The sequence below is a fragment of the Chanos chanos genome, chromosome 8 (assembly GCF_902362185.1).
Source record: "Chanos chanos chromosome 8, fChaCha1.1, whole genome shotgun sequence".
Lineage (NCBI taxonomy): Eukaryota > Metazoa > Chordata > Actinopteri > Gonorynchiformes > Chanidae > Chanos > Chanos chanos.
The window spans coordinates 43,238,755-43,371,254 of NC_044502.1; the positions used below are offsets into that span (position 1 = coordinate 43,238,755).

General features: G+C 41.1%; 3 protein-coding genes across 3 annotated transcripts; all 3 read right to left on the reverse strand.

Annotated features, from left to right (window-relative positions):
• Positions 1 to 20,534: 20,534 nt before the first annotated feature.
• On the reverse strand, positions 20,535 to 30,524 carry LOC115819729 (terminal nucleotidyltransferase 4A-like). Its single transcript, XM_030783231.1, has 14 exons — positions 30,391 to 30,524; positions 29,770 to 30,318; positions 28,479 to 28,602; positions 27,755 to 27,801; positions 27,525 to 27,645; positions 27,034 to 27,141; positions 26,206 to 26,334; positions 25,500 to 25,713; positions 25,048 to 25,174; positions 23,694 to 23,809; positions 23,287 to 23,453; positions 23,014 to 23,157; positions 22,513 to 22,686; positions 20,535 to 20,696 (listed from the first exon to the last, which is right to left on the reverse strand). Exons 1-14 carry the CDS (start codon positions 30,522 to 30,524, stop codon positions 20,535 to 20,537), a joined length of 2,316 nt encoding a protein of 771 aa, XP_030639091.1.
• Positions 30,525 to 31,656: 1,132 nt separating this feature from the next.
• Positions 31,657 to 42,291, reverse strand: ice1 (KIAA0947-like (H. sapiens)). The gene is made up of 22 exons (XM_030783232.1): positions 42,202 to 42,291; positions 41,623 to 41,681; positions 41,387 to 41,421; positions 41,025 to 41,043; positions 40,695 to 40,806; positions 40,446 to 40,522; positions 40,319 to 40,356; positions 40,119 to 40,201; positions 39,586 to 39,662; positions 39,330 to 39,367; positions 39,080 to 39,162; positions 38,653 to 38,689; positions 38,484 to 38,534; positions 38,231 to 38,314; positions 37,937 to 38,112; positions 34,234 to 37,020; positions 33,919 to 34,087; positions 33,369 to 33,529; positions 32,849 to 33,039; positions 32,636 to 32,736; positions 32,383 to 32,481; positions 31,657 to 31,838 (listed from the first exon to the last, which is right to left on the reverse strand). Exons 1-22 carry the CDS (start codon positions 42,289 to 42,291, stop codon positions 31,657 to 31,659), a joined length of 4,749 nt encoding a protein of 1,582 aa, XP_030639092.1.
• A 4,805-nt stretch (positions 42,292 to 47,096) lies between these two features.
• Positions 47,097 to 102,749, reverse strand: adamts16 (ADAM metallopeptidase with thrombospondin type 1 motif, 16). The gene is made up of 23 exons (XM_030783233.1): positions 102,690 to 102,749; positions 91,967 to 92,066; positions 89,991 to 90,328; positions 80,383 to 80,737; positions 78,080 to 78,282; positions 76,422 to 76,505; positions 75,446 to 75,605; positions 73,159 to 73,264; positions 72,783 to 72,920; positions 70,262 to 70,415; positions 67,910 to 68,005; positions 65,972 to 66,120; positions 65,038 to 65,210; positions 64,502 to 64,632; positions 63,157 to 63,280; positions 62,599 to 62,843; positions 61,191 to 61,329; positions 59,495 to 59,621; positions 50,105 to 50,309; positions 48,837 to 49,031; positions 48,281 to 48,487; positions 47,711 to 47,858; positions 47,097 to 47,212 (listed from the first exon to the last, which is right to left on the reverse strand). Exons 1-23 carry the CDS (start codon positions 102,747 to 102,749, stop codon positions 47,097 to 47,099), a joined length of 3,753 nt encoding a protein of 1,250 aa, XP_030639093.1.
• Between the last annotated feature and the right edge of the window lie 29,751 nt (positions 102,750 to 132,500).

The window sequence follows — 132,500 nt, forward strand, 5'->3', positions numbered from 1 at the left end:
AAAGAAAAATGTGGCATGAATTAAGTTTAATGTCGGGAATGCTATGCATGATATTACCATTGCTTACAAATGATTAAACATAAACAGTAACCCACTCAAATGTCAGTCCTGTTGTTAAGTATGTAGATAATGGTCCTCTGCAACTTCTATAAATTTTCAGATGACTTCTTTTATTTATCAACTGGATGTGAAAACTATATCCATTAAAAAACCCCAGATAAGTTTGTGCTAAAATACGACTTTTGGATAACAATATTATTATTGTTGCACGGCATTGATTTACTTTATGATGCATTTAGTGTTGTATTACATCTAAGCCAATACAATCAGAAAACATTAAAGTCATCTTAGTAATGTAGCTTGAATATTTTCATACTATATTTTTCTTTTCATGTCAATTATTTATATCTACATTCTTAGTATAACTCATTTATAAAACAGTGGGAAAGATCGTTTAGATAGCATAATGCTGAGCTGGCTCATTCGTAAATTGCTTTCATAACGGTAACTGTTTAATCTCTTTTGAAGATACCATCGAACTCTGACAAGCTGAAGGAAAGCTGTTAAACAGTATAGCTGTCCCAACCAATCAGCCGCATCTGTCTTTTCCCCAGCACGGACAGCAAATGTACATCCACAAATGAAATACAGTAATCAACCTGTTCCTAGCTGGTGATGAGATGGAGCATATCTTCATTTATATTTCATTTGCCACGCCAAATTTCTGCATCTGGCTCATTTTACACTGTAAAAAGGAGAGGATTCAGAGCAGAGACACACCGCACCATTCAGGATGAGTTTGAATTCCAATTACCCACTCGGAAATGCTTTCATCGCTTTCAAAGAGACACTTTTCACACTTTTTTTCTTGGGGGTGGGCGGTTGGGGGGTTGGGGGGGGGGGGGGGGGGGTGGGGGGTATTGACGACGACTCTGATTCTGGTTTGCTGCCGTGTAATTGGCTGGTGCGAATGTGTGAATATGATATACTTCTTATTGGCTATATAATTGGATGTCTTGACTATAGCCTTTTGTCCTCCAGACTACAATGCTCCAATCAATTAACTAAAGTGGATCAATCACCTGCTGATATATTTATTTTTATTGTTTATTATTTTTAATTAAATTCATTAAAAAAAAATAGAAATAATAATTTAATTAATTCTTGTTATTTGGCATAACATAAACTAGTCAATGTCAACACATTTGAGTAAAGGTTATAGTTTCTTTTGTATGTGTTAGTTGAAATCAAGAGATATCCCTTTTTTCCCCAAAATTTCAGGTACATTGTGTTATTTTCAGGTGCTAGCTGGATAGCTTTAAATTCTTGGCTTGAGACAGTCTAAGGTTGATGAGCCATGATAGGTAAGCCTCACTGTATAAGACATGTTATTAAAGTCATGCTAAATTAGATTGCGTTGCCATGCAAACAGTGAAAGTATTGTTTCTGTTAAGATGATTCAGTGTTTGCTATCATCTGACTGCAGTTCTTCACTATCTACCACAGATTCATACTGTTAAAAAATTCAACTGTTCTGTTATCATTATATCACCCCCACCAAAGCCACAAAGTGATTCCACATGTGTGAGATTATTTGATTTAATCATTTTTAGCTGCTATTTCTTGACAACATGAGGAAAAGACCATAATTAAAACCTGGATGGATTATTTCATACATTTTTGATGTGCAATTTTTTTAAATAGAATGTGAATAATGTTTGTAATTTCTTAGAATAAGCATTAAAAGAATTTAGAGAAAAAATCATTTTGTCGAAATTGCTCCTATATACGTACGATTAGACATCAGGGAATTTTTAAACTGAACTTTTATATATTTCTATACCAGCCATGCTTAGGTCTGTCAAAGAGCTCGCTTTTCTGATTCTCTAGAGTGTTGCATAAACATCTTTTAAAATCCTGGGTTAGCCCAGTCACCCACCACTTTTGCGACAGTGTCTTTTGATCTCTTTTGACTATTGAAAAGGTGATTGTTGGGAAACCTTTCTTTCTTTCTTTCTTTCTTTCTTTCTTTCTTTCTTTCTTTCTTTCTTTCTTTCACGTATTCTGGTCTTAATTCTTATGTATCCAGGCCAGCGCTGACCCTTACGTCAGAGAAGTTTAATCATAATGCATTTGGGGAGAAAAAAAGTCAATTTGCTCTCATATCCCCAGGACTCTGAGGAAGGTCTGATCAGACTCCCAGCCAACCCTGACAGCTCTGGTCGTTTCTGTCTAATGATTCTGGAGCTAAGCTCAAAAGCCCTAATGGAGAGCCTACAAAAGAGCCACCCATCAAGAGAGAAACCTGCCCAGAATCTGACAATCAAGACTCCTCTAAAGAGACCCTTAAAATAAATGAGGAGAAGGATATGCAGTATGGAGGCTGATGACAAGCAGACAGGTGAAGGGTCCAGGGGGAAGAATTACAGAATCAAAAATGCCAAAATAAAAGAAACACTTCAGTGGATGAAGGATATGAAAAATATTGAAAGCGGACGCTTGTGCACAGGTGTGGACGTGGGCTTAATTAAGCAGTTAACATGCTTAGCGGGTGCCCAGATGCCTCTTTTGTTTGAATGGCTAGAGGAAGAGATCTCAGGGACTTTGCTTTTGGGAAAGCTTTGGCAGGAGTTTCAGTGACAAAGACTGTCCAATTGCCAATGGACCACGAGAAACAGAGGCTAAGACACGGAAGTCTCAGTTTTGGTAAAGAGCTCATCAACCATGAAGTCTGGCCTAAGATACAAATCAATTAAATGCAACTCTGAATTAGGTGAGGGTGGCATGGTGGTGCAATGGGTAGCTCTGTCTCCTCACAGCAAGAAGGTCTTGGGTTTGATTCCCAGCCGGGGGGCCAGGGTCCTTTCTGTGTGGACTTTGCATGTTCTCCCCGTGTCTGCGTGGGTCTCTGCTGGGAGTTCTGGTTTCCTCCCACAGTCCGAAGTCATGTAATGGGAGGCAAATGGGTGTGAATGTGTGCATGAATGAGTTTGTCCCTGTGATGGACTGGTGACCCGTGAAAGTGTTTCCCTGCCTTTCGTCCAATGAGCGTTGGGTTAGGCTCCAGCACCCTGCGACCCTAGGTAGGATAAGCAGCTTGGAAGATGAGTGAGTGAATTAAGTGACTCCAAATACTGGTACGACGCGAAATCAGGCAGTTTTATCAAGGACCGCAAAGGGAGGCATACTGTGGTCTGGTTGCAATGTATAAACACCTTAGAACACAGGAAGTGGTCTGCTGTGCAGTGGAGCATTGGTTAGTCATACTAAACCCTAGCAGAAAAGCCAGCATAACCCATGTGTGCTGCATACCAACAGACCCAAAGGCCTGGGCGACTGGTCTCGCATGGTGGAGGGTTTCTACCGTGGATACTTTGGTCACTTTAAAGATGACAGCATGTATAGTACCAGCAGTCAATGGATGTTTTAATGAGCGTAAAATTCAATCAAAAACGCACATCCAGTCAGATTCCATCACCAAAGCTCAACCAAGATGCACATTTTGGAATGCCACCTCAAGCAGCATTTTCCAGCATCCCAACAAACCCCTAAACTGGTTTCATGACCTTCTAGTAGAGTTCCAGGGACTTTTAGAATCTACACCAAATTCCATTAAACCTGTCCTGACCACTTAAGGTGACCCAGCGAGAGAGGTGAGTCTTTGTGTAACTGTTTCCTTTATTTTAGGAGTTGCTTGCATTGTTCACCTCCCAGTGGGTGAGGACAGGTGACAAGCTCTTCTTCTCATCAAGAGACATGACAGAATGAGTTCATTCTGTTAAAAAAGACTGTCCTGTCAGGTGAAAGGAAGAGCACGAGACCAAGAGAGAGAGAGAGAGAGAGAGAGAGAGAGAGAGAAGAAGAAGAAGAAGAAGAAGAAGAAGAAGAAGAAGAAGAAGAAGAAGAAGAAGCAATCAGTGAGTACACTGGAGGCAACTACTTTATGTTCTGATTTGTAATGTTGGAAGGTGGGGGGGGGGGGGGGGGGGGGGCACTTATGTAACAGGAGGAGAATCACATAGTTTAATAGGCTCTTTATGCAGCAAACCACTGCTTCAGTGGAGCTGAGTGGAGCCAGTGGAACGTTACATAATGATGAAACCTAATATTTCTATGTATAGTCCAAAGTCAAGAGAGTGGGAAGAGTCCACGAAAGCTGATGCTGATAATATGCATGGATATTTTAGTTCTGGTTAATTCAGTAATACTCTAGATACAGTACTTTAAAAATAACTTTCTATTGAGGAACCAGGGAAGAAAGAAAGGCATACAGTATTGTGTTGATTGTAGGTGAGATTCACTAGAGGGAATGGGGGTTGGTGCTTGCATAAATTTCCCTACAGCTATCTCTCTAATGTTTAGAAAAGCTTCGAGAACCTAACGCTGGGAAATTACTGAGAGGCTGACTAAGTTACACGTGAGATGAAATGAGATGTTTACATACGGTGAATGAAAATGCAGCCAAGCGAATGTGAATGGTGTTTTCCTTTCTGTGTTAATGATAAGTTTAACATCACTCTGTCACCTTGGTTAGCAATCTACTGAGTACAGTTGAAAGTTGAAATGATGAGTTTGGCTGCAACAGTGCACATTTTAGCACACTATCACCAAAGATAATTGTTTGTGTCTTTTTTTATTTCAGGTCCTCATAGGTTGCTTATAGCATTTGGCAGATATATTGAATAAATGAGTTCTTGGACAATGACAGACATAGTAAAGTATTGTTTTTTCATTGTGTGCCATTACTGTTTAATCACTGTTCTGCGCAATGATTTCCTGGATAAAATATTTAAAAAACAACCGAGTAAAGGCAAAAAGTTTACATGAAAGTAACATTTTAATAAATGTTGCCATCCAAACTAAAACTAATAATTTTGCTATAAATACAACAGTCTGTGCTTGTGATACTGTGAACAGTTTCCAAACTGCATGAAATTACATATTTAATAAATAAAGTAACAAACGGGTTCATAAGTTGAAGTAAGATTAATAAAAAAGCAGGTGGAACCAAAAGTGATGGATCAAATATAACCTAATAAGACAACAGTATATCTCCCGCTTCAGTGATTAAAGTTCACATCACAGTCACAAAGACTGATGAAAATCTAAATAAGAAATCCTGAACTGAAACAAAGGCATGCTTAGTTCTTACGAATGGCATCTCGTCAGTAAACAGATAAGATGTTAGAGATCTTAATTGCTTGGCAGAGGAGCAGAACTCTTGATTGCAAAGCATGTTTTCAGCATCCAAACATGATTTCTTGCTCTTCTTAGTCATTTTTTTTCTGTCTCAATCATTAGATCTCTCTCTCTCTCTCTTTCTCTCTCTCCCTATCTCTCTCTCTCTCTCACTCTTTCTCTCTCTCTCTCCCCCGTCTGTTCTGTATGTGTGTATGTGTGTGTGTGTGTGTGCGTGTGTGTGTGTGTGTGTGTGTGTGTGTGTGTGCACGCGCGTGTGTGTGTGTGTGTCTGTGTGTGTGTGTGTGTGTGTGTGTGCATGTGTGTGTGCGCGCGTGTGTGTGTAACTGACTCTCCTTCACTAGGGATTATATGACCTTTGCAGAACAGGGGCCAGTTTTTGAGGCTAAAGGAGATTACTTCATTTAAACGTCAGACAAGCAGAAAACGTACCTGACCTCTTAATGCACACAGCCCAAACCTGCAGGTCTGCTATTTCGGATGCAAAACAGATAAAAGGATTAAATTGCCAGTTTAAAATGCTTGTAGCGCACACACACCCACGCACACACACACGTCAGAGGTAACACTAAGCAGTGTTTAGCTCTCAATACATCCAACTCCCTACTTTCCCCACTGAAAAAAAAAAGAAAAAAAAAGAAAAGAAAAGAAACGGAAGTTAATCAGTAAGTTGAGGGTCGGGGTAAAGGGGAGCAGCAGACGCACAGGGAGTTTGGCTTCTCAACCAGTTCTGTTCTCACCTCATTAGGTTAATTCAGGCTAGGATTCTATTAACTTTCCTTTAATTAACCTTCCACAAAAGAGTGACCTTCCAGCTTCAGTTTGGATTAATTAAGATTCTAGATGTCTTCTATTGTGTGCAAAGATCAAAAGACATAAACCAATTATAAAAGTTTTGTATTGCTATCTGTCCAGTGGTACCATCTGAATGGACAATGAAAAAAAAAAAAAAGAAAAAAAAGATGCAGACCGAACTCAAGGCGTAATTAAGGACATTTTCCAAACATGCTAATGGATTTTCACACTGTGACGAGATTAATGTTTTACACATTGATAAATATACTGTAGTTGTGTCAGAGCAGAGAGACCGACTGATGGTGTTTTTCCCACTGTGCTGGTTTTCAGAGAGAGAGAGAGAGAGAGACAGAGAGAGAGAGAGAGAGAGAGAGAGACAGAGAGAGAGAGAGAGAGAGGGAGAGAGAGAGAGAGAGAGAGGCAAATTCGAGAGAAAACCAAGAATAGTTGCAACAGTTGCAAGTATAGTCTAAAGGAGTTCCAGTGCTTCTAACACAACAAAACAAAGCTTTATTTTTCACAGGCCCTGCTGTAGCACAGTGGTCCTTCATTATTGGTCACATTACTTTCAATAATATTGATTAGAAGTTTTGCATGAGCTTTAGACTACTCATTTACCTAAGAGATGAAGGTAACCAATGAGAATGTTCTTAACCCTTCAGATACGGTTACATTTAACGGCGTATCTGGGTGATCTAAGTATTTTGCAGTATTTGACTGATTTGGCTCTGTACCAGTACTCTTCAGTGCTTTCTGTCCCTCTGACCATTCTTAATGAACAGGATAAATGGACATTTTTCACATAGACTCTGTATTGCTTATGAGATGCTTGTGTGGATTCTGCTTCAACACATTAAGTCCCGTTAGAATTTCATGTAGCTTTATGAATGGAAGAGGATACAAGGTACAAGAACCATGTAAGAGTACTGGGACCATTTCACCTTTTTTTCATACTCAGTCAACCCTTCCTGTCTAAGACCTTGTCTGCCTATGGCCCATGTATTAACACTGTGTGGAAAACCATAACTTTTGTAAAACACTTTATCAGTGCATGCCTATTTATTGTAGAACAGTTAATTTCTCATTAAGCAAAGAAATTGTTTAGAAAGTAATTTAGAAAATTAATGTTTCTTCTTCTCAAATAAACAGCTTGTTCTGATTGCATTTAGTGATCCAAACTAATGTTGTTTATTTTGTTTTTTTTTCCATCTTTTTATTATACTCAGATGAGAAATACTCATGGTAATATTAATTCCGTCTCTGAAATGCATACGGGCACAAAAGGGTTTGAAAACCAAAGAGGAATTTCCCTCTCTGCTGGTGACATACATCTGACTGTTTCTCTACGGAGCAGCTCCACCCCCATTCCTAATTAACTGTCACACTTAACTGTTCAAACAGAGATTCTCTTACACGTGGTTTCTCTAGACTCCTCCGAACAACCAGAACAATTTACACAGTCAGTACCACTTTAATTGGAGTTATTTGTGAGATGTCTGTTGCTGGCTGAGTTGTTTTTGAGTGAGTTTTATTGGCTGTATTGTGTGTGTGTGTGTGTGTGTGTGTGTGTTTCCTGAGCACAGAGAGACTTGCCTGCCTTCCTGCAGTCCTAGCTGCTGATCCAAAGCTTCCCCCGCTGCCTGCTTCGGCTCTCTCCTCTGCTGGAGTCTTCACTCTCTACATGGTAGTTCCTGGATCCATGGAGACAAAGAGGAGTCTCTTTGCAATAAACAGCCTATCTAGAAGCTCTGTCTACCTGTAATGGATGTCCCTTGTCAAGGAAACGAGAGAGACATTGTGAAAGAAGAGAAATACTACTCTGGGTTAATGTCACTGGCCAGAAATTCTATTCACTTTGATTTCCAGCTTGTTTTATTCATTGAGTTGCTGAGTTTGCGGTCTGTTTATTTCTATTGTCAGTTACAGTAAAGGGGATTTTAAAAAGGAATTCAGAATATTACGGTTAAATGGCTCAAATTGTTTGAAAAAAAAAAAAAAGAAAATACGTAATAAAAAAAAACATGTTTGACTCTTTTCGTCTTTTGTGTCTCAGCAGACTCGTAATGTGGACCGATGAGGAAGTTGCTAACTCGTTATCTGTGTGGTGTAGTGGCAAAGAGCAAAAAGAATTGTAGAGAATGCTTCACACTGGAGCTTTAGAACAGATGGGGTCACGCAACTTCAAAGCCAAAACCCAAAGAGAAAAAAACAAATAAACAAACAACAACAACAACAACAACAACAACAACAAAAAAAACAGCGGTGTGTGTCTGTATGGTGATGGAAGGTAGATTTGCAAATGAACCACCTCAGGGGTCTATCTCGCACAAAGTACCGCACCACGGATAACGTTAATCAGGGAGTTTGTTAACATGGCTGCAGATGTTTCAATATTCTGTTCTCCCTGAAAATTGACTGAGACAAGAAGCCAGAGAGCTTAAACCCTGCTCTCCTTCACCTTCAGTGCTGGTCTACAAGAGGGAAAACACGGGATGTTTTTCTACAAGAAAAGTGAATCCAGATAATCCTGGGTACATTTCCACTACCGTAAGAATGGGGAGTCTGAATTCTGAATGATAGGCATTGCCGTAGGCTACAACACAGACCGGTAAAGCACAGTAAATAAAGACACTGCCCAGTCATTTAGTATATTTAATCGGCAGTAATTTGTAAGAGAGGGTTGAAAAATGTTACACTTGGATCCTGGCGTCAGGTTTCATGTAATATATTCCTATAACCTTCCCCACATCCCACACCTTCACTGCCATGGTAACCAGGTAACACTGTTTTTAAGCACCATGGACAGCTCCATTTGAAGTCTCCTGAGAGTTTTAAACCTCCGCCTTCTGGGGGGTGTTCCAGAAAGCGGGTTTAGTGAAAACTCAGAGTTAGCTAATTCACAGCAAGTAGTAAAGGTCCTAATAGAGGAGCCTTGTGGCTTTGATTTGCTAGGAGAATGAAGCCATAGGGCTCTTCTGTTAGGAGGTTTACTGCTTACCCTGAGTTAACTAACTCTGAGTTTTCACTAAACCCGCTTTCTGGAAACCCTGAGACGCCCTGAGAGACTATTATGGACAATGCTACAAGTACTGTTGTAATCAAATGGTGCTGCTGCAGTGAACAATAGTGAACATAACAGGAAGAGAGCAGAAGTCAGCCGTGTGAACCAGTGGGACACAGTCCAGTTACAAAATCCAGACAAGTTCTCAAACTGCGTCATCAAACAGTACTTGAAGTTCAGAATGACTTCTAGAATGTCTTGACTCCAGAGAGGGCATTACAGATTCACTTTGACTGCAGTACTGAAGGAGTGCTGATATCTCAGGGTAATTTCACAACAACTGTAAAAGTACTTTGCAACAATTCCCCAGTGTCTCAAAAGACTTGTACAACTAAAATCGACATGGATTGAAATTAACTGAACTGAATGATGTTTTCTCTTTCTCTCTCTCTCTCTCTCTGTGTGTGTGTGTGTGTATGTGTTATTCTCTGCAGTAATCATTTCACAGTATTTTAATTCATTTAACAGCCTTTTATGTGAATTTATGCAAGGTTTAATAACTAAGAAAAGCCATCACTGAATTCCTTTGGCACCGGTTTCATTGACATTGTGGGTAATGAGAGCAGTAAAAGGAAATACAGATTTTAGAGGAATATACACTGAAACACTCTTGAAAGTAATCGAATTATTTAACACCTGTTTGACATTTTTTTTTTAATTCAGCTTGGAGCTAAATCCTGGTTTTCAGTAAAATTGTGTCTTAATAGTGTTTATGTTCTAACAGCGTCACATCTCTCTGCCTCAAAAAGCAAATGAAACAATTTACAGCCTCTTTTCAACGCCACGACAGCCACTCTGATTTGACAAGATAGAAATCTCAAGAAGAAAATTAATCTTCCGCCATTTGATTTACCTGTCACTCCCATCTGCCTCAGGGATGGGGCCAGTAGTCAACAGATTATTATATTTTCATAGTCTTCTCTATCCCAACTGTCATTCATATCTTTCTCTTTCACACACACACACGCGCGCGCGCGCACACACACACACACCAGGGCCAGCGTGGGTGGGGGTGGGTGGGCAAAAACTGTTACCTAATCATAATGTACATGTCTGTCCCCTTACAAAACTCAAATGCCCCCTCAGTCATTACACCCTGCAGCCAGCCCTGACACACACACACACCCCATATCAAATTGTCAACAACATGTACTGAGGGTGATAGCAAGGAATAAACAGGTTTTTTTCTTTTTAATAGCTGATATTTTGTGATTAGGGGTAAGTCATGTAAACATCCCCAATGGGCTCAAGGTGAGGACATTCTTACAGAGTGGCAGGCTGCCTACAGCTCCTTGAAAACATCTAGATTAGGAACGTAAGCCGGGGTTGTGTGTGGAACAGATGTTGAGGCTGATACATTGTGACCTTCAGAGACGGAGCTGGCTTAGCTGTTCCCTCAGCTGCTGTCTCATTCACAAGCTGTGTGTCTCCAGCACAGATAAGGATCCAGGGAAGAGCATCCCAGCGGTGGTCCATCTCTGTTACCGGTGTCACAGGATGGAGGAAAGAACCGTTTCCATTGGAGACCTGATTCCTGCCTGCTTCTGAGCAGAAACACGCACACACACACACACACACAATAATGTCTCTCTCTCTCTCTCTCTCTCTCTCTGTTGTTTTTTGTTAACCCGCCCACTCACACTGCCTTGAATAGTTTTTGTTTGTTTGTTTGTTTGTTTGTTTGTTTGTTTGTTTGTTTTATACATACATCAGTTGGTTCTTACACATGGTCTTATCTTCTGTAAAATGAACTTATGTATTTTGAAAGTCTTACGGTCAGGAGTGATGCACAGCAGACTGTTGTCTCTGCTGTTTGAATAATCTTTCGACAATATTTAGAGTGCATTTACACTGTGATTCACTGCAGAGCAACTGAGAGAGAGGGAGAGAGAGAGAGGAAGAGAGAGAGAGAGAGAGAGAGACAGAATGATGACTATATGCAAGAGAAAAGAGTTAAATGACTGCTGTTAAATGGAGTTTTTTCCACATAAACCAGGACTAAGCTTCCAGGGATGTTTAAGGTTATTTTTTCTCATAACGAAGTTGCTGAAGTTGCTGAATCTGTTAGGCATGAGTTTATTAGTCTTAATAAGATGAATCTGAAACATGAAAGGCAATAATTTCCTGTTGATGAGCAAAAGTAATTACCTTTTTGAATTACTGTTCTCATGCTGATATCTGTGTGTGTGTATGTGTGTGTGTGTGTGTGTGTCTGTGTGCGCGCACTCGTGTGTGTGTGTGTGTGTGCATGTGTGTGACTGTTTCCATGTTCTGCTTCCATGTTCACTATGTACAGACTGTTCATGAGAAGTATAGATCAGGTTAAAACTGAGACCATTTTACTATCACCAAACACAAATATACTACAGAGCTATAAAAATACTCCCAGAAAACTTTTGTGTGTTACACACAGTTATAGAGAATGTCAGATCAACAGATTCCTTGACTGCTAAAAATGCTGAAGGCCAGTAACAAAGTACAAAAAACACTTGCCAGTCAGACTGCATAGAGCAGTTCTTGTCACCGAGAACTTTCAATCATGAATAGTGCACCTCTCTTTTGTGCTGATGACCTTTCACCTCTCATACTTTAATTTTACATGAAAGAGGAGAGTCAGGTTCACCTTCAGCCAGAGAACAGCCAAAGAGAGGGTGGGAAAGAGTCAATTCAGCTTCTAGAACAGTGCTATTTGTGTAGGCAAAGGAAATAGAGTTTGCGTAATCTTATGAAAGAGGAATATTACATAAGATATGCATATTGCTCGCAGTGCAAGTCCATACATCTTTTGCTTGTAGAAATAATGCACAGGAGGTCCCAAGAATGCATACTGAACTAACTCCACAATGAAAAATACAAATAATCCTCTCCTTTATGTGCTCCATCTTTCCATTTGCTTCAGTTTCTCTCTCTCTCTCTCTCTCTCTCTCTCTCTCTCTCTCTCTCTCCGGCAGGTTTGTCAGGAGAAAAAGCTTTTCAACTTCCATGTCATTTATCTTTTCTCTTTCTCTCTCTCTCTACCTCTCTCTCTCTCTCTCTCTCCTCTGTCTTTTTTTACAGTAGCTTGATGCAGAGATCAGGCACCATCAGCTCACTTCTTTTCACACTGACAATGAACGCACTCGGTGGGCCATTACCTTGTATTGAATAACTATTGATTTTTATTTTTCTTTCTCTCCTCTGAATAAACAGCATACGTTTATCCAGCCTCTAGTTGTTTATCAGCTCTGAAAGACTGGACAGGGACTGGCAGTATAATTGTCTACTCTGTTGTAAAGTCGAATGGGAGGGAAGGGAGTAGCTTTGATCGTTTTGTGCTTAAGCTGAATGAAACAATGCACTGAACAGACTGATGCGTCAGCATAACAAAAGTTTCAAAGTTTCAATTTAAAACAATGTCACCTTCATTTCTGCATTTGAATTTGATGGTTGTGTGAACGTACGCACATGCTGAGCAGGGCAAAATTTGCTTGTGTGAAATTAACTGTTTATTGTGCGTGTTTTGTATTGCACATATTAATCATTTATGCTCGCATAAAATGTGTATATTGCTCCACGTGAAAATACATAAATGCTCCCAGAGTTCATTTAACGCCGATGAATAAAATGTGTAATGTGTAGAAGACATTAAATGTGGAACATTAAGTAAGTGTGTGTGTGTGTGTGTGTGTGTGTGTGTGTTTGGAATGAGTGGGGAAGAGACACACAGCTAAACTTAAACCATTAGAATCGACTTTCTCTGTACTGACCCATTCCACAACAGTGTCTGCAGCCTTCGTGAAGCAGGAAGCTATTAAAACTGTTCCTCAGAAAAAGACGGTCATGTTTCTGGTAACAGCCACAAAACGTCTTGCCAGGGATTAAAAAAAAAAAAAAAAAAGAGCGAAAAAATCAGAGAGGAATGAAAATATAAACAGTATGAGTATTTTACATAACACATCAGGTTAAAAAAAAAAAACGTCACAGATGAAGCTGTCAGAGGGTTACTGTTACCCTGCCGTGAACCGCTGACACCGCTACATTCTAGAGCTTCATTCAAATGCGTACCTACCGCACGCTAACACCTTGGGGAGCAGACTGTCTGTTCGCTGGTATTGTGCATAGCCCCAGATTCGACACTTTTGGTGCCCCCCCCCCCCCCCCCCCCCCTCCTCTATCTCTGTCTCTCCCTCCCTCCCCTTCTCCAGCTTTATTTAGTTGCAGTTCAGATGGCATGTCTCACAGGGTTGTGCAAGCTACTCTGATTACCATTTCTTCTTTCCACATTGTGCGAATATGACATATCCATATTCATGAGAGTGCACTTGGAGGCAAAAAAAAAAAACAAAACAAAAAAACCCTCTTTGTAAGTTTGGTCTTCATTTATTTTCTATTTTCTGTCTCTGCTCTGGTCATAGTAGTAGCAGTTGCTGTAATTATTTAGAGGCCTTGTGGATCATTTTAACTCAGTCTTTGTCCAGGACAAATGAATATAACCTACATAGGGGTTTAAGAGAGAGTTACAGTATGGTAGAATGTGAAATCATGCCCATTTATTTTTTGAAGGGCTGGCTTGATCTGATTGAACCGCCTCAACAGAATATGATTGGTTTTCTCATGTTTGAGTCTCTGTCACATTTTAAGTGTTCTGAGTATCAGAAGCAATTGATCATGTTGAGAGACTTTCCTAACTGAAGCCAAATGGAAAAGCCAAATGGGGAGAGGGAATCTTGACACCACACCCGTCCTGGGAGAAGACGGCCAGTTGCGTTCCCCGAAGTCCCCGGTCATCCTCAGTAATTGCTGCTCAAGCGGGAATTGAACCCCCTAAAGCACGCATCTCTGAATTGTGAACGTGATACTACTACTGTACATCTGTGATGAAATTAGTCAAATACTGTACAAAATTCCAGTCACTTTTTTTTTTTTATTTATGGTGTGCAAATCCGTAAATCTCTGGAATCAATGCATTGTTGTTTATATTGTACCTATGATTGGGGTTGTTTATTGTACTGATGAAACCTATTTAACAACCCGAATTACTCTCAATCATCAATCACCAGACACGTAATGTATACAGTTAATTAAGAGGGGAATTTTGGTATAACCATAAATCACAAAGAACTGGATTTCAGTCACTGGTTAAATTGGATTATTGTGGTGTATAGAGTGAGATCGTATGGAATGACTGATCAAATCAACACAGAATCTCAGCGCAAACTGATTGCATGTTAGAAAGGTCACCCATCCAAGAGAATAAATGTCTAATTAGTCATAGCATCAAGAATACCAAACGCGGACTTCATGTATGTACATAACCTTTGGAATGAGTGAGGAAGAGACACACAGCTAAATGTAAACCATTAGAATCGACTTTCTCTGTACTGACCCGTTCCACAACAGTGTCTGTGGCTTTCGAGAAGCAGGAAGCTATTAAAACTGTTCCTCAGAAAAAGATGGTCATGTTTCTGGTAAAAGCCACAAAACGTCTTGCCAGGGATTAAAAAAAAAGAGTGAAAAAAATCAGAGAGGAATGAAAATATAATTAAGAGGGGAATTTTGGTATAACCATAAATCACAAAGAACTAGATGTCCATAGTTATGTAGATGTACACAGGTCAGTTACTGGTTAAACTGGATTACTGTGTGGTATAGAGGGAGATCGTATGGAATGACTGATCGAATCAACACAGAATCTCAGTGCAAACTGATTACATGTTAGAAAGGTCACCCATCCAAGAGAATAATTGTCTAATTAGTCATAGCATCAAGAATACCAAATGTGGACTTCATGTATATACATAACCTCAGATGTGTGACTGAGGAGTCTCAGCTTGCTAATTAGCACACATAATCTCCTTACTCATTTTGCTGTTAGCTCCCTTAGTTCATCTGCTTGGAAGGGCTCTAAGGGTCTCGAGTCTCTTTCCCTCAGTGGTAGGGTTTTGTTTTTACTTTTAAAACTAAACAGAAGCCAGAATAACTCAAGATTCTAACAAGATTTAAGCGGAATTCATGAGGAATTTGTGAAAGCGCGCGTGCTAACGGGGTAACGGTAATATGGTGTGCTAATGATGTACTGTTCTGCGTTATTACTGTTGTAGAGTAGGCCTACTGTGTTTCATGAGGCGACACTGACATTTGAAAAACGAGAACCGTCCACAGGCTAACGCAGAGGGAATGGTAAACCATACGAGACGTAGGCTAATACTCCCCCAATCAGTCACCAGTGGTGGAATAGCCAAGCTTTCAGAACCAAGCGGAACAGGATTTTTCCCGCAGGTAAAAAGTTGTTACTCATCGACAGAATAAGACGTATGAACCTTGCTGCAAGCACCTGGTAGCTTCTGCGGCTCATTGCTTTTAGTACACAATGTATGAAAGTAAATAAAGATGTTTTACACCTGACACAGGCTATGAGGACTATATTCGGATTTTATCACTAAAAACCCTTTTCCAAATACCAAAGGGTGATTGTTTGCACCTCTCCTTGGGATTCACATGCTCTGGAGAATGTGGAGTTATTTCATTTGAACTCAGTTTACCTACAATGTTGGGAGCCTGTGTCGTGTACTGTATCACAGTCCCACGTGAGCAGTGTTTCCAAATGGTTTGCCCATTTTGGTAAATCGTTTCTTTAACGTGTTTGGACCAAATGTTCCAGACATACAGTGAGTGTGCTGCTATGTGTGTAGCTTTAATCAAAGTTTTGGCTGTGAATGCAAAGGAAAAGAACTTCAAAGAAGACAATGCAAATCCAGTTTCTCTTTGTTCTTTCATCCCTCAGGTGCTAAGCCAGCATATGCGCCTCCTCTAAATTTCTTCAAAACGCCACTAAAAGACAGTAAACTAGGATTTAATTTGTGCATAAAAATGTGCAATCAGTGTTTGCAAGCAACACTCCAATTCCCTCCTTTCACACCCTGCTTCGTTTCAAAAACTAATAAAACAAAATCTATTCATCAATGCTAATGAGGCAGAACACAGGTAGAATTGCTAACGCTTCCCATAAATGTCCTTCGTAATGGAATACGGAAGCAAACAGAATGCTCTACACATATTCATACTGCATAATAAGGCCAGACGGGCAGTAATATTGACTCGTGAACTTATGTTAGTATTCACCAGTTATCGAGGACTGTTCCACGCAGAAGTGGCTGGAAATATCACATCAAAAATTAGGCAACACTTTCTATGAAGGTCAAAGACCATGATGATGTAGGCTATTACAGATCAATTCATGAGACATTGTTAAGCTCAGTGCCTAACTGTGATTTCATAATGCATAATAACATTTGATCTGATTTGATCTGATCATTTTGCTTTGTAACTACATACATTGCATATTATTACCGGAACCTGTATGATTTATCACAAACTCAGTTTACACTGCTTTGTAACAGCCATGAAAAAGATATCACTGACAATTAGTTTTAAGACTTTTGCTATAATGTCTCAAGAACGGTACTCCCATGAAGTGAACGTGGGTATATCTGTTAAAAGCCTGCTGGATATTGCTGAGGCTAACAAGTGATGCTTGATTCATCCGTGAAGACAGCTGGCTGCACGGTGACCCCAGAGAAGCTGTCACTTGGTTAAGGTGACGGTGTCAAAGAAGAGAAGCGCCCCCTACAAACCCCCAACGCTCCCAACTGACAGCTCCTCCAACGGCTTGGATAGATTCTCACTGTGGCCACCATCTGACGTCAAAGAAGATTAAAAGGATGGTAAAGCCATTAAAGTAGAACAGTACGCGCCAAGTTTTTTTTTCCTCCCTTTTTTTTTTTTCTAGAACGATCAATGGCGCTCGCGCTGATTAATGTAGCCTTTTTGAAAGATAAAGTGCTGCTTTTAGCAATATTACAACCGGCAGCCATTGCCAGTTCCGGTCTCAAAATTAGACCGCGGGGTACAGAGTGGGAGATTGGGGGCGTGGTGTTTAAAGAAAGCGGTGCGTAATGCAACTCGTGCTTAGTCAGCTCGTTTTACAGCAATTTGGTGAATTCAGAGCATATCTTGCTTGGAGAAACTAACTCATAATTGAAGCAAGGCAGACAGTGTCTTTTTGGCTGTGAGGGACAGTGGAGAATGGAACAGATTATTAACAGAAGGACAGGAAAAAAAAAAAGAAAAAAAAAAATCAACCCACATGAAGAACCCCCTCTGAGTTGGCACGACGATGGACTCAGAGTGCCTCCGTGTGAGGAAAAGTGGATACGCAGCTTAATGTCTAATTCAGACCAAAGGTTGTTAAAGCATTCAGAATCAACGCCAATAAGAAATACATAAATAAATAGAATAAAATTGATGTCTGGTTACTGGAGGAGCTAAATACCCATGAACTGCCTATACACTAATAATCTGAAAGCTCTTTGTTCTTATGCTACCAGTATTAACTTTTCACAGCTAATGTTCTAAGAGACTGGATTTTTAAAGCCGTATATGCCCTCCTCTTATAGTAAGATTTCAATATCTTTACTCGGCCAAGGGCATGCATTTGTTAATCTCCTTATTCATAAGGATTCAGAGATCAAATAGCCGGTACAGCAGTAACCTGATTTGACAGTCAACGTTTAGTATTTTTTATTTAGCCTCCAGATTCACCAAGACTGGGTGAAGAACAGGCATTATCCACAGCAAGGTCATAGCATCCATCTTCACCATACATTTATTTAATACGTGGTGCAAATACCAGCAATGCAGTTTGCTTGATCGCGCTGAGTTCCTCGGCACTGGAACGTTCACATTCTTTCAATGAGTATTTGTCTGAAAAAGGACAATTTTCTAGACATAGACTGGGCTTAGTCCAAGACTAAAAAGATTTTAGTGGGATATGAATTAAGAGTGAAATTTAGTTACTAATTCGGTGTGTTGTATGTGTCCTAACAATGCTCAGTAGTGTTATTTGAATCTGCTAGACCTTTGGAAAGGGTCTCACTGGCTCTTAGAGAAAATGTGATTTTCAGAAAAAACAAACAAAAAAACATCCACACTAAAATCAAAGCATACACAAACACACACACACTTAGAGATATATCCATTTAAGATATTTATTAAAAAATAATCAGAGTACAAAATTTTACATAAAAAAATACTTAAGAAAAAAAGCAAAGAAACAAACCAAAAAAAAAAAGAAAAAGAGAAACATCTACAACTTCAGTGATCACAGGTGACAGATCCGACCTTGGCTGAAGCTAGGTGACCTCTCAGACTGGCTCAAGGTGAGCGGTGTGTGACGCTTCTGTCGCCCTCATTGCAGGAACACTCAAAATGACACGGTTCCTCCCATCGTTTTGCCTTGTTTGGCCAATGGGACATGGCTATGCAGTCATCTCCATCTCCATCGGTAACCGCCAACAACTCGGCTGACACACGCACGCACTCACACACAATGAAGAGGGGGAATGAAGAGGAACGCGGGAAGAAATGTGGTTCTACATCCAGAGTTCTTTTCCAGTCGGGGGAGAGGGGGAAAACTAAGAGCAATGCTGAGAGAAATTACTTTAAACAAAAGCTCTAGTGAGCGGTGATTATGCACAGCCTTGGTTCTATGGTAATGACATATGCTCCAAAAAGGTGCTTGCCAGGATGCAATCATTAGGCAGTTCCTTCATTTAAAATTAAAAAAAAAAAAAAAATTAATAAATAAACAAACAAACACATTAAAATATGGAGAGATCATGACACCGGCTAGCTTTAGATCTCTGTACCATTTAGATCTCTGCATGAGTGGGCTGCTATACTGTTACTGATAAGATAACACTGTTTGGGAGGTGCAGTGTATAACACACTTGCATAGACCATCACCAAATGTACTGTTTGGAATCAGAAATCATGTGTCACATGGAAATCCATACATATACACCTGGCCAGATTCCAGACAAAACCAAACCAGACGAAACAAGAAAAGACAAACAACTGAAACAGAGAAACAAAAAGGCAAAACATATTTGGCCAATTACAGATATAAATGGATTGCTCTTAACAGAACAAATGTCTACAGTCAAAGATCCCTGAACAGAATCAAAAATCAAGTCTCATATTATGCCTTCCTATCATACTATTGCACTCCATACATCCGGCACACACATACGCACAACACTGTCCTGTTCTTCTTCACAGAAATACAGGCCACACACACAAACACATACCACTGTCCTGTTCCTCCTCTAAGAAATACAGGCCACACACACACAAACACACACACACACCCCCGCTGTCCTGTTCTTCCTTAATGAAACACAGGTTACACACACACACACACACACACACTCTTGGCCTGTTCTTCCTTAAAGAAACACAGGTTACAGAAGCACTGATTATGACATCAGCTCCCATTATCAGAGTGATCCTAGCCTGACTCCATTTTAAACATCATTCACCTGTGAAAGGGAGGCAAAAACAAGACCACTGACCCCAAGTGACAGACATTTAAATTAAAACAAATAAAAATGAAAAAAAAAAAAACAAAAAAAAAAAAACACACACAACATGGTTCCAGAATGTTCTCAAACTGATTAAAAGGAGTTGTAACAGCTTCAGAGGCAGAAAAGAACACAGCAGGTGGAACGGCAAAGTCAACTTAAAAAAAAAAAGAATAAAAAAAAGTGTCACTGTCCAATCAAATTTAAAAAAAAAAAAAGAAAAGACAGACAGGGAGAGGGATTCAGTAGGAATAAGAAGTGTGACATAACATAAGGAACACTTGGTCCGTCACAGCCTCCATATGACAAACGGAGGGTTTTTGGCACACAGCGACCAACTGTTCATTTGCAAAATGGCTCCATCTGCTGGTAGAAAAGCAGAAGTCCCTGTCTAATTAAACTCATCAGCCACCTCTACTGATTCTCAAAGAGCCATTCTTTGGACAAGATTCACTTAAGAGTTAAGCACATGCAAAAGGTTTTAGCATGCACAAAACACACTACAACATTTTGAACATGATAAAATCTCTTGTACATGATGAAGCAATAAGTAAATCCAGCCTGGAGTCTTATGTAATACACCCACAAACACTCATAAGTCAAAAACTCAATTTGTTTACTTCAGAAAAAAAAAAAGCAACTTAAAAAACTTAAATAAAATAGTAATATTGCACAGGAATGGTAAAAGAAAACAACAACACCACAAACAAAAACACAGTACAAAAATGTAGTGCTTGAGACAAAAAGGAAATCTTTGCCCTATCAAAACCGTTTTGAGAAACAAACGTAAGGTACTCAGCCATACACTGGGCCAAAAAAAACCCTGTGTGAAACAAAGAGAGACAACAAAACAGCCCAACATTAATATGTAAAAATGAAAGACACCTAAACAATTCCTTTACTGATAGAACATTAAACAAGATAGTGAGGCACCGTGTTTCCGCTACACAGAAACTGACATGCAGAGGGTCGGCTTGGGGACCGCCCATAGAGGCGGTGCTCAAAGCCAGGGGTCGCGGCCTGTCACATTCGATTGGTTGGACCCCTGAAAAAAAAAAAAGGGGGGGGTGGGGGTGGTCCTATCTGCTGAGGCTCATGGGTCCCCCGTCGCGTTTCCTGCGACGGGGGGTGTTTCGGTTGTGTTGGGGATGGTGGGCTCTTGGTCCCAGCATTGGGCTGTGGTCGAATTCTCCCGCCACATTAAAAGGCCCCTTCACGCCAAACCTCTGCCCGTTAGAAAACTGAAAGAGAAAAGACAAATGCTTAGTTGCAGTCATGCTTCTGAAACAGAGAACACTTCAGAGGTCAAAACAGAGCAGAGGAAACGTCTAAGGATGATACTCCAACACTTGTTGATAGTTCAGTCTTTACCTTTATATGCCAGGACCCATAATGTACCCACAGTCCTAGATTTCTGATCTAGGATCAGCTGTCTTAAGCCCACATAACTGTATCCTATTTAATTGGACTATTAAAAGCAAAAACTGATCCCACATCAGCACTCTTATGCTGAGAAATGACATTCTTCATCAGATGAACCCCATAACCCTGTCAATCTGTCTTAAAGCCATGAGTGCAATGATAAAAGTAATCAAATAACAGTATCCCAGACACAAAAGCTATTGTAACATAATTGTCTGGAACAAGACCTAGTCATTTTTCTGGAAAAGTTCTGGATAGACTCAAGTGTGAACAGAGCCATAATACTGCTAATTAAGATAATGAAATTTTTGATCATGTATTTGCCCAATGACTTCTCACAGTAACTACAGCTGAGAGATTTAAATCGGTTAAACAAAAGTTAACCAACCAGTGAATCCAATATCATAACATCAGTTGTTCACAAAACGTCGTAAATTAATAGCAATGCCAGCAAATTAAAAGTTCAAAGTAGTGTCTTTTGCCACCCACATCTTCACATCCTGCCTTGCTGGGATTTCCATGTAAATGCGTGAATATGGTTGTCACAGCAATTTTCCAGGAATGGGATGCAAGTCAACCAGCACTGTTACATGTGAAGGGGGCTCAGTTTCTTATGTTGTGTTCGGGTTCATTTACCCCCCCCCCCCCCCAATACCTCCCTAGAGAGGACCACCTTAGTCGAAGTAGAAACTTGGACTGTTTCTCATGCAGCAAGACATTTGTGCGACACACGTGAGGGTGGGTGCAGGGGTTGATTTCGGATTTGCTTTGGCAGCATCCAGCTCCCTACCTTCATATGGTGATGAGGACTTGGCAAAGGGCTGGGGTAGGCAGGGGGGGCAGTAGGGGGGGCAGCAGAGGGGTGCAGGCGGTACACAGCGTTCATGGGAAACTTCCCGTCTATACAAACCTGTCTCCCAGGCATAGCGTTAGCGGCCAGGTTACCTTCATCAGATGAACCCCATAACCCTGTCAATCTGTCTTAAAGCCATGAGTGCAATGATAAAAGTAATCAAATAACAGTATCCCAGACACAAAAGCTATTGTAACATAATTGTCTGGAACAAGACCTAGTCATTTTTCTGGAAAAGTTCTGGATAGACTCAAGTGTGAACAGAGCCATAATACTGCTAATTAAGATAATGAAATTTTTGATCATGTATTTGCCCAATGACTTCTCACAGTAACTACAGCTGAGAGATTTAAATCGGTTAAACAAAAGTTAACCAACCAGTGAATCCAATATCATAACATCAGTTGTTCACAAAACGTCGTAAATTAATAGCAATGCCAGCAAATTAAAAGTTCAAAGTAGTGTCTTTTGCCACCCACATCTTCACATCCTGCCTTGCTGGGATTTCCATGTAAATGCGTGAATATGGTTGTCACAGCAATTTTCCAGGAATGGGATGCAAGTCAACCAGCACTGTTACATGTGAAGGGGGCTCAGTTTCTTATGTTGTGTTCGGGTTCATTTACCCCCCCCCCCCCCCCCAATACCTCCCTAGAGAGGACCACCTTAGTCGAAGTAGAAACTTGGACTGTTTCTCATGCAGCAAGACATTTGTGCGACACACGTGAGGGTGGGTGCAGGGGTTGATTTCGGATTTGCTTTGGCAGCATCCAGCTCCCTACCTTCATATGGTGATGAGGACTTGGCAAAGGGCTGGGGTAGGCAGGGGGGGCAGTAGGGGGGGCAGCAGAGGGGTGCAGGCGGTACACAGCGTTCATGGGAAACTTCCCGTCTATACAAACCTGTCTCCCAGGCATAGCGTTAGCGGCCAGGTTACCGGGGAGAGACATTCGAGTCTGAGTGAGTGAGAAGAGAGAAAAAAAATCAGGGAGGGTGAGGTTAAAAAAAAAATGATTTAGAAGGAAACATATTGATCTATTCCCCAATACTCCTTCCATGACTCCTTAACTTAATGTCATTTTCTGAGTGTGTCAAACACTACCACACATCAAAATAACGCCTCAGAGAGTCCCTCGTCAAAACTGACAGTTATCTTGTTCATTGGAGAAGGGACTGCTGAAGAAACCTTGGACGGCTCTCAGTCAACATTCGGAATTTTAATTTGATACGGAATATGAAATGCTCCCATGAGATTTATCCGGCGTTCCCTCCAGCATGCTCACCTGGATTCTGGACGACCCCACATGGACCGGGCCTCCAGAGGGCCTTCCATTTCCATTGGGCAGGTGAAGGCCAACGGGCAGCGTTGACAGTGGGATCACGGGGATGGAAAATGCAGGTCCACAACTTGGAGTCGAATCAGAGTCCTTGTTAAAAAAACAACAACAATCGATTACTCCATTCTATATGACACTCTTAGCACAAATATAACACGCTTTTCCGTATTGTGTGCAAGAAACGAATCTGTATGCAAAAATAACGAATGAGAACCTCACATTGTCGCTACCGGAGAGCGAGGATACGGATGAGGTAGAGGAGGTAGATGAAGAGTGCTGCTGAGGGCTGGACAGGGACATGGGAGAGTCAGCACTGTGGGGGGACACACAGTCCCTCTGCCCCTCGTCACACACCGCCCGCACCTCAGAGTCTCCGTTCAGTATCGCTACAGTCAGCAAAGCAAAGCACGTTACAAAAAAAAACCCCAGTTCACTCTGCATCACTCAAACACAGGCTATAAAGCCACCGTTTCACCGCCTACAGCTTGTCACGTAAACACAGTTAGCTCCATTGCACACAGGCGCGAGGCCCGCAAACTCGTTGTTTCAACAGAAAATTTTCTGTTTCCATTACACGCCGACATATATCCACTTAGACACACAAACACACACACACACACACACACACACACACTCACCAGGGTTGTCCATATTCATATTGTGTCTGTTCGCCCATTTCTGAATGATCCATTCCCTGTAGTCAATCACTTCCTGAGTCACTCTGAGGACGCGACCCAAAGTGCTAAAGGATTAAAACAGGTAAAAGAAACGAAGCTTTAGGAAGTGCCTTTAACGCTCTAATACAGGATACTCTGTACCTGAGCAGAGCTTTGCTCTGGTGCGCAAGAGCACCCTCTTGTGTCAACAGAGATTACTGCAGACTGGCAAAACAGCCGTGCAACAATGAGGCTGTGTTTTAAGGTCTCACATTTTCACATTGGGGCAGGTTTGAAAGCATGAAAAAAAACAAAAAAAACCCCCAACAAATTCTAATGTCTGAAACTCACCAGTTCTACCAATCTAAGCTTTGATTACTTCCATTTTAGGGACTGAATTAATGACATTGCTAAGAATTGTTTTCGCACCAACAGTGATGTACTAGGACAGTCCTAGACCCTTCACTGACGGATAATGAACAGACAGAGTCAAGCACTGAACCTTTAGAAGTTCAGCGAGTTGCTCTTTCCATATAAAAAAAAAAAAAGAAGATATAGTGGGGCTGCCACTAACGACTATTTTTTTATCGATTAATCTATCGACTATTTTACCGATTAGCCGATTAACCTATGAACAATTCATTTTCCTCCAAAAATTAAATTGACCATTTAACTTAATTTTTGACAACAACAAACTGTATGTCATTGTGGTGGTTTTGCCTTTTCTGGCGGTCCATTATCCAGAATAGCGGCTGTTGTTCATCTCTTCACGAGTTTGTGCATAGCAATAGTGCTGCTGCGGTACGTCATCGAAACTTTGCACAGTGTACAAATCACCTTTCTGTTTTGTGATCATTTAAAAAGTACTCCCCATACTTTCCGAGCCGTGGGTCTTTGGAAACTTTTACAATGAACCTCTTTAACGAAACCAAGTCGAACTCGGCTGCAGCCGCCATGATTTTTCAAAACTGTAGCGCTGACAGGAGCCGACCAATGACTGGAGCCAAAAAAACGACTGACGTCATGCACGCAGCAATTACGTAGTGACATTGCACAAAAACATCTGTTATAATGAAAGGAACGAATTTTAGAAATCAAAATGGTAATTTCATAAAAAAAAAAAAAAACATCAACAAACAAACAAACAAACAAAAAAACGATGTGGCGGTTTAAAATATTGACGTCGATGCTTTTTCAGCGCTGACGTCATCGATGACGTCGACTAATTGCTGCAGCTCTATGGTACAGTTTTTTGTCTAGGTGATGAAGAGAGAATATGGGCACAGCAGTGCTCTTCTTGTGGGTTGATGGCTCAAACGCTCACCTGTCAGAGTCTTTGTTGGGATAGGAGCGCGCTAGTGGAGACACGGCGTGACTAAGGATGATGTAAGCATAGTCAAAGACTGCCTTCACCTGCATAACGCCGTATGAACCCCTTCCCACATCGTTCCCTGCCACACACACACACACACACACACACACACACACACACACGGGGGAAAAAAAAACAAACAAACATCAACTAGACGCTCAGGGCACAGATAACTCCTGCAACAGAACTTAGCACAAATATTCAACCCCTACCGCCTTTCCTTTGAATCTGAGAAATACAAATCACCGACAATACCTTTACTAGTCAGCTGAACTGATCCAAATGAGTTGAATACGTTTACTAGTCAGCTGAACTGATCCAAATGAGTTGAATACGTTTACTAGTCAGCTGAACTGATCCAAATGAGTTGAATCGTTTAATCGTCGTATCTACGTCCTCCTCACCTGGTAAGAGTGGATCTTCAATGCAGAGCATGGACGGTCTGCAGCCGTTGGGGAAGTTTTTCATCATCTCCTCTTTCGCGATGTGGGCCCCTCCGTTTTTCACTCGAATGGCCGTCTTCATGTAGTTAAAATGCCTCCCGTAGAGCTCAAAGAACTCAATGAGTAGAATGCCCAGATTGATATTGGAGCCCCTGCAATCAATTCTCGGGTGGAGCTGAAACACACACACACCGCGAAAAGACAAGGGATTTATTTTCTGGACGTCGGATTGAAATGACTAATGTTATCGTAAAAAGACAGAGGGAGCCACCAGCTGGTACGTTCAACCAGGCAATAAGATTTTGAAAACTGACTCGCAAGTCTAATAAAACCTATAAGTGTGGGCTCTGTGCAGTTGTGAAGCCCTGTCTGGATATTACTCATTTTCCAAGTCTTCTAGGCTGCGACGTGAAATAAGATGAATCAGTCTGATGGACAATCTGAAATCAGCGAGTGAAGAATTTTCCGACAGTATTGGGTCATACTTCTTCATAAAATGCCTACCTGCTCCAGAAAACTTCCTCCATCCTGGATATAAAACTCATAAATACCCCCCCCCCCCCCCCCCCCCCCCCCCCCCCCCCCTCCGCAACCCTCCCAAACCCCACCTTTCCTGAAAGGGAACCGCTTACATAATGCAAAGGAAGTCTTTCACCTGAAACCTCACCTGTAGGAAGCTGATGGCCATTAATATGAGGCTGTAGGAGCTGATGCCTCCTGTGAAAACTTCATTCAAGTCTCTCTGCAGCAGAAACTGCTTCAGCACAAAGATAAGGTACGGAAGCACTGAGTACCTCTAAAACAGAGGGGGGGGGGGGGGGGGGGAGGTGTCACGGACAGGTTTTAGAGCACATTAAAAGATCGTGCAAATGGCACGCATGACTCAGGACTTTACATAAGCGGAAGAGTGTTCACGTAAGATTACAGGAGATAAGCATGGTGTCTACATATGCACTGTTCAAATACAAACAGGACTTTATAATTTCATTTTTTGCGTTTTAATCTGCATGCACTTTAAGGGCACATTTCTCTCCGTCATCACATCTTTAAAACATTAATGTGTTCAATCTAAAACAGTGAGGAATCTGGTTCTCAGTATTTCAGTCAAACATCTCATGTTACGAGCAGAGACACAGCAGAGAGCAGTGGCTGACTGCCTCCAAATATCTTATGATACATTTTGGAAAATAATCTCTCTTCTAAATGTGCAACGATTCTTGATTTCGACAACACTTGAAGAGCAGCAGTAAAACTTTTGGACAAACACAGAGTCAGCAGTTTAGGAACTTGTATCCTAAAAGGCAGTAAAGCCAAACAAGACCGGATCAATGTACAGAGATTAAACACCATATTTGGTTTTGTAACAGCTAATTAGCTAATTGCAGAGTTAGCGGGTTAGCTTATTCTCAGGAGATAAACCAGTTTGTCCTCAGTCCCCCTCCATGTCATGTTAAACTAATGTACAGGTCCTTGTTCATTGTAGCCTAAAAATTACCTTCAGATGGTCCTTAATGAACCGTGCGGCTTTCACCCCGGTTTCCACATTGAAACTGATGTCTACTTTCATTTCGGTTTCTCTGTCCGTCAGCTTAATTATGGGAACCTACGACAAGTTGTTCAGTTCAAATAAAAAAATAAAAAATAAAAATAAAAAAAGATATTGTTGTTTTGCATTCAATTTTATTGTTGTCAAATTACCAGCACATTTTTACTTTTTTATTTTATCCAAATCTCTATTTTGAGTCTCTCAGTTTAGAGATATTAGAAATTAGAGAATTCTCCATGACCAATCAGTCATAAATATATATATATATATATATATATATATATATATATTTTTTTTTTTTTTTTTTTCTTATCTACAGATCATGTCATCCCTGACAAACAAGTACATAATTCATGAAATGCATCGTGCTAACACTACTGCCTAACAGTGTGAGGTATTTCAGTGCTTATGTATACAGTGCAGGCAGAGTAATCACTAACCGTTGCTTTGTCAAGTACTTTAATGGAATAGGGTTCAGCCACGTTCTGTTCCCTCAAAGCCTGGTCCAGCTGCTGCAGCGGTGGTCGTTCCCATTTCCCAAAGACCACCAGGTCAATGTCGCTGTCATAAACAAGTACATGATAAATCTCATGATTTAATTCATCTTAAAACTCACTGAAACTCACACTTCAACGTGAATGAAAGGGAGAGGGATTTCCAACTACAGTACCTTGTTGGAAGATAAAGTCCAGTGCTAAAGCTGCCAAAAATCTGGACCTGTAAAAAGAAAACAAAAAACAAACCAAAAGAAATGTAGGAGCCAAGTTGTAAAAGTGTAGAACTGAAAGGGCTCAGTAGGTCAATGATGGCCCAGTGATGGCCACATCTTTAAGTAGGCCTAACTTCAATCCACTCAAAGAAGGGAACAATATTTCTGTTTCCTCTTTTTAACAGACTTTTAACAGACTGGCCCCTTGGCTTTGATACAAAGTTCCGGCAAATGGGAGAACTTCAATGTCATTACTTGTGCTGCATTTTTAAATGACTCATAAGTGGTTTTAGCCAAGTCCTTAAGTATTAAAGACAAAATTTGGGAAATGTCTTATGTAACGGTATGGGAAATTTTCACTATGAAATTCTGACTCTAAGTCTACCACAGACATAGAAAGACATCGGAACGACATGAATCTAGCTGGGTTAGCGGTAAACTACTCATTATGAATGTCCTAACAGAGAAAAAAAAGAAACATTGGAAAGTGCCACCATTTGGACAACGAAGCAATACATGAGGCCTAAATGAAATTTTAAGGATTAAAACATTACCACACTCCTCCAGTCACAGAGGGCATCAAATATACTCCATCATTAGTCTCTCTAAGGAAATGTCCAGGTGAAATCCAATAATTATCCAAAAAAAAAAAAATCTTACTGTAACATGGTTGGAAAGTACTTACGTTTGCTGTGGGCCAGAGATCTTTGATCACTGCTTGTATTCGGCTCACAACATCCCTCCTCATGGCCTCCTCCTCGGGTCGAGGACACATGAAAGCATAAAAGTCTACAATCTCTTCGTGGAGGCTGGAGAAGACAAACACAAGAGTTTCTGATATGGATGTACTGCAGAAGGCTTAATTCTCTCTCCCAAGAATCCTATTTTACTTGGAGCGATGCAAAATATCCAAAAAAACCTACACATCTGCTTTGATTTTATCATCCGATTTCTTGTGAAAAGGTCAAGTGGGCCTGAACTTGGAAACAATGACATAACTGCGCAGCTAAGAATAACTCACAGACCAGAGCAGTACCATCAACACCTATTTAATGAACTGAAAAAGCAAGGTGGTTGGGAAAAGGCCGCTAGCAAAAAAATGTCATGTCACTGATTTCTCTTGGTGATAAGAAAGCGTTCCCCATTAATAATGCAGGAAGTAAGTGCGGTTTTTAATCATAACATTTTCCCCCCGTTATAACCGTGGGAATCTCTGCATTCATCAGCCACTCTGCAAAAATGGTCTAAAACAGCCCTGAATGAGACCAGCTGAAAAAAGTAGGTTAGGAGCTCAGATATTCAAGAGCTGTTCAAGGTGGTCCAGACGGTTACAGAGGATTTTAGACTGGTCCCACTCCTTCAAACTAGTGTGTATCGGTGCACTACGTTCTGTTCATTGTCTAACACACCTAAATTACTTGATCAGTACTAGTGCTTAGAGTTTACCGCCCAAGATGTGCATAAACCCTTTAAAAGTACTGGTGACAGAATACATGTCGTCGATAGAAAACTTCACAAGTGGATCAACAGGGACAATGAACTGTCAGCTGTAGGCTACATTAATACACACACACACACACACACACACACACATAAATGCTCTGCAGTATTCAAACAGAGTTTAGTGGGGATTTAAATAGATAAAGATCTGAATAAGTTACTCAATCTAACTGATATTTACCACAGTTTTAACTTAAATATGCTGTAGTCTATATGTCAGAAATATGTAAACGGTCTGAGTCACGGTACACTCACAACTGTAGTAATACAGCTTTGTGTTACATGTGCGGGGAAAAAAAAACAACAAAAAAACCCCCACACACACACACAAGCCATTTTACCGATGTAACCCAGTCTAGAGGGATAGAAAATTCTAGAAACAGCAACACGGCAAAACACAATCGGGTAAAACAAAAACTACATATAACGACATTCGGCTAAACTACGGACCAAACCAACAGAACAATTAATCTCACCCATTAACACCTGAGCTGTACTTTCGCGTCCTCCACGGGGTCCCAGAGCGTAAGTAATTCCCATTTGTATTGGGCAGCAAATAGTTACTCCCGAAAGTGCTGGCCTTACTGACACTTTTTTTTCGTCCCGGGTGATGATTCTGTTGGTTATTAATTGGTAAAGAGCCATGGATTAATTGGTGCCGAGGAGATTTATGTTGGAAACTACGAAAAAGATGCTCCTGCTGATGTGCGCAGTTGTCGACATTGTGCAAGTGCTCTATGAAGTTAAAATGAAGGTTTGTACAATCGATAGGCAATGGGGTTGTACTGTCACAAGTTGTAGTAGACGACTCCGATTTTGGACTATCTGTTTCGGAGTCCACCGAGGAAGACGATGGAGATGACGACCTGTTTTTCTGCCCTCTACCCCATTCACCCATCCCACATAAATTTAGTCCACTATTAATATTACCAAACGGAGGTGAAAGCGACGCTCCGTGTGCGCTCCGGTGTGGATAGCAACTGGATGAAATTGTACCATTATTTACAACGTGAGGCGGCAGGCAGCTGGCAACCAGTTTGCCTGGTGCCGAAGTATCCAACGTTATATGTTTCATAAAACGGGAGGCCAGGGCGGACGAGTTCACACGGTGCGGATGGTGTTGATTGCCGGAGTCTGTCCGCACACTTTGAGAGGTTTCCCAGATATGCATCCATAGAGCGTTGGCAGGTCCTTTCTGTTCGGGCTGAATCCAAGCTACCCTCGGATCCATTCAACTTTACTCCAAAAACAACGGTATCAAAATCTCTGTGAGAGTTTAAATGTGTTCAAGGGACATCAAACTCCCACCGAAACCCCCCAAGAAGAAGTTCGAAATTTCCAAAATAGCCACTAGATCACCAGCAAGCTACTGTAAACTGTTCAACTCCACAGTACTCCAATATGGCGCACGCTCTTGGATCGAACCGGAATGCGCATGTCTGCGGGACTTTAAACTGTCGCTGGAACACACCCCCATTATAATTCCTCCCTCCCCGTAGGATCATTAAAAGTGCCATACACACGACAATTTTCTACAAAGTAAGGAAGAGAGGATTACTGGCCATTAAGGATTTTGTATTCACGGGCTCTCTTCATAACTTTCTTATATCCCGTAAACTCTGATAATAAATATCATCTGCCTGATTTATATTAAATGTTCTTCTACGGATACGTGTCGGTTTGATGGAGTCACATAGCCATGTGTCCTTGTGTTCATTAGGAGGTATTTAGGTTAATTGATCACTATTAAATGTTTGTGGAGTCATATATACTTTGTCCTCTTAATTGCTCTTACAATATTACTTTCCCCTCGTAAAATACAAAAACTGGACATCACCACACGGACAAATAGGTACGAACATGCCCAAACTGATATACCTCAAGATGTGCGTACCATTTGTTCATCTGATTCTGATTAACATTGAGTGTGTTAAGCGAATAAGTTCCATGCAGATCAAACAAAATATACAATACATAAAAACGTCATTCTCTCTTTAATTTTAATATATAAATGTTTCATACAAATAAACCAAACATGTACAGAACATTTACAATATAAATCTATATTTTACAGTCCCAGTGTCTGCACCGATCTAATGTAATGTATTTACAATCCGACTTGATGCTACCGCTGTTCCAAAATACGCTTTAAAAAAACAAAAAACAAAACAAAACAAAAAAGACACTGGCGAGACTTCAAGGTCAAAAGACAAATCAGAGCGCATAGTAGCATGCTAATCTGAAGGGAACGACTTTTATCGCCAATACATAAATGAACAACCAAGAGCGTTGTTCCCCTTGAGATTTCACAGGTGTATAACCGCAGGTACATTCACATTCGTCAAGTTTTTTGAGGTCACGCTTCAGGATTTGATCTGACGACACAAGGAGCCAATCTGCGTGATGCAGCTAGTAACGGCAGGGGGCACCGGTTGTGTCGTGTCCCCACGCCATGATGCAAGGGCGTCCAAGGCATTTTTGGGGTTGCTAGGCGACAGATCATAGATAGCATAGATGGCAGATAACTGTACTGTCCATGGTACACCTGCATATGAAAAACATAAAAAAAAAAATGTCGTTTAATAATTATTTTGTGACAGTTTGCACCAGACATCTCACAATTCCACGTATGAAAATCAGTGACTGTGTGTCAATGAGCCATAAGTTTGATTCTTTAATTTGAGCCAAGAGACTGGGAGGTGTCAACTGCAAATGTTAATTAAATAAATTTCACACTACATTTCTGCATATAATTAAACCTTGGAAAATGTTTATGTGAAGAGAACCATTTAATACTTAAAAGGCTCATTTCTCTGGAAAATGTATTTGTGGCACAAAAATAAGCAGAAGCAGTCTGAGGTGTGTACAGATCAATGTACATTTAGTACATAAAGTAGCTTTCCCCTAATTGCATGTGAGTTTTGTACTTATATGTAATACATAAGGGAACAGGAATACATCCTTTAAAGTGATCTGTTCATATCTTTACAACTCACTCTCTATTATCTAACCACCAATGTGCACTAAATCTTGCAGAATTTCACTAACTGTGCAAAAAAAAAAAAAAAAAAGACCAATTCCGTGCATACCTTCTGCTTTGCCGTGTTTACCAAAGAGGTTGATGGCATTTGCAACGTTTTGAACTGATTTGCATAGTTTTTCCTTGATCCCCAGCTGTCCAAGACGCCCTGGTAATGAAAATAGAAAAGGAAGGAGAACATATAGGGAGTTTGAGTATTTCTCAGGTGTTAAGGGAGAGGGTATTTCTCAGGTATAAAAAAGAAAAAAAAAAGTTCACTGCACACACACACACACACATTTTAAAGGAATGTCACAACTTACCAATTAACCTCAGTACTGCAGCAACAGATATGTCTCTAATGGGAGTCTGCTGAGATCTTGGTTGGGTCACCCATGTATTCATTACTGGCCAAAGCTCTTTTCTGTACAAACAAACAATCTTTATTTATCTTCATTCAAACCCAGCTGTGAATCTATTCATTCATCACCAACATTAAACTGATGGGCTGAAAGCAAATTCATGTAATCTGGTACCCAATTATGTTGTCGTGGGTCCACTTCCATTTTTGATGAGCACAGAGAAGATCCACAGCAAACACATAATCCCACGTAGCCTGGCAGAGGTCCTCTCCATGCCGTTCATGGCTCTGAAATTTGAGATCTTTATCCTCTTGGAGTGCTCTCAGAGATCTGCTGATAATCTGCTGGATCTCAAAGGGAGGGTTCTACAAGACAGCAAGTTTCAGAACGTGCTCAGCATTATGTGAAAACATTAAGAAAAATTCTTCGTATTACTACATATTACAGCAAGGTTTAAAACAACCTCAGGTTGATACGAGTTTAAGTGAATGACTCGTGAAGATTTTACAAGTGTTCCAAACTGTCACAGCATTTGTAGAAAAATAGTATTACAACACTGAGGACATGAAGACATGAATGTGTTGAGCAATAATTCTAAGGAAACCTCAGTAATCCAGATGCTTGCAGTGTGCAGTCTGAGAATCATCCAAAAAAAAATCCCACAATGTATTATTAATTCAAGAAGACTATGTACCTTGTCCCAGTTCAGATAAGCAGTGAGATACTCCAAAATCTCTCCCTCTGCTTTTAGGTTGGTAACCGTGTGGACAGCCTTGCAGACAGCACTTTGATGGGAGAGGACAGAAGGCCACGTAGTCACCATGAACAAAATCAGCTTGGCTGCATTAGGGAAGTCTGTGTGTGAATGATTAAGAGCATGTAAGAGCTTCGATCTATTATGAGACTGACTGATTACACAAATGCTTACAAAACATCTGGAGACAATTTGGCTGAGTGACACACATCTCTGCAAGAAAAAGTAGTCGCAGAAAATATAAACAAGGCATTTTTACTCATGACGTTCACTGGATTTTATATATCACTGTCTTTATGTAAATAATGAACATTTCATTATTAAACAAATTACAAAACAATGCAGACAAAAAAAACAATCATAAACCTGGCTGTGTTGGACTACTCCACTGATAGTACTATGCTGTCCTATTACAGAAAATATGCTTGATAGAAATTAATCAGTTTTATTTTTATCCATCAGTTTTGTGGCTCAGTAACTTAACTGTTACCTTCTTTCAAAACGCTGTAGGCGAGGGCGTGTACTTTTTGCCAGTCCTTCCTTTGACGACAAATGCCTGTGTAGACTCTACACAGACACTGTAAATGATCGTCACTCAGAATGCTTTTCTCAGCCTTCATTTTGGACAAGATGGCAGACAAGAAGTCTTCTGCAAAGGACTAAAACAAAGCAGAAGAAAGAAGAATCAGGGAAGATTTTCTCAGCAGAGCTCCATTCAAGCAACTAAACGATTAGCGTATCTCTTAAGACAAAATGTTGATGCTAAATCTGAGCATTACGCACACAGAAATGAGAATGTGTTTACCTGATGCGTCGTGCAGAAATTGGAAATGACCGCCTTCTCTTCATCCCTCAAGACTGGAACTTGAGAGACTCTCCCAAGGAACACGTGACTTTTGATTACGGGTAAGACATCAAAACAAGACGTTTCGACTTTCTTCAAAGCCTCCGAAATTACTAACTGCTTGTTGCTAATGTCATCCTTGGGTGGCATTCTAGCGCAGTGCTCTTCTTCAAAACTTGCTGCTGGAATACTCTGATTGGGTGATTCGGGAGATTCCACTTTATCAACTGGTTGAGGATTTGTCGATAGCTCTGTTGGTGATGCAGCGTCAGAAGGCACGGGAGAACAGTTGTCAAGTCGCAGTCTCTTGGCACTCTTCGGTAAATGCATGCTGACTCCTGTCCTTTTACCTTTCTGTTCTGTTTTGGTGAAAGCTGTAGATGAAGAAGTGATTGTTTTGTTTCCCGATATCTGACTAACAGATGGAGGAGGAGTTTTGTTCTCAGATGAAGGCCTATTAAGGTTAACGTTTCCACGGAGTATGTTAAGAGTCCGTGCACGAGCTGAGAGTTCTGGATACATGGTGTCAAGCATTTGCATTGAATTCTCCTGAGAAGAACTGGGGGACGAGGAGCAGATTGCTGACGAGGGCAATCTACCTGGGACAGGGACGGCATGCTTTGGTGTAGCTGACCCAAACTGCAATGGAGAGGAAGGCACACCACAGTTGGGGGATGATGTACCAAGACAAGGAGACTTCTCAGAGTAATCCTGAGGTACAGAAGTCTGTTGTAAGGGGGAGATCGGTACAGCCAATGGTGAGGATAGCTTTTCAGGGACATGCCTCAATGGACTGTAATATTTTCCAAATCTTGGAGGAGTTGCGGTCAACGGCATAACAACAGGACGTAGCGGCGGTCCCATTTCGGCACGAGCTTTTCCCAAAGATTCTGGGGATGGTGTTGCATTTAAGGACTTTACGGAGATTACACCTGCTAGATGAACACCTTTTTCCACACCTGCATGCTTCAACAAATCCATTACAACTGTGCGTGGCGAAATCTCATCTTGATGGCTATTTCTGGAGTTACTGGAGTCCTCTATTGTCCCATGTTGAGCATTGACTGTACAGACAGTTGTTCTGAGTTGTTCAGAGTTGTCAATACTGACACTAGTTTCCTCAGATATTCTGTTCTCTTTTAATTGGTCAGCCTTCTCACTGCCTTGCCTAGGTTTTTTGAGGGGGTCTTGTGAGTCTTTCTCGGGTCTCTCTTTTACTGATAAATCCTGACAGCCACTCTTCATATTTGAGGAACTGAGCAAAACTTCAAAAGTCTGTTGAGTGGGCACGCCATCCTCTGAACACCTGTTCTGTTTCTCAGTTGCTGTAACTGTACTCAACTCCTCTTCCATGGAATCTCCCTTATTCTCTGGAAAATTCCCGGTGGGAACTACGGGTCCAGGTCTTACGCTGTTTTGTCGCTGGAGTCCAATGCACTCCCCATCACTGGACGATTTACTTTTCTCTGAAAATTCACGTGAAGTTGGTTCACTGATTTTGTCAGGACAAGACTGTCCATCGGAGGTAGACCTTTCACTCCTACTGTAAGTTTTTTCACATTGTTTTTCACTGACAGATAATTTATGACATAATGCGGCACTCTGCTTTTCATTATCTGAGTCAGCTGACTCAGCTCTGTTCTTAATTTCAGATTTTGTACTGATCTCATTTCCACCCACAGACAAATCTGAACAACGATCCTCCTCCAGGCTCTCTGATAAAAGTGATCCGACTGAAATCGATGAACTAGGTTTCACAGTTTCACTACTCTCCATGGCTGTCTCTTGTTGAAAACTGCTTGGCAATTCCTGTTCTTCCTTTTCCTCCTCTGTCTGTGAGCATGCATCTGGAATCGGTTCTACAGTACTAGATGGTATATTTGCTTTCTCGTTAGAATGCCCTTCAGTAAGGTCGGGGTTTTCCGGCATCCGCTCATTTCCGTTGCATTGAAATGAATCCCTGTCTTCGACCTCCAAAACTGTCACGTCCGTGTTCACTACTGATTTATTATCTGAAGAATCTGATAGCATTTTGTCTACTTCACTGGACTCAGTATGTTTTGAACCTTCCGATTCCTTTTCTGGTCGATCTTTCAATGCATTTGGTGCGCCAGGTTTTGACGGATTGCTATTCTGATCTGTAAACTCTGTGTGGGTGAGGGACTGACACCCCATTTCCAATTTTATGTCACACTTTCCAAAAGGAGGCTGCAGTGCAGCCTGTCCGTTCTGTAAACTCAGCACCGTGTCTTTGCCCGATTGCTTAATCTCAGACGAGCCTTCTACTTCCATAGCTTCGCCGTCTGTAAATGAGTTTTCCAGTGACTCTGGCACAGCAGTGAGAGGTGTTGTGGTCTCCGATAAGACCGAAAGGCATTTTCTGGCATGAGCACAGGCGAGAGAATCACCAGATGCCATCTGAGGATTCACGCATTGGTATTCTGAAGGTACATCCCCTTGTCCAAAGGGCAGACCTTTATGAACAGTTGCAGAATTTTCAATTTCTTTGTGGCTTTTTGAAGCATCAGATTTTACTGTGCTACATGTAGAAATACACTCCGTTGTCACCGATTTGCTCTCCACACAGGTGTCTAAGGTCTGGTGATTTGACAATCCAGAAGACGGAGAGAAGTCCTTGGATTCAGGTTGAATGACTGGTGGACCATGATGACTGAAATCCACATTTGAGCGGTCCTCAACACTAGGCCGAGTCCTCTTATCAGTCGACAGGTCATCATCCAAGTCTGCCTGCAAATGGTTCGTTATTACACAGATTAGCTCACATTATGAATGATACCTAGCAATAAAATGATACTGGCTACTTAAACCGAACTGAAAAGCACAAACAAATATTAGATTTTTGTAAATGCCAAACTAACTTCTGTATAAGCGTGTAGTTCACAAAACTTTCACAAAAACTTTCACAAAAACATTGGAAAATCAGGTTTAGAAATGTCCCTTCAATATAAAGGACATCAGTGACGGGGTGGATGTGCGTTACTCTACTGGTAATTTACATTACAGTTTTCAGTATTTTAGTAAGCTTTAGAGTTATAAAACATAACCCCTAGTGGAAAATGATCCATTTCATAATGTGAACCAAACTGTGATCTACATACTGTGCTGTACAGTAAGAATATATGTGTTCTTAGTCTCACAGAAAGGATGTTACTTTTGCTCCTAAAGTCCAGTTGAACCCTAGCATGAAAATGTTTCATTCTCTGAAACTGAAACTAAATGTTTTTTTGACACTAGCTGAACTGTGAAACTTTAAAACAAATTCTATTCAATGCTGCTGTTGATGCTGTATCACTTCCTAACACTGTTCACGTGTGTGTGTGTGTGTGTGTGTGTGTGTGTGTGTGTGTGTGTGTAACTTCACACAGTGACTCACCAATGGCAAGAGAGCCCTTGGCAAAGGCTTGAACCAATCCAGAATCTCCTCCACCTTACTGAATTGTTTCCAATGGCCTTTACCAGATGATGGACATTTTTTTTTCTTTTCTACAGATCCAGCTGTTTCCGGCTGGGATAAGGGGCTGTTTTGAAAGTGCTCCTCAGACTCTTCAGATGTCCTCTCCATTTTGTTATCTGGGCTTACTGTATGATCTTTTTTTGGAAATGACGAACAAGTCCGATTCTGGTCTGACAACACTTTTAATACTGAACTAGGGCTGTTAGATGCATCCCGATCAACTTTTGCAGATGGGCTCTGGAAAACCGACGGCATCCTCTGTCTCCTCGGCGGGCTTGGTAGCACTGTCTGACAAGTCCTTTTGATCTGGGTTTTTTTGGGTGAGGTCCACATGTTTTGAGCTCTGGAGTCTGGTACAGAGTAACCTGCAAAAACATGTTTTGTCATGGTGGAGGGTCAGAATGTTTCAGTCATTTTTTAACCATCATTTGTTTATGTACTATGTGTAGATGAAGAAACTGTAATAAAATAACTGATGATTACCAGAGAAATGTAATGCGTTAGAGTTTGGCGATGACCGAGGTTCCACACAATGCCACAGTTCCTCTAAGAGCTGTCTGACTTTAGCTGAAAAGAGAATGCAATTGGAATATTCCATGAGAACTAAGGCCATTTTTTAAAAAAAATATTATCCTGGTTGTTTAAAACTGTGTTCATTTTTGAGCACATCAGTCCATCTTTTCAACACACAGACACACACACACACATTTAAGAAAAGTGGACAAAGTGAACCTACATTTATCAACTTTTGCTTCAGCCTCGGTTTGACTTGAGGTACTTTTCTTCTCTGTAAGAAAAAACAAGCTTACTTAAAAATATCACTTTACGTATCACCGTACGTCAATATCATTATTAATCATTACAAAAAAAAAATATTTTTTCCCAAATTACAAAGCAAGTTTTACCTTTGCAAAACTCCTTCTCCAGCTTTTCCAGCTTTTGCTGTTGGGAAAATACAAACGCAGACAGACACAATTGAAACACACAAACAAACACATATGTACAGTATATTCCTTTAAAGTAAATATAAATGCTATATGTGGTCAGTGACTGCAGTACTGTGGTAAGGGGAATAGCCAAATAGCTTAGCTGGCTAAGGATTCAAATGTCAAGCTTAGAGGCTCAATGTGCCCTTAAGCAAGGTTCATGGCCCTGTAGCTACTCCTCAACATTATAAACATTTTAAGTTATTCAGGATAAGAGCATAAGCTGAAAAGATAAACGTAGAAGAAAATGTCAAAGCATTTTCAGTAAACATGAAACAATTTTAGCATGTCGTAAGCATTTTTAAAATATGTCACAGGGCACGACCAGTTTGGATAAAATAAACACCTGAGTTTTCAGTAGTTTTTCTTCTAGTGTTTTCTTCTCGTTTTTCAGGTTAGTAATTTCTTGATTCTGCTTAAGCTTTGTATCTGTAAGGGGGGGAAAAGAGACAAAATGGGATATGTTCATACATTTATGTTCATACTTAGCAAACAAAAGTAAAATACATTCATCCAGAACTTCTGTGAATACTGCCTTGTAGCTAGTTAGCAGCTCATCTAAAGGAATGGCCAAAATAAAATATATAAACACCAACCTTCAAGAATAATCAACTGATTTTCAAGATTCCCCTTTCTACAAAAAAAAGGAAATACAAAGATGTAATTAGTCAAAAAAACATTCAGTGACAAGTGCATAGCAAGTTCTCATTAAAAAACAAACAAACAAACAAACAAAAAAATGGCTATTTAATCAGAACTCAATGTGACCCTTACAAAAATCATTACCGTTTTATTCTACTACTAAATGTAATGGCAAAAATTGACAGCTCTCTCCGGCGCGGCAGAACTCACAGAATTAATGTTTTGGCATTTTCCACTTTCAGAGCCTCCATCTCCTCTGCTGCTTGCTGGCATATCTTCAGAGAAACCTACTCAAATTAAACAAGCCAAAAGCCAATAAAAGATCATGACAAAGCAAATGATTATGGCACTTTGAGGACAGTAAGACTCCAGTTAAACTGTGATTTGTACATATTTGATTATGCTTAATGTTTGTCTCAGATCTGAACTGCTTTGTGAATACATGTTCGATGTCCCAATCATACAAATATGGTAGCATTATAAGACTTGCATTTTAAACGTGTTTTAGACATATGGTTGTGAAACTGGGGTCCGAAATGAAAATACAACATATGGGTATGTCAGAATTTTTAGAAGGCACCAATTCCCTACTCCAAAAAGAAAAAAGAAAAACTACTGCCCCTTGATGTCAAGATGTCAGGGTATGACATCAAAATATGTTCAGAAATCCCGAAATTCTGCCTGATTCCTAATAACCTGTACCCACTTGAGTGAACAAGATTGAACAAAGGGAAACATCTGACCTTAGCTTTCTGTAGTTCCTCTTCAAGGGCTTTCTTTTCGGTGTTTAACTGTAAATTCTTGTGAATTTGCTGCTGTGCAGTTTCTGCAGGTAAAATATAGATAGAATGGTCCATGAACCATCACACGAGTACAGATTAAAGTAAAAAGTTCTGCGTCATTCAGAAATGAGCCACTGGGGTTAAGTTATAATCATATTCACCTTCAGCTTTTTTCAAGGAGTCTTCAGCCCTCTCTTTTCTGAAGAACAAAGAGAACAACGCTGTGAGAATGTGAGACTGGTTGTTTGAGAACAAGATCAATTGTTTTTAATGCAGAAAGTGTCTTACAGCACAAATATCCTGCTATTGTCCTCTTTCAGACTGTCTACCTCTTCAGACTTTTTCTGATAGGTCTTCAAAGCGGCCTGAACAGGAAAAAAATGAATGAATGTTGGACAAACCAATCAATAACATGCCCTGCAAATTTGACACAAACCTTCAAAGGGATCCAACAACAACAACAACAACAACACAAACAATGAACAAAAAGCAGCCAATAAATATTCCGTTCAGATGACAGAGGTTTATCATGTATACCTTTGTTGATTCCAGCTCTGCCTTTGTTGCCTCAAATTCAGCATTCTGTTTCTCTAAAGGAGACAGTTTCAGCAGCACTTCATCCAACTGTTTGTGCAACTTGCTGCTCTCCCTGCAGGGGTCACAGGAACGTCTCATTTAGAATTGGCACAGCATCCCCACACATAAGTCAAACCAGTTCGCTACTCAATAAATTGATTTTTCACGTTTTCAAGTCCACATTTTGTTTTTATTGAATGTAAAACAGGGGTGTGATTGAAGACTGATTGTCAATAATACAGATTAGGTTATTTATGATAAAGTTGACTAGGAATACAAAAGAACTCTTACCTTTGAGATTTTTGAAGCTGTAAAGAACTGTCAAGGAAAATAATGCTTACAGAGGCCTAATTTTATACAAAAACTACAACCGTAAAGACACCAGGGTGGAAAGTTCTGAATTCTGATACAAGTTGATTTTCTATGTACAGTTTTGCCAAAATCTCAATCTTATTTATCATATAACAGAAGTATAAATGCTAAAGTACACCAAGCAGTTGCTATACGCAGTCAGAGTTCATTTAGTACAGGAGGTCATTACAATGTAAACAACAAGCATGAATCTGACAATACAGATTGAGTCTTATTGAATGCCCTGAAATGAGAAGCGTTCTGAAATCAGTGACTGAAGAATCAGTAGTAGCAAAGGATATCATCACATTTCTCCCGATATTCACTCAGCAAATGGCTGAAAGAAAGAATGAGTGAAAAAAAAAAAAAAAAAAAAATATATATATATATATATATATATATATACGTATGCACAAGTAAAGGAAACAGTTTTGACAATGTTGAATCCCTGAAGTTAGTAAACATGTTTGAAGAAATTTACACAGTGAATAACATGACCAGCTAAAGTCATTACGTGGGTTACACCCACAACACTCACTCTGTGTCGATGATCTTCTGTTTCAACGTCAGAAATGCCGCTACATAGTCATCTAATGTCTGAAAACACACAAAAGAGCGCTTTTAGTTTAGCGTACAAATATTTTTCCACAAAACTGTGTGAATATAAGCACATATCAGGCATTTAAAAAAAACAACAACAAGGGTTTGTATACATCTGACAGATGAAAACGTTTCCGTGCGTATACTAAAACATTTAGTTACTTTTTTTAATGTTCACTGTTGTTATGTAGCCTATATAACAGTTTCGCCGCGTTCTAAGAAAACGAGTTAATTTCCATGTAAAATGTTAATACTGGACTAAGTAAGGGATAGTAACATACAGCTGATCAAACAACAGAAAGACAGTCATGTCCAAGTTCATTTGTCATTTATACTACCCTGTACTGTCAGAGATAGCCATCAGTAAAGAGCGAAACACTCGTACCGCGCCAAAATACGTCTCCTCGCAATACAGAACAAAGAGTTACCTTAGTATAAAATACGGTGTTTTACCGTACATTCCAGACAAACTCAAATGTGATTTCAGCGGCGCGCTCCCAACAGCTTGACAACTCACCTGATTTAAAACAGTACAGTTTTGACAAGTGTCAGAAGTCGCTTCCGAGGCAATTCCTCCAGTTTTGGACTGGTTCTCCCCTGGCATCATGATACCAAATCACCTACATGCATTCGATACATACATACAAAAAAAGTCACAATAAATTAACTCCAAACCACGGACATAGTACCACTGATGACAACAACAAATCCAACGTCTTCCAAACGCACCGCACCACGTTGACTTAGGACCCCAAATGAAGGACCCGAGCTGTCTACAAAATGCCAGTTTCAAATTTCCGAAGAGAGTCATTGAACGGTAATATTTGTGATACACGCTATACTTTAAAGTGGTGTAATTGAGAAATTGTAGATATTCGAAGTTCTAAAATATTTTAAAATATAGCCAGGGTTTTTTGAGTTTTTGCTGAGCGCCTGGGCCGGCTTGTCGTCAGGCACATATTGGGTGGAAGCATTTAGAGGCGCGGATGATCTACTGCCACATGCCGAATTTTAATGTTGTGTTATGGTTTAATGCCTCGTGATTTGTTAATCACTTTGTTTTCTATCACTGGTGTGTAATGCCCCCACCCCCAAAACAGTGTTGACAGACATACGCTTTTTCATCTCCTGGCCCACAGTTTGCAGATATCGTTAGCCTACGTATAAGGAGGGATTTTTATTGGTTCTCTGACATTCTACTTAAAAAAAAAACCAAAAAAAAAACGTATGACAGAAGAGCAAGAGAACGTCTCGAGGGTGTGTAACTTAATAAAAGGTTTACTGTTGTGTGTGGATGCGCTATGGAGTGATGGGATCTCTTGCTGCTGATACCGCAGCGGAATAAATGAATAAATATAAGTTTATTTATCATTTTTTTAGTCCAAGGTTTTTCATGCTGTATTTGTTTTAACTGTTACTGATTTTCGTTCCAGACGTATTTGATGTTGAGGCATTTTTCAATCAGGCATAGTTTTGTCACTAGAGGGCGGTATTGAAGTACTAAGCTCTCCAGTGAGTTGGTTGAAGCTCAAATCGGGGAATGTTTTCATCCTGCAAGAAGCAAATTAAAGGTCCTTAGACAGACCGAAGATGATGGACTGCCTCTCCGTTTGAAAAGCTCCGTTTGTTTCCGAAATTCATAGGTTGTCATGACATCAATTATAGTTTCAGGCTTGTGTCTGAGACCGCTTCAGAAGATGGGAACGTGTCGGGATCCAGTTAGAGAGCATCCTGATTGGAGGATAACACGGTTCTGCTTTATTGTAGCTCCGGGGCTAAGAGCGTGATGTTATGTCAGTCTGATCTTGGAGAAAGATAACATTCTTTCAAAGGCTTTCCCCCCTCCATCTGTACAGCTCTGTTGAGGTCAGCGCCTCATTAAACACAACAAATCCTCCGTCTCGTTTGTACTTCGACTTAAAGATGTAAGTAACATGACAGCTTGGATTATGTCTCGTGTTGGTAGAGCAGAATTCTAATACATGGATAGTCAGGAGAAAGAATGTGTACTAAGAAGTGTCCCATTGACTGACAATACTGACTAACCAAACAAAGTCCCTCAAAGGGAGTCTTTTGCGTCAATATATTGCCTTATCTTGTCAATCACCGACTGAGTGGCAGACGGTCAGTCAGAGGCATATTTTGTAACGATGCTTGTTGAATTAGTAAGGGTTCAGTTGTCTCTTCCGCGTGTCAGGCCTTTTGCTGCAATCCACTTCAAGCGGTTCTCGCATAACAATAACTTCTTAAGACGGAATTGCATTTAAGGCAATTTTGACGGCATATTTAGGCTTCCTACAAAGTTGGGTTGCAATTAAAAAAGACAGAAAGAAAGAAAGAAAGAAAGGAGAAAAAACACACAAGACTTTCTAGTTAGCAGAACCAGTCTAAACTACATCAGTGCGGAGCTATGTGAACAAAGGGTGGTTATGCACAAGTTGGTAAGGTGCCCACAAACACACACACACACAACATATTATTTATTGTTCATATCTGTTATGCATATCATCCTGGTAAACTGATGTAGGTAACATTAAGAAACAATGCATTGCATGTTGCAGAACCAAATTTGTTAGTATTCAGGATGTGTTAAAGATTAAAAAAAAAAAAAAAAAAAAGTCCTTTAAGCTTGGCTGACAACAGGCTTGAACAAACAGCCTGGAACGTGCTGAATAACTGTTTGACAGAGAACCACAAACACACGAACGCACACTCACACATGTGCACCATTTTAGGAGAACAATGATGTCTCCTTCACCCTTTAGGAGTGAGTGTTTGATGACGGAGCCATGCAGGGGGTCTGTGGAACAGTCCAGGAGGCTGGTTAATCCAAAGAGCGTTCAGAACACTAAGCCCTGCCTGGAAGTGCTGACATCAGCCCCGGCTCTCCCGCTCAGGTTTCGGCGGACATCTGTACAGGAACAAATAAAGACATCCAGAGCTCCTCACAGCTGACTGACCATAAATCAGCGATCCAGAAGGTGGGGAGAGAAAAAAAAAAAAAAAAATGTGATTGTGCATCTCTTACTATCCTGTGCCTGTGTTCTTTTCTCTTCATTCATTCATGGGATTACTGGTTGTCATCAATGTCTGGGGCATTCGTGTGTGGTATACGGGGTGTGGTTCCAGGAGATTTGGGAGGTCAGATGTAGCAATGGTTAGTTCTGGTTGTATTAGTAATAACCAGCCATGGTCAAAAAAAAAAAAAAGCCGAACTAATAAAACTTGTCAGTCTTGGTCAGTCCCGGCTATGATGGTCTAACCTACACCAATGTCTGTAACCCAAGCACCGTGACTGAAAATGTATATTGTTAAGTAAGCTGGAAGGTCTTCTCAGAGGAAGACAACATTAGAGAATTGAAGACTTTAATCTGTTATTTTGTGAATGAGGGAGTCAAAATTACCTATCTATCTATCTATCTATCTATCTATCTATCTATCTATCTATCTATCTATCTATCGTTCTGTCTGTCTATCTATGTATTGAAATACAATGTTAAAGGTCACTAGATAGATAGATAGATAGATAGATAGATAGACTTTCAGACTCTAGGAGTAAGGCCATGACTTCACGTATCTGCTACCAGATTACTGCATGAAATCAATAACATTTATAACAGATATTAAAATAGGTTATGGGGAAAATTTGGAGCAGTTTGTATTCCAAAATTTTCATAAAGCACAGCATTTTAAAAAAGCCCAATGAAAACCATACAAGTCATATGTATCTACACTGAACTGTTTCCAATAGTCAGTAGTCTCCATCTGGAAACAATAGACTATGAAGAACAAGGAAAAGTCTGAGTCAGCAATCAAAGTAGGATAGTTAACAGGGATTGTGTATTTGTCTCTGTCGCTGAAGGCATCAGCAAAATGTAGAAATGACATAGCCACTGCTTCTAATGGCAACACTGAAAACCCTCTTAATCTGTCCATGTTAATATGGATGGGCGTTGACTCCCTTCTCAACCGCTCAAAGTGACAGTCTGTTGTTATGAGTGACAGAAATGATTACATTCATTTATTGCTGTTTTGCTACATACTGTATAAATGATGAAGTTACTTAGCTCTGTACAGCAGACTTCACAGTCCTTAACATGGAAGCACACCCTTGTCAAAAGAGCAATACATGTTCTTTTTTTTTTTTTTGTTCAGTACAAGCACATACATGTCAACTGAAGAAACTGTTCATACATTGTGGTGGTTGCATTTCAACACAGTTTTTTTTTTTCCTTTTTTTTAATGTGGAGCACCAATTTAAAAAACTGAACCAGTCTGAGTTATGGTGTATGTAGCCTGTACAGATAATGAAATCCCAGCTGTCCCAGGCCATTTTCCTACTTGCAGCTGTTTTCTTTTCTTTCTTTTTTTTCAAAACAAAGAAAACACAGATACACATTACAGAACATAAATGAATGTTGAACAACAATGGTATGCAGAACATAAAAAACCAAAACATTAGAATACAACACATTACCTCAATCAAAGGCATTCCTGAACACAAAATGAGGGAGTATACTAGCCAGGGAAACCAGGTAAATTAGAATTCAAAATTCATATTTGTAATGACATATAATCATAGAATGACACTGTAGAGCAATGTTAATAAATAAAAGAACCAATATGGTGGTCGTATAAAGCAGTTAAAAGTCGTTTGTTAATTTAGACCACTTTAAGAGGCTTTTGTCATTTGTTTGACACAAAAAAAACCCCATTATGTAGCACCATTAGAAATACACATGGAGGTTCTGTGCATGCATAAAATCCCTGTTGAACATGGCTTGCTGTTTCTTCAACGTTCATTCAGTCTTTTTTTTTTTTTCCAGAGAAAAGAGCAGTGGATGCCGTAAGGCAACACAAATAGGGGTAACATTTCCCAAGACGCTTCTTCTTAAAATACTTGTCTCGCCATCTTTAGACAACAGTATTTTCATAACAGTGATCCTGCAGAGGACCCTCAGTTCAGCCTTGTGCACATTCAAATGTTCACAGAACCAAGCTTTGCACCAAATCCATTTGTGTTGAGGGGTTTGGCAGATCCAATGGGAACAGCGGAGAAGCCATTCCATCCAGTCGTGTCCATTTTGAAGTTCTGAGGGAAATACCTTCACAGAAATCCATTTTCAGAGTGGCGTTAGGCTGTCTGACAATAGATAATGCCTTGCAAGGCAACCTGTCCTCATTGTATGAAGATACCTTGCTTCATTAAATGTTCCTGAAGGCATCTGTCTTGCTTCCAGTCTCACAAAAAAATGTCTCTGTGGTCAGTGCACGTGCATGTTCAGTTTTAAGGAGCCTTTTAAAGCTAACCTGTTGCTATGCACATCCCCGACATCTATTGGCTTGTCCTTCTAAGCTCTAGGCACCCACACACACACACACACACACACACACACACAGAGTGCAGAGGCCTTATAGATTCGTATGAGAGCAGGACTTGCAACATTGTTTCCCGTAGAACTTGTGGTTACAAACTCCATGCTGTGGCACAAGGTAACACCAGTTGAAATAGTCTTTGCAGACATCGTCTGTGGAGATTAAAAAAGGTGACATGTATGAATGGGCAGACCTTGTAAGTTTGCCTGAATGTTCTCAAAATTAGTAGTTAAAATTAAATTGTAAAATGAGGTCTTCATACTGGAAAAAATGTCCAAAATGCTTAGATTTCATCAAACATAGCTATTTTCCATGCTACCAACATTCTGTGTTTTAAAGAGGACTTTCATTCTGCATCTTTGAATTTCACAATCCTGGAGTCCTGGAGACCCACAAGCCTGCCTGCTGTTTCTCTTAGCCCACACCAAGACACCAGAATCAGCCTCTTGAGTAATAAACAGTGCCTTAATTAGCTAAACCAGATATGTTCTTGCTGTGGCCTAGAACAACAGCACGTAACCTTCTGGATCCTCAGGACTGAAGCTAAAAAGAAAAAAAAAAAAAAAAAGCTGCTTTTGGATACGTCTAGGTCTCGGGTTCTTTAAAAGCATGTTATCACAGGATAGCACGTAATGACAGACCTCCAGCACCTTTTTTCTCAGGCTGTGCGCAGAAGTGGGTGTTACAGGCCTGGGACATGGCAGGTCTCAGATGGAGGAGACACCCTGAAGAGGGTCTGCCGTTGAGAAGGCATTGAACAGAGCGTGCCTGTACCCCTCCTCCACAAGACACTGTACACTACAAACACAACACACACACACACACACAAGACTATGGCAATAGGAAGAGCATACAGGAAGACAGCTCAAATTGGTGGAGCGTTGCCATATGAAACCATGTTTTTACTGGTTCCCTCTCTTCCGCTGGAACACTTCAACTTTAAGATGGTTTTGTTCATGAAAACAGTCCGTATCTTCGTAAATTTAACCGACTTTTAAGACAAAACAACATACTGGGCTTTAAAGCAAAGCGCAACAACGTCCAGGCACAACTGAAAAAGTAAGCTGAAAGCGTTTATACATAGTTCATAGCATTTGTAGAATCTTCTTTCTTAAAAAAAAAAAACAAAACAAAAAAAACTCAAAAACGAAACCTCTATAACTGAAATAATATGATTGTGAGTGGCACAGTTGGAAGTGTAGGGACAGAGAGAGGCTTACCTGAGACCAGGGGGAGGTATACCAGTCTGCTTTCTGGTGTATGGCACTGGGACAGTCTGCCAAGACGCACGCTCTCTGCAGCTCCACAGATGGTTTGGGCACATGGTGACACTTTTTGGGTGCCAGCTCTCTGTATTTCCCTACCACATCCTTCTCAGCACATTTAATGAAACGTGTCTGAAGACCTTTACCACATGTTACTGAACACTGATGGGGGAGAGGGAGGGAGAGAGAGAGAGAGAGAGAGAGAGAAGAAGAAGGAGAGAAAGAGGAAAATATTGTTATACCATAAATTGGTATGACGGGCCAGAAAAGAGAGTGACGGCAAGAATTTACTACCCTAATTTATTAAGATCCCCATACATCTAACAAAAAAACAACAACAACAAAAAAACGCTTGTGCAAAATATTACTGAATTTATCAATAATGTTGAAGATGAACAAAATTATGTCTTAACCGGTTATTGAAAAGACACGTCCTCAGCACATCACGGGCAGTCCTAAGAGAGTTTGACCGAACACGGCCCTTACAATGAAAGGAGTGAAGGCTTTTTACCTCCTGCCATGTGGAGATGAACCACTGGACCTTGCGCTGTTTGGGGCAGCGTTTGAGCATGCAGGTCTCCTGACTGCTGGGTTTGGGCTGGGCCAGGCACAGGGCGTCAGGTAGGGCGTGAGCATGAGCTCCAGGGTTGGCGGTCATACACGTCACCCTCCTCTTCCTGAGCCCTTTACCGCACTTTCGGGAGCACTGCGAACGACATACATCAACGCGAGCATGACTTCATACGCCGGGGCTCTCTCGTTCATCTGTCAGCGACCGAGCGTGTTCATTTTACAGGGCTTGTAGAATGTGGAAGGAGGGGAGGGAATTGGACGAACAAGCAGACACCTTGTTCACACTTCTCTTTGGTACCTTATATGTGTGCAGTGAATATAACACATCTAATCAGCGCTCTGTTTAAAAGCTGATGTAGAAAAACCTGCCAACAGCCATGGAGTCGACTTACAAAGGTGGCTTTACAGCTTCAGGGTAATAGAATCCTTTGTGTGGGTCTACAGAGTTACAAATAACAAGAGGTGAGTCATGGGAAATGAACCAGGCTCTCTTTGTGGTGTGGAGAGGTTCAGCGGTGACGAAATAACCCCACAGACATGCAAATAATTGTTAAGAGGCCACAAACTCCCAGTCAGCAGTTTTTCTTGTCTGTATCTCCAGTTAGTCCGGCAGTTGCATGTCATTTAAAGTGCTATTGTAAAATATGACTTAAAAAAAAAAAAAAAACAAAACAAAAAAAACCTCTGCAGTATTATAGCTTAAACTGAGAGAGGGTTAAGAAAGGATTTTTTTTGTTTGTTTGTTTGTTTGTGAATAAAAAGGACTATCCAAAATGTTTGCTAATATTCTTCACTACATAAAGCCTGACTACTAATGTTATGTGACTGAATAAAAACTCAACTTACTTCTTTGACTGAATAAAAGCCCAACTTAACTTTGAGTTTGGGAACCGGTCTTGGCTTAATCAAAGCTAATTAGTTTGTGAAGTTTTTTGGAGTGAGCTAGATTTCCTATCAAACCTCAGTAAAGCCTGAGGGCTGTACTACGAAGCAAGTTAACTGGCTTATCCAGGTAACTTCTGGTTAATTTAACTAAGAATAAGTAGTAAACCCCCTGATAGAAGAGCCCTATGGACTATGCTCTTCTATTAGGATGTTTGCTACTTACCCTGAGTTACCCAGAAGTTACCTGGATAAACCAGTTACCTCACTTCATAGTACAGCCCTCTGGTTGTGAGGGACTGTGGATTGTGGTGGATTACTCACCTGAGACCAGGGTCCAGTGGTCCACTCAGGGGGACAGGAGCGTGTGTTGCAGGCCTGCCTGTGCAGTGGAGCTGGCTGCATACACTGTGTTTCTTGCACCGGGTTTACCTGACTGGGCCCGATCCTCTGGGTACACCGCACCTGCCGGATCTGCTCGCCCGCTCCGCAGCTGCGACTGCAGGCACCCCAGTCTCCAACGCTCCAGCTGTTTCATCACCAACACACAACAGCAATACATACATCACACAAAACTACCGACACAACAACACCAACGCATCACATCACACAACACTCCAGCCGTTCTCCTCCATCGTCGTCGTGTCGCTGAGATAAAGCTGACTCAGAAATGTGGCACGCTCTTCTTTTTCTTACGCCACAACCGTAAACCCATGGGTTTTCCAAGCTACGTCTTTCAGCAGTCCGTGCTGATGTGGTGCAAAACCGAGCACCAGTTAAGAAATATTAGGACGGGTTGTTTACATAACCTATTTGTGCAAATTTAAACGACTCCCCTGAAAACACACAGATGATCTGACATTCATTGTGTCGCGTGTCACATGTCCTCAGACAGGCAGACCTCTGTCCTGATGACAGATCCCTGGCATGTGGTCTGCCCTGAGCGTTACCTGCTGCCTTAAACCTCTGATGGGTGTCAGTCTATGGAAGTATTTGTGGACCACTTGCTGGCTGACTGGACGGCTGGCTGATGGCACAGCCAGGGAGCCAAAATATCAGGCCCTCCAACTATAACCTTAACTTCTCTCACCAACCCCCGCCTCTGATACCCTCTTCTCTCTCTCTCTGTCTCTCTCTCTCTCTCTCTCTCTCTCTCTACCCTGTACGACCTGAGCTTTGGCTGTCAGCACACATACACAGCCTCCGTTTTATTTGTAGTTATTGAGTGCATCACTTGGTTGGAATGCTACATCGTGGTTGACGAATATATCCAGTGTAGTGTTCTGGCTCTGCTTAGGGTCAAGAACAGAAAAGGAAAAAAGGAAAGAAAAAAAAAACAGGTCTGGAGAATTTCCATATGGTTTCAACTTCCTCTGTCTGTCCTCTCTATGATCTATTTGATATTTAAACTGAGGGATCAGACAGCCTATCCCCTTCTAAAGGACCTGTCTGGCATTGGCTCATCTACACATCACTCAAGCCCTTGCTGATACTTTTAATGGACCTTATATGATGTCTTTTAAAAGATTGTTTCAGCTAGAGGAAGAGATGTTTGTTTGCGTTATTATTTGTTTGTTAGTGCTAGAAACTCATGGCAAATCATGCAAGGTTTCCTCAGTCAAGTTTCGGTAGTTTAAAATACTTTTGCCCTCTCCAAAAGTTTTGTCTAACTGGGTGTGATTTGAATCAACACACATATATCTCAGTTGGCATTTGCTTGGAACGAAAACCCACTACCAAATCATGGAAGTTATTTATTTGTTCCATAAATATTGCAAAATTAAGGCCAAACAAAACGTTCCAAATGCAGTCTATCAAGTTTATATTTCCATTATTCAATTATTTTCATAAAAGCGCAATTCTGGCATCAACCTCAGCTTCATGCAATTTATAATATTATTCATTTACATTTTATTTATTTCAAAAACAACTGCCTTCATGATTTGAGTCCAAAACAAGCAAGAAATTAAATTAAATCTTGAGAGAGCTCTGACAGGGTGTGTTCGTTATGTATGGGGATCAGTAAACCCTCAGTTGGACTAAGTACGAGACAGAAATGAACTTGATTGAGTAAGATGAAGCCTTGGTCTCCACTGACTTGCTTAAGTTTTTAGGGTCTGGAGAAAGATCAAACATCAGATACTGGACCTGAGGTCTTCCCCATGCATCACATGCTGTCTGGAAGCTCATGACAGCGGAGAGGGTTTTGACAGACACTGTGCTTCACGCATTTACCATGCACGACGGTGAAGTCAGTCCCTAAGCGTGTGTTCGTTTTGGGTGCGGGTGTGTGTGTGTGTGTGTTTCTGTTTGTACCTATTTCCATGATGTAATGGTTACTCGATGCCACTGGTTTTGCCGACACAGCAAAATGAAATCATACGAGGTCTCTGAAAATAACTGACCGGCGGCGGTTGTGGCTGTTGGCCAGAGAGGTGTGTGTTTCTGTTACGATCTGCAGGACCTCTGCACTAAAAAAGCTGCTATGTTAACCTCTGGGACCTGCTGGTCACTCTTTCGGAAACTCTCTGAAACTCTCTATTGATGGCGAAGGCTCTCCTGTTTATGCTCGAAGAATTATCCAGCGAACAAATTTCAGTTCTTTGCAAAGTTCCAGAAATGTTGTAGAGGAAGTGAAATCTATCCAAATTGAATTTTGTCTGATTTTAATGAAGTTGCAACAATTGTTTACCAAACCTGTTACATGCCCCCTCCTCCCTATTTTTTAACATGACATCACTGTTAACATCACTGTTAAGTTCTTGAAGATTCTTAATCCCAGAGAGAATACTTTCATGATAAAGACTTTCATGTATTCTAAGGCAGCATTTGGCTCTAGAGACTGGTCCAATGATGCTTCATTGAAAACTCCTAACGATCATGACACCAGACACCAGATCCAACATAGTGAAGATCGAATCACCCAAATCACACTTTTGGAAAAAAAAAAATCCAAAGCCTGGAAGGAGAAGCCCCTTAAAGAGCTGATCAGGAATGAAGCAAATAAAACAGGAACCAGTCACTTAAAACAGCTTGAGATGTCTTTACAGCTGCCATTAGCTCTGTGTGAGAGGTATTGTAAACACACAACAGTCCATTAGGCCTCCAGTGCAATCCAAGCAAACCCTCCCTCTTCTGCATTCTTGATGGAACCCAGGTTTTGGCGGCATCATAACCTAAGGTTCTGCTAAACCTGGTGAGGTCAAACCACAGAGACGTGACATCAGAATCCCTAATACCGGTGGCATTGTTTAAGGCAACCAGTTAATGAAGGCTTTCACGGAAGGCTCCCAATTGGGATTCTTCCCGGACACCCTTAACTAAGACTGAAGGGTCAGAAATGAAGGGGGGGTGGGGGGGGTGGGGGGGCTGCAGGGGTGGAAGGGAAGGGGGAGGGGTCGGGGGCATGGAGAGATTTCTCTTCTGGCATTTAGATGCATCTATACCACTCAAATCTGCAGAGTCTGTTCCAGCCAACAGCATTTCATAAGCATTATTCATCACTGGCTCTCTGGCTACAGGCAGCGGGGGGCTTTTAGACGTGGTGCTGTTATACATGCAACTGAAAACACAGACGGTAAACCACGCTTTAGGAAAGACAAGAGTAAACATTTTGGCCCATAGTATAACAGCTGAAAATTTAGGATGAATCACAGCTATTGTTTCAGGCCTCTGGAATGACGCTGGCTCTCTCAGCAGATGCACAGGATAAACAAGATTGGATTTTTGTCTGTGCATTAAAACAAAACAAAAAGAAAAAAAAAATATAAGCAGTTTATGGAATCATAAAACATGGTTCGTAGAATTGTAGCTGTTTAACCAAGTTCATATTGGTTCACTGTAGATTTTAGGGTCTGTATCAGGATTTATGGGACCTCCACACAAGAATAAATTAGATCTAAGGTCTACGGTGTGCGAAGAAAAAACATTCTTTTCAAAGTCATTTAAGCATGCTTTGTTTGTACTGTTTTTGTTCAAATTTCAAGTGAATTGGTTTCTTAATATCACTTCTAAATTGGTTGTGTTTTTGGACATCACTGAGGATAAACTGCTCTTTCCTAACTGGTAGAGACAAAGTCCAGACCTGCTCATGCTTCAGCTGTTTAATGACACCATGTCTGTCTAACTCTGTCAGAGAAGCTTCCGGAATTATGAGGACATTGTCTTCTTCTTCTTCTTCTTCTTCTTCTTCTTCTTCTTCTTCTTCTTCCTCTTCTTCTTCTTCCACCTCTACTACTACCCCTACAGCTTCTCTTTTTCTCTCTATCTTACTTTCTTTGTACTTTTAAACCAAAACTTTTCCTTCTCAAATCATCCCGTAGTTAAAAATGACAAAGATTCTGTAAAGGGTCTGATATAATATACATTTGTGTTACACACACACACACACCCATCCCAATGCTAATTCAAATGAGGGGTTTTCATTGCTAAAAGACTTTGTCCCAGTATGTTTTTGCAAAGTTGCAGTATTTTTGTCTGATTCTTTCAGCCCTAAACGGCTGCTCTGGGGCCAGTTTGGATGATTTGTTGATCGTGGTAGCAGTTAAAGCTGGGTTAAGGAGCACAGCTTGAATTAGATGTTAAACAAGTACTGGCATGCTCAGCACAAGAGCCCTACTTGAAACATATTATTTATGAGGACATCACATTTCCCATAAAAGCTATTTGGATCTTTTTAACTGCACACCCAGGGAACATCCTTAAATGTTTATGGTCAAGTGATTATGGTTATGAGATCCGTCACACAAAGCAAGCAAACAGTAAAGACTCTGGCTTATGGGACTTGCATTGTTTTGAACGTCATTTTTGTCTAATAAACAAAAACAACAACAACCACCGCCATCAAAAGAACCCGAAGCACAGCAAACAGTCCAAAGCATATTGGAACAAAGTCCAGAACTGGGTAAAATAAGCATTTGTAGTATATGAATGACTGGGCCTTGTACCAGTACCCATTTGGTTCCTTTACCTTGTCTCGTTTTCTACTAAGTTATTAAAATTCTGACAGGACTGAATGTGTTAAAGCAATACCAAACAGACATAAGGTGAATTCCTGACAGAGACTTCATTAAAACTGCCACTGACGTTAATTAAGAGAGCAAGACCTCAGTGAAAGGGAGTACTGAAGAGAACTGGGACAAGGCCCAGCAATCCAAATACTTCAGATACCTATTTGACACAGACCTGCCTCAATCATCATTGAATTTCACTAGATTAAAAAAGAAGAAAAAGAAGAAGAAGAAGAAGAAGAAAAGACATAAAAAATATGTGGGATTTTCAGGCTGCTGAATACAGTGCAGTCAGCCTCACTCATTTTGATTCTGTGACATCATTTAACTACAACGTCATCATATGTCATATCTCTCCAAGAACATAAACGATAGACACACCATTAGTAGACCATTCTGACAGCGCTGTTATTTAGGTTATCCAGGTACCACATCAGGTTCAAAGTCTTTGGTACATGAGTGGTGTGTATTTGTTTAAATTGCCATGGTTGCCCCCCCCCTCAGCAGACACACACACACACACACACACACACACACACACTCCACTAATATTCCACATTTTTTTCAGACAGGGACAATCATTCAGCTATGAGTTTCAATTTGGTGAGAAACGGTAATTCCCACCGGGATTAAACCGGGGAGGGAAATCAACACGCAGGCGGCCTCTGGAGTTCCTGTCATTCTTTCTCTGGTGAACTGAATCAGGTTTCTTGGCAATCTCTCATGCCAGCTCAGTTCATTGCCGAAGGAGAAGAGGGAACTCTGACCTCATACAGGGCACCGTTTCATGTGCTGAAAACACAGTAATCACATTACACGTTGCGCCGATCAGAAGAGATTCTTCCCCTGGTAACCTGGAGTTTTCCTGCACTCAGCATTCCAAAACAGAGACAGAATCAAACACAGGGTAGAAGATTTGAGTCTTGCAAGAAGGAAAAATGACTTTCTACTCTTCTGTCTTTGAGAAACGTTGTTTTTAATGTCATCCCCTTCTGTTGACAGGTTAACCACATAAAACTTGCAAAAATTATTCGCTTTTTTTTTTTTTTTTGTCTCAACTCTATGTCACTTATTAGTGCTCAAACACAGAGTACAGAGACATATTACTGAAAGTTAATGTGCAGTGCTTTATTTTTTGTTCACACACTCTCACACACACACACACACACACACACACACCCTCGCACGCACCCACAAACCCACACCCACCCACACATAAAAACAATTCATTTTGACACAGGGGATCAGGGGAGCCTGCCCTTAAATGCACAAACATATGTCGATGTTTTGTTTGACACTTTTGATGACAGTGACGGGTTGAGTAGCGACGAGGTTTGGATGAGAGGAGCCTTACACTGCACCCTCTGAGAGACATCAGTTTGTATTAGAACAAATGACTAGTCAGATCTCTTTCACAGATGTTGGGAAACTCTGCGTGTGTGTGTGTGTGTGTGTGTGTGTGTGTGTGTGTGTTTGGTGGGGTAGGGTGGGTCATGAAAGTATTTTGGAATTGTGTGTGTGCGTGTGTGTGTGTGTGTGTGCATGTATGTGTGTGTGCGTGCGTGACAGAGAGAGAGAGAGAGAGTATGTGTGTGTGTGTGTGTCTGTTTGGATGTGGGGGGTAGCTGAAGGCAGTAATTCATTTTTAATTCATTTTTATGAGTGTGTTTTGGGAGTGTGTATGTGTGTGTGTGCGCGCGTGTGTGTGTGTGTGTGTGAGAGAGAGAAAGTGTGTGTGTGTACGCGCGCGTGTGTGTGAGAGAGAGAGAGAGAGAGAGAGAGAGAGAGAGCGGGAGAGAGTGTGTGTTTGTATGTGCGTGTGTGTGTGTCTGTGTGTGTGAGAGAGAGAAAGAGAGAGCGAGAGTGTGTGTGTGTGTGCGCGTGTGTGCGCGCGTGTGTGCGCGCACATGCCTGCACACGGCTCCATATGAGAGAGAAACCAGAAAATGATTTAGGTGGACAAGCTCATCTCTTTGACTTCCCTGGTGGAGTGACAGAGGTCATAGGTGAAGTTTGCTTTCAGCCCCAGTCTTTTGACCCGCGCAGTCCCCTTCTCTCCTGAGTCCCTGATGTGTCTAAATAGAGCCAGTTGACCCTGACTCCCTCTCAGACACGCTCCCACAAACAGCTCCCTTAAGATCTACGGTCATCTTTCAAAGCTTTCGAATCTCTCAGCATCCAACCCTCTAAGCCACGCACCGCTCTCCACGGCGACCAGGCTTGCCTGCTATTCGCTCGTCTCCCCGTATACTACTGAGAGTGAGGTCACTGGCTACAGTCTGATTCAATATCCTTCTTCATATATCAATACATAAGTCATCCAGGCAGAGAGGAATCATTTGCTCTCTTGTGTTTGGAATAAATGCAAAGGTTACAACATAACTGTCACTGTGGATCTAAATTTGGACAGCAGAACCGTCGAGATGAAGCTAAGGTTGCCTTTACGACTCAGGCTCCAAACTTCGACGAGACTTACAAACCGACTGCAAGTGTGGTTGGGGAGATTTCACTTGTAAAATGACCCAAAAAGAAAATGTCAGAGACATTGCTAGACAGTTGATTTTGAACTGCAAATAATGCAATAGAATGTGCATAATTTTTATATAGAGCAAGGAATGATTGGAACAATCTAGGTAATATATCAAAATGATTTAGGATGATTTCTGAAAAACTGACGACACAAAAAGTCCACAGCATTAACCAAGCCAGCATCAGAATAGCGGTCATCTGGAGACAATTTACATACAAAAAAAAATGGATAGTGAACCATCAACATTAATGTTTAAAGATCTGTGAACAGGACTGTCATTAATGTAAGACATCTCCTGACAGCTCCTTCCTAAGTTTCTCATGTTTGAGAGTTTACAACTTGAGAGACTGTCTTCCACTTGGGCATGTTCTATCTTGTCCACGCTGTCAGCAACACTGCCATTCCCGCAGACTTCCCCATGCAAGACACTGATTGGCTGCCCAACCTCTTAGATCTGCCTGCCCATTCCAAGTCCCCCGAGGTCACTTCTGTCATTGCCCTAGACCAGCTGAATTCGAGGAGGATGCCAGTCTCTGACTAAGGCTGGGAAATACCCTGGAATCATACTGCGTGAAAGACAGGGCAGATCCGTTCACTCAGTGGGTGAGTCCCGAACACACCCGGCATGTGCTGCCAACTGAAATCCACAGAGAAGATTTCAAATATAAGATTTCTGGACACGGGGTATCTGAAACGACTTCCCTTGTCATGTTTTTCACAGCACGAACGTTTTTCAGACATTAAATTAATGGATCGTAGCTTGAGAGATGGCAGTGGGCAAAGATACGTAGTCATTTGACATTTAAGTATTTACGAGATGTGTTTTTCCAGTGAATCTATTTTTTCTACTTTTCAAAGGACCCACGGCTCACTGACAGACGTTAGTGCTTGACTCTGCAGGCGGACTGGGAAAAAACCGAAAAAGACAAACTACAGGAAGCACGTGTAGTGGCTAAAACGTGGTTGTTCGACACAGACTCTGTGAAGTGTGGAGATGCAACACAACACTGTCCCATCCCACCAGTAAAACAGCCGCTCTCCAATCTCTGACATTTATCCAAGCGAAATGACATCACAGGTGTAACCATTTTGCAGGCCTGTAAGATCAGCAGCGCCTCTCAGACAATAGAGGGAGGCAGACAAGGGAACAGCAGATGTGAAATCAAGAGCCAAGCAAAACATGAAATGTCATTTAGGAGACAACCGGCTCTCCCTTTATTCTGTTTAACGGTGGTTTCAAACTGGGTTAGTAGCTAGTAGCTAAGTGTTGGAGCTTAAAGAAACCGTGATAAGTCAATAGCTGTCTTTCTCACAGCCGTAATGGGAGGAACAGGATTGTGGGTTTGTGAATCACCACGAAACCACAGGCAGTGAAGTAGCCTCAGGGGAGAGTTGGAAGGACCAACCGACAGAGAGCTACTTAACCGTCTCGGCGAGCTAACGGCCATTTTGGCAGACGCTGGGTAGCAGTTCTTTTTTTCTTTTTTTTCTTTTGTGTCGTCTACTTTTTTTCATGCAGTTTGAGCATTACGCTGAATTATACTGTTTTCCAGCTTCCGAGACGTAACAGAGAAACAAACCCATGGATCACTGTTCCCCGTCGCCTCTAACTGAGCTTGGCACCACGGACCAAAATGCATCTCCCTCTGCAGCTGCTGAGGCAATGGAGTTCTACAATATCATGATTCGATGGGCAAATAGCAGCTGTACAAGTCAAAACTCATAGACCTCAACCGGGTTCATTGTTAAATTGGACTAACACTAGTGAGACCATAAGAAAACACACACATACACACACACACACACATACACACACACACAGTGACTCCAAACTATGAGGACTTAAGCTACCATTTTATCACGGAACCTGCAGTTCTCAAGGTTTAAGCCAGCTCTGAGGGTTTTTTTTTTTCTTTTGGATTGAATAAAATCACATCTGCAGTTAACTAGCCGAGGTGAAAGCGGGTATGAAATTTAATCAAGTCACTTCCTAAATAGTCAACCACTGGTAAAACATTTATAATTCTGTAATAAACTCCACATCTCCACATAGATGATGGCTTCACAGCTGAATCCAGTCAGATTTGTAACAGTGTACACTGGCAAGCCGAATCAACATTTCAGTGAAGAAAACCAATGATGATAAAGTTTCACTGGGCTGAAGATGGACCTTACCTTGGTGGACAGGGTTGGGTGTTACAGGCAACCAGGCCTGTAGAAGGTCTAGTTCTTGGGTTACAGTAAGAAGAGTTCACCTGGACCCTCATATCTTTGTAACAAGCTGACTTTGTACTCATCTGACCTGCAACACAAGCCAAAAAAAAAGACAAGCCCTTTTAGCTCCTTTGCGATTTATGACGTAGTTCCTACAAACTTCAAATACTGTCTTGATTTTTAAAAAATAAACTGGCCCTTTCAAGAACGACGCTTTAATAATGGTAATGAGTGGAAGCCCCATAAATCAAGCTTGACTTACATACTGAAAAAAGGTGGAGGTGCCAGTCAGCATTTCTACAAAGTTGTACCTGAGGGTGAGTGACCTTTGGGTTAAAGAGTACTCAAAATCCAAGTACTTTTCACCTAGAGTCTTTCCCTCCGAACCCCCTCCCTCAGGCTAACTCCTGACCATTACAGGGTTTCTAATTGTAGGTCTGATGAGAGAGAGAGGGAGGTAGCTATCTGCCCCTATGTCCACACAAATGATGGGAACAAACTAGGGTTCAGCTCCTAACCTGAGGCAGACTGTTCATTACAACAGATCAGCGGGGCTTGACCAAGCCTGAGGGAGCTTCCCGATAGAGTTACATCTGAGAGAGAAGGGGGAAGCCACAACTAATTCAAAGAAAAAAAAAAGTTCCCAGAAAAAAAAAAATCTTTTAATTAAGACTTAAGAAGAGGGAAGTGCTTAAGAGAACTCTGTTTATGTCCCCCGTGAGATGAACACAAGTAAACCTGATGCTTAGCCTATTTGTTACTAAGTGATACATAACGTCCATTAGCTTTTAAAGGAAATATGTTTGTTCCCATTGTAAGGAACCGCAGTCATACAAATATTGGCAACGCTGAAACAAAAGAAGTCTCTTTAAAGGAAGCCAATCTTTAAAAGCTTCTTTTTTTTTAATTCTGTTGGCTCATCTATTAAAAAAAAAGAAAAAAAAGAAAGATAAACAAAACCATGTGGCCTTGATGTTCACAAAGACCTCAACCACACAGAGCGTTAAAAAATGTCTTCAAAGCCAGAAACATATGGGTCTGTTTGCTTTTGGGGATACAATGCGCTATTGTTTATTTTTTGTTTTGTTTTGGGTTTTTCTTATTTTATTTTATTGTTTTTTTTTTTTTTAATACTTCTACCTTAACTAACCAGTATTCTAACCTAAACAGTTGTATCATTTTTGTCATAATGTTTTCATAAAGTCTTGACGAGGTGTTACAACACCTGTCAAAATGTGAAATGATGTTTATCCCACTGGAGCTGAACAGGATTCACTAACAGTTCTTAAATTTGGACAGTTTTAAATTCTCACAAGTGAAGTGGGATGTTAACTATCTGGTAATGAAACAGTGTTACTCTTATGCATAATCATAACCTTTGGAATATATATATATATATATATGTATATGTGAATAACCCCAATGTGACAGATTATACGAAACAACATATATATAATGAATGAGCCAATAAGAATAACTAATACATTTGTCTGAAAGATTTTCACCTTACTAGGTGAAATAATTTATCAATGATTCAGTCAATCAGTTGGTTTGACAGCTCGGGCATAGTCAATCAGTATAATCACATTCATGTTTGAATATGACTTGAGAGACATTGGAGTGAAAGGTGAAGAAGTTAAGGAGAAGAGGGCCTTACCTCCAGCACAGGAGGCGGAGCAGGGAGAGCGAATGATGGCCCAGGTGTAGTTGTGCTTGGGTTGGTTCATCTTGTCCGTGTCCGTTTTGGCAAGCGTGTATTCCCACCGTACTCCCGGGTTCCAGCCCTGGAGAAGAATCTGGAACGAGGAAACAACAACCTCCGCTACAAACTCCAGTGTTGTTCGTCAACCAGTAGTTTCCAGTCCTATTCCCAGAGTGCCCCTCTGTCTGGTTTTAAGCATAAATGTTTCAGGGAACACTAATCAAAGCCTTGAGGATCAAATGAGAGGAATTATAAAGCAATCAATTCATTTATTTGCTCAATAAAGTGCTGAGTGGCACAGAGACTTCAGTCAATCGGTAACTCCCCGCAAATGAGTTCCACCATAACTCCCGGACAGCTGGCGCATGACAATATACTAAATGAGCGTGATCAAACTGCTACTACATGTCATTGAGTGTTAGTGAATGGGAAGATGCTTTGGACGCTGAAAACGGTATAAATGAACACTGGTGTGAATGGTGTGGTGCTGGCACACAGAGAGATGTATGAGGAGAAACATTGCAGTGACATGACAGGGTGATGGAAGGGTATGTCTCTAGATTCCAAACAAAGACCAAAAAAAAACCAAAAAAAAAACCCAAAAAAATCATTTTAGCTCATAAAAACTGTATAAACTTGGTTTCAGATTTGGCATTGGTTAACTATAATTCAATTTCTTCTTTGGACAGCCAAATGGACCAGTGGATCTGCATAATGTTTTGTATGGATTTCTTTCAAAAGAAAAAAAAAAAAAAAAAAAAGAAGAAGAGAGGTTTCAAAACTGGGCATTGCGATATTGATCTTGCTAAACAAATGGGACTCTGAGTTCATTGGATGTGGTCATAAAATGTGGATGAAGTTTTTCACAGGAATGAACATTTTTCACAGTATTTGTATGATTAATGTTCTCAACATCTTGATACTACCACTTCAAGCTGAATAAGCCAGGATTTTAACAAATAAACATGAGAAATTCATAACAGCACCATAACAGTATATCTTCCAATACAAACATTCAGAGATGATAGTTATTCCAGTTTTTTAAACTTGGATTTAAACATTTCAAGACTTTTTTTAACTATTAGTTTTGAAAACTGTTTATTTTACAGCATAATTTCAATCATGGACCACAACTGGATATGTGTTACCCAATCTGATCACAAGTTGTTGCAACCTCCTTGAAAGTGCAAGCTAAATTAAGCTTTAAAGTAAGTTTTATGATAAAAATCAATAAAAGAGATTTGTTTTTAAAGAATGGGTTGACTGATTTGGTTCATACGTTGATTTTAATTAGGTTACTATTTTAAACATTTTAATTAGTTGCTGTTGTTTGCCTTCTTACGAGAAAAACCTGAAATTTTACCTCAATCACTAGCGTCTCATTGGTTGGTCCAGTTGAGGTAAGACTCTCAGGTCGATTGTAAGGCCTCTTGTAGTCAAACACAGCTCCAGCGATGGAATGTCTTCCAGGCCAGTCCACAGTCCAGCGGCCATTCAAATAGTATTTTCTCTGGCTATTTCTGATGGCCAAGTATGAGCTGGAAGTGTTCAGTTCCAGAACTTGGATACTGCGTGCCCCAGCCGGAATGGTGACCATTCCATAATACTCTGTTTGAGTCATGTGGAAAGTTGATGAATTTAACACAGTTTCAGCACTAATCTTGCTTTGTTTTCCCAAATATAATAATACTTGCACACAGTTGTATTGCTTAAAAATACATGTGTGCACCGTAACTATGGTACGTGTTATTATATTGTTGTTATGCAACAGCCATACAGTTAAATTATAAACTGGGAGTTGAGTAAAGCAAGACACTGCTGCATAGATTTGCATGATTATTGCCTGTGGGATTGTTATGTAAAAGCACGTGGATTATTTTACTCATAAACACCTCTCAGAATAGTTAGGGAGGGTTCTTACGATTGGTGTAGTGCTGTTTTGTGTATTGGCCTTTGTAGATTTTGCAGGTTGAATTGTTCCCTTTGCAGACTCCACACATATCTCGCACAGCTGTAGAGCCCAAAATTCGGTCGCAGCCAACCCTCTGTAAGGCACAAGACATTTACCCATGACTTACTACCATTTACACAAAGCGCGCATAAACAAGGAAACACAGCACGCTAAAGCAGAAGTTAGAACAAGCAAAGTGTCTATAAAAGGGTTGTGGGAAAAGGTTGTGCCTCCCCAAGCGTTTACAACAGCACCGGGTCTCTTTCTTACTGTACACAGACCTCAGAGGGACTTGCTGGGAAAGTAAGCGGTGTGTTACGTAACAGTGTAACAGGCAATTACGTTACAAATCCATCTTGTTTAAATATGACCTAGCACAAACACCAAAATGGGATGAGGTCTTGATTCCTCACATTTTAGCACAAACCACAATACAGAGTCTCGAGAGATGTCTAAATCTTTGGCAATGATGGACATGATTCAGTATGGTTTGACATAATTTTGTGTTGCAGCTTGTGTAAACTGTTTGATCAATACAGAGATTGATGTGTTTTCCACCATTATATATCTAGTCGCATTTTTTCTTCTTGTAATCCAAAAACAGGGCATGACATGTTGTCAAGTTAAACAATTTTCAGCTGCTATATTGAATTAACAATGAAATTTGATTACACAGAATCGAAGTTGGCTCTCTTTGGGCAAACATACAAAAAGGCATGAAATTGATTAGCCTCCAAAAATGCTGTGAGGCAAACTTTGCCTCTGAACTGCACTTGTTTCCTAAAGGGCTTGACTTTTTAAGATGATTACATTTTTGACAGTGGGAGTTCAACTGGACTGACTCTTCTTGCTATTTTTATTATTATGATCATTAATATTATCATAACAGTGAAAGAAATGCTAATGCTTTGTCCCATCAAAAAGTTCTTCAGTGTGGAAAGCTCTCTGATCGTAAAAACTTTAAAGACATAAAAAAAAATAAATAAAAAATCCTTGCACAAAAGGAAACATTTCTTGTACAAAACAATCTATTTTACTGTCTTACAGATCACAAAGCCTGCATTAACACTGTTAAAAAAAAAAAAGTTCTGTTTGCTTAAAAACTGATGAAACACTAAGCTGCAATTCATTAAACTTGAACAGTTGGAGTTCTGAGGCATACGCTAACATGGTAAGCAGAGCGGTTGGATCTTTTTTACCCCGTATCGGCAAAGTGGCATTTCATTTCAAACATGCTCCGCATCTGTTAACAGGCTCTTTTTCATCACACATAGCATCACTGCTTTTCATTATGTGAGAATAGATGGGGAGATACCTCACACAGTCCGTCAATGCACACATTGGAACTGTCCTGGCTGCACTGCGTCCCATCTCTCACTTTGCTGGACAGAGCGAAGAAGAAATCGTAGCCTTCGGCCAAACAGTAGAGCTTACACATGTCCTGGTCTGTGGAGGAGGAGCAAACATGACGACACAGTTCTGTCTTTAAGTCGTCCCCGGGGACCCGGAGTCGTGCTTTCGATACAATGACTCATTTTTTTTTTCCTTTGTAATTTTAATAAAATGGTAAAGCACGGGCAACGAAACGGTACTATGTGCCAGTCGGTTATTGCTTCCCGTCTTTGCGCTGTGTTGCAACAGCCTCTGTTCTTTGCTCTTAGCGCTGACATGTTCTGTAATTCAATTCAATGATCAGAAAATGAAAACAATACAGCCTTTTTTGCTGTTGTTTGTTCTTTAAAACGGTTCACGAAGCCGAATGTATTGCAACAAACAGTTGGTCATAGTTATCTCCGTGGACCTGACACATATAATAACTATTTGAGTTGTCAGGAGAAACTGAAGACCCACCGTCCACCCGAGTGTAGGGCGTCCACTTGTAGTACCAGCCTCGGAAGGGCTTGCTGTTGAATTCAGCGCACTGAACGGCTCTGAAGTCCACGCTGTTCGCAGGACAGTCCTCCGTGTTACACATTTTGTACGACCGCGACGAGCCTTCACAGAACCTCCCTCCGTACATCGGCCTGAGGGACAGAAAGTTGAATCAAAGAAATTAGGAAGGCTTTGTTCTGCTGCTGTATCAAAAATGATTTTATATATATATATATTTTTTTTTTGTTCCTCTAAAAGCACACTTCTTGTGAGTTGAAAATGTTAATTCTTGCTGTAGAGTGGAAACCTAAAGAAAACATATGTAAGAACTTCACATTTCAAGAAATTTCATGAGAGCGTGCGTGCTGGTATGTGTGCTTGTATCTGTGTGTGTGCGTGAGTTATGGACTCCTGTTATGCTGGTATCAGTATTAAGATCTCAGGACTTTCAGGCATGATAAGCAGTGAGTTGCAGAGTGGTTGGTGCAGGTGAATATCCTCAGGCATATCAGAGTCAGATATATGGTGTGACCAGCTACATCTTCTGTGTAAACTTCAATCTGCCTCTCACACCATCCTGTCTTACACTCACTATCGGAGTAAAGCGAAATGATAAGTGAGGGAAAGAACCAACCGAGTGTGTGTGTGTGTGTGTGTGTGTGTGTATGTGTGTTTATGGAAGCATAAATGTACAGTAAGCATAAGTGCACAATAACTATGCGAATAAGCACAAAGAATCAGGGAACATTCTCAGAATTTTGAGAACGTCTAAATGTGAGTAAACTGTTATAAAGTATACAAACCAGAGCATGCATGAGCACGGAAGCAGTCATAACCAACAGATACCAACATTTGGCTCTACTGTGTGTTGCAGTTTTCCCAGACTTTCACAGAAACAGGGTGGAATGCCTACCTGGGGTTGTTACAGTGTCTCTCTCTGTAGGTCACACCAGTCTCACAGCTACGGGAACAGCTGGACCATCCCGACCAGGCTGACCAGTGGCCGTGGACCGGCATGGGACCCTCGTCTCCCTGCTTCACACACTGCCCACGGCGACACCACTAAGACAGAGAAAACACACACACACAGACACACAAACATCCAATCAACCTTAGTATCAGAATACACAGTCTCTGACAGCCGACTACTTCAAAGGAATAGTGTTAAATGAACTGGCTCCAAATCTGAACGTTCTCAAGTATCTCACCTGCAAGTGATTAAACTGCTTTTAATCGGTGAGTGAATTTCTGATGCTTATGTGAAATAAAAAGACAGTGGTACAGTTTAAATTCATATTCTGTAATGACCTCTATAAAGCTCCATCAAAAAACATTATGTTCTAATTATGTTAAAATGCCACTATGGGTCCCACCTCTATCTCACCCTCCCCAAACCGCAGAGAAGTTTAAAACGATACTGAGACCATTGCTTGTATATACTAGCTGATATTTCCTGAAATAACAAGTTCTAGGCATTCCTAACGGAGAGGGTCATTATTTGTGTTCAGTAATTGGCTCTCAGAGGGAGTGCAGGAGACCAAGTTCAATGAATTGTCGAGCGAAATTCATGCGAGGGGCCATAACGTCGTCTCTTCAGAGAATATCTCTTTCTTCTGTCCGGTGCTAATTGTCTTCATTTGACGTATTAGCAAAGAAAGAGGCGCTAGCTCGCTCTTCGTGTTGCAAAGGATAATTACAGTCTTTTTTTTCCCTTTTTTATCAGAGTAGGGTAGTAATTGTAGTAACTGATAGAGCTTTAGAAGAACCCCTCTGACAGAATTTAGAGAACCAAACCTCCCACAGTTTAACCTCGTCCTGGATGAGTTCATCGCACCAACTGGATTATAAAGGCACTGAATCATGGCAATGGCATTCGTGAGGGGGAAAGGGGTGAGAGATATCTGTGAGACTCAGCTGGAGCTGAAGGACTCTGTTAGCAGGTCTAATATTCTTCCTCTGATATGTGCTTGTCTCGTATGAGCGTTGTGAATCAGCAGGCAAGAGCGGCCCGTACCAGAGAAGCTACTCTCTTAATGCATGCCTTAAGAGACAACAACTGCAAATAAAAGGATTTTTATGTCCAAAATGATTCAATTTCAAGTGTCAGAATTCTTTAATTCAGTCGGACTCCTTGGCCTTCATTAGCCGGGACACAGCTAGACAGAGCCGAGCGTTTTCAGTAACAGCAAGAATTTACACAAAGGTCCATATACTGCCCGACGTGATTCTAGAACATTCTGCAGTTCAAATCTTAACTCCTCTCAACAGCGAGTGTCCTGCCAGGCTGGCATTTAATCAGGTTCTCTCCTTGGTAACGCTGGCAGTGGAATCCCTACTGAGAGGTTCTGTACTGTTTACAACCCTCCATTCTCTCCTGCTCTAAATGTCACAAGCTAAATACGTGTGTTGATTAAAAAAAAAAAAGAAAAAGAAAAGAAGAGACAGAGAGAGAGAAGAGAGGGAAGAAGCCTCTTCAACAGTTGTAACGGTTCCCATCCTTATGGATAAAAAGCATTTGTTTTAGTTCACTTAAAGTCTGGAACCACACTGTCTCTTTTCTTATTAGGAACTCCTCTTATCCCTTGGTTTATTTCATTACTATTCCACACCGTGACCTAGTTCTAATGAGAACAGACCTGAAGTGCACTGGTTGCAGGCTAATTCTAAAAAAAAAAAAAAAAAGACATGAGTGGTTTTAGACACATTTTCCGTAAGGATAATAACAGAGAGAGACAGAGAGCTCACTAAGCTAAGGCCACTGGGCCTACAAATTTTTTGAATAAGAGGGAGCGTTGTTAGTATGGGCAGCACCGTGAAGCCGAGAGCCAGTCTCATGATGGGGCTGTCTCACCATGTCTGGGCCGCAGGCGGAGCCCTCGGCGGCTGGCATGAACTTGGTTTCGCATTTTCTCCCAACGCGATGGCACCACAGGGCTTTACAGATGTCCTATGGGAGACGAAACAGACAGAGGTACGTAAGTGCAGTTCTGGTTAAGACCTCAACCTTGGGACTTGGTTTTTGGAAGAAGGAGCCGGATGTCTAATGACATGGCAAAAAAAAAAAAAATTCCAGGAGGTGGAGAGGCAAAGCTGGGTGATGAGTAGACGTTGCCTGTTGGTTTTATGGCACAGTTTTGTGACCTAAATAATAGTATAGGGGTTTTTTGTTGTTGTTGTTGCTGTTTTTGTTTTTTTTCTTGTGCGCACTGCTTGCTTGAGTTGCAAAATGATGCAAACAAAAACTATGCTGTAATAGGAGACAGTAAAAAAAAAAAAAAAAAAATTGCACAATATTTTCGAAACACACTTTTCCACACATTTTATTTACAATGTGACTAAAATCACACATTTTAATATATGCCTTTGCCTCGAGGGAAATTCTGAAGCCCTGCATACACAGATAACATCACACAGACTGAAAAAAAAAAAAAAACACACCCAAAAAACCCAGTCGTACTTGAACAGTTAATGTGTCTATATTGTTCACATCTGGGTTATTGGTTCATATTTTGACAACATTCGGTGCGCAGATGGGGAAGACAGTTCTAGTAGCTTGCCAAAGCAATTGTGGCCCAATTCCCATCATGGGTTTCTGCAGCTGTTTGTAAAATTCAGCAGTCCTTGAACACAGCACGGACAGAGACAGACAGATAAAAAGGGGGGGGGGGGGTAGCTGACACGACGTGGGTTTTTTTGACTTTGTGAATGTAACTGAGCTCCACCTCTCTCACCCCCACAGGTAGAAGAGCTGAGTGCACCGAGAAAGCCGCTCCGGTCTTTCCGTTCGTATTGGAAACGCATTCACAAAAGGCTGAATAAAACGAACTCTCTGAGAGACCACTGGGAGAAGGATCAATTCATTCCAGAATCCCTACTGTCTACAGTAAGATACATGTGGTGTAGAAGGAATCTGTTGGCAAGTGAAGACTTAAAGCCGTGTCCATGTAACATTTTTACATTTGCAGAACATTTGAAGACATAATTGTTTCATATTGTACAGCCCCTTAAGCCACATTAATTTGTATATATAACTGTCAATAACTGAACACATCCATAATCCTTAGTCGATTTTTCATGCAAGAATGAATGTTATCCATTAAAATAAAATGTAATATATCAAATGGCCCACATGAAGAGCTCAAGGCTGAAACAAAGACACGTTCTCTGATATGGCCAAAGTAAACCAGAGGAATTGAGAATACAACTGCCCTGTTTACAAATTTTGTCAGTCCCATCAACTGCCTCTGGGATTAAGAAAAGAAAAAAAAAAAAAAAAAAAGGAAAAGATTTGGGGGAGCTACATCCACTGACGCAATCAACCCCCAACTCAAAATAAAGGCTTTCTGTGTTTAAAACCCCCGTGATTTAATCACGAATGCCGCATTCATGATTTAAAAGCATTTGATATCGCAATTCAAATCTAAAAACACCCCATTAACAGTACGTGCAATTCAGACATTTTAAGGAGACACAAACCGTTCAAAGTCAGACATGTTATGTTCTCAATATCTCTCCCTGTCCTGTCTGCGCTGAGCTACTTCTTAGACTGCAAATATACAGTGGGTAGCGAGACAATGGAAGCAGGATACGCCGAGGTTCTCACTGGCAACCTTCCAGTGTATATTTAGTTTTCCCTTGGTGTATTCTGTACACAGAGACCCTGTCTATCTGGGTAGTGTTGAGAGATGTCCAGAGAAATAGCAGTTAATTAGCTTTCTCAAAGGGGCGGTTTTATTTTTGGGATTTTACAAATGACAGAGAATGATGATTCCGAGCGAATCATTTGTTTTCAGGAGGTTCATGGTGCTCTGTAGACATTGAGGACTAATGCCCATATGCTTCTCGCAACAGATGTGGGAGCGCAAGCGTAAGAATAAGCATATGTGGAAAGCGCACTGGTGAAAGACCAGACGTGCAATGTGAGTAAACAAGACAGCTCTCTGTTGTAAAGCTTCAGTCTTGATATGTGTGTGTGTGTGTGTGTGTGTGTCTGTGTGAGAGAGAGAGAGAAACCTCATAGACATGAACAGACATGTGTGGAAAAAACCTACAGCATTCCATATCAACACGTTTTCCACCGATGTAGATACTTCACATGTTAATGACAGCACTGATATGATGCAAAGCATGTATTATTAAGAGAACTGGAAAAGAATGGGTATTCCATCAGTTTATCACGGTGAGGAGAAGAGTAGGGTCTTGCCTTCTTGAAGTCCAGGGTACAAAGTTTGGCCTTCTCTCCGAATTGCCACTTGCACTGGGTGTCCGCATCGTACAGCTCCCCTGGAAGCTTCTCGGGATACTTGAACTCTTTCACTGCCTGGGGTTCATCCGACAAACAGGTGGCCTGGGCAGTGCTGGGACAAAAAGAAGAAGAAAGAGGAGATGCTATGAGGTCACTGACTCACATTCAGGTAAAAAAAAAAAAAAAAAGCATTACAAAGAACAAAGTAATATTATTCTCCCTCTCAAACACAATGCAGTCGTAGAGTCGCCACGGTAACATCACTACAAACATGAGTGTTTTAGTTAATGCATTTTGACACACTCTTACGAGGCCTGATATTGCACGCCACTGTTATTACATGCCCCGACAGTGAGGTTCTCGGAGTAAGCCGATACTGCCGATTGCAAGGAAACATTTTATGGTTTTAAATTTGGCTAGGTTTAAACGCGATCAGAAACATGGTTTAAACGTGGGAGACGTGGTGGGATCCCTGCTGATGACTTTAGCAGAGAGAACTTAGTGCCGTTAGCTGCCTTTATGACTGCTATGCGACTGCGGAACACTGGCTGTACTGCACATGTTTCCCAGAGTCGACGTTGGCTGCAAAAGATGGGTATTGTACATACATCCATCCTTCCAAACATTCAGGAGGGAAGGGAAGCCTCGACTGATTTATGAAAGACTTTTTTTTTTTCCCCTTTCTCTCTCCACTCATCCTTTCTGCTTCCAATTAGCCACACGCTACATCAATACGGCAGCTAGGAGCACAGCATCTGGTCCTGCCGCTTGCCAGAATGCCATTTGCTGATGGATCCCAGTCACAGGCTTTGTGTCTTTCTCTGAGCCTCAGCCTTGTCACCTCTTTAAACGCTTCTTCAAGAGATTAAAGGCAAGCAGAGCGCTTGCACATCAGATAGCAATAACAAAGGCTTAGCATGGTGACTGCATGCTCTAGGACCACCTTTTCAAAGTCTTTTGTGGGGGAACTTATATCATTTTAGGTGCTGAAAACCCCACGGAATATACCTTGATACTTGAGGGAAATGTACAAAAAAAGGAGGCAATGCCTGGTGAATTCTCACAGGGCACCGCCCAAGACTGACTGGGCACGTCTGATTAATGAGGCACCAGTTGAGGAGGTATATATGTCCACTCTCTGAAGGCTTTTTTTGGGAGTTTCGCAGACAGACACTCTGTCAGCTCTGCTCAGAGATAATCCTTCAGCATTTCCTATTCTCAAGCCTCACTGGAAAAAGCAGTAGCAGCTTCTGGGCAGACCTTTTCAGGCTGCCGATGACACACCAAGTAGGGACACTGCGCATTCCAAAAGAGCCGCTCTGCTGGCAAAACTGCTAAAGACCACGTCAACGTCCTAAAGGCTAACGCTGTATACAGAGCAGTTTAGAGAATCTGATGCTTGTCTTTTGGGTAGAGAGAGAGAGAGAGAGAGAGAGAGAGAGAGCAGGTGCAGAGTGAGAAGAAACAGACCATAAAGACACAGTGACGAGCACGGGAATGCCACCGTGCAACTGCAGCGACACGTTCTCGAGCTGAAAAACCGAAGCTGGTTTTTTTGACGGCGGCCCTTGTGTTGGAGCTTGCCAAGCCGCCTGTGTTTCCTTACGTCTAGTCCAAACAGCCATCTCCGCCGCTCCACGTGGAGCAGAAACAAAATACTGGCAGTTCAGTCGTGACTCTCTAAGCATGTGACTCACACTCTCTGAGCTTGGCAGGGAGTCCTTCTTCCGGCATTGCTTAAAAGACCGGGGTCAGACACACTTAATCGAAACCTGACAGCCCTAATGAGGATGAGATCAGGGGGCTCTTAATAACACACCCGAGGATGAAAACACTGTTAACCCCCCCCCACCAATTCCACCCCACCCGACTTCAGCAAACAACAGGATACCTTACAGTTCATTTCACAGGAGGGTTAATTTAGGGTGACGGGGCAACGATGATCGGGTTTCACGTGGAGAGACGGATTTCTCTCAGACTGCGGGTGAAACATTAGCCCTGATGGAGCGACTGGGCAACCACAGATCAGCAGGGTGGCTGGCTGTGCCTGCTCTATTTGTGAACACCACTACAAATACTAGTTTCGAATGATGAGGCCGGCGTCTAGACTGTCACTGGCACTGAATGCATGACTGATTGCCTTGGGATTCACAACTGTCTCTTTTTTAATTTATTTATTTGTTTTAAACGTATACTTGTTCATTCCTTTTTAGCCACCAATTGTGGCCTGCATGTGATGTGCATAACCCCTCATAACTACCACAACACGTTTACAGTTTTTGGAAAAGGCAAGACGCTCAAGCAATAAATCGATCTCAGAGGTAAATATAATCTCACTTCATTATGGAAGCGAAATGTCTCTCAGCTTGAAATGGCTGAGACAAATGCCATCCCCCTTCGGCGTGAATATTGGAAAGGTAAATCTGGACAACCTGAGTAAACTGTAACTGTGCACATTTAAACTTATATTAAGTATCACCTGAGGAATCTGCTGAGGTACTGCCTGCTGCAGGAGGACCAGGAGAAGATTCCATTGTGGCCAGCCAAAGTAGGAGACATTATGTGGCCCACTGACTTCTTACACACGTTTCCCTCACCGTCATGGACCATTCCAAAGCTGTGGCAAAGAAGTTAACAGATGTAGTCTTATAAGAAAACAAAAAACAACAAAAAACTGACAATGAATGTCATCGGTTTTCATCTAACACCAAGTCTCAGGAAAATGTTGTTCAATGTTCCATTTCATTGTTCTTGACTTTGTTTTTGTTACTTATTTTTGGGGAGGATGAAGTAATATATATATATATTTATTTTTTTTCTAAATACTGTGCTGATCTTCAATGTGAAGCTCTTACTTGTGTCCAGACTCGTGAGCTATGGTAAAAGCCAGACCCAGCCCTGTGTCCTCATTGATGGTACAGCTCCGGTACTTGCTACACATCCCACTGATTGGAGCAAAACCTGGGGAGACACAGAACAAAATACAGTCATAGGGAAAATGAACGGTTTCTGAGATCTAAACATGCTTTTCTTCAATGAGAATGCTTAATGAAAGGATTATTCAAGAATGAATCCATGCTAAAATTGCCAGGCACATTTTCCTAAAGTCTGAGGAAATTCAGAATGGCATGACAAAATCGCATATAACTCCAGCATAAGGTTCCCACAGCCCTGCTAACGTAGTTTCAGTCATTTCTATGAGGATGCAGACTTAGCTGATGATGAAGAGAATGCAGTAGACCCTAGAGTGGAAACTAGTGTATTAAAAATTACTGTGGAATGTCGCATTAAGATGCTGTGTATTCGTGTACGCTGTGAAAGATGCGCTCTACCCCAAACTGATCCTGGTTCACGTGATTCAAATTCTTATAAGCAGAAGAGACAGCTAAGGGTCGTGAGTTAACTTCGGAATGCTTAAAAAATAGAAGGAAAAGAATGTAACAAGCCCATGGTATCTTTAAACTTCTCCCCATATGGGACTTTGAGAACTATGGGAATTTGAGTTTTATGGGAACCGTCCAAATCTCCACCCTTTCTCACCGACACACGAAACCCAACACAGAGTGAATACGATGCATTTTGGATCTTGTTCAAAAGAGAGAGAGAAAAAAAAAAAGACCTGAAAGAGATGGATTTCATTTCTCTGTAAGAAAATGTTAATCTTGTGCTGTGCTCTTAGGGTCAGATCAAGCACAATCAAGTGTACCGTGTATGAAGACTACCAAACTTTGGATATTATCTGCATTTCATATCAAGACGTTGAACACACCTTGCACATTTTTACTGATGAAATCGTTTCAGCATGTTTTTGGCAGGTGTTGAGAGCCCCACACGGGTCTGCACAGTTTCCTCAGCACTTTTTTCATCTATATATTTTTTTTTTCAATATTTGGAAAAATCTCTCATGATACAACCAAACATGCAAGTCTTATTCATGTTGGCCTCGTCCATCACATTGCACTGCTGAGAAAATAGCTTGCCTGTTTGTCACACAAAAAGAAATAAACTTCTTGATGCATGACACGAATACGTTAAATTTGTGTTGCCACTCAATTAAAGTGTGTGAGACAGTTTTAAACATAAATACATCCCTACTTTCACATTAGAACTAACATACATTTCAAAACCCTATCAGCTCAGAAAATTCACCCAGTTGAACACATTAAGAGAGTTCAAATCTAAAATGATATGCCAACAATACCCTATAATGTAGAGTGAATACTGATTTAGTTTAACTCTTCCTTTGACGCTATTTGAGCGTTAGCTGAAATTCCGTCTGTGAGAACAGAGGCTGATAGAGAGTAACTACAAAAGTCACTCTGGTTCTATAATCTTCGACCCAGACTACCCTGACCTCAGACACACGTGAAATCCCCATTCGTTATGCATCCTCGAAAAACATACGACAGCTACCAGAGCTAGCTATAGCCTGAACCAAAGTGTTAATCATTTACAGTGCGATGACGGTGCTCCAAATGTTGTGTTCCCAAGCAGCTTTGAACTCTGGCCTTGCATGTTTGAAGGGCATGGCTAACAGGCTAATGGGGCTAAGGGTTAGCGGATAGCAGAGCGAGCTGCCTTTGAAGTTGATGAGGATGGGAAAAGGGTGGAGGGGGGGCGGGGGGGGGCTTGAAAACAGATTTAGAGTTCTCACAGTAAAGAAAAAGAAGAACAAGAAGAAGAAGAAGAAAGAGAACTTGCTTATTGTCTTCTGAGCAACAAGTTGATAATTACAAATCTGCAAAGGACAACTGTAGCATCACAGGTCCCAAGTGAAAAATAAGTTGACTTAATAAAAAAAAATCTTAATAACTATATTAGTGACTGTAATCCTCTGTAAAGCAACTGAACTACTGAGGTATTTCTCTAGTATGTAGCAGTGTGTGTGTGTGTGTGTGTGTGTGTGTGTGTGTGTGTGTGTATGTTGGTTGGTGGTGGGGGGGGGCCCAGAACTTAAAAATGCTGTGAATTAACATACAATTTTAGATCCTTTTACAGCAGTTCATTATATGAAAACTGATAAAAACAAATTTCTGAATAAACTCATCTTTCTATATCCTAAAAATACTTAAGGTATTTGAAGCTGTATTGAAGCTGAACCTAAGCCTGTTGTGATCAGTTGCAGAGTGGTGCAGAACATACCCAGGGTGTCACAGGGCTCATTCTTCCAGGAGCAGATGTCCAGGCCCGTGAGGAGGACGGCATGGTCATGACGTCGGCCCGTCTGCCCTGCCAGCCCGGACTGCCACTGGCAGAAACTGTTCAGAGTGTGATCAGCATGATGACTGATGACAAGACCCTCCTGAAAGAATTCCCACACGGTAGGAGACACAGAGACAGAGGAGGGGAGAGAGAGAATGACAGAAAGAAAGAAAGAAAGAAAGAAAGAAAGAAGCAGTAGAAATACAAGGAGGAATGTGTTCGTGTGTGTGTGTGTGGAGAGTAAAAGGGAGAGAGAGAGAGAGAGAGAGAGAGAAAGAGAGAGAGAAAAAAATATATCAGTACTCCTAAGAGACTACTTTATGATCCTGTGAGTACACTGGGCAAGGCAATTAATCTCTGCCTCTTTTGACCTTTCCTCAGTAAATGAGTTTATGGATAATTAAACATACATGATGAAACAAATTAAACTTAAATGCCTGTTGCTAATTGCCATGAAACAAGTGCAGTTCGAAGAGCAATTTTCCACATTCCTATCCAGGTAACAGATGTGAAATTCAGTGACATTAGCACAGGTGCATCTGTAATAGAGTCTCTTGTCTCTTTGTCCATTTCCCCACAAATTTAAAAACATATCTGGTGGATTTTCCCACAAATTCCAAGCAGATCTGGTTAAAATCCCCAGGACCATAAACTCCTCAACTGAACATTTTTAAAAATAAACTTTACAAAAATCTTTTCTGCTATAAGCGTCCTTGAAGAGGAAGTCTAATCTGGATGAGGCTTGTAAACAAACAAACAAACAAACATTTACTACTGTCAACCAGAAAAAAACAAATTTTCGCTGAGGGAAATGAATCTTGTATGTGTGAATATAGATTTAAGGGGACACATTCGAGCATGGTTTCATAAGAAAACATTGAGCAGATGTCAGTGGGCCATTTACAGAGACACAGACCTGGTCTTCATCCAGAAGGATAAGTCCTACTATGACTATATTGATGTCTCCTCCGATTGTTCCATCCTTAAACAGGGTTGAGACCTAAAGATAAACACAAAGATATCTGTAGGATCATTATCTTTAACCTCTGATCTCAGAACTACATATTGATCAACTGACATCCTTCAGTTTACCATATCAATACTACTTGTTTTTGTGTAGGAGAAGAAAAACTTCATTAAGAAAAAATGCAATGAGTCAACATCTCTCTAACTAGGACAGCTCAATTTTTTTTTTTTTTTTTTTGGATATGTGTGACTGCAAACTGTTTTGATGTCCTCAAAACCAATAAAAGACCAAGAACTTCCTAATGTCAGTTTTCAAATAAAAACCAAGCTTTATATAAATAAAAATCAGTGCAGACTTCCTGTTGAGCGACCTCTTTGACTTTTAGTTGAAAGTACAAACTCAACCTAACAAAAACTTGCCCCAAAACTTAAAGTGCAAAAAAAAAAAAAAAAAAAAGCTAAGATTTTTCCCATGAGTGGAAACCAGTGAAACCATCAAGGTATCACATCTCTGAAAAACATTTCTCATCTACTTAAAGATATACCTTACACAACACAACTCGTCTTAGCGACACTCTTTTGAAACTGAGCTGTAGACCCAGCTCTTGGAGAAGGCTTTAAGTAGCTCTGCTATCAGAAACAGAAACACCAGGGCTTAGGAGAGATTGTTTCCCTTCTTGTGTTTTATCTTTTCTCTGTGACGTTGCGATGAGAAGTCTCTTGATGTCTCTCAGGTGTCAGATGATCCCTGCCCCGTCTCGACTGGACGGTCTAGGGGGTTCTATAAACTCCCGGCCAGGACGCGATCCCATTGGCTTAGCACTCCGTGTGTAACTTCAGTGCGCTATGTGTAACTGTTTGGATTGCTCCTAAGAACCAATGAGATCTTTTCGTCTAATCTGTCACGTATCTCTTTCTGTTTACAAGGGCGGGGGGCCTGACTCAGGATTTTACTGTGTTGATTAAGTAGCAAAATAGTATAAAGACAAAAAAAAATAAAAAATAAAAACTACGCGTTTCGAACCAAGTGAAAACACATGGAATGACCTCACCTTTGTCCTTGACTTATGTGTGTCATCTGAGGCAACTCCAAAAAAGCGTATTAAATTGTACCAAAGGAATGTCTGAGAACAAAGCACTGTCACTGAATGAAACAAACCTTGACAAAACACTGGATGAAGCTGTCAGACATGAAAGCAAAGAACAGACGTATGGACTGATGACTAAATGGATTGGTGATTTGGATGGATGGATGGATGGATGGATGGATGGATGGATGGATGAATATCTGGACCGATGAGTCATAGAGATATTATGCGTGGATGGACTGAAGACTAGATGGATAACTGCATGGATAGATATATAGAGAGATGAACATATTTGCTGTTCTGTTGCATGTGTTTATGATTTTTTTAGGTATTCTACTAGAGCTACGATATTAGGAGAGGTATCCTATAAAACCTTCTTGTCATTCCTGCCCAGTCTTTTCCCTTGTTCAGCTCTGTACACACACACACACACACACACATACACTCATAATAACTAATTTGACAGATACAGATCAATGAATGGATGGATGGATGAATGAATAAATGGGTAGTTACTTACCATGTTTAGTACAGTCAGGACATAAGTGGTTATATTCTCGTGACCATGGTTCTCCATCATCTTGCGGTCCACCACCACTAAGGTCTCTACGTTCAGCTTTTGGTTGGAGTTTGTCTTGAACATGACTGCGCGTTTGCCTCTGCCAGCGTACTTGTACTCGTCTGGTAAAATATACAGGTCGTCCTGGGGCGGCTTGGGCATATCTGTAGGATGAAACCGAGCTGATATCAAAGGCTGAGAGTGTTCACGAGCGGAGGTGACATAAGCCGAGGAATCAAAATGAAAGAGAATAAATGAGTGATTCACTCGTTCATTTGTTTATCAATCAGCATTGATTCATGAACAAAACTACACAATTAAACGCAAGTACACATCCACACAGACACACGCATGTATGCATGCGCACACGCACACACACACACACACCATACACACACCATACACACATACAAATCAAAAATGCACTCTTAACTCTTAGACACACACACAGGCGCACACACACACACTCACACACACACACACACACAAGGCAAGGGATGTGTGTACATCTGTGTGATCTATAGTCCTCTGTGGGCAAAACTGCCCTCTCCTTGACCTAAAGTCAATAACAGCGTGATAAGGGTAGTCTGCTTCGTTTAATCTGGCCAGGCTGAACTGCAACTCAATTTACTCAGACACTCACTCATCGACCGAGCTTTCAGATCTGCACAGGCGGCCTGTGCGCCACATAAATCAAGGATGTCAGCGAGGCCAATTTGAACTTCCACATGCTGTTTAGCAGTCCTGACAGCGTAGGCCTTCAAATGCCACATAACTCAGCCCCTTGCCCTTATCTCCAAACTAACAGATTGGGTTTTGTGTTTCTTTTTTGTTTTTTTGTTTTATGGAGAAGATCTATGAAAGAAAACAGCTAGCCAATCACTGTCTCATCACTTTAGAGCGCAGAATCTTAGGGTGGTACTCTCATACGCTGCACTGACATTACTAACACACACACACACACATTGCAGTTAAGGGACTTCGGAGAATTCTCTCTCTGCTCAGTGTTTCTTTGACGTGCTAATGAATGAAATGATTTGATCAGCATTTATCTAATAACTTGTATGTACAATACCAGTATTGTTTTTCTTTTTATTTAGTTTTTTTTTTTTTTAATTCCTCAGCAGGCCTGGGTCAAATATTTGAAGTGTTTGAATGACTGGGCTTTGTCCCAGTTCTCCTTAGTAATCCCTTTGCTGGTGACCTTGTTCTCCAAATCAACATGATAAATGGCAGTTTGTATGAAGACATTCCCTCAGACATGTTTGTTTAGTGCTGTTTCAATGCATCCATCACTGTAAGAATTTTAGTAACTTTTGTGGAAAAAGACAAAAGTTAACATTGGTAAGGAGTGAAATAAGACAGGTCCCAATAGTTTAAATACTAATTTATCGCGGTTCTGCATCACATGACAGTTTTTGCTTTAGTTCTGCACCAACACACGTATTTCAACTAATCAAAGCATTGGTGGGTTGTTTTTTTTTTTTAAATGTATATATGTCAGGCAAATTGGCACTTCAGTATGACAAAAATCTATGTGGCTAAGGTGACAGAGAGAACCTCTGACTTAAAGTGTCACTCAAAGTTCAAATGCAGTTTTGTTTATCTAGCCGGTACGGACGACAGGTGAGAAATGGTGTTGGCCAAACATGACACAGGTGTGTGATGATGTCATTCAATCAGAATGAAAATGCATTAGCTCCACTGCCCCATCCCCACTCCAACCCCTTGCAGCTGTGAACTCGTCACACACACACACACACACACACTCACGCACACATTACCCTGCACTCTGCACTCCTTTGAAATACCTCCACCACTTAGGTCACTCTGTAAAGAGCGTAAGTGACCCTGAGCCACAAGTGTGTGTGTGTGTGTGTGTGTGTGTGTGTGTGTGTATCTGTGTAGAAAAATAAACATATTAAGAATGCAGCGAACCACACTCTTACTTGTGAACTACTTTTCACCTTTAGTAGATGGGCTCAAATGTCAAAACATTTTAAAAGTTTTTTTTTTTTTTTTCCCTTTAAATATGTGGAGTTTTGTGGGTGAGAAGACGTGAATATCAATGCACAGTCGGTTAACCAAAACATGCGCAAATTGACCGTGACTAACGTTTTGAGAGAGCGGCACATCCCTTAGACATCGTACCTTGGATATTTAGCATGAGTTCGTGAACACTTGTTTGAATGTTTAACAGATTTGTGCGAGAGGGACAGAACGGGATGACGTGAGATAGACTGAAGTAGAATATCCTTACATACATTTCTTCCTTCTTCCACAGAAATGCTGTTTCTGTCCTCTGCCGCGTCTGCTGTCGTTATGGAAACCGTGGCGTCGACGATTATGTTCCTCCGCTTTCTTCTGCGTCCCTGTGAATCCTCTGTCTCTTTGCCCGTCCGGCTTGGTGTCTGTCGGCCACCCGGCCCTCCTGCTTTCTGTAGGAGTGTCTGTAGATCTCTTGTCTCTGTGGCTGTCTGTAGACGGCGTGTGTGTAGACCTCTTGTAAAGGATGTGCGGATGGTGGTTTGCTGGTGCTGTGTAGTTGTCCAGCATGGCCTGATGCAAGTGCAGGGGTTTTAAGAGGAAGTCTCCATCCTGAGTTCTGATCAAACCTGACTAGAAGAAAAACAGATGATTGGCAATGCCACATCGTTTAGACTGAGATGCACACTGTTTTTTTCTCTATTGAGAACTTTCATTCTTCATCACAATCTTTGTTTTAAGTCATTTCTTGTCTTTTTTTTTCACTGTATGTATTGGGACTTTTAGAAATCTAAAAATTTTCTGAGGTGTGGAGAGAGAGAGAGGGAGAGAGACCGAGAGGGAGAGAGAGAGAGAGAGAGAGAGAGAGGGAGAGAGAGAGAGAGAGAGAGAGAGAGAGAGAGAGAGAGAGATTTGCCATCAGCCTCCCTGTTCATATACTGAGACATATTTGAGACATCTTAAACAGAGCTTAAATGACTGGACAAAGTTCAAATAAATGACCATAATGTGACCACAACCCTTTGAGATTTTTACAAGCCTTAAAAACAGTAATTCCATATTCATGTTCAAATAGAAGCCCAGTTCTAAAGGTTACGTAAAACCTTGCATCTGTTATGTTTATCATTCGAACAGCTGAGTGTTCTAAACGTCATCTGCTAAAATCAGAAACATTTAATCCAATGCAACACGTTCCAGTCCCACACTTTATGGAAGCACTTTTGCTCTTAACACTGATTTTTTTTTTCCCCCCAAATCTTTCATTTCATATCCCTCAGACCTGCATTTCCTATGCTTTTTCACAGGATCAGACAAGTATTTTACAACAGTCATTTTGCAACACGCAATATTCCCTCATAGTGTGATGGAATCCCATTGGTCATGCAAAAGACATTGCTTTAAGTGTGAAACCTGTATCGATGAAGCTTACTCCTCTCCTTTTTTTGTGAACACTCACATGACATAAATGTAATGCTATTTTAGTTTGAGGTATTTCTGTTTTGGACTCTCTCTCTCTCTCTCTCTCTCTCTCTCTCTATCTCTCTCTCTTTCCACTGTCAAATTGACCATCAAAGCTCTACACATGATTTTATTATTCCATACATGCTTTTATACAATGTAAAACACATTTACATATCACAGGACCGGTCATGGTTTCTTTGGTGGGTGGGTCACACAAAGAGCCCCCCCCCCCCCCCCCCAACCCCCCCAGGACAGAATCTTAAGACCTGCAGAATTGGAGACGGGCAGCCAAATGTCAAAACGGGCCAGGTCAAGGCGGGCGTATGACCTCTGACACCTCATTTAGACGCACAATTCTCTAGTAATTGTTGTCTAGTAATTAGCCAAGCGCAGACTGCTGCTTGCTCAACTGTTCTCTACCTATTTTCAAACTACAGAGCTGCAGGAAAAAAATCTGAGAAAAAAAAAAACAAAAACAAAGATCATCTCCTCAGGCATAGTGTGTACTTGATTACCATTTTTTTCAGGGTCAGTAAAAACTATAGTTCACTGCAAAAAACAATCTTTCAAAAAACAGCCAATAAACACGTAGCTTTTTTTTTTTTTTCTCTTTCTTTTTTTTTTTTTTTTTTTTTTTTTTTTTTTGCAGGGCTGGAAAAATGCTCGACTGAAGCTGAGCAGACTGCTTCCAGACAGAGGTCATTGTGTGTGATAAGAAAAAGGGGAGAAAATTTGGAACCGAGTGCTCCCCAATGGCAGCGTTGGCAGAAACGATACACTGTGTTGGAGGCAAAACAGTGAAGTGTGGCCACATATTTAAAGACTGATTTCTAGAATAGTCTGTGAGGTCCACTGTCATTGCTGTAACTTAAACAAAGTCAGAGTCATAATTACATTTTGTAAGTGCTTGTCTATGACTGTCTGTGTCTGTCTATGTTTGTCGGTCCCTGTTGTGTGTGCGTGATGTTTTTGTCATTCTCTAAGTGTTAGGCCAGATTTCCTCATGTAATTTACTGACTGTAAGGACTGATTTCCCACACAATTAACTCTGCCAGTGTTCTTACTGCTATCTGAGACAGGGAGACAAGCTCTGGCCAGTGTGAGTCTGAGAAACCCGTTCCATGGCTTTATTCTACCGACTGGAGAATCCATGAAATGAACACAAGTCAAACTGCCTATTGTAAATCCACTTAAAATCCAATATCACCTGCCAAGTGCCCACCTAGCTGGTAACTGGAGATCTGTGTGTGTTGATTAACGATGTCCTCCGAATCATCAACAATCAGTTTCACATTAATTAAAAGCCACTTTTTTTTTTTCCGAGGAAAATTCAGTCAGAGCAGAAATGTGAGAAGTTTGGGATGCGAAACATAACGGAAATATTTTAAGCTTCATTTGTGATGTAATTCCTCACAAAATCTTCACACCATTCATTTGATCCACAGGATACTCCCTAAACGAATAAAATCGTCGGTGGACCGAAGCGGCACAATAAAATAAGTCTGCTACACTTATTGGAGATGTAGAGAACACATGTGGGTGGCTCAGTCAATCTACGGAGATGTTGAAATCCTCTTTGTATCTCTTGCCACATTATATTACGACCATAAAACGCAAATTTAATTTAAGTCCTTGGAAGTGTGTTCACGTCACTCTTAATCGAGCGTGGTGATTTTATTTTACGGACCTGAAGAAAAAAAAAACAAAAAAAAAACAGTTTCTAAGCTATAAAGTTTCAAAAGACTAAGAATAGGCCATCAAAAGGAACCGTTAGCAAAACCTCTTGGCAAAAAGAACACTCTTAACATCTTAATAGCGATTGGCCATGTTTCAGATTTAATTAGTTCAGTCAACTGATATCATTAGCAACTTAAACTGGATTAACCGTGACACCAGCAAGGAGGGGGGGGGGGGGGGGGGGGGGCGGTTGTGGAATTGGGACCTCAGTCAAGAGAAAAGGTCAAATGGCGGAACATTTGATCCACAATCATGCCGTGGCCACTTCAAAGGACCAAATTACCTGCCTGTTTTGGTGTCAAAAACACCAAAGACCACTGAAAAAAAAAAAAAAAACACACCCTGTCTTTTGACCAGATTAGCTGGGGCATGTAGACAACAGCCAGAATAGTTCTCTCTGAAGCCAATTGGCTAAACACTGAAGCCTGGGTAGGACAGAGTCCCTCCTCAGGAGCAAGGCCAAAGGAGCTCTCTCTGATTGATGCTGGGCGTCTCCCAGGACCTTTGTCAAGACTAATCCGCCCAAATTACAGCAGAAGCGATTTATGGCAGTTTAAATTTTACAGAACAGCCTTTGCGTGCCTCCTTACAGTAAGAACGCCATTCTCGATCCACATCAAGCAATCACCGTCATTAGTTTCTGTCAGCAATTTTATCATTCTGGTTCAAGAAATTTGTGTGTGGATGTGTGTGAGGCCTTTATTCTATGGATATAGATTTCAAAGACTTAAAACGGGAAGATTATAAATGAGCAAGATTGGGCAATTGCAGCCTGAATTAAAAGAAAAAAAGTTAGATAAATAACCTGTTTTTATATAAGGTAGATTACAATGCCAGATGCATTTCAAGTCAGGTCATTTGGATAAATTCATAGAGGAAAAAAGTTCAGACAAGAGACAAGGCTTCAAACATCTGAGTCGAAATGACGGAATGATGGGAGATCAAACATTCTCGACCTAGTTGTTTCATTTCGACCATGTTGCCTTGTTCTCTTTCTCTGTGTTCAGGTGACCTGCGTCTGAAACTTGGTCAAATTAAGTGCACATGCACGGGGAAAAAAAAAAAAGCCTGCACATTTCAATCTCTTCTTTTTTTTAAATGACTAACGTTGTGATCAGTCCAGTCCTGTCTCTCTCAAACAATCAAAGGGCTTTGATTTTTTTTTTTGTATATTTGACGTTTGTCTAGCTCTGAATGTCTGTCAGACATTTTGATACACATTAGCGAGTCTGATGGGTTTTGTGTGTTTTCCTGTTCACCAGCTTAGCACAGCCTCGTCAAATATTAACACCTATCATTTCCATCAGAGCAATGATGTCACAGTCTCACGGATAGATATTTAAAGTTGCGGACAGTGTTTGTTTGAATTCCGCGGCGCTGACCTTACAGTGCATAGCTGGCGTGTTACAAAGGCCTACATTGTCCTTTGGAAGCTTTGAGATGCGGTTTTGGTGTTATGTCTTCGCAGGGCCTGGAGCGAGGCTATAGCTGACATTGTTTTTCATACTCACTGCATCTTAGATATCAAAACACCATTTGAGGAATACTAAGTGTTGTAATACATACGAGGTCAAAGACTCGTCAGTTTCTTCAACTCGAGCTAAATCAATTGTGTCTAGACTGATCATTCCCTTCAGTATTCACTTAAAATGATCCATAGGGACAAAGGGTAGGTAAACCGCCATTGACCAGCCGAACCAGAGAGAAAAACAGACAAATATTATTCCCAGTGTCCCAAAAACTCATAACTGACACGGCTGACAGAGCATATTCCTGCTGCAATATTTATATAACACAAAGCTTTAGAACATGCCGAAGTGAAATCAGAAGGTCATGACAGTTTTCAGATTCAGTAGCCAAACAGGTGACAACTATTTATAAATGCGCATTTATTAATCAGTACTTAATGCTGGGTCCAGCACACTTTGACATTCATTTACATATGTGTTATAACAAGTATAGGACATTCACTTTCTCGAAGACGTTTAATTTCATGAACTGCTTTCATGCATAGTTAACCTTTAAAACTTGCACACAAGAATGGCCTGTTTGTTAAGACATGGGGAATTCCCATCGTCAGCAAAGTCAAAGCACTTTGTTTCCTTTTTATATTTCATGAAAATATTTACACCTTTGAGAAGTGACGTTCAGCCTGCAGAATGTCTCCAACAGAGTGGTGCAGTTTCCCTGGTAGTCCCATGGTAACCTGCAGCTAAGAGCAAACATCCCAGAGGGCCCTTTTAAATATCCATCGTCATCAAATTACAGATGCTGAGTTCTCCGAGGTGCAAATAGCAGTCATAAAGCGCCAGTAGCCGGGGAGAGATGCTACCTGGGGGAGCACAAACAGCTGGACTCCCGCACAGAGACAGGGCAGATCCAGACACGAAATAGGAACCATAATCAAAGGAGTCAAACGGAAATCAGGAACTTCTAAAAGACGCACCTGACGTGTTTACTGTTTCCAGGGCTTGTCTTCCCGGGGGATGAAAGAGTCAGGGCTTGCTTCTCCGTCACTCAAGTCTCCCTTTTAATGTTTCTTGGACGAATCATTAATGTTTGATGCCAGGTGTCAAATTCCTGAAGTGATACTCTATATACGGACTGAAATGTTTCATAGTCATGCACGGTTATTTGAGGGAGATGACGATGTGTCTTTTTTAAAACAGCATTGCATCATAACAGTTACTGTCTAATGCCTGCATAAGCTTGTTGAAATGGAACTCCAGAACATTGCTTATGTCATCAGCTTCTTCTGTCTACCATCTCACTGTACGTCTTATATATAATCCCTCAAGCTGCTAATGTGATATTTACAATACATCAACACTATATACCGCATACAGGCAATGTAAGACTCGTAGTGAAATAGAAACACTACTTCAATACAAGAGAGGGAATGCGTCACAAAGTTTTATCAAACGTTTACCAGAACGGTCAGTCAGAACTTGTCTCCTGTACATTGCTTTGCACTCTAAGTGAAATGAACCCAATGAATGTCATGTAGGGCCCAATGCTTACAGCTGTTACACAGAAATTAGTCATATATTGGCTGACCTTAACGTTCCGAATTCGAGGGCCTACCTCCCCATTGTAGATCAGCATAAGCCATACTTCACTGCTTATCATAAATATGTAGTTAGATTTCATGGCATAATATTAATAGCGCTATTGAGACACTCTCGGTCATAGGAGAATAAATCTTGTCTTCTATTAGCACTCAGTATGTTTCAAGCAACGACGGTATGAGTCAGTGATCTCAGTTTTTGGTTTCATTGCGTGACCTTCCCAGTGGAACCCGCTTGGACCACACCATGTGTTTTATCAGAAGTTTGATTCCATTATTGAAGCCTGTCAAATAATAAGAGATTCTGGGAAAACCCTGGGAAGGGGAGGCTCAGATATGACAGTTTCCACCACAAACCCTGAGGCTAAGAATGCAATTCTTCTGTTGTAAAGAGCGCAGGAGTTATAGTTGATTTGAAGGCGACCGTTTTTCATTTCACTTTGATACAAATGAAAGGTGAACATTACTTTTCATATTTCATCTCTAACAACATAAAAGCGACAACTATAACTATAAAACAAAGCCACAGAACTGCTTTTGATTTATGACGCTGACTGACTGTGAAACATAAAATTCAAACACAAACAGTTTGCCATTCAAAAGGAAGTGATGTGTATCTCTCATAATAGAAGTCTTCCTGTAATTTTCTGTTCACAGTGGTCCAGGTCACTGTTCCATGCCACTGTACTGTGTCAAATTGTGCCAAATCTATCTGCCAAAAACGATTTCCTCTGAAAATATGAAAAACACTTTTTCTCAAGGCTGTGCCCGATGGCTGTCTGCTGTCTGTATCCCTGTACATTTCCGCAGAGGCTTTGGTCGCTTGGAACTCTAACCGTAATCCATGGAAATTCATTGGACAATTCTTTAAAAAGAAGGACGGGGAATGACAATGGTTATTTTAGTTGAAGATTTACTAATCCTCTCTTTAGTTTCTGCATGAAATCACTACCAATTGCCTCTTTAATAACTGAAGGGCCACAGAACGGCTAAGACAAAACAAGTAGCTTACATCCAGTTCCTACTCCGCGGCAGTAACATCAAGCCATAGTGACATTCCCTGTGAACTCCTTAATTGGCGTCCCCAATATAAAACCACTATTGTACCTTTTAAATGTCTACACCGAAAAGTTAACAGGCTTCATGAGCCAGCTTTTGTGTCGCTCACTATCCCGCGCTTCAAGTCGTGCGCTCGTGAAGTATGGAGTCAATTGCCTTGCTCCTTGTTCTATTGAACCTCAGCTCCAGAGGTTTTTTTTTTCTGTTTTTTTTTTTTTTTTTACAGCGAACTCCCTGCTGTCATGAAAGCCTGGCAGGCCTCAACAGACTGTGCCAAGTGGCTCAACCATTCAAAAGTGAATTTATATGTGCGCTTTACAACATGGCACTCCTCGACAAGGTTCCTTGGCCCGCGGAAGACTTGCAGTTAAGTAATGACCGTGTGGTGGAGTTTGACTCCTAATGGCCTCCAGCTGGAGACAGTGTGATAGGTCTGCTGTTCAAGAGCAAACCGTCTGCCAAGACATGTTTGAGTTAAGTCATAGCACAGTTACATTGGCAGTGACAAAAAGGGGGTCAAAGTGGCTTATGTTCAATGGCTTGGAATTCATGTTAAAACGTCTTTGTGTAATCAACATTCCACACTATCACGCGCAATGTTTTTTTGGTGTATTGCGAACGAAATGAGTAAGAGAAACGCTAGATGCGATCATTGTGGTCGATGCCTGACAAAGATTAGCACGGTATCTGCGCGATGACTAATTTTTGAAGCATTTGCATCTAGCTTGATGTTTTCTTTTCTTTCTTTTTTTTTTTGGTGAAGATCTGTATTAAATCAATTTAAATCAATTTTCACAGATCTCCTCTAGACTATACAGAATGTGGAGCCACTTCAGGACCTGTGTGAACTCTCATGTAAACGAATGCTCTTGCAATGAACACACTGCCCTGATGCCGTTCACCCAAAAATACCCAGAACACTCACCAGCAAGGGTCAAGTAAATGTAGTTGGACCATACGTTGTCCTTGAAAATCAATAGGAGTTACAGATACAGTGTTCCACTTTAAATGCTCTTTCTTTGAACCTCGCGGCCCAAGTTCAAGTTTACGTTGTCTCTGAACGCTCACAGCACGCTCTTCTGATAAACCAGTTTCCTGGTCTACAGAGATAACCCGCTGACTCAGGTGACACCGCAAAAGATTACAACGAAAGCCGAGTTGAGTTAAAATCTGGTTCTTAAGCCTTGTTTTGACAGACAAAAGACAAACATGTGATGTTTGCTCTGACAAAAAAAAAATGTGATTAGCAATATCTGTTTGAAGTGCATGTGCTGGACTTTGAGTAGGAGTTCTACAAAAGGCAGGGAAGTTAACGGAGAGGTTTATGAAGACATTTTAGTTACAAACTGTTGCTGTTGCTTGTTTTCTCTGTTTTTTTTCTGGCTTATACTATTCTCTTTCTGAAAAAAAAAAAAAAAAGATTTCAACAGTGTGAACATGAAAAATGACTGTTTTCTTTGATGACTCACACTAAAAATGTCTCTGCGAATATAAAGCAGGTCCCTGTTCTGCAGTAAAATAAACCCCCTCTTTTGCCCTGACCCAATTTATGTGGGTTACTGAATCACTGTTTTAAAGGGGATTGGAGCTGTGAGTCTCAAGATCAAACCATTGATGTGCTGTGCTGAGTTAGGATCACGGTTGTCATGACAAAGTCATGGGAATCACACTGGAGAAGCCTTCCCCTTCCCGCTGTGTGGGAGCAAGACCTTCCCTGAGCTTTGACCTGGGATACAAAACTCAGAAGCTCCCAGGAGACCTGGCATTCTAGTGCACTGGCCACAAGCAGAAGAGAAGAACCAAAAAAAACGCCACAGGAATAAACAAAACAGGGGAAATAGGGCACAATGGAAATTAAGAACGCTGAGTCAAGAGGGTTTGTGTGTGTGTGTGTGTGTGTGTGTGTGTGTGTGTGTGTGTGACTATGCCGTGCTTCTCCTCATGTTCTCCCATTTTGAGGTGAACATATTAAATGGGGTTAAGCTAATATGCTAACCAGTTCTTTAGTGATGAATCTTATTCTCCAAAAAAAAAAAAAAAAGAAAAAAAAGAAAGAAAGAAAGAAAGAAAGAAAAAGTTACGCCACAAGAAAAATATTCTGCTCTTAGTATAGTTTCCCCCTTTCAGTCATTTGACAGAGCAGTCCTTTGTTCCTCTAAGTCACCAGGTGACCTTCAATAACAGTGTGTACAGCCACAGATAGCAACAGAGAATGGACCCAGTCATGTTGATTTTGTCCCAGAGACTGTCAAGTCAAATAGAAACTACAGTACATTCATACCATAAGCTAGTCACTGACAGTTGCATAACTTTCCAAGAGTTATGTGTAGACAGCGTGCATACCTCATAGTCTTACAGGCTACTTTCAGATGGAAAAGATTAGAATACGTAAAGCTGTCAGAGGGGAAAGAGATTACCCTCATGTTATCTGACTGACCCGCCAACATAGCTTTTCATAAGTTCTGGAACCTTCCCTGATAAGAGGTTCATCTCCAATAAACCTTCAATCAAGCAGAGATCTCCTCGAAAAATGAATCATAGACGAAGAGCAGGATTACTCACCATCCCTGAGCAGGTTGACAGGGCCACCGAGGAGTTGACCTCTGACCTCAGGGCTCCTTGGTAGAAGCAGAGGTCAGCCTCTGGGAACCTCTGGAGGCTTTTAGTGCCCTTTCTCCCCAAGACTTGGACGGTAAAACCCGGTGCTATGAGATCGTGAGAGGCCTGGACCGTCATGTGGAAGTCTCGACCCAGACCGTGCAGCTTGAAGTGGAGAATGTTGTCAAGGTGGCCCCATTGGCTGTCTGTCTCCCGCCTTCTCCTGCGGTGATGGTGGGCCACAGCATGAGAGATGTAGTTGCCATTGTGATCCACCTCGTACGGAGCCACGATCTCGTATTCTGTAGAATATTCCCAAAGACACACTTGGAGCGTTCGCCATGTGAAAACACACTCGATTGCTTATTACTATTCAAACTTTTTTTTTTTTTTTTAGGTTTAACCTTTTTTTTTGAGTGCATATAATAAATATTCATACAGGATAATAACATTAAATTGTTTGTTTGAAGTTCTGAGATCTTTCAAGACCCCTGGTTTGCTAAATTTGTAAGCCCTTAATGCTGTTTACATAACTGTCCAAATGTCTTATGGCGAATTTCACTGATGGAATATGATTGGCATTGTGTTTTGGTGTGTTTGAAATGTTTGGCGAGTACACGACTGACATGTTATATGAAGTTTAATCTCTCTGTCAGCTACACATCACTAAGAGTCGATCAGAGAGTATTCATCAATATTTTACATATAAACAAAGGATGGGGGAAAAAAACTGTGCATCAGAGTTAAAGTGGTGAAACACACAGCAGACACAATGGTTTTGAGGTTTCTCTATCTGTGGGAATGGACAATCATTATACTGAATAAACTTGACACTCACAGTCTGGTCTTTGTTATTGTTAGGTGGTCTCTAATGAGTCCAAAAATGAAATAATTCTATTCTGACCCATCAGATTTCTGTTCAATGACTGAATACTGAAGGGGGTGGGGGGGGGGGTGAATTAGTCTTACCCCATGAGCATGACAGATTCACACAAACACACACACGCACTCACACACACAGACACACACTCAATGAAAAGCCAGCAGCCTCTCCAGCCCTCAGTCCCCTGTGGGTCTGTGTCCAGACTGTCAGGCAGGACAAAGCTAGTTGAGAGCTGAGAGAATTCTGGGGCAGGGCTGATGGATGGAGGAACCCTTTAAATGTCTTGCCTTGTTTAGCACGTCTGAGAGCATGCCTCTCCACCAGCTCTGTTTGTGTGAATGTGTGTGCGTGCGTGTGTGTGTGTTTGTATGTGTGTGTGAAAATTTGAAACCTGCATCTGGACCCAAAAACCTAAATCAGTGTAAACATTTCTTCAGCCTACATGATTGTAATGCAGTCATACATCTGATGTTTCTATTACGTTCACAAACTTTTCAAGCTCACCAAGGATGTAATACGATCCATTTTTAACGGATCAGTCTAGACAGATTGAATTAAGAGAGTAGTTTTAGGCTTTGTAATAACAAAAGCCAGCGGAGAAAATGTAAATGAAGAAATTTTTGGAATGGAATACACACTGAAGCCGTATCTCAGTTTCGCCGAGCGAACGCTGCTTTTTTTGCGTCCCTCATAATTTACGCGATTTCTATGAGGCACACTTATGTTATCTAGCGCCCCCTGCCAGAGAAAATCTTGAGGACACTCAAGTACCCATCGGAGCGCGCGCCGTATCAAGCGCTCCGTCGGGTAATGTAAGACTTGGAGCTTTCTTAGAATGTTTGTACCTGAGTGGAAAGGGACGGACCTAAATGTAAGGGTAGAAACATCCATTTTTCCCAGATTAAAAAAAAAGAAAAAAAACTGGACAAAACGTGAGAAAATGGAAATTGGAGAATTGGACGAAATCATAAACAGAATGGGCGTGTGTGAGGTCAATGTGAATTGCACCAGTTCAATCAATCACCATAATCACCGTTTGATTTATTTAACGTCTTACCTGTATTTTGAGGCAGATCAAGAGATTCCAACAATGGAGATGTGACTTGAGACTTTTCGTGATTAATATCTGCAAGATTTGGGGAATTGATCTGAGTGCTCTAAAAAAAGAGGGAGAAATGTTATGTGAGTTCGTTGCACAAACAAGTGTTGTCAATTGTGACTGCAATGCATTTGTTTAACTTGAAGCCAAACGTCGATCTCTCTTACCTGATGACTGCCTTGAATTAAAGCCAACATTAACAAAGCCAATGATATTGTCCAGCTCCTTTTGTTTGGCAAAAAACGCAAGAAAGCCATATCTTTTGCAGACCTGTGTCCAGAATCAGATCCACACAATTCAATCCAGGCAAATTCGCGACTATGGTCTACACGAACTTTTCCAACTGCGCTCTTGGCAAAGCGAATGAAACATTAGGAGATAGTGCTGCTCAGGTGGGTTTAAATAGAATTTAAGGACATTTATAATCTGACATCATTAACTCCAAAATCCTTCCACTGCTGTCTGTATCCTTCGGGGCAGTGAAGTGGCTGAAGAAGCGAGGAGGTATCCTTTCCAAGGACATGTTCTGTGGTCATCTCTCAGAATTTCCTTTATCACATTTTTTTTTTCCCACTGCAGAGGCGCGATTATTTCATTTTGTTGCAATGAAATAGCCTATCCACAGTGTCGTTCTTTGAGTCATAGCAGGAACGTAATCCCGGATGGTACAGTAAGTCTTCTCTGCTCTTCGTAGGACTTTCCTGAATGACTGAGTGGAGAAACTCAAGTTCGATGCGCACTGCTCTCGTACACAGCCGGCACTCTCACAACCAATCACGAGTTACACCTGCGCAGCGAGTGCAAGATGAGCGCGCCTAGTGAAAGATTACAGTCTCGAGAGCGAGAGATAGCTCCCCCGTAACCCTCACTATCAAACGACACCTTGTCGACATGTCAAGACACTATCCTGCGAGAGTCCCAGATTAAACTCCTGTACTTAAACTATACCACTTCTACTACAGTTTCAGAATAAATGGGCTACGTTAGTCATGTGTCAACGAAAATTTTTTTTTCAACAAATTCTGTCGCTAGGGGAGATTCTTTTCAGCGACCTGTAGGTGCTTGCACGTTGTCATTGTTGTAAACATGGTGCTACAACAATGACGATATAGAAGCTAAGACTACACTCAAAAAGAGTACTAGTGAATCTATTTCTGAATTTATCATGGTGTTACTATTTCGTGGGTGAATAGGGTCCATCTAGCGGTTAATTTATCTGTGTGTGCAGGATCAGTCAACGATAACGTAACTCAGTGATGCCTAACATTTATGAGATAGCACTGGGCACTTTCACGTGTGGGTTAAATGTTTGACTACGTATCTACGGCACATTAAGCGATTTAACGTCGCGTTGACTCTCTGCTGTCACAGTTGTATTAGTAACCACAACTGTTATCGAAACACTGCTTGTATGGCATTAGTTAGAAAAACAAAGGAATTTCTGTTTAACGGAGAGAGGGAACATGCTGGGAATTCTCAATGAGAGGTCATTGTATTCTTCCAAGATTAAACCATGTGAGGGTTTTGATTTATTCAGCAATGGATAGCGCATAGGTTTAGCCATGGTTAATAAGGTTTCACAGGGACGACTCGTTTTGGCTGAGTCATAGACATCTCGGAAGTGACAGGATTATGGTGATCTGGCACAATGTAAAATAAACGCAGCTCTGCTGGAAGTAATCAATTTGTGCTTCGTTGAGTGCAATCTTGGCATGGATGGGCATCTATTTTAATAAGCCTAGCATGAAGCATTGTGAAATTTCTGATAGGCTGTAGGAAAAAGGTTACGCATTCAATATGGATTGACACACTCTGTAAGTGCTAAAATTACACAAATTCGAATGACTGATCGACTGTTGGGTACAAAAACTTGCACATAGTTGTGGATTTTTTTTTCTTTCTTTCATTCTAAAACAGGACACATTTTCTATAGACATTCAAAACATGTGTCTCCTTTTGAGTCAGAGCAGGCGTAAACCCTTTGATGTTTGGATCAGATGGAGTAGAACAAAAGATTTGAGTATCTAAAGTCATATAGTAGGACGGGCGGGAAGTCTCCCGAGACTTGGATATTCTTCAGTGACTTTAATTCCCTCGCTACTGCTAGATTTACCATCAACAAACCTTCACTTAGGGAGTTTTTGCCATGTGCTGTGAATCTTGGCTTGGGTTAACAGTGGCAGCTGTTGTGGGCATTGTTACTCTCCCCTCCAAGAGAAGAGTGTTCCTGGGTACAAAGTACAGTCTTTCACATCTCATAGCAAATTTTTAAACTTTTTCATGTATGTGTATGTGCACATTATTATTATTATTGTTATTATTATTATTACTATTATTATTATTATTATTATTCGTAGTAGCAATGTTACTCCTAGTAGTAGTAGTGATAGTGGTCGTAGTAGTAGTATTGTTGTTGTTGTTGTTGTTGATGATGTTGTTTTGCTACCATGCTGCTGTAGTTGTTGATGGTATCGTGGTATCAGGAGATGGCACGATGTTTGTCTGTTCATAGCTATTCCACCATCCTTAATGTGTTTGATAATTAATTTGATAACATTTCTGAACAATGAGGTAATCATTGGGCCATTACTTAGAGCCAGTTACCACTTTTATAGACATTCGATCAACATATCGCCAGCTTCTAAGGGCAAATAAGAGAAGTTTTATCGTTGGCCAATCAATCAGTCAATCTTTGGAAACTGTTCATTATCACTGCCCTTCTGATGAGATTGATGAGACTGGATTAATGGGATGAATGTTAATTCCTAAACAAGACAGCACAAAGCCCAGTAGTATACAACCGTTTGTACCCCACATCATTTGAGTTAATTTAAGAGAAATAACAAATTATTTCATTTCTGGTCTTATGTATTCATAGACCTTAGCCAGACTAATATCTGCTGACTGGGATTTGTACAGTGTGCAGTTTGCAAAGTCACCTGGGTGGAAAAGAGTTTAGACTTGGGCATAAGATGCCAAGTCTAACAAACTTTCAATAAAACCTTTATACCATGGATGATTCTGACCAAGGAGAAGCAAATCCATAAACATGGCAACATGACATCGGCCAACCATGTTTTATGGACTCGTTAACAGAAACACGAGACAATTTTCACAGCTCAAATGGACTCCAGCTAGACACCACCCTCAATGATGGGAATAGCTGTTTAAAGCAAAGTTTGTTCATTCACACTGTCCAACAAAAACCAGCCCAGGTAACAATAACTTGGTCATTTTTACCATGGTCCTAAGGCCTAAAAGAATACATTGGACAGTACGTTGTGCTAAGCTAATAGACTGTGTAGACTGTGGTGCACGCGCACACACACACACACACACACACACACACTTTAATTTGTATTCCTTTATGAAGAGTTTGACCTCTGTGACCTCTGTAAGTACATTCAGACACTTCCAAATCAAGGTCTTTGTAATACACAGCTTTCAGTCAATCTTACAGATCAGTGAGGATAATGTATTATAGTGATTACCTTTACATAACAGTCTCAGACACATGTTTATATTAATAATGTCAATAAACAAAACTCAAGCAAAAACACAAACTAGCACTAACCCTCAATGTGGCTGTATATCATACTCTTACTTGGATATTCTAGATGTAGCCTGTAAGAAAATTGCTCTTTAAATCAAACTGAGAGAGAACTCTGACCGTTTAATTTTATACTATATTGCTTTAATTTTTATCACCAAACATTTAATGTTTTATTTCTCTCCTTCTGAAAACTAGTGTAAAATTCATTTTAGTTAGTTTTAGGATGTACACACTTTTATGTTCCATAAAAGACAGACGTTTTTTGGACCATGTTCATGCCCTGTGGAGTGATGGCTGTGTTTTAGCCAAATATCTGTGTGAAATACAACGTCTGGAGTTCTTCAACCTTCCTACACGGTAAGTAGCCATATATTGCTTGTGTCCTGTGTGTTAACCACACCAGCATAAAACAAACGTCTGGATTTACCATATAAACATCAAGCAGTAAACTCTGAGTCATTACATAGAAAAATGCTTCTGACATATACTGACTATATTTTCTATAATGTAATATTTCTCCAGCCTCCAGTAATTTATAAATGTCATTAACGCATAAATATGTGATATGACATGTTGTGCATATTGGAAAATGTTTAAGTTTTGGGGGTTGGGGTGGGGAGGGCAGACAGGGACTTACAAAAAAGGAGTAATAGCTTGTGGGACAGTCAGACGCTTCATGTCGGTTGACCTGATTTCAACTTTGCAGCCATCTCTGTAAGCTTTCCTATATGCAAACTGTTGGTTTCTTCAGATAAAGGGGCTGTAAGAATCAGTGTACATATACGGCAAGTATCTGTAAGATTATCTGATAGCGTTTTGTGGTGAAGAGTTTGGTGTAAAATCTATGTATGGATATGTATCTGGTCTATCTGAATGACTGGTCTTGTCTCTTTATCCTTCAGGATCCCCTGTCTTTGTGACCTTGTTCACTTGATCACTTATCTTAATTCAGTGGTTTAGAGAAACCATGATGAAGTCTCTCTAAGCTTTTCATGTAATGCTTGTTTGGGATCTCGTCAACGTGTTTAGTCTTGTTAGTATTTTAGACAGGGACATTTAAGCTGTATAAGAATACTTGGGCAGAGCCCAGTCAATTAAAAAAAACAAACAAACCTTCAAATACATTTTTACACGACTCTGCCAAAGACTGAATTCTATACTGATTTATAGGAGAAAGTGTTGACTCTGATTCATCACGCAATGATTTGACTCAAAGCAATGTGTATCTTTGTCTGTCTGCCTGTCTGTCTGTCTGTCTATCTATCCATCTATTTGTCTGTCTGTCTGTCTATCTATTTGTCTGTCTGTCTGTCTGTCTATCTATCTGTCTATCTGTCTGTCTATCTATCTATCTATCTATCTGTCTGTCTGTCTGTCTGTCTGTCTGTCTGTCTGTATGTCTATCTATCTATCTATCTATCTATCTATCTATCTATCTATCTATCTATCTATCTATCTATCTATCTGTCTGTCTGTCTGTCTGTCTGTCTGTCTGTCTATCTATCTATCTATCTATCTATCTATCTATCTATCTATCTAATAAACGTGACTTACACGGATACTGCAGTTACCATAGCAGTGGCTAAAATCAGTACAACATTGGTTGGATGCCCTTCGCTGACTGCTGTCTGATATTTGTATGGTCTTCTCACGGGGTGCGATAGAAGCAGTCACAGTCCTGGCTCTGTGGCGGATCCAGAGTTTTATTCAACCAGTCCAGTTTAATTAGCCGTCTGAGAGTTTCAGGACGGGCAAACTCAGCCGTGGCAGCCGGCCATCGGGGCCACTATGACCCTGGCTGGTAAAATTCCTCTCAGAATTGAGTCTCTATTATCAAGAGAGAGGGAGATGAATGGGACCAGACAGGGAGTTGTGGGGTGGGGGGAAAGGAGGGGGGGGGGGGGGGGGTATGCAGGAAAGGTTTTTAGGAGGGGAGAGACAGACTAAAGAGTCTGGTAATCATCTGTGTGTCTGCAGGGGCTCCTGTAATATACGATCTTTTGAAGAGCTCACGCGAGGAATATATGGCATTTGATTTGTCTTGGAAATAGCAGCCGGCGATACGCCGTTGCCAAGAAACATACACGTTCGAAGGGATCCCTCTCCCATTGTCTGAGTTATTATAGAATTAGGTATTATCAGAAGTGATAAGTCAGCCGTGGATGAATGAGCTGGCGCTGATTTATTAAAACATACAACAGGCACAAATAAGCGGTGTCAGATCCTGCCCTTGAAGGATCAGTGTTCATCAGATCTATCTGTTCCTTTTATCTGCACATGGACACACATTTGCTCTCCAGAAATGGGCTTGCACACTCCTACACTGAGATCGTACATGCAAGCTTTGTGGGACTATCGATACTTATCGGGGATACTGCTTCTCTGAGCGTATGATATGTTACAGGTCTGACATATCAAAAGTAACCAATTATGCCTTTGTCCTTTTTAATGAGTAATACAAGCTATACTGTTACAGAACAGCATCAGTACATAGTTTTTGTAGTTTTAGTATTTGTTGTGGTTGTAGTTTTTGTTTTTCACTTTGTTTGGATGGAGAAACTTCCATACATTCTTAATTCCAGCTTCTTGGGGCCAAGGTTGACTGGACACCGAAGAAATTGCCCTAATTATTAGTCTTCTTGTCTCTATGATCGGCGGAGCAGAAAGGCCACTCCTGGAGAAAGAATGAGAGAGTGAACGTGATGTGTGTAGTCTTATGACACTCCATGGGGGTACACTTTCTGCGAAAAGGTCAGAACCCTCGTATTTTGTACACACGGCAGTTAGAATAACTCACTTCATCTTTTGCTCTCTCAGTAGGTACAACCCTGGACCTCACTCAGACAAGCTGTGTAAAGATTCTCTCTGTGATTACTGTTATTCTGTGAGATTTAGCATTTTACAATATCTATCTATCTGTCTATCTATCTATCTATCTATCTATCTATCTATCTATCTATCTATCTTACTGTTAATCTGTGTGATACATTATTTTACATTATCAGATCTATCAAGACTGACAGGCAGACAGACAGGCAAACAGACAGGTAGATAGATAGATAGATAGATAGATAGATAGATAGATAGATAGATAGATAGATAGATAGATAGATAGATAGATACTTTCTATTTATGAGGCCTAATTGCTTGGAGTTCCTTTTCAAACAGAGATATAGTCAGGATATTGGTTTATTAGTATGTAACAGTTTGGTCAGTTTAACTCAGACTACATAGATTTTTTGCATCAGATAGGGGTTTGCACTAAACAGTAGAGTCATGTTTACACTAATTAATATAATGCATTGTATAGTATCCACGTGACTATCATACTGAGTTATCCTGAAACGAGATCAGAGTAGTTTATCTTTAGTAACTGACATTTGCTCTGTGTCTGGCCTGCGGGCTAAAGGACAACCCTTTCATACCGTTTGGCCTGGCGCTCTGCATGAATGGCTCATTCACTTCGGGTCTTTTCCACAGGAAAGAGTGGCTCCTTCCACATTCTCAATCTGCACTAGCCTCGCATCAATAGGAGCTGCACTACAAGGGGTGGCTGAAGGACAGCCAGCAACTCCTGACCCACAAACATCCCGTCAACCAAGCACCAGTGAGCCGTGCCAACCGGCATGAATAGGAGACAAGAGCTCTCTCTCTTCAGCCTGGCTCCTTTGGCCCGGTCCCGTGGCCCCCTGAACCAAGCGTGGACCACAAACAGCCTGAGCAGTGACCGGCGAAAGGCAGAGCTCAACCCAAAGTCAGCCGGACTGAAAGGCTCTGGTGATGAGCAAGCGGTTTCAGATACACAGCTCACTAAAATTTAATAAGTATTAAGGCTTTTTTTTTTACCCCCCCCCCCCCCCCCCCCCCCTTAAATTTACTGGGAAATATCAAGAAAGAAACCCCATCTTTCATAGTTTTCACATTTTAGACCGTCCTGTGTGTTTGGAAAATGCCATGGTAACTGAAGACTGCCAGTATGCACAAAAGCTTTGGGGAAATATTACCACGTGTAAAATAAATAAATAAATAAACAAATAAATAAAATAATATAAGCCTAGCTGAAACTTATTAACTTTAGTTCAAAATGCGAAATGTGTGCTTACTTGAACTTAATTCATACACAAAAAACCTTTATAAAGAACATGAACATGACTAACGGTATGAGTAGAAATGCACGGCATTTAATGAAGCTTTGATGCATGTTAAAGTAGATGCAGCTCTTTTTTTGGTTTTGTTTTGTTTTGCTTTTTTTTTTTACTTATGTTTAAATTAATGTTTTGACCTACTTTTGTTGTCATCTGAGGCACGAACTCACACAGATACACACGCACACACTTACAATTTGAGTACGAGTCGCAAATGAAATATAAGAATTTGGATGACAAAGCGTGTGTGAAAAAGGCACGTAACTGAATACAGAGGAAAACTCTGAACCTTGCTGTAAATTCCACACGCTGCCCGGACGAAAACCCAGTCAGTAAAGCATGAGGGTTCCAGTGAAGATAATAAGAAAACCAGCAGAACTGAGTGACATGACAGTATCCATTCATAAAATCCATGGATACTGGATATAAGGATACATATAGATATGAGCAGACGTGTAAATCTCATATGACACAAAGGGTTACTATATTCACACTGCGGGAACTACACTGACTACTGTTCAGCCTGTGTGATATTGAGTGCGCCATAATGTTGAACAGGTGGATGCAGCTGGTCTGGTAGCTCACACCATGTCTTTAATCACATGTTCGGCCTGTTGGACACGGAAGAAATGATGAGGCTGTCAAACGGAGGGATACAGCGCCGAATGAGATCATCACCTCTCTCTTTTCTCTTTCTCTCTTCCTCCTTCTCTCTTTCTTGCTCTACCACTTCCTTACACACACTTCGGTCCATTCCTCTTTTTTCTTTGCTCTTCCCGCTCTGCGCTTGTCTAACTCTCTCGTTTGAAGTTGAAAGCCCTTTGTCCTGGTGTTAGCAATGCCTCACTTTGCAGTTTCTGACTCCGGTGGGGCCGATGCCGCCGTCCCTGCCTCTAACGTGGTTCCGCTTCTCTCGCAAATTTAGCGCCGCGTAAACTTCATAAAGTGTAGACAGGACCCAGTAGTATTGCTCTAATCAGCATTAAATCCTTCTCCAAAAGCTCCAGGCTTTGAAGGATCGCAGGCTCGCATTTAGACTCAGCGGAGAGCAAGTGATGAAAATCAGCTCAAGGTCAGATAGGTGACATCATGCCGTGGGAGCAAAGTTTTAGGGCCTGAGAGAGAGAGAGAGAGAGAGAGAGAGAGAGAGACAGAGAGAGAGAGAGACAGAGAGAGAGAGAGAGAGAGAGAGAGAGGGAGAGAGAGAGAGAGGGAGAGTGAAAGAGAGAGAGAGAGAGAGAGAGAGAGAGAGAGTGAGAGAGAGAGAGAGAGAGAGGGAGAGAGAGAGAGAGTGAGAGGGAGAGAGAGAGAGAGAGGGAGAGAGAGAGTGAGAGAGAGAGAGAGAGGGAGAGAGAGAGAGAGAGAGAGAGAGAGAGAGAGAGAGAGAGAGGTGTTTGTGGCAGTAGCTGAAACTCCACTGACTGCAGGCCTCTGTGTTAGAAAGTCCTGTTCTTTCAGGGCAGGTGGTTTAGATTTGAACGGATGGCCCCGTATCTGTCCGACCTTGGCTCCCCCGATCTCACACAATCTAGGCTTTCATCTCGGCGACCTTTACAGGTGGTTTTACGAGATGTCCATGTCCTGGATGAACTCAGGCAAGGAATTCAATTTACCACCATTCTTCGCCTGGGAATCAGATGAAGTTTCAAAGCCAGCACTATTGGGCTTTGAGAGCAGGTGAGCGGGTTAAGAGTAATTTATGTAGTTCTGACATAAATACTGTCCTGGTCTTGCATTTTAGGGGAAGAGGTTCTGTGAACGTTGACAGAACTCTTTGTTCAAATTCAAACTCCTTACGTTGAAGTTTGTGTCAAACTGAATGCTAGGATATTCTACATCTATTTGAAGAAAACACCGTGAAAAAAAAGCACAGACATGAGAAACATGTGAAGAACGCCTAAGGTCCACCCCGAGGCGTAATTTGGACGATAACCCAAATGAAATGGTCAAGGTTGACTGCTCATGTGTGTTGGTGTCTGGGATGCGGCTATTGTTCTCACTGAATGCTGTCCCTGCTCTTGTGTATACTCAGGGCACCTCTGTGACTCTACCGCATGCCAACGGATGACAGGGTAAACAAACAGAATGGACTCCCTCTTTCTGACCAAAGACAAGCGTTGCCTTCCAGGTCACCCCTCGTGTCAATACATCTCAGTGTCACGGTTAGAGGTCGCTTGGAATTCGAAGGACTAACCTCTTTGAGGCCTTCTGTAGGGCTATTTTTATCTGTGGACTAATAAACACCTCAGAAATCTAAATCTAAAATGCAAGATTCTAAAAATCATACAGTTCTAACAACTTGCTCATTTTTTTTAACAGTTTACAATGGAAGAGATGGGCCAGACAGATTAAAATGGTTGAAATATGAATATTTTTGCATTCCATAGATGATTATAGGGCTTAATACCCATTGAAAGAATATACTCTCCTGTTTGGGTTGTTTATCTCCTTCAGCTAGAAACCCCCCCCCCCCTCCCCCCGCAAAGGATACAAGCCTCAGAGTTCATTGAATAGAGAATTAAATCGTTAATCACTCAACACACCCCCTTTTTTGTGTGGCACTGAATGTCCTGAACAATGATGTCATACTAAAATCCATTGCCCCTCCATAGACCTTACACTTGAACTAGTCCAGACATTGAGACTGTTAACGCTGTGTTGGTCAACACAAAGCGTCCCAGCACAGCCGTCCCAGCACACAGGCCCACACACTGGAGTCTGGGACAACACTGGCTTAACCACCATTTGAGAATACCAATTGGGGAAGGAGTTATTTTCCTAGAAACTACATGAGAATATACATAACCTTATGCCCATTCTTATTAAAAAACATTGTTTTATTTCAATATTCTGGTGGATCTGATTGAGATTGGCTCAATGAAGTCATTTTGTCATATGAACTACGAACTATGTCGGATTCGGACATTGTCTGAAATTGCCCTTTCACACATGTAGCACACAAAAGGAGACTTTCAGTGCTCACCCGCTGGTAATACTCCGTTTGGTTTAGGCGAGGGATGGCACCTGGATAGAGCTTAGACATGATGCAAAAAGTACACCACAGAAATCGCAGCATTTTCTTTACAGCACATCGAAGATGGCGAACAAGGCTACCGACTTTTGTCTAGCGTTTTCAGCGTCGGCCCTTACTGACAGAAGTTCCCGCATCTCGTCATCTCTCCAGTTATACGTTTTTGTTAGTGTCTTCGTGTAAATGACCTTTCTTCTTCACCCTCAGATGTTTGTATTCTTCTGATTTCATGCCAGTTGCATGATAGAAATGGCATCAGCACACCCTTGCTGCTTGCTGTGAATTCCCCAGACAATGACCTACTCTATTCGCACATGCACTCAGTCAGACATTGCACGAACTTTATACTAGGGAGCTGGCAGAATAAAGTCTGTTTAATGTCCAATCCAACTGATTCGGACATTTGCGTTCTCACATACAGGTCCTCCGGGTGAAGTCTAGATAAATCTAGGGTTGCCCTGCATGTCTGAAAGGGTCTGAAGAAAATGACACTGTGAATGTATAGGGGTATTTTGTAACCCTCCAATTACTTATAAGATCCATTTTGACCCATTCAGCGTCTGATGCCTGAAAAACCTATTTGCAATGTCTTAAAGTGCAGAAGAGAACTTCCGTAAGTTGGTAAAGATACAATAATACTGATATAAATTAAACAAATCTGGACACTGGGTAAAACTAAACAATAAAATGTATTTAAGTAAGCTTCCATACCAGGGCTAAAGTACACAGGATACACATTTAGACTCAGCAATTGACCCCACATTCCCAACATTATTCCACAGGACAGTAACCTTTAGGGGTTCTTTGAAGGAGCCTTGAAGTGCAGACAAGCACCAAACTACCCACCAACAAACCCTTTCTTTCAACCTCAAGGGCAACTAATTGACTCTATGGAAGCCCAGCAGGGGACAAAGAGTTGGGTCACTGACCTGCTTACCAATACAAAAGCTACTCTCTCTCTCTCTCTCTCTCTCTCTCTCTCTCTCTCTCTCTTTCTCCTGATCTCTTCTCCTCTTACTCTCTCCATTCTCTTTTCCTCTTTTTTCTGCTCTGCCTCTGTCTTCTCCTCTCCTTTTTTCTCCACTGTCCTCTCCTCACTCTCCTCTCTTCTCCCCTTATCTCCATGCTACTCCACCTCTCTCCTCTCCTCTCCTCTCGTCTCCTCTCCTCTCCTCTCCTGTCTTTCTCTGAGGCAGTCTGGTGGCACATCGTCTGAGCTGTGTGGCTGGGTTTAAGCCGCAGTGCCCATGTGAAAGGCCTGCATTCTTGTGTGGGCTGTCTCCATGTCACTGTCACACTGTCTTAATCGCCGAGGCAACTAAAACTCTATTATCTTAGATGGCAGACCATCAGTCTTTGGCACCGAGACCGCACTGGAGGTCCCACACAAAAGCCGCTGTAGATTCAGCAACGGGATAATGGAGAGGAAAATACGAGACCTTTCACATCGTGGGTGAAGGGGAAAAAAAATGGTAACAATTCATCTCACAGAGAAACTCCATGACAAATTTGCCAGTGATGAAATCCTCATCTGAGAAGACACGCAGAAGCAGATTCCATGTCTGAGGGACTTTTCTATAACAATGCCAGCCAATCACAACGTGTCATCAGTCTCATTTGGCCCCTCCTCAAACCACATGAATGATTGTAATGCTGAGGCGTCCCACCAGTTAAAGAAGACTGTGTTGGATTTTCCACAGCTGATGTGCTGTACGTATGAATGGCTTTACAGCACTGTATATATCTTCAGTGCTAATTACATTTTTTAATTATTACTTTCATACATGCATACATGCATTATTTACTGTACATGTAAATGTATATAAAACCTGACAGCAATAACAACTATACTCATCATTAAAAACAAGAAGTGGGAAGAATTCTCACTGATACTCATAATGCGATCCTAAGTTTGGAAATATGCATTAAGCCAAGTCTGCTAAAACAAACCAAAGGACAATTTGCGTCAATATCTGTTCATAAAAGCGACAACAAAAAAGTTCCAGGTAAAAACTAGGTCACCACATAAACCTCAGCATGGATGTGATGACAGTTATAGGCAAGAAGTGTTGTGCCAAAATGTTAGCTCAGCATGCTAGCCCTCCAATGGGTTTTTGACCATGGCAACTGCTGGACCGGACACTAATTTCATATATATGCAATCTGAGCCCCCAGTGATACCCAACAGCACCCTCTCCTCCCCCTTCCACACCCCCACCCCCCTCTAGCAACAGCTGTTGCAACTTGGATTGCAGGAAAGTTCCTTCCGGGCTTTGGAGGAAAGAATGCTAGTCTGAATTGCCGCCTATACAAAGAGACCAGGATAACTCCCCGGCACACACACACACACACACACACACACACACTGTCCCTGTCCCATGAGCTCCTTGGGTACCCAGTGGACATGGGACATAGGTTTCCTCTATGTGGAGATACGTCTATGCCACGGGTTCCTGAATGCCAGCTTTAGGAAGGGTGGAAAAAAGGTACCTCTGCCCCTCTTGGCATCACAAAGACATGCTTGTTTTAGAGCTAAGCACCCACAGAGGCAACCATGCGTAGGATTGGTGACGTAGTCAAGAGAAACAAAGGGGATGCAGTGAAAAAGAGGGGAAAAAACCCTCTTGAGAAAACATTAAATGCCCCCCCCTCCCCAAACCCCCCCTCCCAAAAACAAAAATTAGAAGAAAGGTCTTAAGTGAGTCTCCACGCCACAAAGAAAATGTCTGCTTAATCACAGAACGGGACACTTTCCAGATACAGCCTCCAAAATAATGGGAATTCCTCCCAATTGCCTGTGTGTAATCACAGGGGTACTTTGCACTACATTAGGAAAAAAGAGAAAACATCATTAAGTGAGACTGATAAACTCAGACTCCATACATTCTGTTGTGTGGGAACAACAGAATATATCATTTTGATATGGATGGGAACATCTTGTCACTCTTCTTGTCCTCTGAAATAGTATATGTATTATAGTTTAAAGAGGGATTCCCGTATGGTCTCGTTTATGATAAACCCTTCAGAAGTTATTCATGATTGTGGGAAAATAAATAAACTCGCTACACACTCAATTTGTCATGCGTGAGCAAAATAAAATGTTGTATGCCTTAAATGATTTGGTTAATCAAGCTTTGGACGGAATGAGTGGGAACTTTGAGGTAGGGAATGTTAGAATGACTTCTGACTGGAATTCTCAAGGAGTCTACTAATAACTGTGTGTAAATCACTTCAATTAGCACTCAGAAATAAGCCCAGAACTTGGCCCAGTGCGTGGCACAAACAAAGATACGGAGCCTTAGCTAGCGTTGACCCGGTTCAAGGGTGGCGCTTTCCGCTGTAAAAGTGTCTTTTTATAAGTTTTGAAGGCCATTTTCAAGGATAGAGATACTAAATTTGAGCGGTCAATAATCTAATTATTGTTACACGGCGTTGGACGCGAGCCAGAGGAAATGGAGGGCAGGGGGAACTGTTGGAGCACTGTTTGCTGCCCAGTCTGTCCTCCGTACCATTGCCAACATAGCACCACGGCTACTCTTGGCCACTGGGGGGCGATGTAGCAAATATGACACCGATGCAAAATGGTAGATGTTGTTGTCCTTTATAAGATGAATTCGCAGAAAAGCTTAAATAAAAGGAGGAGGCAAGGAAGAGGAAAATAGCCGAGGGCATATAGAGTTGGGGGTGCTCAAAGGGAAGTGAAATAAAATGACTTTAGACATGATTTTGTGAAATGGTCCATGCATTGTGGTGTAGCATACACTTGATTTCTCACATTACGGCCTCGTACAATAAAAACTAAAATACATTAATCACCAGCTCTAGAAAAAAAACCTTCTCAGACATTAACGGTGAGTGTGCACTTTTTTCGTCGAGTGAGAAAGTAGAGTGAAAACCATTTGAGCCGGGGTGGGGGGGGGGGGGGGATCCCAGACATTTTCGGTGTCAGACGCATTCCCAGGGTCATGAAGTGAAAATCCTCCAGTGGATGCTTCCCATTTCTCCCCTGCTCCCTCTCAACAGCTGATTTCAAGTTTGGTTTTCAGGGGGAGGCCTCCCAGGATCCTGAACAGCAGGCGAAATCCAGGCAGCATCAGCAGAAAGATTTCCCATTGTGGAAAGAGTATATCCCTGCCTGGCCAGCAGCCAGAACTCCCCCTGTCTCATCCAGACCAGTTTGATTGTAGTTTGTCACATTCATAAAACATAGAGAGAGTGCTGTACATTATAAATGAAAGGTGTAGCTTAATTTATTGACATAGGCGGTTTCAAATATGTATCTAAGCATATTAAAATCATTTATTATGATATTGTTGTCATACGTTTTTGGTTTGGATGAATTGGAACTGTGGAGTAGTCCACATAGGTTCAAATGAGTTTTCATATATATATGAATATATGAATGTATATTTCACACACACACACACACACCCCCACACACGTGCATACACACACACACAAGTTTGTACTCATATCCTAGTGGGGACCTCTCATTGACTCCCATTATTCTGTTATTCTGTAACTAAAGAATACTAACCTATCCCTAACCCTAACCCTAACCATAACCTTAACCTTAACCAACCTTAACCAAAGAAATGTTTTGACACTTTTTGTTTTATCAGTAACAACAATATGGTTTAAAAAAGCGTTGTTTTCCTAGTGGGGACTGGCATTTTGGTCCCCACTAGGCACTTTTTTCAGATTATGCTGTTTTACTGGGGACTTACCGGTACCCAGAAAGATAGCAATACATGGGACGCACACACAAACACACAAGCGCACGCACACACGCGCACACACACACACACACACACACACATTACGTCAGGTAATGTAGTAATGTTGCTGAGCTGACTTATTTTTTCAAGGTATTTAATGAATTTAAATCAGTAACTTTTGTGATTTCTCTGTCACCTACTTCTCTACAATCCAGAAAACTGCTAACCTGGCTTAGGGCTTGCGTCAGCAATGTCAAGTGAAAAATAAATGAAAGCTTATGGACATAAGTATCAATGTTCTGAAGAGAACATAGAAAATTCTGAAAGTAGTTCCAGACTGAGTTGTATATCTCTGTTGTGTCTCAGGAGATTACCCATATGCGCTCAGTTCGGGGAAAGGACTTCTATAGTGTACTGTAGGTTTTCCATACAGTAACCGTTTTTGTGAACTTTAGCACCATTTCATGTGCTATTGGCCCATACATCTCAAAACACAGGAAATACATGAGTAAAGGTAGGGAGAGAAAGTAAACTGAAAACAGGTGCTTCCGCGCAGGTGTGACTCCTGAGTTGATTAAACAGTGAACATCCCTCTATGCTAGACAGACCAAATCAACCAGCATTTTGGCAAGAACAGAAGATCTCCAAGACTATGAAAGGTATTTTTGCTGTTGCTTCATGTGGAAAAATAACGAAGGTGAAAAAATTGAGGGAAAGATGATTGACAGCGGTCTGTGGTTCAAAGTTCACACTCTTCAACTGTGATGCTCATAGACCTGTTCGAAATGCAAGCAAACAGCTGAGAGATGTAATCAGAGAATGAATTCATCGCACATCCAATCCGCTGCAAACACTGGTCTCGGGCACAAACAAACAGACTGAAGAGCACAAACTCTTTATTATACTTACAAAAATATAGGTTTGTGAGTAAAGCACTGGAAAGAACAATACCTGTGGTCTACCAAAAAGGGGGGGGGGGGGGGGGGGACCATATCTTATGAGTCATTTTTCACCCAGTTCTCAACAAGTGGATGATTGCACACATGGTGCACAGTAAAAGAACCTTACAGGCGTGGGTACTTGCTTTCCATGGTGAAAAAGTTCTAATGGCTCTTTTACGGTGAGAGGTTTATTCTGGCGAGATTTACAGCCACATGAACTTCTCAGAGGGCAGGATAAACAGTAATAACCTAAAACCATTTTGGTGAGCCATTTCTATCCTGATGGTTGTGGGTTTTTTTTTTTTCCAGAATGATAATGCCCTCATTCACGTGGAGTGAGTGGTCACTAAATGGTTTGATGAGTATGAAAATTATGTAAACCATATGCCACGGATGTCTCAGTCCCCACTTCTCAACCCATTTGAACACTTATGGAAGATTCCGGATAAACGACTGACTCAGCGTTTTCCACCACCATCAAATAGACACAAAGTGATAGAATTTCTTATGGAAGAATGATGTCACATGCTTTCAAAAGAGTTCCAGACACTTTAAAAAAAAAAAATCTGTGTCCAGACATAACACTAAAGCAGATCTGGTGGATGGTGGTGAACAAACACTTTATTTCGATGCCTCTTGTCTGTGTTTCTTTTACTTTGGTAGTTAGCTGTGCCTCACTGCGATATCAGTCTTCACATGTGTGAAGTCCAAAGACACACCCTTGTCACTCAGGCTTGACTGTGTTTATTTGCAAGACTTTTATTTTGCTTCCCTGGTCTTATTTAGCTGTCCAAATAAAACTCCACTCATAGATAAGCACTAAGTGGAGAACTCCGCCAGTGGCTCAAGCCTGCCCCCTGCTGGTGCACAGGGAATCTGGCAGTTAGTTCATTATCTCAACAAAATGCAACTGGAAACAAGAGGAAAACAATACCTTGTAATTTTAATGTTTTTATAATATTATATATTAATTATATATTTTTGTAACGGTTTGATTGTCCCCATATTAAAAAAAAAAACCTAAGTTCGTTTCAGATTGTTCAACAGGTACCATCTGCTTTTCAGTATTCCAAACATATGTTACAACCACCATGGCCTGTTTAGGCAAGTAATATGAGAAATCAAGTAACATTTAGACATGTCCTACATACATATATTTTGTAAAGTATAATTATACATTATATAATATCCAATTTTTAAATTATATACACATTTTTGATTCAGCATCATCGATCATATGTTAAAGCCCTCCACCCACACTGAATCTCAGCCGACTAATGACATGGTTCAAACAGTAACGAAGCCAGTCTATATTGCGTTTGACATTGGTCGAGTTAAGAGATAGGTCCCCGTGGTGGTAGGGCGAAAAAAAAACCCCACATGAAATAACCTCAGGATCTCTGGAGGTCTTGGCAGGGCGCACTAGAGTTTCAGGATCAATTTCTTCCTGCTCCTATTGCTGCAGATCAATAAGCCCCGAGGGGAGTGTGAGAAATATACAGTTACACGGAATGACAGGAGGGTTCTCCTCTCCTAACACCAAGCAACGGATCCCAGGACTTCAAGAGCAGTAACAAACCCCTTTTCTAATCCCTTAGCTTGTTCAAGCTTTGATCAGGAGTTGATGTGCCACAGAGATTCAACTAAACTCTGTGTCGGGTGTAGCCTACTAAACTGACACTCCTTTTAAGAAGCACACGTCTGTCAGTGTTCAGTGAGCAATACTCTTCGCGTGCCCTTTTCGACTACGACGACTAAATTCTCGCCTTCATTTATTCCGGTCTAGCACAAACGCGCGCTGCCTCTCTCACCCTCGACTGTCTCTATAACCATGATAAAGATGCAATTGTTTGCGCGGCCGCTAAATAAATCCAGAAAGCTCAAATATGAAAATTAAGAATGAGAGACGAACGAAGTCAGCGCCACACAAAGCACTTAAGCGCACTCATTACTTTGACCCATCTCCCCTCCCCCGGTACCACTCGGCCACTACGGGGTTTTATAATTCAGCCCGCATAATGCAGTCTCAAAGTCTTTCATGTTCCGTCAGGGAACTGGGCTGCAATTCTAATATGACTGGCGATGAGAAAAATATGCACATACATTTGGCATTAAAATCTCCAAGGGCAGAACAGAGGAGACGGGCACATGTCATCCAACATATTGTGTGAGGGAGCCGCGTCGCCCGGCTCTCCATAAATGATTCAGTCGTTATTTATCACCAGTTTATGTCTGCCCTAGGCGGCTGCCATAGAAATATTAATGACAGGGTGCGAGCGCATTTAAAGTGAAAAGGTCACGCCTGTTAGACTCCCCAGTTAAATATATACCGGGCACTGTTTATTTAACGGACTAAACTGCTTTAAGAACCAAGAGAAATGGAGGGAATTTTATTTTAACACACACACAGATAGAGAGAGATAGAGAGAGAGAGAGAGAGAGAGAGAGAGAGAGTAGGGAAATGTGACTATTTACTGAAGGCATGACCAGCATAACTATTTTGTCAATGTTAGTTCTAGTTGTGTTTTCAATTCCAACTGTGCTTTTCATTCTTGCGGCATAGCGATATTTTCAACAAATGTAATAGACAAATTAATGACTATTTCAAGAGCTAAGCTACCCATAATGTAAAAAAGACACTTTTGGTGCTATCATTTAAAAAACTATGCTGAACAGAGAAAAAGAGACATATGAAATATGTTAAATATGTTCTTGGCCCCTATGACCCTAAGCTGCCAGAGTTATTTGATCACGTGAGTTAGAATGAGTTATGTTTAACTATACAGCCCAAAACTGACTTTACTAAATGAGAGTCAATGTAAGGAGGCTGCAGCTTCTGTCTGGTCCCCTGTTTGCATTCCTATCTGCAGCTCTGCCGTTCTTTAAGTGGAAGGAGAGCAGATCAGTTCTTACAAATGGCCACAGGGGGGCAGAACAACCCTACATGAGGATGTGCTGTGTACTGCGCTGATTAAGAGAACCTTCTCAATTTGTACATTTGGAGTGGATTCAAAACTCCTTTGTCTAAGCGCTATTAATTATGGAATTCTGGCTTCTCATTATGAAACAAAGTTACAAGTGGTTTTCCTCTTCTGTGCTGAATCTCTCTCTCTCTCTGTCTCTCTGTCTCTCTCTCTCTCTCATCAACACATACACTGTCTGAAGTCTTCATTATATGTGGATAATTTTCATTTTTATAGCCACTGGGAATTTAAGCAGGGATTCCAATGTGATACTGAGTAACAGAAAGGTAAATGAATAGTCAGCTCCAGAAATGAAATGAAGTTGTCTGGATTCCATTTTCCAGCCACACTTCCAAGCATCTGTGGTGCCTTCCCCCCATAACATCACTGCTTTAAAACAAAAGGCCTGCTTTGTCATTGAATGTACTGTAGTTGTACACATCAGAGCTGCTGAACATTTCAGGTGTGTCCAGTTCAATCAAAGAACTATTTGGTACAATATCATTGCATACAAACTGGTGCCCTCCATTCACTATGCAACACTGTCTTTGTTAGAGTTTTTTTCCCCCCTTTTGGATGATGATGATGATGATAATGATGATGAGGATGATGATGATGATGATGATGATGATGATGACAACGATGACGACGACTTTTTGTTGTCTTATTATATAGTTTGTATTATTTTCATAATTATTTTACTGACTCTGTATGAAGCTGCAAGGGGTAGACACTAAGTATAATTACATTATTCTGTGCCGTGTTCAATTTTTTTGGACTTCTGACTCCAGAACATCTGTCAGTTTCTTACAAACAAAAGAACAAACAAACAAACAAAAAAAGGACTGGCACACTCTCAGCCTGATAAAATGCATTGCTGGATCCAAATATTGTCATTAAAAAAAAAAATCCAACCCGAATATGAGTCCTCTCCTTTGGTAATGCTGGATTTTTGACGGAATACCAGGTCTTGATATTATAACTTGCTCTATAAATCTTGGCCTGAGCATAACATAAAGGCTGTGTGCGGGATTATAGTGAATATGAGAAATGCACCATGCATAGTTCATCAATAATGATTGTTGATAGTGCATGCCAGCTGTGAACTACTTTCCCTGTTATACAGTGTTATTCTCATACAGGCAGGTAGAAGCCTGAGCAGTTTCCATTGATCAGAGGTTTTTTTTTTGACAATTTGGATGTTTATTACTGGGCTGTTTTGGTTGAGCACAGCTGCAAAGTCAATTTACTGCATATTTCTATTTATTTATTTTTTTTTGTATTCAATAATAAATTTAACTTGCAAATGACACCACATTGGTAATTAGTTCCCGAACAGCAATAAATGATTTTGTATTGAGTAATTAAAAACAGAACCTAATAATATTTCAATATGACGTGGAGCAAATGTAGCTCTCATTAATATAACAAACTGATTTGGTTGAAGCTTCATATTTGTTGAATGTGACAAAGGCAAGACAGGATTGCTGAAGGAAAGAAAGAAAAAAAAAACAACAAGATAAAATGACGATCTCCATTTGTTTTTGTCATAAAAGGTTTTAGGAGACTAAAAAAACATTGCATATTATTCAGAGATCGCTATCACCCCCATCCCAAACCCTCGCCCCCCGCCCGACAGTGCTGTCACATAGCCTGGGTCTTGTGTTTGTTTTATTCGCTCACTTCATAATTAATTTTGTCAAGCATAATTACATTTTTTATGACAGAATTTTAAGTGAGATGAGAGGCAGATGACTTCCTCGATAAAGTTCCAATTAAATTGTTTGTGGGTCTGTTTGTTTACTCAATTAAATATTGACATGAGCAGCCAAAACTGATTCAGCTCCAAATTCTTCTCGCCATCTCAGCCTGAAAGATTTCGTTCAAACAGAATACAAACATGTCAACACATCTGAACGCAAGTCGGAGAAGACAGGACGGATGGCGATGGTGTTTGTTTAATGATGTCTGATTGCTGAGCGGCTTTTTGTTTTTTTTTTTTTCCCCGAGCTGACTCTCTCCCTCTTCACGTAGAAAACAAACCGCTCTCACAATCTCAAAGAAAATAAATATTGTTTAAACTTCCACTCTTCAAAATGATCACTTCCAACACAAAGATATTACATTACAGGAAAGTACCTGCTAGCCTGGAAAGGGCCACAGGCTACTGTGGGTCCTCTGTAATATTTCAGAAGGCTGGAGGCCTGGCAATCCCTCCCCATTGATAAAGCACCATCCTTTTAGGTTTTTTTTTTTTTTTCCTCCGCTGGCCTCAGACAACGTCAAATAAAACCAAGTGGGCTTCACTACAAAGCACTTAGCAGAGGTAACCGTATTCTGGAAGGTGAACGCAATGTCAACACCTGGCTAAATTATTTCCGAGGAGTGGGAAACACACGGTGAAACAGCAGTCGATGGGCGGATGGGGGGGGTGAGATTGGGAGATATAAAAGAAGGAAAGGTTTGTGCCTGAAGCGAACGCAGGCTGGGGATAAACTGCGAGGGCTGCTGGGAAAGCTGAAAGAACCTGAAAAAGAGGTCTGTGTTGCTCAGAGAGACCAAATAACAATTGCAATAACTGCACAGACTGAAAACGGACATTTACTCTCTTGATTTGTCTCTAAGTGAGCAGTCTAACGGTTTGTTCGTTTTATCTTCGCATTTGTGGCTGAAGTCAGCATTCTGGTCACTTGGAGTGTACAAAATGGATTTGTTAAAACTTAAGCTTGGGTGTAAAGTGACGGTGTCTTCTTTCAAAAATGTCCATTTTGGGGTTGAACATTGGGGGGATAAGCGTTCTGGTTGTCTGCTGAAAAATCCCTGAACCCATTTACATGGATTTTTCCCTCCGCTTTGCTTTCAGGTTAGGCCGCATCTGCTTTCTGACCCCTCACTGACAGTGAATACATTACAAACCTCCATGTTACTCTACATAATGTCATGAGCGATTCTTGCCCGGTCTAGGTAAATCTTATTTATGGAAATGAATAATTAAGTATCTATTAAAACAGCCCTCACTCATGCATTGATGGAAGGAGGGCATTAATATTTTACTGTTATGAGACCTGACTTTGCGTGTTCTCTTCTCAAGATCATTTGAAGTCCATTTTCTGAGACAGGTTCAGCTCAAATCAGTTCAAACATGAATTTCCATGAAGGGCTACAAACTTAATCCGTTGCCTTGTTATTGTCACTTTCAATAGGTCGCTAGGTAGCGGAGCAGAAAACATTAACCGTGTAGGAGGTATATAGATCATAAATTATTAGCTATCGCAACAAATGATCACTGGCAGCGATATCGAAAGATGTCTGGGTAGTGACAGGTATGTCACCGATCAAAAAAAGATCATCGGTTTGCGTTTATGTCAGTTGAAAGTGACGTAGCAGGGGAGAAGTTAACCTCTAGCGCGCCTAAAGAACTGATGAGAGGAGTCTTAACGTCCATTTCCAAAACGAGCCCATTGGCTGGTGTTAATTAGCCTCGTGCTCTTAGGTACGTCTGTGCCTTCGCACGTCGGTCTGTGCCTGTCTCTCGCTGGGTGGCTGGGAGCCGCCTGCCACAACAGCTGACAGTCGTTTGGGAGACGGAGCCCGTGCCGCTGTCAGCGTGTCGGGCAGCTTCATTTTACACAGGCCTCTAATGAGGTTTATTTACTTGTCAGCCTGCAGTCTGCAGCAGTCGAGCTGTCTGCCTGATGTGCTAGCAGCTCTGACTTTGCAAACAGCAGAGGGGCGCAAACGTCGACATAATAATGCGGTAAAAACCGGCAGACAGGTAGCGAGAGAAGGAGAACAAGAGACAGAGAGAGAGAGAGAGAGAGAGAGAGAGAGCGAGAGAGAGAGAGAGAGAGAGAGAGAGAGAGACAGCGGCAAGGCTTAGGAAAACCTATCAAAGTCTCCCTTATTAAAACCAGCCGTGGCACATTATTAGCTGTTACAAGGGCAATCTTGCCGGCGATGAGACGACGGAGGCTGAGCGCTGTCAGCTCCGCCGGCGTTAGCGATCCCAGATTGCTTGTAGCCGCGGCAGGTGAGGTGACCTGGCCGAGCCCCATCAAATTACTCCCCCCGCCCCAACCCATCTCGCCCCCCCTCCTCCCCCACACCCCCACACCCCCCCCTCCGCCAAGACAGCCTCACGTCTCGGTCCGCTGTCCAGGCAAGACAGCCCCGCGCTTTTCCAAAAATGAGGCAGGAAGGCTTTCTGCATTAATAAATGAGCTAACGCCCGGAGATTAATAAATAAACAGTCGACAAGAGGAGTCACCTTATTAGCGTGAGGGAGCAAACCTGATGGAGGCTGAAGAAGCCCCGCTGGTTGGATAAGAGATTTGAGCTATCTCCAACTGAAGATAATTCACGTTAGCTATGCGCTACAGCAACACCACGGGTGGCCTTACATGGCCAATGCCTGCATGCTGTTTCTGATTGTACCTGACTGCCCCTACATTTTCTCTTTTTTTTTGGTTGCCAGCTGAGCTAAATTTTTTTCTTTGGACTTTCTTTTTTTTTTGCATTTCCCCCCTTTAGCACCTGCTAATAAATCTTAGCAAACCTGGGGCAATTTTCCAACGTGGAGGCATCTGGCGTCATAAAATGTAAGTTTGAAAGTATTCAATTTTTTTTTTCTCTTGAAAAAAAAAAAACAAAAAACCCCGAAACAAAACAAAAAACAGCAAAACTAAATTTACCAGCCAATTAATTTACTTGGCCCTTTGCGACACATGTCTCTGTATTTATCTCACCTTTAAGCATTAGAGCGGCTCTCCGTTCTAAAGCTCCTCAGAGGCCTGATCCACGAAAGAAACAAAGCAAACCTGGCTCCCTTCATTTAGATTACCTTTTACATTCATATTTAAACGTCTGCTTTTTTTTCTATTTCTCCCTCTCTTTTTTTTCCTCCCATATACCTTTATTAGAGCTGCTCCTTGGTGCTTGTATCACCGTTTTAAGCATTCAGGCAGAGAGGATGTAAATGCAGAGTTATGTAGAAGGACCAAATTTGCATGGTCAAATGTCAAAAAAATGAGGCCTTCCCCTGAACCTTGTCAGGAGAAATAGCATAAGTGGCCCGCTCCACTGCCGGCATGCCATTATCGGTTAGTTCAAGCTGTCATCAGTGACTGGGAAGAAGAAATGATGGTCATTATCTCAAAAAAAAAAAGAGAGAGAGAGAGAGAGAGAGAGAGAGAGAGAGAGAGAGAGAGAGAGAGAGCGCAAGTGCAAGGGAGGTTACCCCCCCCCCCCCTCCCTTCCCCAAAGCCCTTCTCCCTTCTTCAACCTCTCTTCTCTCCCTGACAATATTTCACAATGCAGAAATGTGTGTTGTTGTCTTTCTGATGGCTGTGTGTCAGTGTGAAGTGTGTGTGTGTGTGTGTGTGTGTGTGTGTGCGCGTGCGTGCGTGCGTGAGGAGGGTATGCACGCTAACTAGCGGCGGGGTGGGTGTCAGCGTTATCCAAGACTGCTCTGGACAGAGGGGGGGAAAAAAAAAGAAAAAAAAAGAAAAGAAAAAAAGAACAGGGATTTCAAGTAATCACTTCATTTCAGTCCTGTAATGGTATTAACATGCCAAGACGGGCCCTGATTTACAAGCAACTGAACAAATAATTAAATATGCAACTGGTGGAGGAAGGTGGAACGAGGCTTGGCTGATTATGCATCCCACTTGCTGGGGGAAGGAGCTATCGTCAGCCAATTAGATAATAAGTCTAAAGACCAGAAAATCCACGGTGGCAGGGTACAATTAGCCGCAACATTCACTAGGCACATATTTACTTCAGAAGATAACAATGGCAGTTCTTCCTCCTCTTCCACCTCCTCCCCCCTCTCTCTCGTCTTGACTCGCACGGATGCTGTGTGGACTTCTTTTTTTTTTTTTTTTTTTTTTTTTTTTTAGGCACATGTTGAATTTCATGCCAGTTAAGAAGCAGAGAAAAAGAAAACATGAATTAAATTGCATTCCACTACATTAGCATATCCTTTAATATTTTGTCATTTGAAGCAAAATGGGAGGGGTGGGGGTGGGGAGGAGAGGCTTGTTTATGTGGGCTTTTTTGAGGGGGGTGGGGGTGGGGGTGGGGGTGTGCCTTGGGGTCAACGCTCACAGGTGCAGTTTTCACTCACAGAAGGAGTAACAAAAATGAGAGGGGAAATTTTTTGGAACAGAGGTTGAGAAATAAATCCATGAATTTGATGAAAGAGGGACGCATTGAAAAGCAAAGCTAACAAAGTCGTGTGAAGCCAAGAGCGGAGACAGCTAATGTAATGAATAATATTTCAAGTGGAGACTGAACCAATCGAAATGGCATATCTATTCTCCACCGCGTCACACGAGTGTCCTTGGCAGCACGCATGAAAACTGCAGAGACTGGGTCAGCTGGGAGGAGAAGGGGAGAGAGTGAGAGAGAGAGAGAGAGCGAGAGAGTGAAGAAGTGTGAGGATAAGCACAGATATAAGTGAGTGAGAGAGATAGGTAGCGTTCTTCAGGGAAGTGGAGGTAGAGATTTGCACTTGGGCTGAGCCACTAAAGATGTGGACAGCGTATATGAAAGCTCTGGAGAAGAAAGTGTTCTGATTCAGTGCCCAGGGTCGCAGCTGTGCGTGTATAAGTGTGTGTGTGTGTGTGTGTGTGTGTGTGTGTGTGAGTGGGAAAAATCTCCTTAGGACTTTATCTGAAGATTTCCCTGGATATATCCTGACCAAAACTCACCACTGAATAAGCACTGAAGAAATATTCCTAACTGTGAGAACATACGTAATGCTTAGTCATTTTTTCCATAAAAACTATAGTATGTGTGTAATTAATTGCTGATTACTAAGAATAATGACATATGGAAAACTATTACACTTAATTAATAGTATCATTTTGGTAATTATTATACATGTGTCATTCAATATGAATATGCAAAGCAAATGAAAAATGGACTTTTTTCTACACATAAACATCTTTTGTGACAGGTAAATGCATGAGGTTGATACACACAGGTAAAAAATATGAGTTGAACTATGTTGTTCTCTTAAACTAATGAACATGAAATTAAGCAGAGCAGTATCCTAAAAAGGCACAAACAAAAATAACAACATCGAGTAAAAACAAAACAAAGAACAAACATGCGTACGCATCCACTTCTTCCCCGTATCAACCTCCGTCACTCTGAGAGAATGGCTCCGGCTGGCCGTCCCTCTTAGTGAGGTTACTGCTTAGCTGACAGTGACTGTGTTCCAAAGACACGTGGACATGGCACACATACACACACACATTATCTCGGCAAAATCAAGTTCCGGAAATTAGCTGCCGCCTGCATTATTAAAATAACAAGGAATATTTTATTCAACTTAGAAAAAATAGCATATATATATATATATATATATATATATGTACCCATGCCCTCCCCTAATTGTCCACTTTAACCAGTCCTCTTTTGCAGCCTTCACGATCAGTCAATTTGTGCTATTGGCTTGCAGATTTTCCACATCCCATTAGGGAGAGGTAGCATGGCAGTCCAAAGCACCCTCATTTATTTTAATAACCTGCCAAAGCAGACATGAAAATGTTAAAGTCAGACAGCAGAGACATGACAGGGAAGGCAGCTTGTCAGATCCGTGTTGGAGTATGTTAAAAATGGCTTTTTCCTCTTTCTCTCCACATCTTTTTGGAGAGAGAGAGAGAGAGAGAGAGAGAGTGTGTGCGAAAGAGAGAAATGATTGACTAATTGTCACATCATAGGTTTTTTTTTTTTCTTTTCTTTTTTTTCATCACCACTACTACTGCAGTATGGATGATATATAAATTTGTTAGGTTGCGTGTCTTTCTTTCTTACTTTTTTTTTTTTCCTTTTCTTTTCTCAGTACAAGAATAATAGTGCTAAATCCAAATCTCACAGGATGCTGAATGCACCATGGTACTTATTATCTGTTTCAGCCATACGCATTGCAGGACCTCTGATTATTTTGTCTTCTCCTTGAGACTACTTAAATTAACAAGTACATCTTATAATTCATTGTGTAATTTAGCCCATTAGCTGTTTGCACAGTACAAAGGGAATTAAGTTTGTAATAAGCTTGAAGTCCACGTCCCTAAATCTCAAGATTGTTTTCAGTAGCCTTGAGGGGGTTTTTTTTTTTGTCTTTTTAGAAAAAAAAAAGACATGGTAAAGGAGAATTAAGCATGTCTAATTTCATTGTTATTGACACGAAAGTTTAACGCAGAGGTTGTACAGAATTAATGAAAGAGAATTTTTGTTCTTAATCTTTCAGACAAACCTTGACCTTGAGCTATGGGCCAAAACAGAAAAGCAAAATAAATCAGACATACAAAACTATCATTACAATGGTAGAGATGATTGTGGTATAATTATATCGTCAAGGGCCTGGTTAGACAAAGGAGAATTATTGCTCAGACAGTAAACAAGGCCTAATCCCTTTACGGTCGGGGTAAATAAACACCAGCTCTAATTCACACACTCTTTCCCTTCAGGTTAGCGTCTTCTCTTAACAGCTATCTGTCAATGCTAATACCATGTAAATGAGACACTTTGCAGCTTCCAGTACCATCTCTGCTAATCCTCTTCCATTCTTCTAATCATCTGACACACACACAGGCCAATATCTATTTCCATCTGCTCTGATAGGATCTCCTAAGGATTTAAAGAGGGTTTCCACTCGGCTCGACACCAGGCCAGGACTTTGCGCTGTGATCTCGGGCTTTGGGGAGTTCTCATTAGAAGCCAAGGTTTGGATCGAAAAAGCTAGTTCTGGCTAGTGGATTTTTAATCCTCCGGTGGCCTGTGTGGAGAGAGGGAGTTATTTAGGTCCTTTGATTAGCCACAGCTCTGCACTTTGATTAAGAGAACTTCTGAGAATTGAACGGAGGGGGCTATGATTTAAAAAAGGGGGCGGGGGCGGGTGGTGGTGGTGGGGGGGGGTTGAAGACAGAGAGGAGTGGGAGGTTTTTTGCCGGTAAGCTCTCTTTCTCGCTCTCTCTCGTTCCCTCCCTCTCTCTCTCTCTCTCTCTCTCTCTCTCTCTCTGTCTCTCTCTCTCTCTCTCTCTCTCTCTCGCTCGTTCTCTCTCGCTCAAATCTGACCTTCTCTCTCTGAAAGTCACAGCACTGTAAACAGCAGCGGTAGCTTGGAGAGGAGGTGTTTGAAACTTTTGATGCCTAGGGGGGAAAGAATCGATCTTTGGGTGGCTCTTTGCAGGTGAAGAGGACTGCTGCTAGCGGAGGTCAGTCGCGGAGCTTGCGAGTGCTTGCCAGAGCAGCGGCCGTGCAGGAGCACAGCTTTTAGATGTTGTGAGGTGGGAGTGTAATTGTGCTGGGCCTTTTTCACTTGCTCTCGTCTCTCTGAAATCACCATCTTCACTTCAAGTGGAAAAAACTACACGGCTGAATAAAGTGATATACATGATTTAAAAACATCATGCAAAAGGCTTTTCCCCTTTTATTGATGGATGCTCTGAAACAAAACAAAACAAAAAAAGAACAACAAAAAGAACAAATATAATATGTTGTTGATATATGGAAATTATAAATGTCACCTCTTTAAATTCTCAGTTGTTTAGGTGAGATTGTCCTTTTCCCTTTTCTTGTTATTATGTTGGTTGCTATGACCACACCTAAAGTAATCATCTGTTAATATTTGCCCCACAACATCCTAATCTTCACAAATGAGTGAAATATTGATATTGACTGACGAATAGATTTATGATAAATGTGAGTTCTTAACGTTCTTGAAATATTATCGATTTTCTAAATAAACTATATAGAATAGAAGTTACAAGCTAAAGCGATAAAGGCTCACCTAACGAGTCCTAAATTACATTACCATTGTACCATGAGCAACATCATTAGTAGTACTCACATAAATTAGCACACATTCCTATTATTATGATAAGATATAAATGATGAAATACATAACCATGTTTTCCCTATAATTTCAAGAGGGATAATGATGATTTTCATAGAGTATGGTCTACACAATAAGACAGCTAAACAGTTTAAATAGCAGTTTTATGCTTTCATTTCATTACTTGAGTTCAAAATACAGTTGTCAAGTATGATCGATTTTTTGTCATTAAACTGAAATCTTTGTTGAATGAATAAGCCAAGTATAAAATAAAATCTAAACATGACATTTTCAAACATCCTCAACCAATGTAAAAAAAAAAGAAAAAAGACCACGGTGTAAGCTCCATTTGGTCTGCATAGCGGGAATATTGGCCTGGGATGGGAACATGAGTATGCAGAGGATAATGTAGGGTTGGACCCCTTGGGAACAGCAGTGAGGAAAACCATACAAGTGGTTCACTGGTGTATCATGAAACGAATAAACCGCCTGTGAAATGAGCCTTGATTTACTCAGAGACTGCTGGCATGCGTCAACTCATAAAAACCTTATGAAGCCTAATGACACATAATGAAAGCTCCAGAGGATTTGACTGTGCCTTAAGAAGCTAAACACTGGAAAAAAATCTCCAGTGGTTTGAATGATATTCATTATGTAAAATCTCCTCTTAGCTGAAGATGGTTTGGAGCTGTACCTCAGGAGCCGTGACTTGTGATTTAGAAATCAACATGTTGCTTAGTGCAGTTCCCTACAGAAAACTGTAATCCTCATTGACAAAATGACTACATTACAAACATGTCTACACCTTGAATTGCATTGGGCCTGCGCTATAATGCACCACCACTATTACGGAAGAAAATCAAATACATTTCTTCCCACGCATAGATAGAATGGATGGTATCTCTTAAAAAGGCTTGACAATGAGATTTTATGATTTATGTCTATTAAAACCCAGTAAAATCACTGAATATGATCTTCAGTTTAAACACTGAGAAATGCATGTTCTATTCCAGTACATATTCCATGGACAATACCCTGTGTGTCTCTGATCTGAGCTCTGGTGATGTGCCATATTTAAAGTAATATTAAACAAACCAAAGGCCCATACTCATGGAAAATTTCTAAAATTTACCATGGAAAAAGAAATGAAAAGAAAAGAAAAGAAAAGAGAAAATAACTTAAATTACAGTAACTGGTTTGTGTAGAGACTTGTGGCATTTGGAGATAATGAGAACAGCTTGTGCCACATACTGGATCCTCTCAATGACTCAGGTGTCCTCAACTTTTTATCAGCCTATTTAGATATTTTCTTCCCTGTCTGGAGAGTAGAAATTATTACTGTGCACTTTCCCCATCTTTTGATTCCAACCCCCCCCCCCCCCCCCCCGCGCATAATTAAAAATAATTAAAAGACATATTTATGCAAACGGAATCAGAATTTATGTCAAACTCATTGAAGATTCCACAAGAGCACAGGGAATACATTATCCCATTCTGAAGCCAGTCTAAACCAGAGCGATCAGTTCTCAGAGACGGCACACAGAATGACACTAACCAGTGTGTTTGTAATTGCCAGAACATTCACCAGGCCGGGGCTTGGGGGTACCGTAGCCCAAAAGAAGACACCCTAAAGTTTCACAATGCATTTATCCTAATGTTGTACCATGGCATAGCTTTTCCCAACCCCGTACATCCACAGCTTCACACATTACATGCCTGTCTCTGCTCCAACACCACCTGCTTGAGCTGATCGAGCACCTGCTAATTAGCCAGTGAGTGGAATCAGGTTTGTTAGAGAGGGATGAGATGAAAAAATGAATTGTGAGCTCTCAGAAAGAGTGCCTTTGCATGCCACATGAGTCCCAGCTTTGGTCTTGACTTAGTTAATGTTCAAAAAAAATCAGTTAACATAGCTAATTGTTGTAGAAAACGGCAGTTTCACTATACGAAGGTTTTGATTTAATAGCGATACAAGGTACTTCCACAGATTTATAGTATGACGCAATGTGAATATTCTAATGGAGACGGATGTCTTACACACACACACATACACATGTATGCACAGTAAGAGAGCAGTGTGCATATGTACATTGCTTACATTGATATGTATATTTTCTCCATGTGTTTTTTTTTTTTTCATAATAATTGGAAATGCACACAGGCTAAAAGAATTCTGTCACTAAATGTGAAACTTTCACAACTTGTTTATTTGTAAAAGTATGATGAAAATAAATTATTGATTTTTACATGGAAAAAAAAAGCAACAAGTATTGATTCCCTTGAACACTGTTCTGAACGTAGCAGCGACATGAAACTTTTGAGTTTTGAAAAATGTTCTTTCCTGTCAACATCAAGTACACGGGTACCTTTAAAACCAGTTAAAAGCAGGCCATCAGTGTCAATTAACGCTGGAGTGCCACTGGCCCAATCGAAGATGACAACCTATATACCAGTAAACAGGAATGGGAACACAACTTTCAAAGCTTCTCAAATGTTCCTTTAGCCTGTCATCCTTCCCTTATGTTTTTTTTTCCGTCTCTCTCTCTCTAAATATATGGGAGCCATTCCCCTAGTGTGTGCAGCCTTTGATAGCAGAAGGGTACAAAATAATATCTTCCCTTTGAAAAACAATTTCAGGGAAGGGGATTTGTATAAATAGTTCCTCTTTATGCGTGCCATGGGCCACAGTAATCCGATGAAAAACTTGTGATGGGCTTTTTAAATAGTGATGCAAAATTGATGAGTACAGAGCCCGCTGTTGTTGAGGCGTTTGGGAATACGACTGCATGACGAGGACATCAAGGCTAGCCCCACGGTGTTCTGGGACTTCTGTCCTCTACATCTGGGAGAAAAGTTCACACTAAGTCCCCTGTCCTCCAGCCAAAACTCTTTGGCCGAAGCTAAATTCCTAATGGAAGAGAAGGGTAAGAGGCCAGGCAGAATACGGTCAGGTCCATCTCCAACAAGAGGGCTGGCCGTTATCTTCACAGTCTCTCTCCACCCATTTCCCTCTCTCTCTCTCTCTCTCTCTCTCTGTCTCTTTCTGTTCCCTCCATCTTGATGGGTATTGGAGAACGCAGACGGAGACCCAGCTGATAAAACTGTTCTAATGAACATACAGGAACTTCGGCGAGTTAAGCATCGGAACATCGAAAGGCTGTTTGAACTTTGACTTGGCCCGCATTAGTGGCCGGCCCTTATCTGGCGTCTCGACCAGGAGATTAGTGACTTCCTAATGAAGTGGAAGGATCGGAAAGGTCTTAACGGTGGCAAAGTGGATTGCCTCCAACATTTTTCAAACGTTATCTCAGGTACCCAGATTGCTGTTGTGAGGGCAGGGCTGTACTTAGTCTCAGGTCACAAAAACCCTGAGTAGAGATCACAGAGAGAAAGTCTATATAAGTACTTCAGGAACACCTGACAACTCAATGCCTTGGTTTTCATATTCTAGCTTCAGGTTTATATGTTTTTTGATTTTCTTTCTTTCTTTCTTTCTTTCTTTCTTTCTTTCTTTCTTTCTTTCTTTCTTTCTTTCTTTCGTCTGTGCTCCCAAATGTGCCCCTTTTTTTCCCATGCGGCCTCTGAAATCTGTAAGATTTTGTAGATATATGTATGGTACAGGTATCAGTTTCAACTTGAAATGTTTGCAGTACTCCTCCGTCTCAAAAGAAGAAATTAATGAACAATATTATGTTTTTCTTTTTAAATTATTATTAAACTATCAATAACATGCATCCTTACAACCCTCTCCTGCTCTCATTAGTTTTAACATCGGTTTTAGTGTATTGATAAAACTACTTTTCTCACATATTGTATCTCTCTACATGAGCAGTAAAGAGATGAGAAATCAGAAAGAAACATGAATGCTCTCATTCAAACATTGAACACCACAGAAATTATTGCAGAAATACATCTTTGTACAGAATTGCCATCAAATTAACTGATAGTTTTCAGATTTGCCCACTACAAAAATGTCCTATCAGTTCTTTGCAGTAAAGGGATTTAAGTTGGACTTTGGGTCTCCACAATGCTTAGCCCCGTCCCCTTTCTCAGTGGTACACTCTAGTAGCCTTGCAGATGTTAATAATTAATTGTTAAGTGATAAATGTCCGTGAAGCATGAGAAATGGCGAAGTCTATAATAAATATGAAAATTCACATTATAATTTATAAGGATGTGTTGGATTAATGTTAAGTCTTCTCGCTGACTTGCATTATTTATGGTGTGATATGCTGCTTTTGGCCAGCTGGTTTCTCTTTGAGCCGTACAGATCTTCATGGAAATATTCATTGTGACGTTTTAATAAAACTAAAATTTTACAAGTCATATTCTTCTTACATTATTTTATAGCAGGACAGAGTTAGCAATTTTTTTTTTTTTTGGAAAATCCCTCACGTGAGAACTGCATCATGGGAAAGCCAGATCTCAGCAATCTTCAGTGTTTTTTATAGCGTGTCTGCAATGGACCAGTTACAGATACTTAGTACATTATAATACAATTATAAGCAAGTCATACCGGGTTGTAACACAGATAGAATAATGCAGAATTGTGTATTAAAGTGAATTATAAAGATGATTCCATGAGCCTGAATGAGCAGTCTTCTGATTAATTAAATGAAACAGCTGCAACAACATTGCCACCACCACAAAAGCAAGCAAACAAACAAACAAACAAACAAAAACATGACTCAGTAAGTGCTGAAATAAAATAACAATTTGAAAAAAAAACAAAAAAAACCCAAAACAAAACAAAACAGCAACAACAACAATAACAGCAACAACAAAAAATACCCCTCTGCTGATCAGTTATGAGAGAGACATGCACTGGCATGATTCAGAGAACGTCAAGGAACAAATTACCATAGGGCAGAATGATCTTCATTTTACCACAATGATCTCATTTGCATGAGAACTACACCATTTCAGCTTTTGTTTGGGTCTAGAACACGTACAGTCATGCTTTTCAGTCCTGGGTTTGAGATGACTCAATCCTGAACCATACTTTTCTTTGCTTTTTTCTTTTCTTTTTTCTTTTTTTTTTCCAGATATGTTACATATCAGTGCGTTTATGCCAGCCCTCCTGAGGCCTGTCGAGTATAATTTCTGGAGGTATGAGGAAAAAAAAAACAAAAAAAAAAACCTAATGAGATTTTCATGGAGTTCTCTCCAACTTCATTAGCTTTTTATGAGGTATCGTCTCATGCTAGCCCCTACATGCAGACCCTGCTTAGAGAGAGACTCATCTTGCCCAAGCACACTCTCCAGAGACTTTTAACATTAAACCCTCTGAGACTCTCCCAGCCCGGCAAACTGGGGGAAGGAGAGAGAGAGAGAGAGAAACTTAAGTGTGGTATGAATTCAATACTACTGTTAAAAAGACCAGAGGGAATATCGTATAAATACTGGCATTTCAGAGCTCCGTTAATACCAGGCAAGTAGACGCACTCATCTTGTTTTTTTTTTTTTTTTCCCCTCTGCTCTTCTCCATGCATGTATTTATGGATGACAAGGTCCTGAGAGCAGGGGCATATGCTGCTGGAGATGGTGTTTAGTGAGCTCCTGAGAATGGGGACGTATAGGGGGCTAGAGATGGTGTATGACAGAGTGGGAGATGTGAAGACCATGTGATGGCAATAAATGAAAGGCTCAGCTTGAACGCATCCTTAGAATTTATTACTGTCATTTGTTCTCCCAATTATGAGTAGTTTTATTTCTTTTCTTTTTCTTTTTTTTTCTTTTTTTTTTCATCATGTTCCACATGCTCACATAGCGACACTTTTTAATTTGAACTTTGAACTTTACTTTGAATAAATCAGGCAGATTTGACAAGAAATAGGATAAATATCATGAAACACCACTGATATCCTGACACTAAATGATATTAGAATGATATTAGTGTTAAAATGCTTTGTGTCTACAGAACATGAGGTGTGTTTGTATGATCTGCGTGAGTTAATCTGTGAATACAGCTTACTGGATATAAAAGTCCCAAGAGGTCATTTCAATAAATCATTCTGACAACAGAGACTGTTCCTCAGGTTTATGAAGGTGATGGACTACTGTATAATATCTCCATATTTATCAACTCACAGTTAAGTCAAACAAACAAACAAACAAACAAACAACAAAAAAATGCGTGTGTATGTATTTATTTTCATTTCAGTAAAGTTTGTGACAGATATAAGTCTCAGTGGTTTTAACAGAATATCTTTTTCGTCTCACTCAGCAGATTGATTTGGACTGACATTGAAAATCCACTTGGCTCTAAATTCCTGTCTAGGTGTTGTTTTGATCCAGTAACATTTGCTCATAGTTGAAACCTACCAGAGGAAAAACGGGCCCAGTTTTACAGCACAACTCCAAGACAGTAACTGTGTTGTGTAGATCTTACATGTCTAACTCAGTTTCCTTAATACGGAAAGAGTAATACAACCTTACATATCTTTCCCTGCTTTAACAAAAAGGCTACAGTTAGAAAACAGATGCAATATTCGAATGAACGGGGTGAAAAACACTGAAAACGCAGAGCAGATCATCCAAGCACTCTGTGTCTTTGTCAGACTCTCTATGAAAACGATATCGCCTCTAACGCAAAGCCCACAGCTAGCTGTACCATGCCATTGTTACAGTCTGCAATTACATTAATTACTATCCAAATCCCCATTGTGACTGAGAATTGCTATCAGTTGGGGAATCGCTGCAGAGGAGTTTTTTTCAATGCGTGTTTTCCCCCTTCTGCGCTTCTTCTGAAATCTAATCAAGCAATAAAGACACGCAGTAGGCATTCTTCTTTGAAAAAAAAAGAAAAAAAAAAAGAAAAAGAAAAAAAGCCCACACAGACATGACTATGACTAGCTTGGCTGCTCTCCAGCCTCACTTAAACCCATTAAGGCTATTGCTGAAATTATTTAAACCCCCTACTCTGCACCCCACCCCCCACCCCCCACCCCTCAGCTTTTTGTGTAAACTGGGCGAATTTCACAGTTATCAACGCAAATGAGACGCTGGTTAGGATTTTTTTTTTTCTCTGAACGTGAAAGGGAGGGAAGGAAGACATACTGTACGTTGCGTATGTTCGTGGTTGCTTCTTAATTACCGCCTTAGTGTCCTGGAAGAGCTGATTTTGAGCATGTGTGTAATGACATCTTGTGACCATATGGGGGCAGTGCTGTCTTGCAGTATTGACTTAAAGTGGAGGAGGCCTCTGGCAGGGTGCGTTTGCGGGGGTAGGGTGGGGTGGTGGTTGAAAGAGGGCTCAGATTATGGGGCGGGCCTTGTGCGCATTTTGTAGATTTTGATGGATGGCCAATAATTGTCCTGAAACAATAGCTCCTGGGAATGTTCCTGTTATTGTGATTGGCTGATCCATCCAACACCACATATTTGCTGAAATTCAAACTGTGCACATAAGGACAGTGATTAGTGGAATGACTCATAGTTACAAGGTCCTCACAATAAAAACTGCAGCAAGTTGTTTCACCGTGTAAACTTGGCCACAAATTAGCACAAAGAAAGCGGTACCATACACAAAACAAGGTTTTTTCAGTGCCCAAGGAAAAAGCCCTGATGAAACGATTGACTTTTGGCGGAGGCAGAATAAAACGAAGTGCGAGAGAATTAGCGAGAGATACTGACGACATGTCGGATTAGAGAACGAGTCAAAGGGGAAGACACATGCGTTCTCTTTTGTCTCAGACCTTTCCTTTCCCTGACTGCTGCAGAGCGCTCAAATGAAGAAAAAGACATAGAGTTTACAAAGCTCTATGACAGACTTGTGTTAAAGTAACTGGAGCCGTATTCAACAGTCAAACAGCTTATGGTCTATTTTCCATGCAGTGGACAGGCAGTAAGATAGCTAGCTAGATAGATGGATGTAAATGATGTGTTTTTTAAATGAGCGGTGTTTGAGATGTCTTTGCCCTGATTTGTGGCACACTTCCATACACAGATGAACTGTCTCAGTATATCTACCTACCACACCCGTATCCCAGTCAGCCTACCCACGATGCCATGGTCTCCGTTCTGGCACGGGGCTTCAGGCGCTGAGACACGCGCACGCACGCATACACACACACACACACACACACATACACACACACACACACACACACATATGCACACATGCACAGAGGCACACACACAAACACAAACAAACTTGATGGGGACAGAAACCATCTGCTTGCACACACGCTTCAAACATAATGACAAGCCGGCCTTCCAAATGAGTAGTTGTGTGGCATTTCCCAAACTTTTATAACTGAAACTGAAAACATGCAAGCTACTCTCCCTCTCTCTCTTTCTCTTTACCCTCTCTCTCTCTCTCTTGCTCTTTCAGGCAATCGTGTTTTTTAGTCGTGGCATACAGCTTGAGTTGTGGGTTGACAGTAGTTATTTCCTGCATGGTATACGGAGAACAGCACAACCCCCACCCTGCCCCCCCCCCACCCCTCGCCCCCTCCAGTCCGGGAAAAGGACGGAGGACTTTTCAAGATGGTGTTTTCATAGCAGGCAGTGAGTGTCGATTGGGCTGCTGTGTAAGCCATTCCAGCGTTCCCCTGATGTGCTCCCAGAACACTAACAAGATCAGCCATGGCATTACCGTTACTGATGTACATCGTGACACTGGAGGCTACACACTGTAATTATGCTGCCCGGAAAGACTCGGAGAAGAGTGTATTCGTTGTTGGTGTACTTAGTGTGGGTGTGCGTCGGGTATGTGTGTGTGTGTGTGATGTTTGTTTGTGTGTGTGTGTGTGTTTTCGTGTGTGTGTGTGTGTCAGATTAAGGGGTGAGCTGACAGACACTCGGCTATGAAGGGATGGCGTCCCAGGCCGGTAGAGCAGGGTCCAAAGTGAGGGTGTGTTATGGTTGAGTGAACAATGTGTGTGTGTGTGTGTGTGTGTGTGTGTGTGTGTGTGTGTGTGTGTGTGTGAGTGCATGCATGTGTGTGTGCGTGCGTGTGCGTATGAGTGTGTGTATGTGTGGAGAACGTATATGTATAGCATGTATAGTGGTTGATGAGTGGATCTCAGTACCAGTCAGTGTCTGGGCTTGTGAGCCTGTGTTTGTGCATATGTTTGCTTTTCTCTCTCGCCCCCTCACCCCCTCTCGTATACACACAGACAGACACACACACACACATGAAAACACATTCACAACACCCACACACACACACACTAAGAGTATATCTCTCTATATGTACTTATCTGTCTCACTGTCTATGTCTGGATGTCTTGTTTCAAACAGATTTCAGACCAAATCTGTGTGAGAGTTTGTCTGACTGAACAATTTCTTTATTCCTAGAATGCGTCTGACATGCGATAAATGTTTTTTAGAACTTTTCAAAAGTTTTTTATTTTCTTTTTCAACTGCTATAGATAGTTTGCTTTTGAAAGTTATAGTCTGTTATCCAGCTCCTCCTAAGTCAACAACAACACAAACTGGGATTACATTTGGCCAGAGACAGTTCAGCAAACACATTCATGTGTATTTGAAAACAGCATCATTATGAGATTCTTAATATTTAAAAAAAAAAAAAAAGAAAAGAAAAAAAAAAGACAAAACTACAATGTAAATCTGCAAACTGATTCTGTTCTGAAACTCATTCCCACTGAGATCACATAAGCACACCTGTATTCTCATCTCGCCTACATCCCCCCCCCCCCCCCTCCCCCTGTGGGATTACACTCAAACTTTTGAAGAACTTGGGCCCTCCAGGCTGAAAGAAAAAAAGCCCATTAAAGTAGCCGTGTAGTCAGTTCATCCACCTCCACCTCCGCCTCCACCTCCACCTCGGGGTGCTGGTGACCTGGCCTGCCCTCTGCTGAAGCTCTGACAGTGGACATGGCAGCAGACTGCCGACCCCCCTGACCCTTCACCGCTCAGTTAGGCAGATATGAGCTATGTCAGAGAGGAGTGTTACGGGTGAGGGTGAGGGTGAGGTCAACACCAAGGCCAAAACTGATCAAACCAACAATAAGGCCAATAAAAAAAAAAAAAGAAAAGAAAAGTCAAGAAAAAAGTTCTGATTTTAAGTAAGCTAAGGGACGTGAAATATTAAAATGCCTCACGGAGAAAGTTTTTGGAATAAATTACTGTATGAAACATGAAATTGTGTGTGTCTGTCCTTTCTTTCTTTCTTTCTTTCTTTCTTTCTTTCTTTCTTTCTTTCTGTCTTTCTTTCTTTCTTTCTTTCTTTCTTTCTTTCTTTCTTTCGATCTTTCTGTATTGTCCTCATCCCTTGAATGTCACATTTTGAATTAATGTCACAACAGTGAGTTTTTTAAAAATATTTATTTATTATTTATTATCAGGAAAATACCATCAAAATGATTAACTTGTAAAAAAAAAAAAAAAAAAAAAAAGAACCTTTTCTTTCTTTGGGTCTATTTCTCAAAAAATTTGCATCGAATTTGCTTTCATAAGGCATTTCTAACAATCCAACATGACTCAAGATCGTCCACTGAGAAAACACATCTCTTATTGATGTAATTTGCATGATTCCATTAAAATAAATATTACGTACCCTGTGGCTGATCTTAAATTCCCTGGCTAAGTACACACACACACACACACACACACACACACACACACACACACACACACACACACACAAAATAAAAGCAAAACACTGCAAATGTTGTTTTGCATTTGGCTAGCTTGGCTCTTGTCCCCCGGTATGATTCAGTTAATGAATTCGGGACAATTAGTAGAATTGGAATCTATTGACCACATGGGGCCGTGCTGGGCTCTCATTGTCCAGAGTGCTCAGTGTGTAGAGTATTAAGCCAGGCCACTTCCATGTCTGACAGCTTAGGGCCCTGGCTCAATTACATCAATGGGTCGCTGACTGGGGGTTTGGGTGGGTGGGGGGCTCTGGTGGAGCTGCTCGTGTTAGTGAGTGATAAGAGACTGATGGTATGACCTGGGCCTCAGTCGTGCCTCTCGCAGTGCTGGCCTGAAACCCACGTCTATGTAAGCAAGTACCTCTTCTAAAGCTCTAATGGATCCCTGTGTAACATTTTACTATGTTGTAAACATTTTGTAGTTATGCTTCTTCATAGACTTTGTTGAAAAAGATGCCAAATACGCTTATAGAGAAAAACCTCAAGAAAAAATGATTTTATATGTATTATGTATAAATGAATGAGTGCATACAAACACAGATGCATGTGGGCAAATGCTTGTCCACACACACACACGCACATGCACACGCGCACACACACACACACTCACGCACACACGCACACACATGCACACACACACGCACACACACGCAATGGTACGGGCAGAAACGT

Bases quoted from the DNA above. Each gene is read 5' to 3' on its own strand.
- ice1 (XM_030783232.1), bottom strand. From the start codon at position 42,291: ATGATGCCAGGGGAGAACCAGTCCAAAACTGGAGGAATTGCCTCGGAA. The intron at 40,357-40,445 runs GTAAGACACTTT...TTTGTTCTTCAG, and splicing joins AATAGCAGGATATTTGTGCT to AAAAGAGAGGGCTGAAGACT. The intron at 32,482-32,635 runs GTAAGTTGTGAC...TTTCATTACCAG, and splicing joins TGCAGTACTGAGGTTAATTG to GGCGTCTTGGACAGCTGGGG.
- adamts16 (XM_030783233.1), bottom strand. From the start codon at position 102,749: ATGTCTAAGCTCTATCCAGGTGCCATCCCTCGCCTAAACCAAACGGAG. The intron at 76,506-78,079 runs GTAAGTAACTAC...GTTTATCTTTAG, and splicing joins TCCTGACTGTACTAAACATG to GTCTCAACCCTGTTTAAGGA. The intron at 61,330-62,598 runs GTAAAATTTCAG...TCCTCGTTCCAG, and splicing joins ATGAGACGCTAGTGATTGAG to ATTCTTCTCCAGGGCTGGAA.
- LOC115819729 (XM_030783231.1), bottom strand. From the start codon at position 30,524: ATGGATCCGAGGGTAGCTTGGATTCAGCCCGAACAGAAAGGACCTGCC. The intron at 28,603-29,769 runs GTGAGATTAATT...TGTCTTCTCCAG, and splicing joins TACAGCTCAGGTGTTAATGG to CCTCCACGAAGAGATTGTAG. The intron at 25,175-25,499 runs GTGAGGAGGACG...TGTGTGTGGCAG, and splicing joins TGAAGATCCACTCTTACCAG to GGAACGATGTGGGAAGGGGT.